The sequence below is a fragment of the Benincasa hispida genome, chromosome 3 (assembly GCF_027475165.1).
Source record: "Benincasa hispida cultivar pf3 chromosome 3, pf3_genome.v1.1, whole genome shotgun sequence".
Lineage (NCBI taxonomy): Eukaryota > Viridiplantae > Streptophyta > Magnoliopsida > Cucurbitales > Cucurbitaceae > Benincasa > Benincasa hispida.
The window spans coordinates 5870342-6014520 of NC_143480.1; the positions used below are offsets into that span (position 1 = coordinate 5870342).

Sequence of the window (144179 nt, forward strand, 5' to 3'; positions counted from 1 at the left end):
CAATTTTTGGACAAACAATCAGCGTCGCAAATCCATGCCAATGCTCTAGCTCGACGATATTGGACAGAAGCATGCAAACAGGCCAGTGTTGCAATGCTATGAACTCTAACAGACGAGTAGCTTTTGTATGCGCATAACATATCATCACATCAGCGTTGAGCCCTTCCTTCGATGCTTGAGGTCTGTTTCGACAAAGGCATCACAATGCACTTGGCAGCGTTGCGATGCTATAATCGTTTTACAAATAGATGATCTCGGTTCCAACTGAAGGGTGTGAAGAAAATTTACGAAGGGAGAACAACTTGGGCCACGATTGGGACGATTTTTTAGGAGTTTCCACCCAGATTTCACCATCTTTCTTTTCATTCTTTCAATCTTTTCCATTTATGCCTTTCAACTTCTCAATTTTTGTTGTTGATTTGAGGAATATTCAAGGCTAAATAATTTCCTTCTTGGGTTTAGTTGTTTGTTTAATTTCTTGAAGATTTTTAATTAATAATGTTGAATTCTATGAACTCTTGGCTTTAATTTGGATTATTTTTAATGGAATTTGATAGAATTGGTCTGACAAATTGCTTTTATTAAATTCTTATTTGCAAAATCTTCATGGCGCTATACATAATTGTTGGTTATGTTGCACGAATTAAGTTTGCATGTGTCAGCTAAGACTGTTCTGATCTCACGCATGTTTTCCCTAGTTTAATCTTGCCAATGAACCAGGCTATGAGTATAGGCTTTCTAGTGTGTATTATGTCACAACGCACGAACCCTAGTCGTAATGCGAATTAGTTTTTGCTTGGATTTTGTTGAGAAATAAGAGTTTAAAACTAATTTAGAGTCAATTTGATTAATCTCGAATTTGGCTAATTGGGCTATTAGTGTCACTAATAGGTTATGGAGTTCATGGATTCGACATTATTTATTAGCATCTAATAATTGAAATTGGACGTACAAACTATTCTTGAGACCCCATTTTATTGATTCACTTCAACCCAATTGTGTGTTTAATCTCGTTCAAACTTTGATTCTTTGCATGTTTGCTTTTAATTCAGTTCTTTACAAACAAAAAAAAAACCCTATTATATGGAATTCTTTAATCAACCTTGCTAGTTCATTGTTTCCTTGTGGATTCGACCCTATTCTTACTACTTTTACTGCACTTCTGGTGTAAATTTTAGGTTTGGGGAACATATTTCTTTTGTTTAGTCAGAGATCATATGCGACAACGTATCTATTAAACTCGACTGCAACAAAATCTTAAACCCAATTAATTGGGCCCAAAGGTCAGGTCCATTGCCAACTAACTAAGCCTACAAAGCCCGCCTGAGAGCTCTATAAATAGAAGAGTTCTCTTCATTTGTGAGGGGGAGGGGGCAAAAATTCTACACTTAAGAGAGCTTAAATGGAATTCTCTACAGAAGACTCCTTGACTCCTGATGTTGACCACACTTGAAGACTGAAGTCCTTTAAAGATACGAACATTCTTCCAAGACTCTAGCTTCAAGAACATCCACACGCTCTGCTTCCATACATCAAGTGTACGCATTCAATTGAGAGAGAATCAGAGGATTAAGTACTAAAGATCAAACCACATTTGCATCAGATCTACATCAACACAAGTTCAACTCCATGAAATACATTTCTCCAAAAGCCTCGTGCCAACACTTATTCTCCAAGAAGATCATGAAGCCCAAAGGTCAATCATCTAAGGAGATCGTCAAGCCCAAAGGTCAATCATCCAAGGAGATCGTCAAGCCCAAAGGTCGATCATCCAAGAAGATCAACAAGCCCAAAGGTCGATCATCCAAGAAGATCATCAAGCCCAAAAGCCGATCATCCAAAAAGGTCAACAAGCCCAAAGGCCGATCATCAACCAGCTTAAAGATTAAAATTTGTTTTGAAAGCATCAAAGGATTATGTATTAGAGATTGTACTTGGTATACTGAAACTAATACAAATACTGTGAAACCCAGATTTCCATTTTTCCTACTTAAGCAAGTGATTAAGGGATTAACTAGGTGAAAGTTAAATCCTATGTTGAAGTGAAGGAAATTTCTTAGTGTTGAATAGATTTTCGTTGAATAGCTTTGATTTAAGCTTAAATTGATGAAAATTGACTAAGTGTTAGACTAGGCATTCCTTTGCATTGGCCATAAGATCTTGGAAAGATTACTTAGGCAAAGGGAGAATTTTGAAGTAGGAGTAATGCATGCCTTGGAGGTTAGACCAATGCATTGGACTCATTGGATGCGTTGGTGAAGGAAGAAGGTTGAAGGGATGCATTGGAAGGGTTGTTGGTGATAGCATGCGGTTGAAGAAAGGCAACCAAAAGTGCACGGGGTAGGCGAGGACAAGGGCAAGGCATGCGGCATGCGTCGATGCACCTAGCCCATGCGTCGAGCACTGTCGAGCCTGCCGAGCACCCATGCATGTGCCAAGAGCCCATGCGTCGAGTGCTGTCGAGCCTGCCGAGCAGCCATGCCATTGCGTTGAGCACCCTACAGAGTGGCCATGCATCGAACACCTCTGCCATGCAGCCAAGTGCACAACCCATGCGGCCGAGCGAGCAAGCGATGGCCAACCTATACTGCACGCCCATGCGTCGAGCGGCCAGCCTATGCAGCACGCCTATGCGTTGGTGGCCAACGCCATGCGCCCATGCCAAGCAAGTCGTGCGATGCTACCTAATGAGCCATGCATCAAGGATGGGCGGTCACCCTATGCGCTGGTGATGGCTAGCTATTGCGATGGCTAAGTTGGATTGTGATGGTAGTGAGTTGGCTTGCTATGCATTGATTATAGGCTATGCGTTGATTATGGACTATGCGTTGAATATCCAAGAGTTTGACGCATATAAAGGATGAGATCACATAGAAAATGTCATCAAACATGTGTCTTCTTGGGAAGAAACTTTAGGCCTTAAGCATTTGAGGTGGAAGCTTGAGGAGACATGCAAATTTGGTCTCATGCATTGGAATTGTAGAAGAAAGACATCCAGCACTTGCATGGATCCAACCTTGCATTGGTAGACATCTCAATCAAGAGGTGGAAGGGGTGTAGGTTGGCATATCTTTAAGAGTAACACATAGAGGAGGAGGTGTCGACCTTGGAGAAGGTTTGGACGCCTATAAATAGGGCCAAAAGACTTCATTTTCATAACACAACTCAAAATACATTTAAAAAGAATGGGAAAGTTGAGTAAACATTGTGTTGAGAGCAAAATCCATGCGTTGATCATAGAGCTTCAAAGAGGACGCATTGGACAGTGAAGTCTGGAAAACAGCATCAATTTGGGATGAGAAGTTCTCCTGGAATATTCGTGCGTTTGATGTGATTCCAAATCCATATGAAATCTAAAAGAGTCTAGTTTCATGGTGGGATAATGGAGAATAAGCACTAAGGAATCGGGCTGGAGAATGAGGAAAAGACAGAGGGGTCGAGCTGTCGAGTAAGCGGGGCCAGTCTTGATGTTTTGATGATTCCAGCCAAACCACGTGGAATTATGAGCTAAGATTTTATGGTAAGCTTTCTGAGACATTTTAGAGCGTATTTGTAGAAGAAAGTAACTCGAGATAAAGCCTAGAACTATGAGTAGTTTGAGCTTTAAGTTAAATCTTGAATTTAGGGTTCAAAAGAGGAGCTCGAGAAGACCAAGGAACTTCTAAAGAGAAAAGTTCCTAAACGACCAAAGTGAGTGGTACTTTCTTTTAAGTCTTAAAGCATATCTTTTAGAGTAAATTGTATATGCTTAGGTTGTGAATGAGTATCTAGTTTGAGAATGAGATTATGTGATCGGGATGGTCAGGGGGTCAATAGACCTAGTGCCTGAGCCCGTAAGCAAAACCTCACGGGATGGTCAAAGGGTCAATAGACCTAGTGCCTGACCCGTAAGCGAAACCTCACGGGATGGTCAGGGGACCGAGGGGTCTAGTTCCTGAGCCTGTGAGAGGATCCTCGTATGGGATGGTCAGAGAACCGATGGACTTAGCTTCTGAGCCCATGAGCGGGGAGCTATGTGCACATAGAAGACAGAGGGAACCGCAGAGTAAGCGTTGTAGCTAGTAACAGTTATCTATCTATCGTGTGTGTAGGTAGACAACATACTCATTCTAAGTGGTTATCGGTTTAGCTATCTACCGTGTGCATAGATAGAAGTTTGAGAATAGACTCACTCGAGGCAGAGGTTTGAATGTAACCTCGTATTCGTGATATGATTGTTATTTATGAGTTGAAATAGACTCTATAAGTTGCCTACCACTCACTGAGCTTTGTAAAAGCACATTCCGTTATTTCATGTTTTTCTTCCCAGGTAGCGAAAGGTGAGGAGTTCCAGGGTGCTGCTAAGGTCAAGGTCTACCACAAGCCACAGTTACACTTTTGGGGTTTTACAGTTATTGTTGTAAACTTTATAGTTAAGTCTTGGAGTTGTATAAACATTACATTGTTGTAAAATAAAGATGGGTCTACTTAATCCGCTGTAGTTTGTCTCCTTGACTTAATCAGTTGGTTGTTAAATTTGTTTATGGTATCAGAGTTATTTTCGCAAGAGTTATTATGCAGTAAGTGTCACCAAAGGGTTGATAACTACTGCAGTCATGCCCTTTCTCAAGCTAAGAAGGTGGTCTGGGGTGGAGTGTGATAAATACAAAAGTTCAAATTCCACAAAACAAGTTTTTCCAGAAACCTCGTGTGAACAATGAGATTAATAGTTCATAGGATGATCATGTGCAACTCGATCTTAATCCTGAGTGATTTATGAACTCATGTCTGTAAGGTTAGTCCTTTGATTTGCACGGGCAAGTGTAGCGAAGTTACCGACTCAATAAGCCTACCATTTTAGGGACTTGACTAAATAGAGAGCTGAGAACATAAGTTCACAAGATGAAATTCACTCATTCCCGTATAGAGTAAGTAGATGAGTAGTTCCCTTAACTTTTGATTTCAAGTCTTGAACAAGGGGTCCAACTCTCTCATAAACAAGACATAGTTTATGGTTGGATCATAAACAAATTTTTCATTAGAGGAATTGGTGGTGCTTAAGGAAAAGATGTTATAGGGATAAAAAGGACATTTGATCACGCTGTAATTATGAACAACTCGTGAAGGACCGACATGCTTATACTGATTATATCCATGGACACAATTTATCCTACAATGCATAAGAGTTTAACTATGGGTCTATAGTAGTTTTTCTTGTAGTTAATGAATGAAGATGAATTTAATTAAAGAGTTGAATTAATTAATCTTGCTAGCTCACCACGAACCAACAATGATCGACTATGTTGAAAGAAAATTTGACATGTTCAAATTTATGGGGGAAAATATTAATTGTATTAGATACAATTAATTACATAATTTATTATAAAGTTTATTGGAATGAGATTCAAATTATAACTTTATAATATGGAGAGTTAACTTATTTGAATATGATTCAAATTAAATAGGTAATGGGAGAATTACTTTATTTGAATATGATACAAATAATTAATTAATTATTTAGATAAGATACATATAATTAAGTTATTTAATAAGATTTGAATTAAATAATTGGAGGAGGAATTGATTAACTAAATTAAATTGGATTCAAAAAATTAATTATTTAATTAGAATGAAATTCAAATTAAATATTAGATAAAAATTTAAATATTATTTAAGTATTTTAAACTATTTAATATGAGATATTTTATGGGTAAATATTTTATTTAGATATTATCAAATATTTAGTTAACAAATCTCTGCAAAAGGTTAATCCAATAAGATTAGGAGTAAGGCCCTTGAAAGTCCTCATAGAACACACTCTACACTCTCTACAAGAATAATCTACAATTACTTTAAAACTCTCTTTCTAATATTTCTTCCAATTTTCTTAGAAAAATTTTAAAAAAAAAATCTTCTTCTCATTCTCTTTATTATTTAAAGAAGCGGTTCCCACAAACTGGATCAAGAAGAATTCAAGGAGATAACAAAAAAAAAAAAAAAAAAAGTTTGATCCCTTACTTCAAGAGTGCATAGGTAGCTTGAAGAAATTTAAGTTCAGTCCATAACATATTATCACAAAAAATAGGGGTTTAATGAAGGCAACATAACAAATAATGGATAGAATAACAAAATCAAGATATTAATCTCTAGTAAAGAGGTGATATAGTAAATTGTTGAAACATGCTACTTTGCATGAGACTATAAAAGTTACATGCATCCAAAAAAAATTTCGTTAAAAAAAAATCAATCTTCTTTTCAATCTCGTATATAAAAAAAAAAAAAGAAACGTTATCGTTCGCCTAAACTTTGACATTTCATCTTCAATATTGGGGTTTCACTCAACTGATGTGGCATTCATCTTCAAAGTATGGTCTGGTTGGCTTTGCTTTGCATGCTGCAGTGTAGAGTTATGTCTTCAAGATTCAAGTTCGGCGATGTGCCTTCAAGATTCAAGTTCGACGATATGCCTTCAAAATTCAAGTTCGAGCATGATTCAAGTTTGAGGATATGCCTTCAAGATTCAAGTTTGGTGATGTGCTTTCAAGATTTAAGTTTGGTGATGTGCCTTCAAGATTTAAGTTCAGGCATGATTCAAGTTCGGCAAAATGCCTTTAAGATTCAAGTTCAGGCATGATTCAAGTTTACCAATATGACTTCAAGATTAAAAAAATGTCACCATAGAGATAAGTCTTGACTGCATAATCTAAAAGAAACGGGAGCAAGAAAGATAGTGAACTTCATAACGCTTGGACATATTCTGAGCCCAAGTAGATAGAGAACATCAAAGGAAACATCCGTTCAAGAAAAAGTTGACCTCATAATGTCACCATGCTTAGACGACACTTGAACACTAGCATAGTTCAAACCTTTCTACAGTCATCCTTATATGTGTGACGGACAAATATTTCCTACGAAATATTAGATCTTCGCCATATCTCCAAGTTCAAGTTTGGTGCGCTCCACTTCATCTTCAAGTATAAGCATATGATATGTTCACTTCACCACCTTTTTAGTAGCTTTGCTCCTATAATAAAAGTGAGGTAATTTATTTAAATAGTAATAATAATAATATCGGTAAGTTACAAAAATTGCAACAAAAAAATACCAAAAAGAAGGAAAAAATAAAGAAAGAAATAACATTGAATGGAAAAACTGAAAAAATGTTAAAAATAAAATCAGGAAAAAAAGGGAAAGGGAAAAAAATAAAGAAATTAGAAAGAAAAAAATATTTTTTAAAAAAGCAAAAAAAGAAAAAAACTAAAAGAAACAAATTCAATAAAATGAAAAGAAAAAAAAAAGAAAAGAAATCTGAAAAAAAATCTAGAAAGAAAATGAAAAGATCTTGTTTTTTTTAAAAAAAAAACCCTAAATTTCATTTTTCTTTCTTTTTACACAATTGTCCCCCCCTCCAAAAGTTTGTCTCAATTTCTCTCACTCCCAATCGCCTAAAAATAAGAGAGAGAGGTAGCAGCAAAAGTAGAGGGATTTTCCAACGATGGCGAAGTTACAGCGATAGCAAAAACCGATTTCGACAATGCTTAACACCAATGAACCAGCCGATTTCACTCCAAGGACAAATTTTTGCATGCTGAGTGAAAGAAAGACACCTAAACAAATTCTTCTAAAAAAATTCACACACAGTGAGGAGTGAAGAAAATAAATCTTTCTCGATCAAACAACTCAATGGAAGTAAAGTAGAATCAATCTTTCGATCAACGAAAGGCATTGGAAGAATGGAAGAATTCATGTTATCTCTATTTCAAGTTATAGAGAGTAAAAAAAATGAAGGGAGATATGAATGGACAATTTTTTTTTTACTCCAAACCAAGAATAGAAAACTTCAGATTATCTTACCACAAATGAAATCGATCGATCATAGAAATGGTTTATACCCACTAGCGTATGCAATAGTAGACAATGAAACCGATCGATCATGGAAATGGTTTATGTCAAACTTCAAATGTAGTATCAGAGAACCCGATAATCTGGTATTTGTTTCTGATTGGATGGTATCTATCGCTATTCGTGCATTTTTTCCCACGATATTTCATGGATTGTGCACATGGCATATAGAACAAAATCTGGTTACAAACTTTAAGACTAGAACGGTTGTTAGGATATTTAGAGATGCAGCAAGGGCATTTCGCATGACAGAGTTCCAGACAAAATGGGACAAACTCCATAGTTTTTGAGATAGTATTGTCACAAAATATTTGAAAGACATCGGTCTTCAAAATGGCACATGTTTACCAAATAAAACGAAGATATGATAACATAACATCCAACAATGTAGAGTGTTTCAATTCGTTAACTAAAGAGTATCGACTATTGCCCATAGTATGCTTGATTGAACATGTTAGAGGAATGCTCCAATCATGGTTCTACGAACGAAGGAATTACTGGGCATCTCGAACGACATTCCACTCTGACTACTGTGAAACCTGATTGGCAAGTGAGGCTGATAAGGGCAGACGATATCGGTTGAGCCTATTGATTGTTATCGGGTACACGTGCGAGATAATCGATTAGAGGGTATTGTCAATATTCACACGAAGGAATGCACATGTAAGGAATTTGACTCACTTGGTATCCCGTGTTCTGCTACTGCCAAGGAACGAAATATACCCATCCACAGTCTTTGCAATCGATTTTATACAGTGGACTCTCTAATGACTGCGTATGCGGAGCCTATAAATCCACTTGGCCACATATCTAAATGGAAGAGACCTCCTGAATATGTAGAAAATATTATCCTTCCTCCAAAGTTTGTGGCACAAGTCGGGCGATGGAGAGTGAGAAAAATACCAGCCAGAGGAGAATTTCGCAGACAAATGAAATGTGGTCGGTGTGGGAATTATGGGCATAACCGCCAAAATTATACCGAACCGCTTACAACCGTGCGACGTGCTGAAAATGCCAGAGACCATGATACAAACACCCCTCATATAGTTTAGTTTATAACTAACTTGTAACATTTCATTTGTTATAAATACCATTGATCAGTTTTTCATATGTCATACTTGTAACATACTTCATACTTTTTCACACTTATAACATACTTCATACTTTTTCATACTTCATTCTTGTAACACTTCATACTTCATACTTTCATCTTGTAAACAAAAAACAATAACAAGCTAGAGTATTTCTATAATAGCAATCTTCATACTCTCTCAATCTTCATACTTGTAACAAAAAACAATAACTTCATAATCTTTTAATCTTCATATTTGTAACAAAAATTAAAAATTTCATAATCTCTCAATCTTCATACTTGTAAGAAAAAACAATAACTCTCTCAATCTTCATACTTGTAACAAAAAACAATAACTTCACACTCTCCCAATCTCGCTCTCTCTCTCAATCTCGCTCTCTCAATATTTGAACTTTGAACCTTGAACCATATAATGTTCTACATACCATTTATACAATGAAAAGAACAGTAGCTCAATTATACATGTTCTAATAAAATTATGATATTGAACTTTGAACTTTGAACTTTGAACTTTGAATTATACGTATACCATTGATATAGTGATACAATGAAAAGAGCAGTAGCTCCATTATACATAAAAAATAAATGTTTTTACATACATAAAAAATAAAATAAAAAATACATGTTCTATACACATAAAAAATATGGAGTGTTTACTCATAGTTGTCACGCTAACTGCATCCTATATTCACTCATCTTCTCCTGAGTGATTACGGACGGATCAACACCAGTAATCAGGTGTTCTAGTAATTTGATTGAGAAGATGCCATAATAAAGCAACCCATGTTGTATGTCGACGTTCATAGGTCGCAAGATTTTCCAATAGGCTATGGATAGGTCTGGCTTTAAACGATCCACGTCACAGTAGTGAAGTAGGGATGGTATTGTGACAGTCAATGGCTCTAGCCAATTCACCAACTTTGTCATTGGTGTGTATGACGGAAGTGAATCAAACACGAATATATGGCCTCTGTTAATGTCCATTGCAAGGACAATCCAGTGCTCACTGATATTTATTTCCGTATAAACGAAATACACATCTGCCCATTTGACATCGAATTTATCGGTGACATAGTCCTTATATGTGTCTTCATCTTCCCATGCTAGGGCAGCCTCCAGAAATGTCTTATTCTTTATTCGTTTAAATACCCCACCACGAGCATTAAGGTGACTCTGTCAAATAAAATGAGAAGTTGAGTAACGAAATATAATGAGAAGTTAAGAAACGAAATATCAAAATTTACCATTACACCAATTGGCAAAAGGGTGAACTTGTGCATGCACATGTCGGGTCGGGTATAAAATTTTTCTTTCATAAAATAAAATAGAGTATTTATGGTCTGCACGAAAAATTACTATGTCAGTAAAAGTATAAGATAGCCAACATGTAAAGAAGTCAAAACTAGGAAACTTACATCACACTCGACCCATGAACTCGGGGTAATCAATTCCTTTAAGAATTTCTTGGCGAGTGGTTTAAAGAAGTTCTCTCAAACCTCGTTGTCCGTATTGTCGTCCAAGATCCAACCCATCATTTTTGTAAGGATATTGTGGGGAACATCATGTGCTACATTGTATGTGACGATCACTCTGGATAGTGACGTAGCTACACCTGGGAGAGGATGCTTAACCACACTTGTCTTCTTTACTTGAGGTGGAGGTGTATATTTATCAACGGGTTTCCTCTTACGACTAATTCTTCGAGATTCCTACATAAATAGATAACAAAACTTTGCTCATCAATAAATATAAAAATATAAACAAAGATTAAATATCAATAAATTACTCATCAGTGTAACTTCTTCTGTGATCGTAACAATCCCAGAAGTATTGGCCTCTGGGATGCCAGACATGTCAGCCTCTGTATGTGGCATGGTGAGTAAGGTAGACATGTCGGGCTCTGTTTGTGGGACGTCGGCCTCTATAGATTCGAGGTCAGTTGGTGATGTTGTGGTGGTATCAGGTTGTAGAGGGGGATGGGAGTAGGTGAAGTGGTGGTATCGAGCTGTAGAGAGGGGATAGGAGTAGGTGAAGTGGTGGTATCGGGTTATAGAGAGGGGATGGGAATGTCAGAGGTAGTCACATTATTGGTATCGGGATCCCGAGATGGGATGGGTGACCTTGTCGTCTTCTCATTCATCGTGGAACCCTTCAATTAGTAAAGTAAAATGATGAGTTCACGAACACTGTTAGTTGGGAAAGATCATCGTGGAACCCTTCAATTGGAGGGAAAGATCATCTTGGTGATTGATCAGCTAAGCCAGCTTTCATACTCAAGTTTGATATTATCCTTTAAGGATGAGGTGGCAGCTTGATGTTAAAAGGAGAACATATAGCTGTTAGTTTAAAAAGGGGAAGCTCGACTTCAAATAGAGGTGGGGAGAAGTTCGCTTGTGTAAATGAAGTAATTCCAGAGCCATTCAAACCCTGAGTATGTCTAGTTGCTAAGGTTGAAATGTCGGAGGGAGATTCTAGCGGAATCGAGCTGGAGTATGAAGAATCTGACTGAAGGTCGAATTCTCGGGTAAGTTGGGTCAGTCTTGATTATTTAAGGATTCCAGCACAACCATGGGTAATTCTAAGCTGAAATTTTAAGCTAAGCTTGCTAAGACATTTTAGAAAATGTTTGTAGAAGGAAATTTCTTGAGAAAAGGCCTGAAAATTAGTTATTAAAATTGAAAGTTAAATCTGAAATCTTGAGCAATCAGGCAGCTGCTTGAGTTGAACAAGCAAACAGCTTTAAATGCTTGACGATAATGTTGAGCGCATGCGTTGGAGGTTAAATTGGCGCAAGAACGCGCTGAGAAGCATTAGACTATGCAATGCATATTGAAGTCGTAAGCGCAAGGTTGCGTTGGAGTTTATGGGCGCAACCAGACGAACGCATGGGGCATACATTGATGTGCCACAAGATGGGCGCATGAACTGAACGATGGGCGCAACCAGACAAACACATGGGGCATGCGTTGATGTGCCACAAGACAGGCGCATCAGCTAAACAATGGGCACAAAGGTTGCTATGCGATGGGCCATGCGATGGGCAATAGGCATGAGCTGAAGGCTTGGTCGCATAGAAGGCTTGAACACCTAACGCAAGGCATGGACGCATGGTAATGAAGTTGCTGCCTGTCAAGTTAAGGCCTACGATTTTGGCTAAGTGTTCAACGCACAGAGAAGGTACTAAAGTTAAGGCCTAAGTTTTATTTATGCTATGATTTTCAATGACCATGAGAATGCTTAGTATAGAATCTTTTTGGGCAACTAAGTCATTAAGAGATAAGAATATGTAAGTTGAGTATGAGTAGCTCAGTACTGAAGTACACGGAGAAGGTACTAAAGCTCAATCTTAGAAATTGAATAGCTCAGTACTGAAGTACACGAAGAAGGTACTGAAGCTTTATCTTAGAATGTGAATAGCTCAGTACAGAAGTACACGGAGAAGGTACTGAAGCTTTGTCTTCAAATTTGAATAGCTCGATACTGAAGTACGGAGAAGGTATTCAAGCAGCTTGATACTGAAGTACACGGAGAAGGTATCTGAGCAGTAGTACCTAAGGTATGATGGTACGTAAATTAGAATTACATGAATGAAAGAAAAGTTGTTATTGGTAGTGTTGAGATCACTCCACATTAGCTATAGATTGACGTTGAGGAATTGAGTAAAGGTACTCTCTCAACTAATAATGAAAATTATGTTTTTAGGAAGTGAACAAAAGGGTTCCTTTCCAGTTAAGTAGTAATGCGGTATAGAATGATAAGCAGTGACTAAAAAGAGCCACTTTAGACAAATAGACTAAGGCATAGTCTAACAAAGTAAGAAAGTGCTATATGATGTTGATGATGACATGAATAATAGTTGCCAAGTTTATGTTTTCAGTTAAAGCTTTCAGTCTTAATATCAAATTTATGTATGAAAATTATGATTTAAATGTTAGTCACTCACTGAGCTTTTAGCTCATGTTTTCAAATGTTTTCCTTTCAGGTAGCGGTCAGTTCCTAAAAGACTTCTCTGCTGCTGCTCTACCACTTAAAGAGTCAGGTTGAAGGAAGCTTAATTGAAGACCTATATTAGTTAGTAAACATGTGTCTGTCAGATAGGGACTAGTATCCTAGATGGGGCTCACTAAGTTGTAATATTCATGTATAAAATGCTATAAAATCCTGTAATGTAAATATGTTAAGTTCTAAGTTAATTTGTTCGTATATTGATGAAATGTACATATTCAGGGTTTGAGCAAAATTTAACAAGTTAGATAGGCAGTAAGTGCCAGCAAAAGGGTTGGTAATTGTTGTAGTCACCATTCCATCCAGGTTAAGAGGGTAATCTGGATCGGGGTGTGACACGACAACTGTTAACGCATAATAGGATGCATGGAAAAATAGATATCATTAAGCTTGATCGCAAGGGTAACCCCAGCCAGCACAAGTTATGCGATCATGCTATACACAAAAATACACACATGCGATGCATATGCGAAAATGTCGATAGAGATCATTTCTAAGTCTCTACTTTTGCCTTTGCAATGACTGATGCATACATAAAACAAGGTGGCCGCATACCATCATATCCTATTTCTAGGACGCATGCAATGTGTAAATAGCAATAGAATTTATGTCTAAGTTTATACTTCTTGCTTATGCGATTCTAATCCGACTCTCTCAAGCCTAGATTCTATCTTTAGACTACTCTCTCAAGTATGTCCAAAAGGTGAGTGATGCATACATAAGACAAGATAATCACATAAAACATGGTTGACATAAGATTATTCCTATCTCTAGGAACACTACTTACTTTGCTTAATGTGTTCCACTACTAATTACCCTCACGGGCAGTTAGTTGCCACTGATCAGCTCATAGATAAGCGTTGCTTCAACCTCACACTAAGCAAAGAGGATTTACTCACTATACTCGCGCAATGCACACCTCTCGGTGGTTTGCTACATGCTTCATATGTCTATGTCGCATGATTAAGTATGCGATACTCTTGCAATCTTACTTAGTTCGTTGCAATGAAAGTAAGGGATGATAAAGAAGAAATTAATGAAGATGGAGTTGAAGGAAATAAAAAGATGCATTAATTACAAAATGTATTAATGTCTTAAGCCAAACTGTAATACAATACAAAGATAAGAAGAGAAGTGAAGGGCTAGATGTAGGCAATCTCTTGCTTCCATCGGATGTGTGTCAAGGCTGTCGATGGTGCCATAGATGAGCAGTGAAGTGTCTCTCTTGAGATCTATCTCCGGCAAAGCTCCGGTCGTCACTCGGAATGGATTGAAGGAATGAAGAACTCTCAAAGAATGTCTTCTCACGCTTTCATCTGTGATCACAAGGATCTACCTTAAAGCAGAAGCTCGGATGCTTTGAATTTGGGCTCTAAAGCTCTTTTTATAGAGCTCAATCGCCGACAGTATTGATGGTTCCACTCTGAGTCTCTGTCACTAATGGCGCGATGGACCTGCTCTGAATCTCTACTAATAACGGCATGGTAGGTGAAATGTCAACATCAACTTTTTGATACTCCCAAGGTATGTGTTCATGCATGGTTTCCAAAGTACCATCGCATTCCACCATCCATGGTTATTACTCTATAGCTGCAACCTCCATGCGATGGACGCATGCAATTAATAGCCGCAACATCCATGCGATGAACATAGCGATCACTCTTGCGATGGTCTGGGATTCACCGCATGCGATCGGTTCCTGCAATAGCTACAAAAATAGACGTTTTGTCGCAGAACAACACATAATATTGGGTTAACTGAGATTTTCGATGCTGATCGGTGCAAGCTCACTTTTCACATGAATTCTTAATATAATCCCAGCATATTCTACTTGTTAGCCCTCATAATTCTAAATAAAATGCTACAATAACTTGTATTTCTACCAGTTATCAACAAACAAAAAAGACTATATGTTCACAATATTTCTAAACCCAGAACAACCCACAAAGCCCCATTACCGATCAGTGTAAGATATTTTCAGGCACAAATTGAAAGATTTACCGATTCGATTTGTCAGCGGCAGTAGAATCATTTGCAAGCCAAAATGATGGATTCTAAAGAGTTTTCAGTTTACGAGCGATACGAAGTCATTAGCCTTGGGAAATTTGAATGAAGAGTTTTTAGTTTTGGTGGGTTCTCAGTAAAAAGGTAAGAAAACGAAGAATTAAGGGAAATTTAAGTAATTTGGTATGACGATGATGTCAACAAATGGTCAATTACATTATTTTTTAAAAATAGGTCATTTGACATTTTGGACCCAAAAATTAGGTCATCCATACAAATTTTTTAAAATTTTGGTAGTTCCACTCCAAATTATTAAAACTACAGTAAAAAAAAAAAAATCAAATTAATTCAACATCAAAATTCGGGTGGAATTTTGAATTTTAGCTCAAAACAGAAAATTGGTATTTTTCAATCTTTGTATAGATGGGACTTGGGAGCCTAATTCTAATCCAAACCAAACTTCTTTTAAACTGAATTCAAACTATATTAGAAATCAAAATCTTCTCAAGTCAAAATTTTATATTCTCCAAATTTTATGCCAAATCAAAATTGGAATAAAATTAAAATCATATTCTAAATTTAAGTCACGATGCGGGGTTCCATCCAAATTTTACCCCACCGTATAGATATGCATAAATGAAAGCTCAGACCTATTGTAAAAATTATAAATTGAATTGCCCCAAGTAATTAAAGACGTTGGGGTTCAACCCAATTTAAACCTATGGCGAAATTTTGGGCCAAGTTAAAGATTGGGCTCAAGCCCAATATCTGGGCCTAAAGCCCAAGTTTGGCCCATGCCCATATAAGGTCCATGGAGATCCTCCATAAACAGATTCCTTACCTCTTCATTTGAAGGAGATTGGAAGAATTGAAGGCCAAAACTCTCTAAAGATCTAAAGTTCTGAAGACTGAAACTCTGAAGACAAGAATATAACTTCTTTCTGTTAGAATACAGAAACAAGTAGTGGAAGAAAACCAGGATCATTAAGTATTCTAATTCATTAATTTTGACTTCAAATTTAGCATGCTCAACCTTTTTCATTCCTGATTTCCACTTAGAACTAAAGTTTATATTGCATGACATTCAAACAACAAACCCTCTGCATGAATTCCAGCTCCATCTTCATTATTGAGCTGGAATTGAAGTGAAAATATGAGTAAGGTGCTTGGTTTCAAAAGTAGGAAAAACCTACTTTTGGTTTTTCATTTTTCTTTTCTTTTCTTTTTCTCATTTTGAAAACTATTTTAAAAATTAAAAAATATTTCCAGTTTTGAATTCAAAAAATAAAACTGAAATTTATTAATTTTACAAAAATTAATTCAAAATTAAATTTTCTAATAATAATCATTAATAATTAAACAAACAATTTAATTAATTCTATTAATTTAATATCAAATAATAAATTAATTTAATACCAATTCCACCTTCTTGAAACCCTATTCATGAATTTAATATTTAAATCATATTTAAGTATTAACCAATTCTCCAATTTCATTTAATTCCAAAATTAAACGTGTAATTATATCACATATAATTACTTATTCTCTTAATTCGTATTTGAACGATTCAAATCAACTTTTCACACTACTTTATGGCTAAAGCGTTTATGAGTTAGTAGGGGGCCTAGTGGACCTATAAATCATGGGCTCCAATGATCCGAGATTAATTGGTTAAACTCTTTACACCGACTTAACCCCCAATCGTTAACTACCGAGTCACTCCATTAAAGCTCGTAGTTGCACTCCCCTCAATGTAGATATATTGTGTCCACTCGATATAACCACGATTAGTAAGTTAACCCTTCACAGGTTATTCGTAATAACGGTTGTGTCAAAAGACTGTTTTACCCCGAAATTACCTTTTGTTCCTTAACTTCTACTGATCCTCTAATGAACAATTTATTTGTGATCTTATCATCAAACCGAGTCCCCCTCGGACCAATGAGAGGGTGTGACCCCTTATTCAAGACCCGGAGTCAGCACCTAAGAGAACAACCTCTCTACTATCCTTGAAAACGGGTAGGGGTGAATTCCATCTTGCGCCCTATGTCCCCAACTATCTACCCGGTCTTACTCCTGAAATGGGAGGCTTATTGAGCCAGTGCAGTTGAGGCAACCCTCACCTATGTAAATCTAAGGATAAATCCAAATAAACAGAAGTTCATAGTTAGCGTAGGATTAAGGTCGAATTACCTAAGTCATCGTTGTGAAATAATCAGTCTGAAACAGTAAATAACGTTATAAAGTAAGAGTGACTTATTTCTTGATCCGATCTTGTGCAAACTCATTGCACAGGACGCCCCCACTCCTCATGTCACTACATGTACGAATCAGGATCACTTCGTCTGTAGCACTTTACAGCTCCTTGTAACAACTAAATAGTAGGTTGCATCCGATAGTGTTACCAAAATAAGGCACCCAACGTTATTCATATATTATAGATCAATTAAACTATTTACTTGAACCTGATCCACTCTTATGTCTCCACATAAAGTTCAAGTACTCATGTAATAGTCATGGATCTTCTAGTTTATTGGATTTATTTCTAAAACAAAATAAGCAATTCATATATTCAATACAACTTTATTGAATCAAAATTCAATAACAACTTTATTGATTTATAGAATGAGTTTATTGTTTACAAACCACGAGTTTTAGAATATAAAACCCAACAAACTCCCACTTGGACTAAAACTCCAGTGGTAACATACATATGAATACATAATGCTGAGTTTTTTAGTTTTACAGAGAAATACAGTAAACTAGGGCATCACATACCCATGGTTTTTCTTCTAGGTATCACATACCCATCCTTACGTATCACATACCCATGGGTTTTTCTCTCACTTGCCCTAGGTTATGCAACCCATAGTTTCAGTCTCACTAGGTGATTTTCAAATACTTTAGCCGAAAAGATTGTTGTAAACACTTTAGTATACTATGGATTTCTCATTAAACTATATATGGAATGCATCTTATTTTCACAACTCTTTGTTTCTTGATGCCGTCACCAAGACTTAATGACTTGAGTTTCTAATAAACTCAAATAATGGCTAGGTTGTCATACATTCCTCCCACTATATCAAGGTACCCTCAACTCTTTGAGTAAGATGCATCTGATATGTTTAAACAACTTTTGTTACAGTATCAGCTTTGATCAATAACTCTTATTGATATACACTTACTTTTTTGGAATATAAATAATACATGGTGATCTCGTATATTTTTCCAGAAAATTTGGTATTTGTCGACACAAACACTTGATTTTCATCTTCTTCAAAAGTATACTACTATTGGATTGCCTACATATAGACATGCTATTTGAATGGCATTCCAATATGTAAGGTTTCAACACTAACATATGTGCTGATCTATTTCAAAATTCTGAACTATGTAAACATCTTTTACATACCATAAACAACTTTTATGAGCTATCCATATCTTATATGCAGTTTTAGAGAAAAAAAAGAAAAAAAACCTTAAACTTGGAATGAAGTTCAAAACAATTAAGGCAACTAGGTGTAGAGAGTTTTCACTGGATTTCATGTTCTATCAAAATAACCCTAGAAATCTCAAACTCTCTATATTCTTTACTTTGATCCAATCGAAGTATTTTGGATTTTATTTTACCTAACAAGTTTTATACACCTTAAACTCTTATTACTTATGTTAAATAACTCTTTGCCTTTATTGATTTCTAGCCGTTTTTAGATATCTAAATATTTGCAAATGACTTTTAACTTGGTTGGTTTTAACAGAAGTTGCTTTACAGTAGAACAAATATAAGTTTTGCTAATGAACATTTCATTTATAACAAAAGATTTATACAATATGTTCTTTACAAAAGATAAATACAACTTTCATTACAATGAAGAAAGTAAACAAGTTTTATCTTTCAACAGTAACTGCATCTCTCACTGGTTGTTCTCAGAAATTCTCCCCTGTTCAAAACTTGGAGTTTACAAGGAACTAGTTTCCTTGTCTTGCTTTCTTTGCTCTTTTCTCCACAAGATATTGTGAGCAGTTTCTCTTCTAGTGTCATTCTTCACTGTAGTGGAAACATTTTCCTTTATCTGCAACATTTGCCTTGCCCTTTCTACCAATAGGTTTCTTTTTCCCTTTCCCTTTGTTCTTCTTTACTGGAATACTCTTATTCTTTGAAGAAGAATCAATATTAGGTTTTTTATAGGATAATCCTTTTTTTTCTGCAATATTAACATTTAGCTCTTCTTCTAGTTCTTTCGCTCTCATCATGGTCTAGGAAGCTGAAGCTCATTGAGAAGCGTAGTCAAGTTATACTCTATTTTATTCATCAATGCGTTCGCAGAACTGCAAGAAACTCTTTGGAAGAGATTCAAGAATAAAACCAACTTGACTCTTCTCATCAACGATAACACCGTTTACTTCTGCCATGTTGAAATGGACCATAATGTCCAAGACATGTTCTCTAACAGAGGCCCCTTCTTTCGCACAGCAATTGTAAACGTATTTGATTGGATCATGCCTCAGGGTGCAGGACGGTTGTCCAAACATCTCATGCAGAGATTCCATAATCTTCCTAGCACTACTCATGCTCTCATGTTTTTTGGCCAATACATCAGATATGCTGGCAAGAATATAGGCACGGACTTTCTCGTTAGTCCTGATCCATCTGTCGTATGCATTCCGAACATTTCGATTTGTATTTGAGCTAGGAATGGGAGGGCATTCCTCTATTAAAATGAACCTCTGGTCATCTATCACCAGTATTGTATTTAAGTTTGATTTCCACATAGCATAGTTATCCCCGTTAAGTTTATCAGAAGCCAATAATTGTACTAAAGAACTCGTCATTCTAAAAATAAAAATAAATTTTATTAGTGAATTACTTTTAAACCCAATCATATTTTAGCAAAGTAATAACGTACCCAAAATTTCATTATTTTTGCAACGATACTATAGTGAGTCAGAATAAGTGCTATCAAGGGGTAGTCAAATACTCCTTCACTAAAGCAAGACATTCTTGACTAAATTCTATCTCCAGAATAACTCATATTTTAATAGTCATTTAGCTATCCTTATTTGTTAGAACTTACTAACACTTTAGTAATTTCGTAAGTGTAACCCTCCATTTTCAGACCTCAGAGGTCGGCTTCAACGATGCTACCGAATTGGAAAGTCAAGGTTGGAAAATGACCTAAGAAATCCTATCCATTTCTTGAGTTTGAGTTGTTCTGAATCCTATGTTACAACACCCCGAGGGGATAGCCATTGTTAAACGACTAGCAAGGCCAACATAAAGACGACAATCAGGCGCAACATAAGAATCTCACGGTCCAAACAAATGGAAGAGACCGCAGGATGTGTTGACACATATCCTTCACCCACTTATTATAAACTACTTCCCCCATTCACCTTGATATTGACCCATGAAAACACTTTCCAAATGGAGCAATCGAGGTTCATAATCGCACGAAGCGTTGTATAGACCTCACGGTTTGAACTTTCTAGGGACGTGAGAGTTGAAATCAATATATCGTATATTTAATTTTACATTGAACAACTTCCCTTCATCCACCTTGATCTTGATCCCATGACACACTTTCCGAATGGAGCAGTCGAGTTTCATAATCGACATGAATTTTTGCACGGATCTCATGGTGTGAACATCTTAGGACGTGATATTTAAAATAAAAAAAATCACTTTTGATTTTACTGTGAACAACTTCCCCTATTTACCTAGATCTTGATTCATGCAAACACTTTCCGAATGGAGCAATCAAGGTTCATAATTGACACGAAGCGAAGCATGAATTTTGATGTGAACTCTTAGGGACGTGAGATCTAAAAATAACATATCGTATATGTTATTAATCTCTCACTAAAGCATTCTTAAATTCCCACTAAAGTATTCTAATAACATATCATATATGCTATTAAACTCCCATTAAAGTGTCCTAACATTTGTATGGATATATTTTTACTCAGGTTTGTTCCGGCTAAATAAACAACCTAAGTTTAGGTGTTTATCCAAGTATAACATTTATATTTGGATTTAACCTACGATGTCTAGGTGATAAACCAGTTTTAAAACCCCACACCGCCAACGTATTGCTCATAAAACTGGTTAACAACACTCAATTATTCAGCCATAATCCCCAGGTAGCAGGCGTTCCGTAGACCGTCAACTTAAATACCCCTAACCTTAGACAGGATTATATACCGGTTGAGTTTGTAACCATATTTTCCAAGATGTCGACCTATTTTAACTATTAAAATAAGTGGTTAACCTACGTGAGCATCTAACTTATCTTTGTTATGGATTTTAAATGTCTAACCTAATTTTATAACAACTTACAAACTCTTAGACATGTTAAGCGTCCATAACATACATCAAAGGCATTCAACATTTAATATAATATTTATATTAAATCATTTGAAACCCTATACATTCATACTATATATTATAACACTTTATAACATACTTTTAATGCATGTAACATGCTTCCTATGGTGGGGTATTAAATCTAAATGGAATACTTTATGTACATACAAGATTTATTTAATTATAAAATACATCACATGCATAAATAATTAAACACAAACTGATGTGGTTTTAGTTTTGACATTTTCAAGCAAGCAAAGACCTAATTATTACAAAATTCAGCAAAAATCGGCTCCAAAACACTTATGGATTGCTCGAACTACCTTGAATCGGACCCAAACCTTTCGAACCATACCTCCAATGCTCAAGATTATGCTGAATCGGGAAAAACCATCGAGTAACATCAAGCATCAAGTATGCCCTCAAGCATCAAGTATGCCATCGTGCATCGAGTATTTCACTAAATACCATCGAGTATTTCATAAAATACCATCGAGTATAAACATCGAGTACCATCGAGTATGACATCATGAATCGAGTATTTCACAAAATACCATCGAGTCGCTTATCGAGTATGGCATCGTGCAACGAGTATTTCACAAAGTACCATCGAGCATCGAGTATTGGGCAGTGATTGAAAATCCAATTCCTGTTGCTAGACCTTCTTCACTTCTTTCTTCAATTACATCCTAATTGCACTCTAATGACTCCAAACGAATAACAGACACTTAATCACACATTTAAGGCCCATCAAACAAGAGCCAATTACAAGAATTACAACATAATTGAAGAGAAAACAATGCCAAAACTCAGGAAAGTCATATTAATTCATCATTTTCGTACAACTTATGAAAAACACCCACCAAGCCAAAACTAAACTAAATTGAATGCTTAAATGATGCTCTGATACCAGTTGTTGGTGAAGGAACTTGTTTTACAAAGAACCTTTGAGCGGAAGCGAATCGTCCAAATCCCATTTTGATTAAACACATACATTTACAGTAAATAGACTAGATTATGCATCAAAAGATAAATTACAATATGCTTTTGAGAAATAAAAAAGAGTTTAGAGATTATACCTTTGAAGAACTCTTCTTCAAGTAAATCCCTCGAACTAACTCGTTCACGAATGCGTCGGACAAGTCACGAACTCTCCTCGAACAATAACCAACCAAATTTGAACCAAAGGAGGACACTACCACTCGGTGGCCTTGGTATTCTTGGTGTGAAAACCCAGGAGCGGTGGGCTCTGGCTATTTTGGTTAGAGGGAGTTTGTGGGATGGAGGAGGAAGACGATCGAGAAAGAACTAACACTATCTCATAGAGTTTTGTTCTATCGTGTAGACGATCAAGTCTATCGCATAGACTTTCTTACTCGATCGTATATTCTCTCAAGGAAATCGTGCAGAAGACTTTCTATCGTGAATGTTGATCTCTAGAATAATTAAAAATCATTTTTTTCGTTTATCCCATTTTTTGCATAAAACGAATTAACTTCCCACTAAGGGTGGTTAGAGAGAAAAATGGTTTAATTATCCAATAATTAATAATTATAAATAAAATATGATAACCATGTTATCATATTAAATTTATAACCTATAGTTTTAATATTGCATCATATACAATATATAATCCATAGTTCTTTTTCTCTATTTTATGGCATTTAATATAAATCATATTTATATAAAATTTAACAACTATGAATCTTATTCCTAGAAAATATATTTGAATCATATTCAAATTTTTTTTCTTTCAAAATGGTAGGCTTGTTGAGTTGGCGATCTGGCTACTCTCACCTATACAAATCAAAGGACTGCCCTCATAAACAGGAGTTCACAACTCATTCAGGATTAGGTCATGTTACCTATGGTCGTCCTAGTGAAATGAAAGTCTCTATTATGATCGGCTTATATAACGGGACTAAACATTTCGTGGTCCGGTCTTATAAAACCTCATTTGTATAGAATATCCCTGCTCACATGTCTAATATATGAATGATCAGGATCAGATCATTTATAACACTTTACAACATTTATAATCCAACAAAGCGAGCCATACTCGTTGTGTCACTAGGATCAGGTATCTAGCCTTATCCATATACTACAGACCATTTAGGTTATCACTTAAATATGATCCACCTGTATGTTTCCACATATATGTTTAAGTTACAACAATAACCATGGATGTTAGTTTATTGGTTTGTGGTTAATGCAAATAAAATATCATATATTTCATAGACAAAGTGAATAAAATATCAAATATTATTAATCATAGAAATGTTTGTTCATATAAGGTTTACAAACTAGAGAACCCTACGAGATTTAGGGCATCAACCCCAACAGTTGGAATACATAAACAAGTAGAGGAAGAAAACCAGGATCATTAAGCATTCTAGTTCATTAATTTTGGCTTCAAATTCAACATGCTCATAAACTAAAAATAGAGTTTCAACATTAACCTTTGAAGTACCTCTTGAATCATGATCTTCAACTGCAATCTCCTTTCCCTTTAGTTGTGAACCACCATAAGGTCTTCTCTACTATTCTTTTAGAGCCTTAGATTGAGTTGTGGGACTCAAAAAAAGCTTGAATCGAAGGGAATTGGAGAGAATGTTACTGGTTTTACACAGTGTGAAGAACACTTCTTCAAACACAAATTCTCAGCAAAATTGCAACCTTTTTCATGCATGATTTCCACTTAGAACTAAGGTTTATATTGCATGACATTCAAGCAACAAACCTTCTGTATGAATTTCCGCTCCGCCTTCATTATTGAGCTGGAATTGAAGTGAAAATATGAGTAAGGTTCTTGGTTCCAAAAATGGGAAAAACCCACTTTTGGTTTTTCATTTTTCTTTTCTTTTTTTTTCTTTTTTTCCATTTTGAAAAATATTTACAAAATTAAAAATATATATTTTTAGTTTTTAATTCAAAAAAAAAAACTGAAATTTTATTAATTTTATAAAAATTAATTTTGATAATTAATTAAACTATTTAATTAATTCTATTAAATTAATTTAATACCAATTCCACCTTCTTGAAATCCTATTCATGAATTTAATATTTAAATCATATTTAAATATTAACCAATTCTCCAATTTCGTTTAATTTCAAAATTAAACGTGTAATTATATCACATATAATTACTTATTCTCTTAATTCGTATTTGAACGATTCAAATAAACTTATTACGCTACTCTAAGGCTAATCAGTTTGTGAGCTAGTAGGGGGCCTAGTGGACCTATAGATCATGTGCTCCAATGATCCGAGATTAATTGGCTAAACTTTTTACACTGAATTAACCCCCATTCGTTAACTATCAGGTCACTCCATTAAAGTTCGTAGTTACACTCCCCTCAATGTAGATATATTGTGTCCATTCGATATAACCATGATTAGTAAATTAACCCTCACAGGTTATTCGTAAAAACGGCTAGGTCAGAAGGTTGTTTTACCCTTGAAATTACCTTTTGTTCCTTAAGTTCCGTTAATCCTCTAATGAACAATTGGTTTGTGATCTGATCATCAAACTGATTCCCTCTCGGGCCAATGAGAGGGTGGGGTCTCTTGTTCAAGACCCAGAGTCAGCACTTAACAGAACAACCTCTCTACTATCTCTGAAAACAGGTATCAGTGAATTTCATCTTGCATCCTATGTCCCCAGCTATCTACCTGGTCTTACCCCCGAAATGGGAGGGTTATTGAGCTGACGTTGTTGAGCCAATCCTCACCTATGCAAATCTAAGGATAATCCTGAATAAATAGAAGTTCATAGTTAGGATTAAGGTCAAGTTACCTAGGTCATCGTTATGAAATAGTCAATCTTAAATAGTAAACAATGTAAGAGTGACTTATTTCTTGGTCCGATTTTGCACAAACTCATTGCACAGGACGCCTCCACTCCTCATGTCACTACATGTACAAATCAAAATCATTTCATCTATAGCACTTTACAACTCCTTGTAACAACTACAGAGTGGGTCGCGTCCGATAATGTTACCAGAATAAGGCCCCCAAACTTATTCATATACTATAAATCATTTAAACTATTTACTTGAACCTGATCCACTGTTATGTCTCCATATAAAGTTCAAGTACTCATGTAATAGTCATGGATCTTTTAGTTTATTGGATTTATTCTTAAAATGAAATAAACAATTCATATATACAACACAACTGTATTGAATCAAACTTCAATAACAACTTTATTGATTTACATAATGAGTTTATTAATTACAAACCACGAGTTTTAGTACATAAAACACAACACTTTCAAGCTTTGAAGATCTAAAAGAAAACAAGAATATAACTTCTTTCAAGCTCTAAAGATTATAACTCCCCTTAAGCTTTGAAAACTAAAGCCATGAAACTCCCAAATTTTGAAGACTGGAGCTAAGCTCCAAAGACTAATCTAAGACGATCAACAAGCTAGAAATCGATCCAAGTCTATAAACAAGCTAGAGGCCGATCAAAACTAATCAACAAAATCAATGAGTCCAAAGGCTGATCTTCTAAAAAGATCATCAAATCCAAAGGTCAATTTTCCAAGTATATCAACAAGCCAAAAGGTTGATCTTCCAAAAAGATTATCAAGCCCAAAGACCGATCATCCAAGAAGATCAAAAAACTTAAATATTAGTTTTATTTTTCGAGAGAAAGCATCAAAGGATTATGTATTAGAACTTATATTCACTATATTGAAATCAATACAAATACAAATTTCAATTTCAACGAGTTTGTTGAATGAGAAATTTTGGACCAATTGCAAATTGCCACGTCATTTACTAAATTAATGACGAAATTCCAAATAAGTGAATTTGAAACTAATTAGAAGTTGTTAGGTATCCTAAATTGAAGTTGAAGAAATAAATTGGTGAATTCGAATGATGCCACATGTTTTCATCATGACCATTGGATTGAATAAAATTAATTTAGTCCAATTTGATATTATAGTTTGGGCTAAAGTCCTATTGAGCCCAAAAATGGGTTATGGCTCAAATGCTAAAATAGGCCTAAATCCAACTATTTGGTCCCAAGGGCCAGGTCCATAGACTAACCAAGTCCAAGCCCACGAAGACCACCTCAAAACTCTACAAATAGAGGAGTTCTGTTTGTAGGGGCCAACAATTTTACATTCTAGAGAGTCCAAAGAGAATTCTCCCAACAATCAGAAGACGCCTAGACTCCTAAAGCTACACACTCCTTGAAGACACAATTCTCCTGAAGATAAAAAGACTCCTCCAAAACTTCAACTTCAAGAACATCACGCTCTGCTTCTTCAAGCCAAGCATACACATTCAATTGAGAGAGAATCAGAGGATCAAGTACTAGAGATCGAACCACATCACATTGCATCAACATTAACATCTACATCAACTTAAGTTCAACTCCATGAAATACGTTTCTCCAAAAGCCTCGTGCGAACACTGATCCTCCAAGAAGATCATCAAACCCAAAGGTCGATCATCGAAGAAGATCAACAAGCCCAAAGGCTGGTCATCCAAGAAGATCAACCAGCCCAAATTTGATCATTCAAGGAGATCAACAACCCAAAGGCCGATCATTCAAGATGATCAATAAGCCCAAAGGTCGATCATCCAAAAAGACCAACAAGCCTAAATATCGATCATCCAAGAAGATAAACCAACTTAAAGATTAAAGTTTATTTTAAACGCATCAAAGAATTATATGTTAGAGATTGTACTTGCTATATTGAAATCAATACAAATACAAAAGTTCAAATTCGGTGAAGCAAGTTTCTCCAGAAACCTCGTGCGAAAAAATTGGCATGCCTAGTGGGACATCTCTACCTCTCATCCCTCTCTCAACATTCAAGCAAACTAATGGCACCAAAGAAAGTCGCATCCAAAGCAACTGCTGCAAGCAACACCTACACAGGATTTGTCACCTACAGTCGTTCAAAGGATATCATGCAGAAGCAAGAACAATGTTATGTCATCGTAGAGAAAATATGGGAATAGCTGACAGAATCTCCTAAAAGGTGGGATTGTCATAAGAGAAAATCTCCTATTTGACAACTCTTCCTCTGCTTCTAACCAATCAAACAAAGAATCATACCTTGACGTAGTGTCTGTAATGATGGCTAATGTAACGGCTGAGTCAACCATGGCAGTGATGGAAAGGAAGATAAATCTCTTAATGAAAGTCGTTGAGGAGCGAGATTATGAAATCTCTACTTTAAGAGATCAAATGCAGGCTCAAGAAATTGCTAAGTCGAGTCAAACTTCTCCTGTCAAAGCTAATGACAAAGGGAAAACTGTGTTACAAGAAAAGCAGTTGCAACAATCTACCTTTTCGCCTCCCTGTTGGTTCAACAGCTGCAGGATATGACTACAAACTCCATAAGAGCTTAGTACGGAGGACCATTGTAATCTTCTTTTATGTATTCTAAACCTTACAAATGGAGAATCGAACACCTGAGAATGCCAGCTGCATACCAAACTCCAAAGTTCTAGCAGTTCGATGGAAAAGGAAATCCAAAGCAACATATTGCTCACTTCATATAAACCTACAAATATTCAAGAACCAGAAGAGACCAGCTAGTCAAGTAGTTCGTTCGTACCTTGATAGGAAATACTTTCGATTAGTATATTGACCTAAAGCTGGAAATGATTGACAGTTAAGAATAGTGGGAAAGAGAGTTCCTCAACCGCTTTTATAGCATAAGGCTGATAGAACCCCAATTATGTGGCAATGTAAAGAAAGAAAGAATAGAGGAGAGGTGGTTGAATCGGTTAAGAATGACTTCTAATTCCGTTGGAAAAAATGGAGATTTACAAAAAGAAGGAAGCGAAAAGAGAGGTAGTGAAGTCTCAATATCAGAAGTGAGGAAAGAGAGCTCTCGAGAGTGAGAGTTCGAAAGACACTATCGTGGAGAAGCCATCATAGTGCATCGCTCATCGTCTACTTCCACTCGGCGATCGTGTAGCACTTGGTAGGCGATCATATAGCAAAAGGTAGGCGATCGTATAGATACTGGTAACCAATCATGTAATAGTAATAGCTAAGCGATCGTGTAGGAGTTTGTGAGCGATCGCGGAGAATATAGTAAACGATCATTTAGTATTACTAAGCAATCGTGTAATAGATTGTAAACGATCGTTTAGCATCTGATAAACGATCGAGTGATAATTGTAAGCGACTGTTCTGTCTTGTTGACTATTATCGTTTAGTAAAGAATTTTTTCATCGTTTAGTTCCTTTTCCGAAAGATTGTATCAACACGTTACGATAGTAAAGATTTCAAGAATCAGTGTCCTAACAAATTGGTATAAGAGCAATCACTTGGGCAAGCATGGTTCAAGAAGATTTGAAAGAGAAATCCGAATTACTAGAACAAGAGATCTTAGGATTCAAAGTTAAAATACAGACGGTGTCAACCCTAGAGGAGAAGTTGGCGTCGATAGTGGAGCAGTTAGAGATTAGAATTACAGGCAGAGAAACATCAAGAAATGTTCATTTCTTATGTTATGGAAATAGCTAAGGGAAAGAAAAAGGTGACAGAAGAAGCAGCAATATTGAATACCCATAATGTGTGCGAAACAAATAGAACGGTGAAAGCTGCCGGTGAAGAAGTGATGTGCGAACAGAATGAATTCAAGAAAGTCGAAATGCCGATATTTAGTGGAAGCGATCCAGATGTGTGGTTATATAAAGCGGACCATTATTTTCAAGTTCATAAGTTGACTGAATCTGAGAAGATGACAGTGGTGGTTGTTAATTTTGACGGCATCGCATTAGACTGGTACCGTTTGGAGGAAGGCAGAGAGTCGTTTGATGATTGGGAAGGCTTGAAGAAAAGGATGATAGCCTGATTCTGATCTTTAAGAAAGGGATCGATCTATGGGAGATTCGTGACTACTAAACCAGAAATAACTGTGGGAATGTATCGATCTGTGGAGGTGCCGAAGTCCATTGTCTCGGACTAAAACAAGGAGTTTGTAAATCACTTTTGGCAAGAGTTGTGCCAGCTGTTGAGTACCAAATTCCATTACAGCTCAGTTTTTCAACCTTAGTCGGATGGTCAGGCAGAGAAGGTAAATCGCAGTGTGGAAATGAATTGAAGGTGCTACTGTGGTGAACTATCGAAAGGATGGTTGAACGTGGTGGCATTAGGCGAAATATGGGAAGAACACTACGCATAAAGTTCCTACTGGCTTGGCCCCTTTTCAGATTATGTATGAACGACAACCTCCAATATTGATTTACTATGGGAATGATTGTACGGCCAATGCGACTTTGATCCAACAAATGCGAGATAGAGATGTTGCATTGTGCGTGATTAGGAAGCACTTGAAGGTGGCTCCAGAAAAAGTGAGGAAGTTTGTTGATGGAGAGCGACATGATGTTGGAGTTCTGCAAAAGCAGAATGGGAAATTATCTCCCAAGTATGACGGAGCACATCAGGCAGTGGACAGAGTCGGATCAGTAGCTTACAAGCTGAATCCTCAGACAACAGTGTCCATACGTTCAGTGTTTCATGTGACGCAGCTAAAGAAATGGGGTGGACAACCAGAGCTTTACCTTGAGAACAAGGTAAAAGTGGAGAGCGGAGGTAATGATAGGACCCCAATTATGTGGCAATATCAAGAAAGAAAGAATAGAGGAAAGGTGGTTGAATCGGTTAAGAATGACTTCCAATTCCATTGGGAAAATGGAGGTTTAAAAGAAGAAGGAAACAGAAAGAGAGGTAGCGAAGTCTCAATATTAGAAGTGAGGAAAGAGAGCTCTCGAGAGTGGGCGTTCGAAAAACACTATCGTGGAGAAGCCATCACAGTGTACCGCTCATCTTCTACTTCCACAAGACGATTGAGTAGTAAAGCTCAGCGATCGTGTAGCACTTGGTAGGCGATCGTATAGCAAAAGGTAGACGATCGTATAATAGTAATAGCTAAGCAATTATGTAGGAGTTTGTGAGCGATCGTGGAGGAGTTTTTGAGCGATCGTGGAAGATTTAGTAAGCGATCGTTTAGTAATATTGAGCGATCTTGTAATAAATTGTAAACGATCGTTTAGCGTCTGGTAAGCGATCGAGTGATAATTGTAAGCGACCGTTCGGTCTTGTTGACTCTTATTATTTAGTAAAGAAGTTGTTCATCATTTAGTTCCTTTTCCGAAAGATTGTATTAACATGTTACGATAGTAAAGATTTCAAGACTCAATGTCCTAACAAAGGCGTATCGTCAGCATGAAGAAGCTGACAAGTATCTGATAACGGGCAGAAATGCACGTTATTATAGTGCTAAGTTATAAAACAATGTAGGGTTGCGATGATAAAAATATACATTATTGTGTCCAAAACCATTAAGTTCACAATATTACGATCGCATGCGTCTAACGCAAAAACAATTAACTTAGGTACTTTTATGCAAAATATGCATTGACGCAAGGCGGAAAATGCAATCCAAAGAAATCAACGGCTGAGCGCATTAAGAGATTGAGTTGACGCAAGGCTATGTGATCATTTGCGCTTGCGAATATCTGCTCAAGAAGGTTCCCACATAAAGCCGGCGCATCATGGTGGGTGCATCTGGGTGAAAAGCGTAATAAATCACGATGGGACAGAAAGATGATGACGGTCGATTTTGAATTAAGTTGACAAGTCATTAACAACCTACTGTAGCAAGTACACTAACTTTTCGGTGACAAATATTCGGCGCATCAGACGGAGAATTAATGCCATCCCATTAGTGCAATCATAAAAGAGAAGAAGCCTTTCACCCCGAAGCTCTATAAATACCGGAGGCCACCTTCAATGAAGGAGTTCATTCAGTTCGATAATTTTCTCCATAGATAGAAGTAGCCTTGTTCATAGTTTTCTTATACTTAGAAGGCAGAGCGAGAGAAGGGAAGAGACCTCGCCCTGGTCAGCTCGAGAGAGAATCCAAGAGGCATGGAAAAATAGAGAGAGGGTTGACTCTTGCAAGAGTAAGATTATCTTTTGAGCAGAGTAGAGAAGAACAGTGTAAAAGCCTTGGGAAGCAAGAGATTTCTACCAGACTCTTTATTCTTATTCCGCATTGTTATTCTGTATTTCAATTATATATCTATAAAATGGAACTTACTTATCTATATCTGTTCACTCTCTTAAAAGTACGCATGAGTAGCTAAATCTATCGAATGGGTTGAGAAGAACTTAGCTAACATGACCTAGGATTTTCATTGCACGCGATCATCTTGTCTTATGTTGCGCCTATAACTCCTTTAGAGCTACTCGAGAGAGAGTCTAAAGAAAGAGCCAAAGACTTAAGAGAGCTAGGTTAGAATCTAGACTCGAGAGAGTAAGATTAGATCTACATAAGTAAGAGATAGAGAATTAGAGATAAGCTATGTTTGTCAACATGCATCGCATGCACCCTGGAGATAGGTTATGGTATCATGCGGTCACCTTGTATGTGTGTGTGTCAATCGTCATCGCATAGACAAAAATAGAGGCATATGTGTAAGTCCTATAGACATCATTGCATATATCACATGCGTTCTAAGACTAGAAGCCGTAGCATTTGCGTTGAGAGATGATTTGCTATTGTATGTGTGTAGCATGATCGCATAACATGACGCAATCCTAGGAAGTGTTAGCTGAACCCCTTATCAACCCGTTCCCCTGCATATTCATCGCACCTTTCGTAATATTAACTCTTTTCTTAACTCCATCGCATACATTTTATACTGTAAACAACAACCCAACAACTCTTTGATTTATTGGTTACCGCAAAGTAATCTAAAAATTATTGCCACATATTGTTTTCCTTAGTCCCTGAGTTCGACCCTGGGCTTACCAGGAAACTCGGTAGGATTTATACTTGGGTCCTACTAAAAAAACTTGTTGCACAACGCATTTTCCACCAACGCAATCCTTCCATTATTTCATCGCGTAAAATAACGCACCAAGTTTTTGGCGTCGTTGCTGGGGACTTCGGTAAGACATCATGCTAACGGTAATTTTTCTGATTTCTTTGCAGCTTTCAATCTCCGAAGAATTACAACCCAGAGATTGAAAGAACGTTCCAACAAAGATTGAGAGATAGCTGCCAACAACAACAAAAAAAGAAAGATAACATGGCGGAACAACCTATAAATGGAGCACTAAATGAAAATAATGTCATGGCGAATCCAATCCTATTGGTGAACAACCTCAATAGGCCCATTCGGGACTATGTGTCGCCCAAACTCTACGATTTCTCCTCAAGAATCATGAGGCCTGCTCTTGATGGATCACGATTCGAAATGAAACCGATGATGTTGCAGATGATCCAGAATGCTAGACAGTTTGGTGAGAGGCGTGGCGAGGACCTGCATGCCCACCTCCGGAGCTTCATAGAGATCTGCAACACTTTTGTGTTCCTGAATATCTCCACCAAGGAAGTTTGACTAACTTTATTCTCATTTTCGTTGTGTGACCAGGCACGAAAAAGGGCGTACTCTCTCGAACTGGGGGAGATTACCTCATGGGAACAAGTAGTAGAGAAGTTTATAAAGAAATATTTCCCACCAACAGAGAATGCCAGAAGAAGAAAGTTGATCACCAATTTCAAACAGGATGTTGACGAATCGCTCAGTGACGCTTGGGCGAGGTTTAAGAGGCTGGTAAGAGACTGCCTACATAACGGCTTACCAGACTGCTTACAAATGGAGATTTTTTACCAAGGACTGAACCCTGCATCGCATACCGCTGCCAATGTGACAACAATTGGTGGTCTGCTTGATAAAACTTACGATGAGGCGAAAAATATACTTGATCGTATTGCCAAAAATCACAAGGACTGGCGAGAAAGCGATAAGAGATTAAGAATTAAAAACAGTGACGCGAACAACGGGGCCATCGCATCCCTTCAGAACCAAATGACTACGGTGATGAGTTTGATACAAGGCATCACAATTAATAGCACGAGAGTGCAAAAAGAAAGGTCACCCGGATTTTTCCCATGACCAACGGTCAGATGCATAACCAAGCCAGCAGTTCACAGGCACCGCAATCTTCATTCTTAGAGAGCTTGTTGAAGCAATATATTGAGAAGAATAAATCAGTGCTTCAGAATCAAGCATCGCCCATCCGAAATCTCAAAATTCAGCTAGGACAGATTGCGGACGAACTCAAAAATAGACTGCAAGGAGTGTTGCCGAGCTCAACCGAGCTCTCTCGCAACTCTGGGGGTACGAGAAAGGAACAATGCTTAGCAGTCTCTTTGCTAAGTGAACAAATGACTACGGAAGTAAGGGAGGAACCCATTACGACCAACTTGAATGCAGTAACAACCGAGGACCCGTTAACTTATAATTCAAAAGAGCCCGAGCAGATGAACCCAGAAGTTGCGTCCACCTTTAAGCCTCTAGAACACAAGATAGAAGTCCAGCTACCACCATTTCTGCAAAGATTGAAAAAGAAACAGAATGATGAAGATAAGATCGCCACAAAGATAGTAACGCAAAATACTATGATCCCATAAAAAATGTGCGACACAGGAATCTTCACGATACCATGTTCAATTAAAAGGGTCTACACTGGTCAAGCAAAACTCACACCCACGACGAAGACTCTTCTACTTGCGGCCAGATCCCGAATACATCCTGAAGGAGAGTTGAAAGATGTCGCAATCTCAATTGATAAATTCATCTTGCCGGCAGACTTCATCATTTTAGATTATAAAGCGGACGAAGATGCGCCCATCATATTAAGACGACCATTCCTCTCAACTGGTCGAGCTCAAATTGATATGCACAAGGGGGAAATCGTAATGAACGTCAATAGGGAAAAGCTTCGGATTAAGGTAGTCAAGATCCCAGAGGACCGACAAAAGAAGAAAAAGTCATCGTGGACATAAAAAGTCCAGCTTGAAATAAGCAATCCCTGAGTTACTATGTGACTCAACCTCATCAGGGACGCAATCCTTTTGAATACCCTTTTTTATATCAATTCTTCATGAACTTTCATTAACACATATTTTCTTATTGCTTATCTAAAAAATAAAAATAATAATAATAATGTGATCGTGTTGAATGATCGTGGTAAACGATTTTATTAACTCTATTTTTTTATGATTATTTGACCCTCTCAATATTTTCTTTGCAAATGATCGAGGTGAACGATTGCGGAGGAACTACACAAAGACGCAACTACTTTATTTCGTCACCGCAATCCAAAGGAAGTAGATTGCCGCAAAGCAGGATGCGTCCACAAATAATGCAGGCGACAACGCAAATTTGGGGGTGGTATCTTTCCTTGACTTTATTCCAAATTTTGCACTATCGCATCGCATTTTAATTTTGAACATTTTATCACTGCATCCTCTTTGGTTGGCGCAATCATTTAATATTGATTAATTTAGTAAGTCACCACATCTTCTTTGGTTGGAGCAATCATTTAACATTAATTAATTTAGTAAGTCACCTCATTATTTCTCTTTACCAATTATGCATTCAATGATGAAACGCATGCCTATATCTTTTTCATATATGCTAAAATCAACTTAATTTTAGGACAGACACCTCACGAAAAATTTCTAGAAATTAGTAGTCTGCTAGCTTTCTTTCAAACTGACTTTTTATGAAACTTCTTAAGAGCATTGCATGACTTCTTTCAATCTTTTAGCAATGAGGACATTGCCACATTTTAAATTTGGGGGTGCGGTATTCATTTTTCGACCTTGCTATTTTTAGCCTTATAAAAAAAATTAACGTTGCGATCGGATCCTACTCGTAGTTGGATGTCCGCATGATACCCGTGGGGGAAAGCCAAAACAAAGATAGAAATCGTGATCAACGCATAAATAAATGATCGCAACTCTACTGCCAAATAGGCATGAGTTTAGACTGAGAAAGAGCACCTTGCTCGTAGTTGGATGTCCACATGACACACGTGGGGGCAAGCCAAAACGAAGGCTAGGCACTTGGATCAGCGCAAGGTCACAAAAAAAAAGTCTAAAATATGCAAAGATGAAAATCATTTGAAAACACCCCAGTGAAAAGTTTTTTTTTTATGAAATAAATCATGCAATGCTCAGGAATCTGGTAAAGTCTTCTTGAAGGTTAAACTTGCGGTCCCTAAGTTTTAGAAATATTTTAAGAAGAGACCCGAATAAAAATTAAGGAGATTCGGGTACATAGGATTTGAATAAGGCATACTTGAGAAATCTAGAAAAGAGAAGGCGGTCGACTTTCTAAAGGAAATCTTTAGCTTATGCTTGAGGACAAGCATTGTTTAAATTTGGGGGTGTGATAACGGGCAGAAATGCACGTTATTACAGTGCTAAGTTATAAAACAATGTAGGGTTGCGATGATAAAAATATACATTATTGCGTCCAAAAGCATTAAGTTCACAATATTGCGATCACATGCGTCCATCGCATTAAAACAGTTAATTTAAGTCTTTTTATGCAGAATATGCATTGACACAAGGCAAAAAATGCGATCCAAAGAAATCAACGGTCGAGCGCATTAAGAGATAGCGTTGACGCAAGGCTATGCAATCATTTGCGCTCGCGAATATCTGCTCAAGAAGGTTGCCACATAAAGCCGGCGCATCATGGTGGGCGCATCTAGGTGGAGAGCGTAATAAATCACGATGGGATAGAAAGCTGATGACGGTCGATTCTGAATTAAGTTGACAAGCCGTTAAGGACCTACTGTAGCAAGTACACTCAACTTTTCGATGACAAATATTCAGCACATCAGACAGAGAATTAATGCCATCCATCAGTGCAATCATAAGAAATAAGAAGTCTTTCACCCTGAAGCTCTATAAATACCGGAGGCAACCTTCAATGAAGAAGTTCATTCAGTTCGATAATTTTCTCCATAGATAGTAGCCTTGTTCATTGTTTTCTTATACTTAGAAGGCGAAGCGAGAGAAGGAAAGAGACGGCAGAAGATCGCCCTGGTCAGCTCGAGAGAGAACCCAGGAGGCGTGGAAAAACAGAGAAAGGGCCGACTCTTGCGAGAGCAAGAATATCTTTTGAGCAGAGTAGAAAAGAACAGTGTAAAAGCCTTGGGAAGCAAGAAATTGCTACCAGGCTCTTTATTCTTATTCTGCATTGTTATTCTATATTTCAATTATATATCTATAAAATGGAACTTGCTTATCTACATCTGTTCACTCTCTTAAAAGCACGCATGAGTAGCTAAATCTATCGAATGGGTTGAGAAGAACTTAGCTAACATGACCTAAAATTTTCATTGTATGCGATCATCTTGTCTTATGTTGCACCCATCACCCCTTTAGAGCTACTTGAGAGAGAGTATAAAGAAAGAGCCTAAGACTTGAGAGAGTTATGTTAGAATCTAGACTCGAGAGAGCAAGATTAGATCTACATAAGCAAGAGATAGAGACTTAGAGATAAGCTATGTTTGTCAACATGCATCGCATGCACCCTAGAGATAGGTTATTGTATCATGTGGTCGCCTTGTATGTATGTGTGTCAATCGTCATCACATAGACAAGAATAGAGGCTTATGTGTAAGTCCTATAGACATCATCGCATATATCGCATGCGTTCTAAAACTAGAAGTCGTAACATTTGCGTTGAGAGATGATTTGTTGTTGTATATATGTAGCATGATCGCATAACATGACGCAATCCTAGGAAGTGTTAGCTGAACACCTTCTTAACCCGTTCCCCCGCATATTCATCGCATCTTTCATAATATTAACTCTTTTCTTAACTCCGCCGCATACATTTTATACTATAAACAACAACCCAACAACTCTTTGATTTATTGGTTACCGTAAAGTAATCTAAAAATTATTGCCGCATATTGTTTTCCTTAGTCCCATAGTTCGACCCTGGGCTTACCAGGAAACTCGATAGGATTTACACTTGGGTCCTGCTGAGAAAACTTGTTGCACAACACATTTTCCACCAACGCAATCCTTCCATTATTTCATCGCATAAAATAATGCACCAGTATCAAATAGCATAAAGGAGAGTCAGTCATCAACTACATCGACTCATGGAGAGCAAAGATAGACTCACGAAGTTATCTATAGTGGAGATGTGTACCCAAGTATGCACTAAGAGCTTCTCTACATTCTGCAGGGAATAAAACCTCATACATTTAAGGATTTAGCGGCGCGTTCATGATATGGAGTTAAACATCGCCAACAGAGGAATTAAAGATTTCCTAGTCCCTGAAGAGAGAAAAGACAAGAATGAAACAAAATGCACTGAAAAGACCGTGAATAGTCCCACAAAAGAATCTATGGTTGTTCATGTGACCCCACTGAAATTTTCATTCAAAGGAAAAGAAACAAAGTTTGAAAGAAAGCACAATGGCAGTGAAAAATGTCGCCAACTCTTAAAGAAAGACGAGAAGGTTTATCCATTCCTTGACACTGATGTGGGAAACATGTTGGAGCAACTATTGGAGAAACACTCATTCAACTGCCAGAGTGCAAGCGACCGAAGCAGTTAGGGAAAGTCAACAACTCCAACTATTGCAAATATCACCGAGTCATCAGTCACTCAGTTGAAATTTTTGTGTGCTGAAAGAGTTAATCCTAAAGTTAGCTCGTGAAAAGAAGATTAAGCTAGACCTGGATGAAGTGGCTCATACTAACAACGTTGTAGTAGCTATCATACCCCCTCTTAGATTGCCCTCTTAACCTAAAAAGAACGTGACGGCAGCAATTACCAACCCTTTTGAAGCACTTACTGTCTAACTGACCTGCTTAACCTGTTTAGGAAACCCTGGACAATCATACATTTATTAAGCAACTAAAACTTTTAACACTTTTAACATCAACAAGGTTTTACAATTACAATATATGTAAAACTCATATACAAACCCAAGTCTCAATGGGCCTCAACAAACTAAACTAGCCCTTATATGACCAAAACATGTGTACAAACATTAACACAACTAACACCTAGTTTACTTTTAGTCGGAGTCTTTGAGTGGCAGATCAGCAGAGCAGTTATCTTCTGGAGAGATGACCGCTACCTGGGGAGGAAAATATTTAAAAAGGGGGTGAGCTACTAGCTCAATGAGTGATAAATTTAAATTTAGCATCAATCTCATGCTTAAACTGGAAACTGGTAACTGAAAATTGAAAACTGAATACTGGCCAAGCAAACATTTATGTATAACTTAAAAGCATAACATTTTTTAAAACATAGTTGATCTGAACCTCAGTTGAGAGAGAACCCCTTTGTTTATTTCCCAACCGCAAACATGGGCTTTACATAAAACCTTTTAAACATATCATATTTGAAAAAATATTAAACAAATTCTTAGTTGAGAGAGAGGCCTTTTTGCTCAACTCTCAATCATAACCTAGGCTAAGGTGTGGACCCTTTTGCCATCACCTTACAACGGATCTTCATGTGAGAGAGAGACCCTTTTACTCAACCCCCCATGTTGATATTTATTTGAGGGAGAGACCCTTTTGCTCAACCTTACATCCTAAACCTTTACACTTTTCATATGTGTACGTATAATTAACCTGCCTATCGTCGAGGACCATAACTAAAACTAAGCTCAAATACCTTCTCCTAGTACTTCAGTATTAAGTTGTTCATACATCATATCATTCATGAGAACTTTGTTTATAACACATGCTCATAAACATTAAAAGATCATATCTAGAATAGTCATCAATAAAACTAACAAAATATTCGTATCCACCTCGTGCTCTTACATTCATGGAACCACAAAGGTCTAAATGTATAAGTTTGAGGGGTTCTTTGGCACGAAGACCTTTTCCAGAAAAAGATCTTTAGTCAGTTTTCCCTCAAGACATGACTCACAAAGAGGTAAACAGTTGTCTTCTAACTGATTTAGATGACCGTTTTTAACTAATCTCTCGATCCTGTTGAGATTTATGTGACCAAGTATGAGATGCCAAAGATAGGCGTTAGGAGAAATTTTCCATTTTTATCTTGAGTTTTTTCCATTTTAAACATCTCTATATTTAAAATGATTTTTTCTTCAGTTGGTTTTAACACATACAAGTTATTTTCAAGTCTAGCAGAACAAATATAAACATCTCTTGAAAAAATGAACACTTCATTAACTTCAAAAGATACTTTACAAATAGATTCCAGTAGACATGATATGGAGATTAAGTTTGTTTTCATTTTTGGTACATAGTATACATTTCTTAACAAGACAAAAGAATCTCCAAAAAAAACTTAACATCTCTCACTGCTTCCGTTGAAATGACTTCTCCTATTCCCACCTTGAAAGTCATTTCGTACTCTGAGAGTTGTTTTCAATAACTAGTTTCCTATAGAAAAGTGAAAACATGGTTAGCGGCTCCTAAATCTAATATTCAGGTCGTGAGAATTTTCCACTAAACATGTTTCAGTTACAAGTAAATTTGATTTACCTTGATTTGCCTTTTCTGCTTTCTTCCCAGCCAGATACTTCGGGCAATTTCGTTTCCAATGCTCGTCTTCTCCACAATGGAAACATTTTCCTTTGGGAGCCTTGTTTTTCTTTGCAGTAGGTTGTTTATTCCCTTTTCCTTTTTCTTCATCTGTACACTTTTGTTTTTAGATGATGAAGGGACAAACTTCTTTCTACCAGGGGGTTTTGTTCTTGACAATGAACTCTTCAGAAATTTCTTTTGTCGTGAAACAACATTTGCTTCACTCTCTTTCAATTTCATCATTGACTGATAAGTCTGTAGTTCGTTTAATAAAGTAGTCAAGTTGTAATTAATTTTATTCATTAAGGCATTAGTACAAAAGGTTAGATAGCTCTTCGGAAGAGACTTTAATATCATACTAACTTGACTAGTTTCATCTATGGTAGCCCTGTGAGCTTCTGCGACATTAAAATGAACCAGCATGTCTAGAACATGTTCCCTGATATTGGTTCCATCTTTCATGCCTGAGTTATAAACATACTTTATAGCCTCGTGTCGAATAGAAGATGAGAGTTGCTCGAACATATCCTGTAATGAGGCCATAATTTCATGGGTTGTGGGCATGGCTTCATGCTTCTTGTTGAACACGTCGAATATGCTCACTAAAATATAGGCCCTTGCCTTTTCATTTACCCTTACCCACATATCATAAGCATCTTGAAAGCTTCGGTTTGCAGTCAAATTGGAAATAGGAGGACATTCCTCCGTTAACACAAACCTCGGATCATCAACTACTAATATTGTGTTTAAATTTGACTTCCAGTTGGAATAACCCTCTCCATTAAATTTGTCAGAAGCTAGAAGTTGTATTATTGAGTTTGACATGCTAAAAAATTAAACAAATTCTATTAATAAAGTGCATCTAAATCCAATTTTAGCAAAAAAAAAACTATAATGAGTTAGAATAAGTGCTATTTGAGACAGTCAAATACTCCTTCACTAAAGCAAGACATTCTTGACTAAATACTGTCTCCAAAATAACTCATACTTCGACAGTCATTTAGCTACCGTCTTTTGATCAAGAACTTACTAACCCTTACTAATTTTATAAGTGTGACCCTGTTGGGAATGTTCTATAACTCGCAGTTTGTGTTAAACATTTTATTTATCAATAAATAATAAATTGTTGATTTTGTATCTTATTATGAAAATCCAATAACATATCCATGGCTAAATGAACATAAGTCATAGTTGAGTCCTCTCTTCCAAAGAGAAGTTGTGGCCACTATGTTTAAGACCCAGAATCAGCCCTTAAGGGTGCACTCTATCTACTTACCCCTGTTTTGGGGAAGGAGTGAAATCTATCTTGTGTAACTGAGTTCCCAACTCCCAAATCAGACAAGTCTCCAAAAAGGTAGGCATGTTGAGTTGGCAATCTGGCCACTCCCACCCACACTAATCAAAGGACCACCCTCAAAGGCAGGAATTCCCAAAACACTCAGGATTGAGGCCATGTCACCTATGGTCGTTTCGGTGAGATGTAAGTTTCCAGTATCAATGGCGTTATATACATATGCTAGTCATCTCGTGGTCTGGTCTTATACAAACTTTTTGTATAGGACACCCCCGCTCATATGTCTCCACATGAATGGTCAAGATCTACCATCTGTAGTAGTTCACAACACTTGCAAACCTCTACAAAGCAGGCTGTATCCATAGTATCACGAGGATCAAGTATCCCTCTTTAATCCTTATACTGCAGACCTATTTAGGTTATCACTTAAGGCATGATCTACTTGTATATCTCATATACATGTTTAAGTTTACATACAATAACCATGGAGCTTTGTTTATTGGATATGAGTAAATACTAAATAAAATAATACTTATTTTATTCATAACAATGTGTACATATTACAAACTACGAGACTCCGGGAGAATTAGGACACCAAACCCAACAGATCATTCATGTGGAGACATGCGAACGGGGATATCATATACAAAGAGTTTGTATAAAATCGGACCATGAAATGATTAGTCTCTTTATATAACGTCGTTGATAATAGAGACTCACATTTCACTAGGATGACCATAGGTAACATGACCTAAATCCTGAGTGAGTTGGGAACTTCTACCTATGAGGATAGTCCTTTGATTTGTATAGGTGAGAGTGACCAAATTGCCAACTCAACAAGCCTACCATTTTGTTGATTCGTCTGATTGGGGAGCTAGGAACTTAGTTACACAAGACGGAATTCACTCTTTCTCGAAAGCAGGGGTAAGTAGATAAATTGTTCCCTTAAGGGCTTATTCTGGGTTTTGAACATAGTGGTCACACCCACTCTTGGGAAGAGAGGACTCAGTCATAATGGGACTATGATTTATTGTTCATTAGAGAAATCAGTGGTGCTTAAGGAGTTAGATGTAACTACATGGGCAAAACGATAAATTGGCTCATTTATACTTACGAGCAATTTTTTGAAGGGTCATCGCACTATTGATTGGTTATATGGACAGAAATATATCTGTAGTGCGAAAAGTGCAATTGTCGGTCTTTAGTAGAGTGCCCGACAGTTAACGAATGGTGGATATCGTGATTAAAGAGTTTAGTCAGTTATTCACATACCGTTGGAGCTTCAAGCTACAGGTCCATAAGGTTCCCTTGGTAACTCAATGGGTTCAAGTTGAGAATCAGATTTTTGGTTAGTTTGAAGTATTCAAATTAACAAGAAAGAATTTGATTATATATGATATAATTAAATTGATTTGATTATATATGATATAATTGATATGATGTATTTGATATATTGTTTGATTTGAGGAATTAATATAAATATGATTTATATTAAATATCATAAAATAGAAAAAGAACTATGGTTTATATGTTGCATACGATGCAATATTAAACTATAGGTTATAAATATAATATGATAAATTGGTTATTGTATTTATTTATAATTTATTAATTATATGATAATTAATCATTCTTTTTCTCAATAACCGACTTGAGTAGGAAGTTATTTGCGGTTATATAGTAACCGTGAGATAAAAAGGAAAAATTGTTTTCCAAATCTGTCATTCGAATGTTTCTCACAAAAACACTATTGAGTAAAAGATGTTTTACCAAATGATAGCTTACATAGACTAAACGATCAAGTATCGAGTTTACTATGCGATAGTTACTCGTTGCTATACGATTGAGTATCAAGTCTATATGATTGGCTTCTTCTTCTACGCGATCATTTGAGCGCATACTCGATTGCTTACCTCCTCCATTCCTCTATCCAAAATCGTACAGAGCCCACAATTCCTGGTTTCTCACACCGAAGATACTAAGGTACCCGAGTGGTAGTGTCCAGTTCTATTCAAGGGTCGAGGATCGAGTTGTACTCGATTGTGATCGAGGTTAGTTCTGTTCCAGGGTCGAGGATCGAGTTGTACTCGATTGTGATTAAGGTTTTTCCAGTTCGTGTTGTTTGCTGAATTGCTCGTTGTGTTCGTGTTGTTGGACGTGTTGCTGAACGATCGAGAGATACGTGAAGAAAGGGTTCTTCAAAGGTATTGTTACTCGATCCCTTGTTTGTTCTTTGAAGAAGCGTGCTGTAATTTATTCTTTGTGCATAACTATTTCTGTATGACAGTAAACGTTTGAATTCTTTCACAATGAAGTTTGGAACGATCTGTTTCTGCTCACTGATTCTCTAGTTTTAGTGTTTCTTCATTTGTATGGGTGAGAGTGGCCAGATCGTCGACTCAATAAGCCTATCATTTTAGAGATTCGTCTGATTGGGGAGCTGGGAACACAACTACACAAGAAGGAATTCACTCCTTCCCGAAAATTTTGAAAAGTAGATAAATTGCTCCCTTAAGTGCTAATTACGGGGCTTGAACAATGTGGCGCCACATTCTCTCTTGGCCCGAGAGAAGTTTATTCATAGTTGGACTATGACTTATTGTTCATTAGAGGGATCAGTGGTACTTAAGGAGTTAGATGTAACTATAAGGAGAAAATGGTAATTTTGGCACTGTTGTACTTACGAGCAATTTATGAAAGCATTGTTGACTAGTTTTATCTAATAGACACATAAATATGTCTGTAGTGCGAAAAGTGTAGTTGTCGGTCTTTAGTGGAGTGACCGACAGTTATGAATGTTGAATAATTAGTTAACTAATTATTCAAGTACCATTGGAGCTTCAATCTACAGGTTCATAAGTGCCCTCTGTAGCTCAACAAGGATTATGTATAATTAATTTTGGATTAATTTGAATTGTTCAAATTAATTGAGGGAATTAATTATATGTGATGTAATTAATATAATGTATTTGATACATTATAGTATAAAGTTTATTTAGAGAGAAATTAAATTTGAATAGGAAACAAATATTAATTATATGAGTAAGATTCATATAATTGAATTTAATATAAATGTGATTTAAAGACCATCTCTTGATGAGAGAATTAAAAGTTATATGTTATATTATATTTATAACTATATAAAAAATTTTAAAAACCGTGAAAAGAAAAAAACGAAAAAGAAAAGAAAAGAAAGAAATAAAAAAAAAAAAAAAAGAAAGGGAAAAGGAAAAAAAGGATAAGAAAAAGAAAAGAAAGGAAAGGAAAAAAAAAAAGAAAAAAGATTAAAAGTTAAAAAAAAAAAAAAAAAAAAAAAAAAGAAAGAAAGAAAACGTTGGAAGAAGAGGAGATGATGATTATAATGTACGGGTTTGGGGTCCTATTTAGAGATGTTCCACCAAGTTCTTGACAAATTAGGAAATCCAAATTAAATAAATATTTGATTTAAATTATTAGATTTTATTAGTTTTCTTAATTTGATTTTATCCTAATTTTAAACTAAATTTAAACAATCAAATGAAGGTCTATTTAATTTGATTTTATTAGATTTTGTCTTCAAATTTATCTTCAAACAAGATTCATATTCCAAATTTTATTCAAAATCAAATTGTTCAATTTTGACATTAATTTAGATGTTCATAAGGTCCTCTGTAGCTCAACAAAGATTATTGAAAATTAATTTTAGATTAAGTTGAATTGTTGAAATTAATTGAGGGAACTAATTATATGTGATATAATTAATATAAATTAATTATATGTGATATTATTAATATAAATTAATTATATATGATATAATTAATATAATGTATTTGATACATTATAGTATAAAGTTTATTTAGAGAGAAATTAAATTTGAATAGGATTCAAATATTAATTATATGAATGAGATTCATATAATTGAATTTAGTATAAATATGATTTAAATACCATCCATTGATGAGAGAATTAAAAACTATAGATTATATTGTATTTGATACAATATAAAAACTATAGGTTATGTATTACATATGACATGACATTTAATTATATATATAATAAATTAGTCATAAAAAAATTTTAAAAATCGTGAAAAGAAAAAAAAGTAAAAGAAAAGAAAAAGAAAAAGAAAAAGAAAGGAAAGGAAAGGAAAAAGAAAAAAAAAATAAGAAAAAGAAAGGAAAGGAAAAGAAGAAAAAAAGAAAAAAAAATTGAAAGAAAAAAATAAGGAAAAAACGGTGGAAAAAAAAAAGAAAGAAGAAAAAAGATTAAAAAATTAATAAATTAATAAATAAAAGAAGAAAAGAAGAAAGAAAGCGTTGGAATAAGAGGAGATGTAAGGGTTTGGGGTCCTATTTATAGATGTTCCACTAAGTTCTTGACAAATTAGGAAATCCAAATTAAATAAAAATTTTATTTAAATTATTAGATTTTATTAGTTTTCTTAATTTGATTTTATCCTAATTTTAAATTAAATTTAAAAAATCAAATAAAGGTCTATTTAATTTAATTTTATTATATTTTGTCCTCAAGTTTATCTTCAAGCAAGATTCATATTCCAAATTTTATTCATAATCAAATTGTTCAATTTTGAGATTAAATTTTAGATAAAATCTCAAATTAAAATTTGGGCATATTCCAAATTTTATCCCAAATCTAAAAGACACATAAATATATCTGTAGTGCAAAAAGTGTAGTTGTCAGTCTTGAGTGGAGTGACCGGCAGTTATAGATGTTGAATAATTTAATTAAAGAAGTTTAATTAATTATTCAAGTACCATTGGAACCTTAATCTACATGTTCATAAGGTCCCATCTGTAGCTCAACAAGGATTATTTTTTTGAATAGGTAATATTATTATACAATAACAAGAGGGATCCCACAGCCTGGGATCAAAGGACCACAGCATACAAGCCACCGATATAAACAACGCACAGATGAAACAAGCATAACCATAATAAAAAGACATCCAAAAGTAAAAACAAAACAAATCCAGCCAGAGGAGAAAACCCCACAAGCCGGGGATCACACAAAAACCAAAATAACCAAGAGAAAACTAAAAGCAACGAAAAGAAAAAAGCTAGAGAAAGCCATGAAGATCAATCTGCCAAGAAGCAGAACACGCACGAACCATAGAGACAATAAGCTGAAATAAGGTATATGCCATTCTCGGATGCCCTCCATTCAGCCAACGATTCCTATCCTGCCAAATAAAGTAAATTGACGTGTACCAGAAGACTCGAAATAACATACCTCACATACCCTTACCAACCCCCATCCGACACACCCAACTCAACTCCACATCCCACTCAACACCCGATGAGACGAACCCAACAGACGCACCACACCCTCTCAAATCTCCCTCCCAAACACAGTAAAAAAAAACAAATGATTCCGAGACTCTACCCCATCCATACAAAGCAGACAATCAAAATCAACCGACTTATCCCACCTCGTCAACCAATCTCGAGTACCTAATCTATCCTTCACTGCCAGCCAGACATAAAAAGAATGCCTTAGGATATTACCCCCAGACCAAATCAGACAAGCCCAAGACACCCTAGGACACCTAGGACACAAACTCTCCCACACACTAGCAACAGAGAAGCGACCATTACTATTCAGAACCCAAACCCAACTATCCTCCACATTCACTCTTAGCACCATTCCTTGAACCAAACACCACAATTCAAGAAGTTCCCACGAAATCGAAGGCCAATGCCAATAACCATCAATAGATAAGTAGCCATGGATCTCATAAAAAAAAATAAAAAAATAAAAAAATAAAAAAACATCTCCTACCATTACCAGCCTGCAATTTGACCAAACGACTTAAGCTTATCCCGACAGCATAAAGTTGCCCTCAAACACCACGACCGCCCCACCTCAGCACGAACCGCCTATAACGACTGTTCTCTAAGCACATACTCCTCCATCCAAGCAACCCATAAGGAACCAGACCACACCAACAATAACCATAATAATTTCAAGATAGCTACCACATTCTAGGAAGAAGTGTGATAGATACCCAAACCCCCTTCAGATAATGGCAAACAAACCTCGTCCCAAGCAACACACACACCCCTCTGCCATCAACCTGTCCCCTCCACAAGAAAGCCCGTAGAATACAATCAACCTCATGGCCAACAGAAGCAGGCAGCACAAACACATTGGATGAAAACACCTGGAAGCTCTGTACCACCAATCTGACTAATTGCAAGCGCCCCACAAAAGAAAGGGATCTCGCGACCCTACTCCGAACTCGAGTTGTAATCTTATGAATCAAAGAGGCACAATCAATAGTTTTTAACCTACCCGATAGTAGAGAAAGGCCAAGATAACAAACAGGAAAAGATCCGAGAACAAATCCCATATTAGTAACCAAATCCCTCACGACATCAGAAGAAACACCAGCAACAAACATAGAACTTTTACTAACATTAGCTGTCAGCTCAGACAGCTCCACAAACTGATGTAACACCTGCCTCACAAAACTCAATGAACCATGATCCATCCCACAAAAAATCATCAGGTCATCAATAAACAACATGTGAGTCAATCTCACCTTTTCACACCTATGATGAAACACAAAGGAGGGAGAAGGCCTATTCAATAACCGAGACAATACCTCCATGACCATCATAAACAGAAAACGGGACAAAGGATCCCCCTGCCTTAGCCCTTTCCTACCTGAAAAGTAACCCTTAAGAGTCATTGATCATCACAAAGAAAAAAAGGAGAAGTAACACAGGCACGAATCCAGCTCACAAACTTCAGAGGAGTTCTAATGGCAAAAATAAATTTAAAAAAAAAGTCCCAATTAACTGAGTCATAAGCCTTCTGAAGATCCAGCTTCAGTACACAACGAGGCTTACCCTTATTAAGCTGATAACCCCTAACAAGCTTTTGGCACAATAAAATGTTATCTGTGATACACCGCCCTTGCACAAACACCGAGTGATTCCCACTAATAAACCGAGGCAAACACACACGGAGTTTGTTAGAAATCACCTTAGAGATACACTTATACACCACATTACAGCAAGCAATGGGGCGAAAATCCTCCATACGATCAGCGCCATGTCTTTTAAGAATCAAGGTAAGAGTCATGGCATTTACCCTATAAAAAAGATAACATGTATCAAAGAAGTGATGAACAACAGAGCAAAAATCCTCCCCCACCACACTCCAAGCAGATTTATAAAACTCCACAAGAAAACCATCCGGACCAGGAGCTTCACTCGATTTCATAGAGAATAGGGCATTACGCACCTTCTCCCTAGTAACAGGTCTGCAAATGTCCCTAATACATTCATCAGGCCACTAAAACTGCACAATATCATTTATCTGGGTCATAAGGTCTCTATATCCCACCTTCTGCGACCTCAAACTCCCTCTAATGTAATTAACAACCACATTTGCCACCCTACTATGAGTCGATTGAAAAATTACATCAGAATCAATCATCGAGAAAAAATCACTGCTAACCAAACGCGCCCGAACAGACCGATGAAAGAACGACACATTCTGATCTCCCAACTCCAACCACCGAACACAAGACTTCTAACGAAGGGAAGCCTCCTCCAATCTTGCTAACCTCCAAAACTCCTCAGTCAATGAGGCAGCCTCCCCAATCAAAATCTCAGAATAAGGGTTGACTCCATAGCAGTCTAAGCTGACTCCATCCTACTTTTGGCCTTTCGCATCAAGCATCTCAAACCCTCAATACGCTTGCTAAGAGTAGTACGCAATACCGATTTTAAGGCCTTCAAATTTCTCGTCAAACTAACAAAAGAGACACACCAAGATAAGACTTCCAAACAGAGACAACAATAGCTAAGAGGTCAGCAGAATTAGCCCAATAATTAAAATACCGAAATGCGGGAACCGGACGAGCAACACAAACATCAATATTAACCAAAATAGGGTATGATCAGAAATCCCTCACACCCGCACTCTAACCTTAGTATGTGGACACGAAGTTGTCCACAACTCATTCACTAGGAACCTATCTAAATGGCGCAAAATACCAGCATCCTTAACCTTACTCGTCCATGTAAACCAATTGCCCTGAATCCTAACTCCACCAGATTAGCCTCAAGAATAGCTTTATTAAAATCCTCCATCTCCCCCTACAACGATTACCCCCAAAAGCCTCCGAAGGATTACGAATATCATTAAAATCACCCATAACCGCACCTCTGATTTGTCAAGCATAGCATAATATCAACCAACGCCTCTCAATCACATTATTGGAAGTATAAACAGTAGTGACATTCACAACATCAGAAGAACTCAACTCTCTGAGACACCCTACAATACACTGACCATCAATAATCGAAGGAGAAAATTCATACAGATTCTTCTTCCATATCACCCAGATACGCCCCACATCCTCAGAGCTATAACTACACACAAGTCCAAGACTCTCCAAATATGCGAAACACTGAATCAAAATTCTCCGCATGCACCCTAGTCTCAAGCAATCAACAAGGATTTTGAGAATTAATTTTGGATTAATTTGAATTGTTCAAATTAATTAGGAAATTAATTATATGTAATATAATTAAATTAAATTAATTATATATGATATAATTAATATAATATATTTGATACATTATAGTATAAAGTTTATTTAGAGAGAAATTAAATTTGAATAGGATTCAAATATTAATTATATGGATGAAATTCATATAATTGAATTTAGTATAAATGTGATTTAAAGACCCTCCATTGATGAGAGAATTAAAAGCTATAGGTTATATTGTATTTGATACAATATAAAAACTATAGGTTATGTGTTAGATATGATATAACATTTAATTATATATATATATATATATATATATATATATAATAACAATAATAATAATAATAATAATAATAATAATAATAGTTATGAAAAATTTTAAAAAATTGTGAAAACAAAAAACAGGAAAAGAAAAGAAAGAAGAAAAAAAGATAAGAAAAAGAAAAAGAAAAGGATAAAAAAAGAAAAGAAATGGAAAGAAAGAAAAAAAAGAAAAAAAAAGCAAGGAAAATTGAAAGAAAAAAAGAAGGAAAAAGGGTGAAAAAAGAAAGAAAGAAGAAAGAATATTAAAAGATTAAAAAAAAAGAAGAAGAAGAAAGAAAGAAAACGTTGGAAGAAGAGGAGGGCATGAGAATAAGGTAAAGGTGTTCGTGGGTTGGGTTGGGTTGGGTTTAGGGATATTTTAAGCCCAACCCTATGCTTCGGTTTGTATATTTTTCTAACCCAAACTAACCATTGTTCAATTATGAACCCAGACCAAATCAACCCAAAAAAAATGGGTTGGGTTGGTTCGGTTTCATCGGTTCCCTTAAAAAAAGAGGAGATTGACGGAATATTTCAAATATTTGATAAGCCTCCAATTTAGTAGGCGAATAATATAGAATTTGGTAGTTTCGGGTAAGCGATCGTGGGGTCTTCGTGGGTGTTCGTCTAGTGTTACTCAGTGATCATGTAGCGAACTCAACGATCGTATAGCAGTAGGCGATTGTATAACACTGGGTAGGCGATCATATAGCATTGATCATGTAGCCGAGCTCAGCGATCGTGTAGCATTTGGTAGGCAATCGTATAGCATTGGGTAGGCGATTGTATAGCATTTTGTTACTCAGCGATCGTGTAGCGGAGCTAAGCGATCATGTAGCATTTGGTAGGCGATCTTATAGCATTGGGTAGGCGATCGTATAGCATTTTGTTACTCAGCATTCGTGTAGTAGAGCTAAGCGATCGTTTAGCCGAGCTCAGCAATCATGTAGCCGAGCTCAGCGATCATGTAGCATTTGGTAGTGATCGTCTAGCATTGGGTAGGCGATCGTATAGTATTTTGTTACTCAGTGATCGTGTAGAGGAGCTCAGCGATCGTGTAGATAATTCAAGCGATCGTATAGTATTTTGTAAACGATCGTTTGGACTTATTAAGCGATCGTCTAGTCTCTAGGTCAGTTTGATTCGAACCGAACGATTTTCCTACGAACTCGAGAACCAAACCGACCTATTCGGGTTCATTAAAAAAACCCAAACCAAACCAATTTTTTTTAACCAACCCAAACCAGCTGGGTTGGGTTGGGTTGCTTGGTTTTTTCGGATCTTCGATTTTTTTGAACACCCCTAATATAAGGGTTTTGAGTCCTATGTATAGATGTTTCGCCAAGTTCTTGACAAATTAGAAAATCTGAATTAAATCTAGATTTTATTTAAATTATTAGATTTTATTAATTTTCTTAATTTGATTTTATCCTAATTTTAAATTAAATTTAAAATTCAAATGTAAGTCTATTTAATTTGATTTTATTTGATTTTGTCCTCAAATTTATAGATTCAAATTCCAAATTTTATTCAAAATCAAACTGTTCAATTTTGAGATTAAATTGTAGATAAAATCTTAAAATAAAATTTAGGCATATTCCAAATTTAATCATCCAAATTCAGACCTTTATTCTCATGTCAAATTAAATTAAGGATAAAATCTCAAATTGATATAAAATTCAAATTTTGGCATCTTCTAAATTTTATATCAAATTCATCCAAATTTAGGTTTTTGTCCCTATTTCCAAATCAAATTGCAAGAAGGTCTAAAATTCATCGCAAATTAAAATTTGGCCGTATTCCCATTTTTATTCCAAATTCAAATTATCCAACCTTGGGTTTTTATCTTCAATCAAAATAAATTTCGGATAAAAAAAAATCTCAATTAATTTCTTATTAAAATTTCAACATATTCCAAATTTATCTCAAATTTAAATCAAGTTTAGCCTTTATCCTCAATCCAAATAAAATTGGATAAAATCTCAAGTTAAAATTTGGTCATATTCCAAATTTTATCCCAAATTCAAGTAAAACTTATGTACTAAATTCATAGTTTAATCGACACATCAATTGAGGTGAACAAATATATTTGAATTTCGATTCCAACTTTATATTTTTTTTTAGATTCATCCACCCATATATGCGCATAAATCTCGAAAATGGACATTTGTTAAATGAGAATTTTGGACTTGTTGAATGAGAAATTTTGGACCAATCACAAGTCACCACGTCGTTTGCTAAATTAACGATGAATTTCTAAATCATTGACTTTGGGTCCAATTAGAAGTTGACATATGTCCCGAATTGAATTGAAGACAAGTTTCGATGACGTCACGCTGATGAATCAGATGAGATTAAATTGGTTCAATTTGATATTACTATTTGGGCTTAAAGTCCAAACTACAAAAAAAGTTGAATTGGATCCAAATTCCAGATCAGAACCAAAACAAAATAATTGGACCCAAGGGTCAGGCCCATGGACCAACCAAGCCCACGAAGCCCATCTGAGAACTCTATAAATAGAGAAGTTCTTTTCATTTGTAAGGGCAGCATTTTCTACACTCAGAAGACCCAGAGAGAATTCACTAACAAGCAAAGGACTCCTGAAGACTTCTGAAGCTACACTTCTATAAGGCAGAAGACCTTTGAAGACACAAATACTCTTCCAAGACTTCTACTCCAAGTTCCAAGATCCTGAAGCTGCACTCCTATAAGGCAGAAAACCATTGAAGACACAAATACTCTTCCAAGACTTCTACTTCAAGCTTCCAAGACTCCTGAAGCTGCACTCCTATAAAGCAGAAGACCTTTGAAGACACAAATACTCTTCCAAGACTTCTACTTCAAGCTTCCAAGACTTATACTTCAAGCTTCTAAGACTCCTGAAGCTGCACTTCTATAAGGCAGAAGACCTTTGAAGACACAAATACTCTTCCAAGACTTCTACTTTAAACTTCCAAGACTCTTGAAACTGCACTCCTATAAGGCAGAAGATCTTTGATTGTATATTATAGGCAATGACTGTCTTGTAGGAAAGTCAGTCACCCCAATCCACCTCTGTTGCCTCCCTATCAATTCAACAGCTCTAGAATATGATCACAAACTCCATAAGAGCTCAGTACAAAGGACCGTTGCAAACCTCTTTTATGTACTCCAAGCTATACACCAAGAGAATCAAAAACCTGAAAATGCCAACTGGGTATCAACCACCAAAGTTTCAGCAGATTGATGGAAAGGGCAATCCAAAACATCATGTTGCACACTTCATTGAAACCTGTGAAAATGCAGGAACCAAAGGAGACCAGCTAGTCAAGCAGTTCGTCCGTACCTTGAAAGGAAATGCTTTCGATTGGTATACTGATTTGGAGCCAGAAGTGATTGACTGTTGGGAATAACTAAAAAGGGAGTTCCTAAACCACTTCTACAGTACAAGGCGTATTGTTAGCATGATGGAGCTGACAAACACCAAACAGTGGAAGGGAGAGACAGTCATTGATTACATCAACCGATGGAGAGCTTTAAGTCTAGATTGCAAAGATAGACTTACTGAATTATCTGCAGTGGAGATGTGCACTCAAGGCATGCACTGGGAGCTTCTCTACATCCTACAAGGGATAAAACCTCGTATGTTTGAGAAGCTGGCAACACGCGCTCATGATATGGAGCTAAGCATTGCCAACAGGGAAACTAAAGATTTCCTAGTCTCTGAAGGGAGAAAATACAAAAATGATGCCAAGGGTACTGAAAAGATCGTGGGTAGTGCCACAAAAGAATCTATGGTCGTTCATGTGACCCCGCTGAAATTTTCCTCCAAAGGAAAACAAACAAAATTTGAAAGAAGGAACAATGAGGGCGAGAAGCGTCGTCCAACTCTTAAAGAATGACAAAAGAAGGTTTATCCATTCCCTGACTCTGATGTAGCAGTTATGTTGGAGCACCTACTAGAGAAGCAACTTATTCAGCTACCGGAATGCAAGCGGCTGGAACAATAAGGAAAAATAGATGATCCTAACTTCTACAAGTATCATCGGGTCATTAGTCACCCAGTTGAAAGGTGTTTCGTGCTGAAGGAACGAATTATGAAGTTGGCTTCGTGAAAAGAAGATTGAGCTAGATTTGGATGAAGTAGCTCAAACAAATCACGCTACAGTAGTGGCGACTTCAAATGTTCCATTACTGTCTGTGTCCCATGCTCAAAGACAAAGCCCGATCCAGTTTGGAGAATTCGAGCCTATAGTTTTTCGGTTCCAACAAGAGATTCAAACAACAAATTTCGAAAAGAAATATGAGCTTGTTGAAGATGACAACGAAGAGTGGATAATAGTGACTCATCGAAAGATAAGACAACCAAACTCCACCCAAAAAGAGTCGCATTCCTATTGAAGCTATAGAAGAAAAAACAAGACTCATAAAACGAAAGGAAAAAAGATGACACGGAAGCCTAAGCCTACTAAGAAAGAAGAAAAGAACTTCCCTCAATTCTGACGGCCGGCAACTTCGGCTAAATTTCTCCCAAGAAGCTTTCTCAATAATCATCCAGAGAAAGTATCAGAAGTTATTACATGTCACACTGTCGGCATAGTAGAAGTCGACAACAATCATGTGACTGCTGAAGAAGTCAAAGACTCAGAAGAAATGAAGCAAAGAACTTCTGTCTTCGATCCTATTAAGCCTTCAAGTGCTCGATCTTCAGTCTTTCAAAGATTGAGTATGGCCACGGTAGGAGAAGAAGATCAATGTCCAACAACTACTTCTGCTCGAACTTCAACCTTGAAAAGGCTAAGTATATCCACGTCAAAGAAAGATCAACCTCTAGCATCTGCTTTTGATCGTTTCAAGACAACAAGCGATCAATGTAAAGGAAGGATGAAAATCTTGAAGCCATCATTCCATGAAGAAAACAACGATGAAAAGATTCACAGTCGTGTTCCTTCACGCATGAAGAGGAAATTTTCTGTTGACATAAGTACAGAAGGTTCCTTGATAGTGAAGCCAAAGCTCATCATATTGACAAATCATACAAATGAAAAGGATAATCAAAACCATGATGAAATAAGAGCTTTTGAAGTTTAAATGAAGAAGCTCCTCATCGCACGAGCCTAAACTGCATGATGCTCCTAGCCAACATGAGCTTAAAATGTGAACGGCCCAAAAATAAAAATTGTATGAACTATGTTACGACTTGATCCCTTTCATTATAAAGGGTACGTAGGCAACTTAAAGTAATTTAAGTTCAGTCGCGCATAAAAGGAAAAAAAATTCTCTTCTAACTACATTATGACTTGATCCCTATCATTAAGAAGGGTATGTAGGCAGCTGGAAAGAAACTTCAAGTTCAGTCCAGTTAAAAAAAAAAAAGACAACTTGAACTATGTCATGATTCAATCCCTTTCTTTAAAGGTATGAAGGAAACTTAAAGAAATTTAAGTTTAGTCCATCAGAAGAGGTACCACAACCACCTAAGTATAATACTACAAGATTGATATTAATCATCCCCGTCAAAGAATGACACTTCAGATTGAAGATGTTCATCCCTATTAGGGCAACATAATGGGTTGAAGATGTTCATCTCTCGTAAGGAGCCAACATAATAAATAAAAGGCACACACGTGGAATGCGCTTCGCTTCCTCTTTAAAAGTAAACTTATATGCTCTTTCATCTTCAAGTTTAGAGGCTCCATTGATGCTTCATCTTCATGCTCAAAATCACAAAGTCAAGCCTACTGCCAAAGCTTCATGCTTCATCAAACTCAAATGCGAAGAATTTGTCGATGCTTTGTCAAACTTAAGTGTGAAGGTCTCGTCGATGCTTCTCCATATTTAAGTTCAAAGGCTTCATCGATGCTTCTCCATCTTTAAGTTCAAAGGCTTCGTTGATGCCTCTCCATCTTTAAGTTCAAGATTGGCATGCATGGCCCCACTTCCATCTTCAAGTTAAAGGTCGATGTGCATGACTCCGCTCCATCTTCAAGTTTAAGGTCGGTGTGCATGGCTCGGCTCCATCTTCAATGACTCGGTCTACAAAATCATGACGTAGCTTCACTTCATCTCCAAACTAATGATGCGACTTCACTTCATCTCTAAGTCGTGACATGGCTTCGTTTCATCTCTAGACTAATGATGCGGCTTCGCTTCATCTCCAAGTCGTGGTGTGGCTTCGTTTCATCTCAAAACTAATGATGCGGCTTCGCTCAATCTCCAAGTCGTGGCGTGGCTTCGTTTCATCTCAAAACTAATGACGTGGCTTCACTTCATCTTCAAAGTCATGGCGTGGCTTCGTTTCATCTCCAAACTAACGACGCGGCCTCGCTTCATCTCCAAGTTATGGTGTGGCTTCGTTTCATCTCCAAACTAATGACGCGGCTTCACTTCATCTCCAAGTCGTGGCGTGGTTTCATTTCATCTTCAAACTAATGACGTGGCTTCACTTCATCTTTAAAGTCGTGGTGTGGCTTCGTTTCATCTCCAAACTAACGACGCGGCTTCACTTCATCTCCAAGTCGTGGTGTGACTTCGTTTCATCTCCAAACTAATGACGAGGCTTCGCTTCATCTCCAAGTCGTGGCGTGGTTTCGTTTCATCTCCAAACTGATGACGCAACTTTGCTTCATCTTCAAAGTCGTGGTGCGGTTTCGTTTTCTCTCCAAAATATTGGTACAACTTCACCTCTTCTCCAAAATTTGTGTAGCTTCGCTTCCTCTAAAAAAATATGGGTGTGATTCCACCTCATATGCAAGATCAAGTTTGGTTTGTCTAGCTCTACCTCATATGCGAGGACGACTCTAGTCCATCCGGCTCTACCTCATATGCAAGGACAACTCCGATCCGTCTGGCTCCGCCTTGTACGCGAGATCGACTCTAGCCAACCTGACTCCGTCCAAAATATTGATGGCACATTCTTCTCATCTTCAAGGTTTGATGGCATATCCGCCTCATCTTCAAATACTCAATGGCATATTTCCCTTATCTTGAAATTTTGATCAAGGAGTAACATAACAAGGAAAACCTTTCGAGGATCCTCCCTAGGGTGATCGAATGGGAGAGTTGTATGCCTTTGCGGGGCCCCTTCCCATGAAGATCAGGATACACGAGCGGTGTTACAAGGTAGACCTTCCCGAGATCCTCCCTAGGGTGATCGAATAGGAGAGTTGTAAGCCTTTGCGGGGTCTCTCCCATGACGATCAGGATACACGAGCAACGCTACAAGGTAGACTTTTTCGAGATCCTCCCTAAGGTGATCGAATGGGAGAGTTGTAAGCCTTTGCGGGGCCCCTCCCATGACGATCAGGATACACGAGCGCACCAAAGACAGGTCGATGAGATTAAAAAAAACTTGTTTTGTTGTACTCCTTTGGTTGCACCGTAACTCCTACAAAAACAATACTAGGAGGCAAGTTAGTAAAAAAAATTAATAAAAAAAAGAGAGCAAAAAAAATTAAGAAACAAAAAAAAAAGAAAAAGAAAAAAATATATATGAAAACAGAAAAAGGAAGGGAAGCCCTAATTCCCCATCTTTCTCCCTTCTCCTCACTTACATCCTCCTATGCAATTCAAGGTTGATTTGCAATCCGAGTCCGATTGACAAAGGATGTAAAGAACGTAAGATCGAAAGAGAATCACAATTCAAACTGCAAAGGACGTAAGAACGAAGGAGATCACACTACAAGATGAAGAAGAGCATGCGTCCTGCCAGTATTTATATAGCTAAGTTCGATAGGATTTTTTCTACTAATCAGTTGAAATCTGATAAAATCACGGGTTACTCGAACTGAATACTATTTATTTTGTTGTGGAACTCTGATTCTTGCTGAAATTAGTTAAGAGTCAACAAAAAAGATCATGCTCGATTGGAGGCTGCCGGAATTAGGGGTCACGGTGGAGTTTTGAGTCCCCAAATTCAACGGCGAGGAGTCTTGAGCTTAAGACTTGAGAGAATCTGGCATAAGCCAATAGTATGGAGAAAGAAATCTCGCTAAGGCTGGTATCGCTAGCCATAAAGCAGATGGCTACCTAAAATAAAAAATATATATATATATATATTAATAATAAAATAATAATAATAATAATAAAAAGGGAGAATCTCGCTCGAAATCCTCTCGCTGATCTCGCTCTCTCCCACAATCTCGCTTTCTCCAAAATCTCACTCTCTCCCACTTTCTCGCTCACAATCTTGCTCTGTCCCACGATCTCGCTCTCTCCTACTTTCTCGCTCATAATCTCGCTCTGTCCCACGATCTTGCTCTCTCTAAAATATTGTTTTCTCCCACTTTCTCGCTCACAATCTCGCTCTCTTCAGTGTCGCTCTCTCCAAAATCTCGCTCTCGCTGTTGTCGCTCTCTCCCACAATCTCGCTCGAAATGCTCTCGCTGATCTCACTTTCTCCCACAATCTCGCTGGTAATGGCTTGGTATCGCTGGTAATGGCCTGATCTCGCTAATAAGGCTGTCTTCCAATACGTTGGCTCTCCAAAATCTCTTCCATTTAAGTTCAAATTCATATTCCATTCAAATTGGAATTAAAATCAACTGTTATTCCAAATCTCAGTCTAAAGCTTCTAATCCAAATTTTTATTCTAAATTCAAGCCAGCCAAATCGGGTGAGATAAATGTCAAATCCATCCCAAATTAAAATTTGGCCATATCCCAAATTTTATCAATATTCGAATGGTTAACCTTGATATTGAGTTATGAATAAAATGCCGAGTCAAAATTTGGCTATATTCCAAATTTTATCTCAAATTTAAATCAACCTTAGTTTCTATACTCATTTCTAAGTAAAATTGAGCATATCCCAAATTTTTATCTCAAACCAAAATTGATCAAGATTCAATTACATCCCAAATTCTATTTCGAATTCGAATTAAATTAATTTGCAATTAAAGTGGAACATAAATTCTACTTTAGTTCAAATTAAAGTTTACTTAGCGATAGTGCGTCAAACGAACAAGATTTCAAATCAAAATTTTGAGCTAAATTCTCATATTTTGATCATGATGATGCATCAAATTAAAAGAGTCAAAAAATCATGCTTTGATCTCAAATTACATTTTTTTTTCGAGATTCATCCACCCATATACGTGCATAAATATCGAAAAGGGGGCATTTGTTGAATGAGAAATTTTGGACCAATCACAAGTCACCACGTCGTTTGCTAAATTAACGACGAATTTCTAGATCATTGACTTTGGGTACAATTAGAAGTTGACACATGTCCTGAATTGAATTGAAGACAAGTTTCGATGACGTCACGCTGATGAATCGGATGAGATTAAATTGGTCCAATTTGATATTACTATTTGGGCTTAAAGTCCAAACTACAAAAAAAGTTGAATTGGATCCAAATTCCAGATCAGGCCAAAACCAAATAATTGGGCCCAAGGGTCAGGCCCATGGACCAACCAAGCCCACGAAGCCCACCTGAGAACTCTATAAATAGAAAAGTTCTCTTCATTTGTAAGGGCAACATTTTCTACACTCAGAAGACCCAGAGAGAATTCACTAACAAGCAGAGGACTCCTGAAGCTGCACTCCTATAAGGCAGAAGACCTTTGAAGACATAAATACTCTTCCAAGACTTCTACTCCAAGCTTCCAAGACTTCTGAAGCTGTACTCCTTTTAGGCAGAAAACTTTTGAAGACACAAATACTCTCCCAAGACTTCTACTTCAAGCGTCCAAGACTCCTGAAGCTGCACTCCTATAAGGCAGAAAACCATTGAAGACACAAATACTCTTCCAAGACTTCTACTTCAAGCTTCCAAGACTCCTGAAGCTGCACTCCTATAAGGCAGAAAACCTTTGAAGACACAAATACTCTTCCAAGACTTCTACTTCAAGCTTCCAAGACTCCTGAAGCTGCACTCCTATAAGGCAGAAGACCTTTGAAGACACAAATACTCTTCCAAGACTTCTACTTCAAGCTTCCAAGACTCCTGAAGTTGCACTCCTATAAGGCAGAAAACCTTTGAAGACACAAATACTCTTCCAAGACTTCTACTTCAAGCTTCCAAGACTCCTGAAGTTGCACCCTTATAAGGCAGAAGACCTTTGAAGACACAAATACTCTTCTAAGACTTCTACTTCTAGCTTCCAAGACTTCTACTTCAAGGACATTCGGTGTTTTCATTCTCAAAGTCAAGCATATTCACCCAATTGAGAGAGAATCAGAGGATCAAATATTAGAGATCGAACCACATCGCATCAAATCAACTCCAACATTAACACCAACTCAAGTTCAACTCCACGAAACATGTTTTTCCAGAAACCTCGTGCAAACAGGACTAATCGCAAATTGTCACGTTATTTACTAAACTAATGACAAAATTCCAAATAATTGAATTTGAGACTAATTAGAAGTTGACAGTGTCCCAAATTGAAGTTGAAGATATAAATTAGTGAATTCAAATGATGCCATGTGTTTTCATCTTGACCATTGGATTTTTTTATATTATAATTTGGGCTAAATTTCAGTTGAGTCCAAAAATGGGTTTAATTTGACCCACATGCCAAAATAGGCCCAAATCCAACTACTTAGGCTCAAGGGCCAGGTCCATAGACTAACCAAGCCCAAGTCTACAAAGCTCACCTAAGAACTCTATAAATAGAGGAGTTCTTTTCATTTGTGGGGGTCAACAATTCTACATTCCAGAAAGCTAGAGAGAATTCTCCCAACAATCAGAAGACTCCTAAACTCCTATATTCCTGAAGTTGACACTCCTTAAGGACACAAGTCTCCTGAAGATACAAAGACTCTTCCAACTGAGTGAGAATCAGATGATCAAGTACTAGAGATCCAATCACATCATATTGCATCAACATTAACATCTACATCAACTTAAGTTCAACTCCACGAAATACGTTTCTCTGGAAGCTTCGTGCGAACACTGATCCTCCAAGAAGATCATAATGTCTAAAGGCCAATCATCTTCATCCAAGAAAATCAACAAACCCCAATGGCCGATCATCCAATAAAATCATCAAGCCAAAAGGCCGATCATCCAATAAGATCAATCAACCCAAAAGTCGATCGTTCAAAGAGATCAATAAGCCTAAAAGTCGATCGTTCAAAGAGATCAATAAGCCCAAAGGTCGATCATTCAAAAAGATCAACAAGCCCAAAGGTTGGTCATCCAAGAAGATAAACCAACTTAAAGGTTAAAGTTTATTTTAAACGCAGCAAAGAATTATATATTAGAGACTGTACTTGCTATACTGAAAACAATACAAATACAAACGTTCAAATTCTACGAAGCAAGTTTCTCTGGAAACCTCGTGTGAACAAAGTTAACGAAATTCTCAACGAACAATTATAATTAGAATATTGGTTTGAAACAAATATGAATTCAAAGTCCAAAAACTAAAAATGAAACCGCTAGCTAATAAAACCTAATTATTATTATATTGGACATAAAATTATTACTTTTATTAAAGTTGATAAAAATATACATGATAAAAAAAGAACTAAAACATAATATTAAAGTGTTAAAAAATGTAAATAAGAGACTAAATTATTTTTATTTTTATAAAATAATAGGAACAGTTAAAAGTTATCTCCTTCGGACTCAAAAGGAAAAAAAAAATTATTTTTCCTTCTAATTAAACAGGAAAATTGCATATGTGCAAACCCATTTTAAAGATAAAAAATAGCAAATTATCCAGATTTTGAAAAAAAAATCAAAGTACTCTTTCTTGATGTCATGATCTTGTGAATTTACAATATTGTCCTTGCTTTCTTGATTTTTTTTTTCTTTTTCTTTCTTCTCCAGCTCCTCTCTTTTTTCTTTTCTTTTTTCTTTTTTCCTTTTTCCTTTTTCCTTTTCATTTCTCCCTCTCTGGCGTCGTCTCTTCTTATCCGATTACTTTCCTTTGTGCATTTCTTTCTTCTCTAGCATGGCGAGTTCACACGAGCAGCTCCGATGCGACCAACTCCGTTGAACAACAACAAGAGCGAGAGAGAGAATAGTGATTTTGTGGGTGAGGAAAGGAAGAGTGATACTGATGAGAGCAAGACCGGTGAGAACCGACGGATAAGATGGGGTAGAAAACGATCCATTGTTCCATGGATGTTCCCAAATGGATCATCAATGAGAAGGAGAGCGAGTGCAAGTGATTTCAATGCATGCACTGAGTATATTTTGGTAATTTCACCTTAATTTGACGTCAAACGGTCATTCGACATTTTTTTTCAAAAACTGGATCATTTGATATTTTCAATCTAATTTTTAGGTCATCCATACAAATTTTCCTAATTAAACACACACACATAGAAAACGTGGAGCCCTCCCATAATGGCAGGAATTTTGTACGGATGGGTCAAATTTTGAGGCCCATTCAAAATTTGGCCCATCATTAAAAAACACTCGAATTTTGGCCTTCTGTCAACGTCAGCCACGTGTAAAATGTCTGTTTAGTCCGCAAAACGTTCGAAGATGTGTGTGCATCCATCGCTCGTTCATCTCGTTCCACACTCATTCCTCTCGTTCTTTATCATAATGAAATCGAACGTTGTAAATTTAAAAATTCAAACTTCCTCATTTCTCTTACTTCATCTTCTTTCATCTCCCTCAGTACGATACTTTTATCTCTCTTAGTACAGTTGAAATCGAACACCACAACTTGCATGTGATTTTATTTCTGTAACGTCAAACGCCAAGAAATTTTGTACCGTCTTCTTACACTGGTGAACTATCTTATTTGCTCATTTCTACACCTCCAAAAGTTTAGGTAACACTAGTATAAATTGTGGTTTATGTTTTTCATTTCTTGCATGTGATTCCATTTATGTATAAAGTTAAGGAGAAAAGAATGAGAGAAAGAACAAGATGAAGAACGAGAGAAACACTGGTACAAATTGTGGTTTACATTTTCTATTTCTTGCATGTGATTCCATTTCTATATCAAATTAAGGAGAGAAAGAACGAGATGAAGAACAAGATGAAGAACGAAATGAAGAAACAAGAAGAACGAGAGGAAGGAGTGAGATCTTGAAATGAGAGTTTTCCAAAATGCTCGAAAATGTGATTTTGTTCCTTTTTTTTCTCTAATTCTTTTTTTTTTTTCCTTTTAGCTGCAGTTGTAATGGCTAATCTGAAGATTGCTATAAAGGATCGTTTTCCTAGACAAGCTACAAGCCTTTCATCTCACATTGGGATCGCAAATAAGATAATCAAAGGGAAACTTATAGAGAGTCAGCTTCAAATGTTTTGGAGGATCATGTTTGGAAATTTTGTGGATATGGACATAGTCTTCAATTGCCCGCTAGTCCATCATATATTATTGAGGGAGGTGGAAAGTAGTAGGCCTGATTCCATGACCTTTGACTTAGATGGGACGATTGTTGAATTTTCGAAGGAGGATTTCCTATTGGTGATGGGATTGTAGTGGTCACCTACTAAACTGGTTCGTAATATTGAAGTGACAGAATCTCTACGATTGAAGTATTTCAAGAATTTAATGTCGATGAAAGTGCATCCCACCAAGTTTGAAGAATTTTATAAGGCGTTAAAGTTCGAAAATGACTTGGATGTAATGAAAGTTACACTTGTATATTATTATGAGTTGGGGTTGATAGGAAAAGACAAGACAAAAAGTAGCATTCATAAATCGTTGCTGGATGATTTGAAGGACCTTGAATAATTCAACAGCTTAAATTGGGGACATAATTTATGGGAGTGAACCTTCATTGGTCTGAAGAAAGCGTTAAAGGACAAGGTCACCTCGTACAAGGAGAAGGTGAAAAAAAATCAAAGTTACGTGCTGAAGTACAATCTACCCAGATTTCCTCACGCATTTCAGGTATCAATTCTTACATTTTCTTTACCATAAATAGTAATGAATTGTCATTACTTTCTTATAAACTATAATGGTTTTATAGGTTTGGACATATGAGATTATATCCACCATTACTAAGAGAGTTACATTTCGACTTAACGATAATATTGTGCCTCGATTTCTAAGGTGGTCATGCTCTCATTCATTGTCCAACAAGCTATTGCAGAAGATGTCTTAATTCCTCTTTAGTGAGTAATAAGCACCACCTCACATTGTTTTAGTATTTAAATGTTATTTAACATTGTTTATAATATGTTTGTCACGTAGTTGGTGATCCGACTGTCAACGATGTCCAATGCAGAGAGGTAATTTAGGGACACTCGAGTTGACGAACGCCCAGTGTATTTGGAGCTTCAGAAGGAGGATCCGATGTTGCCAGTGTCAAAGAGCTCAGAAGAAAAACGTGCAAACATTGACCAGGAGGAGGTATTTGGTAAACATGAACCTCATGAGGGAGACCATATGTCTTTCCGATTTGAGCATGAGTCTTGCCACAAAGAGGAATTTGAGATCTGTTAGTCAGATCGTCGTGTACCAGAACCCAATGTCAACTCAAACAGGATGAGCATTTAGAGTAGAGACTACCTACAAATCTTAGACAAACGGGTCTTGAGAGTGGAGACTACATTGAGGGAGGTGAAGTTTGATTTGGGGGAGGTGAAGGTACAACTGCGGGCAATCACTGAGATATTGCAAACATTATGTCGAGTATGTATATTTCATGATTTGTAGATGAATAGGTGTGTTTCGTGCGTTATGTACTAATGATATGGTGTAATTGTGTAGAATAATGCAAAAGATTATCATGTGGCCATGATGATGAGGACGAGCAACATGACCATGATGGTGAGGACGAGCTAGGTGACCATGATGGTGTGGATGAAGAACATCTCAAGAGGAATCCTATCGACTTTATCTCTGATCCTAACCTCTCGGGCACCACTCCGATCAACCCTATCTCTGATCCCACTCTCTTGAGCACCACTTCTATCGACCTTATCTTTGATCCCAGGCTCTCTAGCACCACTATCATTGTGCCTATAACCACCACTGCCATCGAGTCACCTATGCCATATCCATCCTCTACGGATGATGATATCCATCTACGCCTGATCCCGCCTCTCAAAAAAAAGTTGAAGATCAAGATGGAGAAAAAACTCGAGAAGGTCATTGAGGCTCTAAGACGTACGAGTAGGAAGACGAAAGAGGTTAAGCTTATACCCCTTCGATTGAAATGGAACGATCGAAGTTGAAGAGGAAGTACTACAATCCAGGTGCTTGTCCTCCTAATATGGTTGATAGGGTTAGATACAATCCAACCCATACAATCCTAAAGGAAATGTTTAACGCCTTCCTATAATGGCTGACAAGCGATGATGTGGAGCCTCACGTACCTAGCACGAGGGCTTTGTTTAGGATGGGCAGAAGCACAAGAGATCTGTTTCGTGAGTTGATGAAGGATAATGAATGTATCAAATGTGATGTATGGACTAATTTTGTTGTACAAGTTTTATATCTACATGTACTATGTTTCGGTTAATAACATGTTGGACTTTCATTTGTAGGTGCTTGAAAGCATATTCATGTTTTATTAGGAGAAAGTTACTTGCTCAGCCCACGATATGCGTCCATAAGTTCACAACATTCTCACCGGGAATATTGGTATGTATATGCGTTTTTAATTAATTCATTCATTCATTCATTTTGTATACTTAATTCATTAACAATTAATATATTTTTTTCCAACAATGCCATTTGAACTTCTTCACACCCGAAAGCTTGTTCAGAGCCATATACGATAGGACCAAGGAAGAAGTCACAGTTGTATGGGTGAAAGAAGATAGTATAACTAACCTTGTGCTTGGTTTGGAGCCAAATCATCAACCAGAATAGGTTGACGTAGACTACATGTATAGTGCAATCAACCTACGTGAACATTGGATCCTAATCGTGATTGACATGAATAGAGGACGGATATTGTTATACGAATCCATGCCATCGTACATCTCGATGAATGATATTGTACTAATGCTGACGCCTTTGACACATACATTGTCGTCATTAGCTCACTTTTGCATGCTTTATCAGAAGAAACTAGACTTACATCATGACCCATGGCAAGTTTATTGTACAGAAATAGGAGATATACAAGGTCACAATACATTAGATTGTGGTATCTTCTATTTTAAAATTTTTTGAGCATATGGTTATTGGATCTCCAACGAAAGGGGTGTTAGTTCAAGAGAAGATGGCGGACTTTAGATTCCAGTATGCTTGTGAGCTATGGGCTGATACATTCATTTACTAGATTGTACTTTTCAAGTTGTATACTTATTTGTGCAAATTGTGAATGTAAAAAATAGTACAAATTGTGAATGTAAAAAACAGTACAACTTATAAATGTAAAAATTAGTACACCTTGTGAATGTTAACAAACTTGGCCATCTATATTTACGAGTGGCTCATTACAAGTATGTCTATTGTGGCCGATACCACTACATCGTTTGCATTTTCTCGAGGGCCGATGTTCTCCAGTGGACGAGATCCTCTGTACCTGCCTTCGTCCTACTCGAACAACCCTTTTCGGTGGAAGGATATTAACGTCAGCATACTCCAACGGTTTCTTCCATTCAGTCACATGGCCAAGTGGAGATATTGATTCTACGTATGCAAGGACAAGTGACTCCACAAAATAAAACCTGCTACATAGAGTGAATAGGTTGACATTCCATTCTCTAGCTGCAGCAATAGCATGTGAACACGAAATCTCCAAACTCTGAAACTGTCTATAACTACACTCAAGTGTGTTAAGGCTGAAAATACCATCTAACCTACCATCTTTCCCATAAAACATGTAACAATCGATTGGGTGACTTAGTATCGCCTGACTTTCTCACACTCAAATAATATAATTTCCTCCTCATATTTTGAATGTGTTGATGTGCTAGCTAACCAAATATTTTATTGCTCATAGAACCATTGTTGTATCAAACAACTTATGTATTCCAGTAGTGTTGTTATTGGCAGTTTCCTCACTTCTTTTGTTATCGAATTGAAACACTCGGCACTATTGTTCGTCATGTTATCATATCGATTCACATATTGATAATATCATGCTCACCGCTCGACATCCACATCCTCTAAATATCTTCCAAGGCTACCATTCTTGAACTTCAATATTTGGTCCCAATATCTTTTGAAAGCGGACTCCCGATACGTTCTTGCTGCACCATCAAACAATTTGCCCACTACCTCATCCTTGAAGTTTTTACTGATATTCCACTTTAAGTGGAATGTACAAAGTCTGTGAAATGTTGTTGGGAATACAACATCAACCTGCACTGGTGATATTCTAGTGTCGATCTAAAACAAATACAAGATTAGCGCATTCTCCAATTGCAGCTTTCAAATTCGTCATAAACCACTTCCATGATCGGCCAATCTCATTGTTGATGATAGCATATGCCAAAGGGTACACTTGATTATTACCATCCATTCCAACGCCAACCAACATTGTACCTTTGTACTTACCCTTCAAATGAGTGCTATCATCAACGATCACCGGACGACAACTTTTAAACCCTCTTAAGCAAGGACCTAGTGCCATGAACACATATTTGAAGTATTGAGATTTTTTAAGTTCAATCTAAAAAATGGTGCCCGAATTTTCAATCTTTAAAGCTTCACCATAAGCATGAAACATGGCGTAAGATTCCTCAGGGGTACCCCTGGAAAGAGCGAAAGCAGTTTCTCTTGCACGTCATGCCTTGTCGTAACTTATGTTCACACCATATTCCAGCCGCATATCCTCAACTATATGTTGTGGGGTTTCAGCACAACCAACGCCGAACTTATCTTTGATTAATGGGCCAATTACAAACGCGCTAGCTTGCCTGTGGTCATGATTAAGAACTTGAAGCGAGCATGTGTGAGCAGCTATATATTTGTTAATCTTGAAAATGTCACAACCATCCATTCTAACTGCATTACTCCCTACTTACATGTCTCGTGGAATGTGGATACATCAGACACTATATAGTTTTTTGTTTCAAACCCGCAACTCGAAATTATTCTTTATGGCCAACATTGACAACCTCATTTTCACATGGTTCTTGCAAAAGAAAATTTGGCCTTCATCAATATCCAATCCATATGAGATTGCAGTTGCATGATCAGGTCTCCATTTCTTACAATACTCGTTGATGGTCGAACTGCAGGAGGACAACTCTCTTATACTGTCGCAGTCCTCCGATGCACATTACCAATAAAATGACCAAAGTCATTATGAAGAATCCGGGTCGAAGTAAGGACAGAACCACCCCTTTCAGTGGCTAGAGTCTCATTCACAAGGTTCTCATTCAAAATGTTCTCATTCATAACATTCTCATTACGACCCCATTTCTGGCCATGAGTATACAAATCTCATGGATTCATGTTGTCATCTCCCATGGACACCACCCATGGAAAATATTTGGTTCGTTATTTATATCACCTGCATGCATTGGTTCGCATTCTGCCTCTATGTCATCAAATTCTGGCACTTGATGGATTTTCTCAATACTTATGAATATCGTTGGTCTGCTATGATCCAACTCCAAAAGCATAAATTTAACATTGTGGTCGTTCATAAAAAATACAGAATGACATTCACAATCCAATTTATATTTCACCCTCATTATCAAGTTGAACTCTAAAAAATTAATTTCCATAAGGTCAAACAATCGATCTTTCAATTCACTATACTTCAATGTCATTAGCACTAGGATACCCTTCAAACATCCTCCATTATAGCATTGTTCCTTCTCATCCCATGACCCTCCATATCAAACAAACAGCTCCTTCTCGTCCATCATTCAATACACAAACGAGTAAATTTTAAAAAAAAATCTGTAAAACTTGTTTCTTTCTCTTGTTTCTTCCTCTCGTTTCTTTGGCCCTCGTTCATTTTTCTCCTTTAATAGATTGTACATGGTATTTCCTTCCTCACGTTGGACTAACCTCTCTCTCATTTCTTCCTCTCACCTATCTATAGTAGCATAATACCAACTCTCAAACAAACTATTCCTATCACAACTCATACGATTTAAGTAAATGAGAAACAACGCAGTGCATGTTTATATTTACTTGGAGTGTGAAATTTCTTATATGTGTTGATTCAACAACGATTAAAACGTTACAAATTCGTATTTTTTGAGAAAACTTTGCAGCTAAATGTTATGAGTTTTTTTTAAGAGAAAACGTTTTATGAGAACGGAGATACTCCATTTGGTCAAAATGTTTTGTTATCTTAGTGGGACTTAGCGTGCACAACACTTTTTATTAAATTGATTGGAAAGAATTGTGGGTTTTTCGAAGTATTCGGAAATTCGTACAACAACTATTAATTACATGCAAATTGGCAGGAAGTTAATTACAAGAACGAGAGGAATGAATGTGAAACGAGATGAACGAGCGAGAAAATGGGAGGCGCATACGTCTTCAAATGTTTTGAAGACTAAACGGATATTTTACACGCTACTTACGACGTCAGAAAATCAAATTCGAGTATCGTTTAAAGATGAAATTTGGAGTGGGCCTACCAAATTTGGGGTGGACCTCAAAATTTGACCCATCACTACGAAATTTCCCATGACGTTGAAAATTATCGTTTTTGCTTTTCATTTCTGCAAAGATGTTACTCCAATTTGCAGCCACTGTCGCAATCATCGTCGTGGAAAATCAATCATCAATTTCTTCAGTTCCCTACTGCAACTGCAAGGCGACCAACTCTTCAATGAAGTCGTCAGGTCAAAACCCAGCAGTTCCCAAATTTGGCCGCTTCTTCCAATTTGCTTTCACTCTCCATTCTCATACGTTGATTCACTGAAAACCGCGGTTCACATACAGCCAATTGACGTGCCTACTTGCAGCGTGCTAAGAATGACCGAACTCTCGATGATTTGGATTTACGTACGTTGCTTTCATAGTAGCAATGTCAAGTCAGCTTGGTTTTTTCTATGTTAGTTCGATAATCATCAACTTTCTCTATTTCAATGCTTTGAAAGTTCATATTCTATTTCTCTTGTATCTCTGTGGTCATTGATTGATTCTGCTGAGCTATACTTGTGACCTTTGTGATACTCCACGAGTCAGATTTTTGTTTCGTCATGGTATATAAATTCAAGTCTGTATAGAGAGAGCGAGAGGAATAGTACTTCAGGAAACAGTAACAATGGCTTCTAGCGTCAGTTTAGCCATTTTCATGATAGCTAGTTTTGTTCTAGTTAGGATTCTATTTGCCCAACACCAATCCGCCGTGGTCCAAGTTGAATTGGAAGCCTTAAAGGATTTCAAGCGTTCCATCCATTTCGACCCATTGGGAGCACTTGCAGATTGGACCGACCTTAACCACCACTGCAATTGGTCTGGCATTATCTGTGACTCTAATTCCAAAAGGGTCATTTCGATTACTTTGATTGATCAGCAGCTTGAAGGCGAGATTTCTCCGTTTATTGGGAACCTCTCAGCTCTCCAGGTTCTCGATTTAACTCAGAATTCGTTTACCGGGCACATTCCAGGTGAATTGGGTTCGTGTTCCAACCTTTCTCAGCTCATTCTTTACAGAAACTTTCTTTCAGGTCACGTTCCACCCCAGTTGGGAAACCTTGGGTTCCTGCAATATGTTGATTTGGGAAATAACTTCTTAAAGGGAAGCATTCCCGATAGCATTTGCAACTGCACAAACTTGTTAGCATTTGGTGTGGTATTTAATAATCTCACGGGCAGAATCCCATCAAACATAGGAAGCTTAGTCAATCTTCAAATTCTGGTTGCATACGTCAACAAGCTAGAAGGTTCCATTCCAGTCTCTATTGGCAAACTAGATGCACTGCAAAGTCTAGATCTTAGCCAGAACAACTTGTCTGGGAATATACCAGTGGAGATTGGGAATTTGTTGAATTTGGAGTATCTCCTATTGTTTGAGAATGCTTTGGTTGGGAAGATTCCTGAGGAGATAGGTAAATGTGAGAAGCTTCTTTCTTTGGAACTATACAACAATAAGTTCAGTGGTCCAATTCCTTCACAATTAGGCTCTCTGATTCGCTTACAAACCTTGCGTCTGTATACAAATAGATTAAACTCCACTATACCACAATCTCTCTTACATTTGAAAGGTTTAACCCATTTGCTTCTCTCAGAGAATAAGTTAAGTGGAACGATATCTTCTGGTATTGGATCTTTGAGATCATTGCAGGTTTTGACTCTTCACTCGAATAGATTTTTCGGGGTGATTCCGGCATCTTTGACAAACTTGTCAAACCTAACACATTTGTCTCTGAGCTTCAATTCATTCACAGGCGAGATTCCATCCAATTTAGGTTTGCTTCATAATCTGAAGAGATTGACATTGAGCAGCAATCTCCTAGCGGGTTCAATTCCATCTAGTATTACCAATTGCACCCAGCTTTCTATAATTGATCTTTCATTCAATAGGCTGACAGGGAAAATACCTTTAGGATACGGGAATTTGCAGAATCTTACTTCCCTCTTCCTTGGATCAAATAGGATTTTTGGTGAAATCCCAGATGACTTATTTAATTGTTCATCTCTTGAGATCGTAGATCTGGCTCTGAACAATTTCACTGGATTGTTAAAATCCAGTATTGGCAAGCTTTCCAATATTCAAGTTTTCAGAGCCGCATCAAATTCATTTTCTGGGGAAATTCCAGGGGATATTGGCAACTTAAGCAGACTCAACACATTAGTACTTGCAGATAATAAATTTTCAGGTCAAATTCCTGGGGAGTTGTCAAAGCTTTCTCTTCTTCAAGCTCTTTCTTTGCATGACAATGCATTGGAAGGAAGGATTCCTGAAAAAATATTTGATTTGATTCGACTGGTTCATCTTCATTTGCAGAACAACAAGTTCATTGGTCCAATTCCAGATGCCATCTCAAGACTAGAGTTTCTTTCATATTTGGACCTTCATGGAAACATGCTTAATGGAACGGTTCCTAAAAGTATGAGGAATCTTCATCGACTTGTGATGTTAGATCTGTCCCACAACCATCTATCTGGATCAATTCCTGGGGTCTTAATCTCAGGTATGAAAGATATGCAGCTATACATGAACTTGTCATACAATTTCCTGGTAGGAGGTATTCCAGCGGAGCTTGGGTTGTTGCAAATGATACAATCCATTGACTTCTCAAACAACAATCTCTCCGGGATTATTCCAGCAACGATCGGAGGTTGTAGGAATTTGTTCTTTCTTGATCTGTCAAGAAATGATCTTTCCGGTATGCTTCCAGGTAAAGCTTTTACTGGAATGAATATGCTCACGAACTTGAACCTTTCAAGGAACAAAATAGCTGGTGAAATCCCAGAAGAATTGGCAAATCTGGACCACTTGTACTCTTTGGACCTTTCTCAGAACAAGTTCAATGGCAGAATCCCTCAAAAACTTTCATCTCTGAAGTATGTTAACCTTTCCTTTAATCAACTAGAAGGTCCTGTTCCGGACACTGGAATATTTCAAAAAATAAATGTTTCAAGCTTGATAGGAAATCCTGCTCTTTGTGGGTTCAAGTCCTTTGCTCCTTGTGGAAAGAAGTATTTGCGACATCTATCAAAAAAGACCTTACTGATTCTCATAACCCTTGGATCTTGTATTGTACTCTTAGCTATAGTTTTCTTAATTCTAGGCTTCAACCGATATGGTAAGCTTGAGAAATCTAAAAGTATTGAGAATCCTGAACCATCGTTGGAGTATAAATGTACCCTTAAGAGGTTTGATAAGAAGGATATGGAGATTGCAACAGAATACTTCAGCGATGAAAACATTCTAGGTTCCAGTACTTTAAGCACTGTCTACAGGGGTCAACTGGACGATGGACAGATTGTAGCTGTAAAAAGATTGAATTTGCAATATTTCTCTGCAGAATCATATGATTACTTCAGTAGAGAAATCAAGATTCTTTGTCAACTTAGACATAGGAATTTGGTGAAAGTACTCGGATATGCTTGGGAAAGCCAGAAGCTGAAGGCTATCGTTCTTGAATACATGGAAAATGGGAACTTGGATAGAATAATACATGAACCTGGAACAGATCAATTGAGTTGTTCATTGTCAATGAGGATCGATATTTGCGTTTCTGTTGCCAGTGGGGTGCAATACCTGCATTATGGATATGACTTTCCCATCATTCACTCTGACTTGAAACCTTCAAACATCCTTCTTGATGGAGACTGGGTAGCCCATGTGAGCGATTTTGGAACTGCTAGAGTGTTGGGGGTGCAAAGCCAAGACACAAGCAGTATTTCCTCTTCAGCAGCTTTTGAAGGCACTATCGGATATTTGGCTCCAGGTACTATTTTAAAGTCCATTTTTATACTATAAGGTTTACACTATTACTCCACATGCAAAAATATTACAATCAATCACATAACTGGCATTCTATATCTCATACATTCGGTATAAGCTATCTGAATTGAGAGAACTTGGTCGGTGTCTTCTCTTGATATTTGAAACCGTTGTGACTCAGCAATGACTTAAATGGAATAAAACTAATTTTTTTTGTAAAATATTTGTATCTGATCCCTTCTTATCAGAGTTTGCATACATGGGGAAAGTGACAACGAAAGTAGACGTGTTCAGTTTTGGTATAATACTGATGGAATTTCTGACAAAGAAAAGGCCAACTGCCACCATTGAAGCTCATGGACTCCCAATCAGCTTGCAGCAACTGGTAGAGAGAGCTCTAGCAAATGGAAAGGAAGAACTTAGTCAAGTTTTGGATCCTGTGCTGGTCTTGAATGATTCGAAGGAGCAAAGAAGGTTGGAAAAACTGCTCAAACTAGCACTAAGCTGTACCGACCAAAATCCTGAGAATAGACCTGACATGAATGAAGTTCTGTCTATCCTTTTAAAGTTGCAGAGAGATGAATAGTAGATTTAAATGTATAAATATTAGTACTGACAATTATACTGTCTTATATTGTTTTTTTCGTAAATGAGTAACGCCAAATTTTAGTTATAAACTTGTGACTTATGAGTTCAATGGATTCCTATGCTTAACAGTAGACTTAAATGATCATTATGCTCTAATAAGTTTTAAGTTAATTCATTTATAGTTATAGAACTGATTCCCAGAGTTTCAAGACTATATGCATTATTCATTTCCAGGAATGACAATTTAAATTGGTGTATGCGACTCCAGTGCTCATCCTTTCATTAAATAGATAATCTCTTTGTTATTACTGAAAAATCAAAATGAAGTCCATTCAAATCAAATACTCAATTGTTCAAACCCGAAATTTACACCACCATCAATGGTTCAACCAAACACAAATTCCTTTCTCGCTCTCTGAATCCTAAGACTCTCACTTTCCGGGAACAAAGTTTGTGGCATAGGCCCAAGCATTGTTGTTGACTGGGTCAGCAAGGTGGTCAGCCAAATTCTCCAATGGACCCTTTCCTGTAACAATTGCCTGAACGAAGAATCCAAACATGGAGAACATGGCCAACCTTCCATTCTTGAGCTCCTTAACTTTCAATTCAGCGAAGGCCTCTGGGTCATCAGCCAGACCCAATGGGTCGAAGCTTCCACCTGGGTAGATGGGGTCAGTCACCTCCCCGAGCGGGCCGCCGGCAATACGGTAGCCCTCGACGGCCCCCATCAACACAACTTGGGAAGCCCAGATGGCCAAAATGCTCTGTGCGTGGATCAAGCTGGGGTTGCCCAAGTAGTCGAGCCCTCCCTCGCTGAAGATCTGAGATCCAGCCTTGAACCACACAGCTTCACCAAACTTCACACCATTGCGGGACAGAAGCTCAGGGAAGACACAGCCCAAAGCTCCAAGCATGGCCCATCTGGAATGGATCACTTCCAGCTCACGGTTCTTGGCGAAGGTCTCGGGATCAGCTGAAAGTCCAGCAGTGTCCCAGCCGTAGTCACCGGGGAACTCTCCGGTGAGGTAGGACGGTGGCTCGCCAGAGAATGGGCCCAAGTACTTGACACGGTCGGGACCATACCATGGGCTGCCGGAGGAAACTGACTTGCTGGCAGTCTTCCTCATGCTGATTCTTCCATTGCCCTGAATTTCAGGGGCGTTGGGGGAGAGCTTCACAGCCTTGCCGGCCAGAGATGGGGAGGAGAGAGCCATTGTAGAGGCAGCCATTGGAATGATTCAGAAGGAATTCGAAATGGGTATGAAATGATGTGAAGAGGCTGCTGGATGAATTTGATGAAGAGGAATGATGAAGCCTAATATACATGGATTTGGGAGAAGGGTCCTTATCCAGGGAAATCAATATCAACTTTCTTATTGGTTGAAATAATTTCTATGGTTGATTTCCTTACTCCAGGTGGCTTCCTTTGAGCCACTTACCCCTAAAAATCTTAGGAAACTCCATGGGCTCCTCTTTCTTCCAATGAAATTTTGACACGTGTGTTGTTGATAGCTACCATATCCTTTATGAATTTCATGTACACTTGTCATATGCTGATTTGTGGAGAACTGTGAGCTTTCGATTTTTAATAATACGTTCCTGCTTATATATTATTCTTTTTTCTCTTTTTTTTTGTGTAAATAAAACAAATTTTTATGCTCTGATTCTAGTTCAGATTCATCTTCAGGATTATAAAGGTTTTATGACTGTCCTTGTTTTTATAAATTAAAGCCTATCATATGTCTCTCCTGTATAAGTTTATTCATGGATGTGTTAGCTAGAACACTACGTCGTAACATTTTCTTTAATTACATGATAAGCTATATTTGCTAAAATATGAATTTGGGTCAGATGTTAAGACATTAAAAAACACTCATTTAAGTTCTGCTTCTGTGTTTGTGTGTATTAAAAAAATGTAACATATTATAAGTTTAGTGATTGAAATTTAGGTTTGTAACTTTAAAAATGTGACATATTTCTTAATCGTAAATTTTGTATCAAATAAGTTTGTGCACTTTCAAAAGTGTCCAATAATTTTTTAAACTTAAAATTTTATGCCCAATAAATCATTGAAAATTTTATTGTGTCTAATAAATCATTGACCTATTCAATATATTTTAAATAATTGGAAACAAAATCGAAGGTTTAGGTTTTTATTAAACATAAAATTAAAATTTAGATTTTATAGACCAACTAATTTTTTAAAATTTCGAATATTTCAAGAACATATATGAGACATAATTGAAAATTCATGAAGTTATTAGATTAACTCTTCCAGGACTAGCACAAACCTCAAAGTCTCGGGACTTTATAGTTTAATTTAAAAAGAAAAAAAATTTACAAAGAGACTTGGACTAGTCTACTTTTTATTACACTTCAGTTATTGTAGAGATAATAATTGATAAAAATTGTTCGAAAAAAAAAAAAAAAAAAAAAAAAAAAAAAGATTTTTCATTTATAACAATGAATTTGCACTGGTAAAATTTTCTAACTTTTATGAATTCACACAGCCAAGAAATTAATTATTTGGTCCCTTTTTTTTTTCCCCTTTTTAGTTTTTTGAAGCAACCCAATTCCTATTCATGTAGCTTACAGTTCCTGAAAGGAATCCTAGGAAGTAATCAATTTCTGTTTATTGTAAGAATAGTAGCAAAGTTTAACCTACCAAAAGAAAAATACATCACATCAAATTCTAACAAAAATATCTAATAGCTACCAACACATCTGAAAAGGGAAAATCTCCACTACCCAACCACGCCATGCTAACTCTTGAATTTTCCGGCCACATAAATGAATTTTCATCTAAGAAAAAGACAATCTATCTAAACGTTAGATTCACTGTACACTAATATGAATCTGAAGGAGTTGGTGGATGAGAAAGAGCCATGTGGGCATACATCAAAACAAGGGAAAAATCTTTGAACTCCAATGAGATTGAAGATATAGATACCAATGGATAAGAATCTGTTCTCCTTGCCCACTATTTAAACTCATCTAACCCAACCATTTCTTCCCCACCACAAATACATTCCATCATCAATCACACAGTTCATTCCACCTCCAACAATGGCTGCTTCTACAATGGCTCTCTCCTCCCCATCTCTGGCCGGCAAGGCCGTGAAGCTCTCCCCCAACACCCCTGAAATTCAGGGCAATGGAAGAGTCAGCATGAGGAAGACTGCCAGCAAGTCAGTTTCCTCCGGCAGCCCATGGTACGGTCCTGACCGTGTCAAGTACTTGGGCCCATTCTCTGGCGAGCCACCGTCCTACCTCACCGGAGAGTTCCCCGGTGACTACGGCTGGGACACTGCTGGACTTTCAGCCGATCCCGAGACCTTCGCCAAGAACCGTGAGCTCGAAGTGATCCACTCCAGATGGGCTATGCTTGGAGCTTTGGGCTGTGTCTTCCCTGAGCTTCTGTCCCGCAATGGTGTGAAGTTTGGTGAAGCTGTGTGGTTCAAGGCTGGATCTCAGATCTTCAGTGAGGGAGGGCTCGACTATTTGGGCAACCCCAGCTTGATACACGCACAGAGCATTTTGGCCATCTGGGCTTCCCAGGTTGTGTTGATGGGCGCCGTCGAGGGCTACCGTATTGCCGGTGGCCCACTCGGGGAGGTCACCGACCCCATCTACCCAGGTGGAAGCTTTGACCCATTGGGTCTGGCTGATGACCCAGAGGCCTTCGCTGAATTGAAGGTTAAGGAGCTCAAGAATGGAAGGTTGGCTATGTTCTCCATGTTTGGGTTCTTCGTTCAGGCCATTGTTACTGGAAAAGGTCCATTGGAGAATTTGGCGGACCACCTTGCGGACCCAGTTAACAACAATGCTTGGGCATATGCTACAAACTTTGTTCCCGGAAAGTGAGAAATATGTAAGAAAAGAGAGACTAAAAGAGAGTTTCTATGGTGTTCAATCATTATTTGTGGTGTACTGTACATTAGTTGGAAATGAATGAAGTGCTTTTGTGTGAAATTTTTGTGCTGCTAGTGTGTTTTCTTTCTTCTTGATTCATGAAGTTGTTGCTTCAGTGATTGTTCAACCGTTTCTTCTGGTTTAACCCTTCCCGATGGGAAGTCTTAAAAGAGTGGATCAAAAGTATACCGTTAATTATATACTCGATTCATCTTTACAAATCATGTAAAAGGATAGAAATTTTATTTAATTGGAATGGTTATAAACATAATTGTTTGGTAACTTTATTGACATTAATCATTACACTATCACTTCTAAGAATAATTCAAATACAAACACACATTTTATTACACTTGATAATAACTAATTCTCAATTGATTTTAACATATATCCTCGACTAAGATATTAAAATTTAAAATCAAGTTTACCCACCCTACATACGTTGATGGAAAAAAAAATCATCCAGCATTAACAAAAATATGGTGCTGAATAGTATAATATATTAATAATTATTATTTTAGCCACCGATATTATACTGGAAAAGAACTCAACCAAATAATGAGGAAATTGCTCGTGCAGGTCAAATTTAACGCAAGGAAAAAAAAATCGGACAAAGATATATTCGAATGTTCCAATTAAAGATTTTGGGTATAATACTAATTTACAAAATATTATCTACATGTCAAAAAAAGATGAAAAAATGGCAGGTTTCCCCTGGCCTTATAGCAAGAAAAGCAGGTTCATGAATATGATTTAGGCATTGCCATCAGCAACAGCTCTTTCCTTTCTGTAAAAGGGGCGATGAAATGTTCCGTCCAGTGTACAAAAGTATGATGTGATCAATTGACCAATTCAGAGGTTTCATGGTAGCATAGCATAAAACCATGGATGAGCCACCAAATTTGGTCTAAACTTCAGTTTTCAATGAGAATCGGATTCGATTATGTTCCACCATAATTGCTCAGGCACTCCCACATGGAACTTTAGAATATGAATGAAAGATTGCCCAGAAAAAACATAAAAAAGGAAGTACTAGTTTCCTTACGCACGACCTGCGGCAACTGCTCTTGCTCGTGCTACTGACTTTGAATAAAGTTCCTCATACTGAGCAGCTGAAGTTTCCCAGCTGAAATCTACGTCCATGACTTTCTGAACCAGCTGCTGCCAACTACCTGGGTTATTTAAATAGTGGCTAAAGGCACGTTCCAGTGCATTATTCAACCCCTGTCAAAATAAATACAAGTTATCAACGGTGAGAGGCCGTATGATGAAAGAACACTCACTCAAGTTCGTTTTCTGTTCTGGTACCTGCTCATCAGGAGTTAAAAATGCATATCCGTTTCGAAGCTCGGTAGGAATTGTCTCATCGTCAACATCAAAGACACTACATGGCGAACAATGATATCATTAAAACACGAAAGTTCTGAAGAAAGAAACTCAAATAAGTAGAGATTTTACAAGATAAGGTCATGCACCTGTCATTTAGCCCGCCAGTTTTCCGTACAATAGGAATACAACCGTATCGCATTGCAATCATCTAAGAAGGGGGGAAAAAGTTGAAGGTAAAACTGTTGTAATGCCTCAAAAAAGTGTTACCGCATTCTAACTTGGTTGATGTATTATTATTCACTAGCCCTTAGGTCGACCCTCTTTGTTTCTAGTTAAAAATAAGCTCAAACTAGGCGACATATGCAACCTTTTACCTGAGTGAGGCCACATGGCTCAAAGATAGATGGTATTATCAACATATCAGATCCTGCATAAATCCAATGAGAAAGAGACTCATCATAAGTCAACACCAACCGAATTTGATCATGACTCTGGAAATGATTCGCAATATCCTCAAATTCCCTCTGCATGGACAAAAATGCAGTCGTAATAAGGTAAGAGAAATTTTAATTACATGAGTGGGTGCACGAAAATCAAATAGAAGGGGCAACATTGTGTCAAGGTCAGATCAAGAAAATCTCAAATGACAGAAACCAGCAAAAAGAGTATTTACATTTTCGTAGGGGAAAAAACAATTGTAGGATCGGAACATAGCCACCCGCATAAATAGAAAAATAATTTTGTTTAATTTTTTGTATGAGGCACATAAGTCAAGTAGATAACCTGAATATGAGGAACTGGGCTTGAACCCAGAAGAACAAACTGTCCTCCCATCTCCAACGTTCGGTATATTGCGTACCTGATAAGATGTATACCCTTCTGAGGCACCAATCTTGTTATGCAACCCACCTATTGCAAAACAAATATTTAAATTAAATCCACCAAAACTCCAATTTCATTATGCAGCCTACGTCACTGCTACCATTTCATGGAAAATCAGAAATGAAACTTGAGTGCAGATTTGTTATCATATCTCAATTACTAAACTATTGCAATAATTTTGTCCTGTCTTGGTAAGCGAAACTATAAATATGATATGCTGCATACGACGGGAAGCATGGAATCAGAGTATCTGATATACATTCAGAAGTGGTCATAAAATGGTGAGCCGAATACAATTAGTAAATCCCACACCACAACTGTAATCAAATAATTAGCTCGATTTCCAAAAGGGTGAAGTGAAGCTCCTGTTTACCCAACACTAGGGGAAAAGATAATCATGATGTATTATATTCACGTATTGTTATGTCAGTCTCAATGTAGAAAATGAAGCACAATTAAATCCTTAGATTGAACAGAAAACAAAAGGGAATTGCAAAATATTTGAAAACAGAAAGCAGCGATCACATGATTCATTGTCTCAAAAAATGTAATTACCAGAGGTTTTCTGACATTAGATGACAACCCCAGATGCCTTCTTATAGCGTCTTTATTTTCTGCCTTCCCCTGAAGATCATTTGCATTATATTGGACTTTGATAAATGAATCGGTAGTAGGATTCCACACATCAGTATCAATTCCATTGAGAATGCCAAAGAACTTTTTCGAATGAAAATTAAGCGTTCCGTGAAGACCATGCCCTCCCTGTAGCCCATACGGACGTCAATCTCAGTGCCTCAAAAGATTAACAACTTTAAACCAAAAGACAATTTTGTATGCCTTATGATAGTTAAGCAAAAACCATAGCGATGAACGGATAAAATCTGTGATTGTCAAGGTCATCCTAAAATTTCTGTTTATATGAGGTATCTTTAATACAAATCATACCTCAGCTCTCCGCACCTCTTGAGCATAGGTAGGTGATACTGTTGTGACAATGTTAGAGAACACAACTGCCCCCTGGAAAACAGTGTCAATCATAAAAGTTTCGCAACAAATAAAGAGATAGGACAGTCTGTGAACACGATACCTTAACAGGATTGATCCTTTCATGAGAAGAATTATCCTGTAATCTGTCTTGTCTGTTTAGCTGGTCAACATCAAGACCGCAAGAAGCCAAATCTGAAGCAGGGGCAGTTCCCTGATACTCAAAGTTGTGGCAAGTAAAACATATTCTTGCAGAATTCAATCCTTTCGGGTAATACAAATCCCAATATAATGGTGCCTTAAAAAGCAATTAAAAGTCAGTTGCCAAAAGATAGAATGATGAACAGGCATTAAAAGTCATACAATGAATGCTCATCTATTCAATGAAATGTTTCTTTTTCTAAAAAAAAAAAAAAAACATCGTACAATGAATGCAGTTTGCCAATCGTGGCAATGTATAATATCAGGTCTCTTGCCAGCCCGAAGAAGTAACTCAAGTGCAGCACGGCTGAAATATGAAAAACGTTTGAAGTCGTCATGCTCCCCATAATATTGAGCCCTCCAGAAGAACTTATCAGGGTGATGAGGTTCAATAAAGTAAACAGGAAGACCTGCAGAAGTTAAATTGACACATATTTTCTTTAAAAAAAATTCATAAATAAAAATTTAGACAGGATAAATATTGACCTTCAACAGTCCCAACCCATATCTTATTTTTGAACAGCCGCCCATCAAAGTAGGACTCAAATACCACATCCAGAAGCTGTAAAGCAAAGAAAGTACCATAAAACATTAATAAAACACCAAAATAGCACATAGCAACGGTTATTCCTTCATTAATTTCATACGTCTCAATCATAGGCATACCCTTAAATCTTTTATACGACTGTACTCCATGCAATCATATTTAGGAAGAACAATTTCCACAAGATGCCCTCTCCTTTGCAGCGCTTTGCTGAGACCAGTGATGACGTCACCCAGACCACCAACCTTCAAAAGAAATGTCATTCCTTAAACTACTTTTACTCTTAACATAAAAATAAAAAACCACTTTACAAGATCTGGGTTTTCATTTGCACATGCTCAGTACATTTGAACCACAAATAGAAAATAAAGTGTGAAAACAACTTCGATAAAAACATAAATAAAGATGTCATGCATTTTAAATGCCTTCCCCCCTTGAGAAAATTGACACTGTATTTTGCATTTACTTTAATGCCAAAATGTTCACATTCAATAGCAACCAAAGGAGGATAATTCCAGTCCTGTTTGCTAAGAAACGCAATAGAATAGAGCAAATCGGGATAAAAGGAGGGTTTGTGAAATATTGAAAGCATAGGAGTGCAAGCAAGAGAATTTCTAAGGTTCATCTTTGTTCTCAAGTAGATTGGTAAAACCCAAGAACTATTGAGCTAACAACTCACCTTAGCGACTGGTGCCATTTCTGCTGCAATGTGGATGACATAGAGTCCTGAACTACAGTTAACAAGAATACTGATTAAACAACAGTTTCTTCTGAGGCAATATATTCTAAATTATAGTTATGTACCGTTTTGGAGAAGATGTCAAATTAAGAAACAAAGCCACAGCCTCAAGTTCATTCTTTTCCTTGCAAGCCATATAAGCATCATATATGCGTGCATCCCTCTTCCATGTCATCTCCTTCAACAGTTTAGCATCATCACTCGATATCTTTTCCTCAAGTAACCAACCATCTATCAATAGCAATAAACGGCTCCAAAACTCCAAAGGCATATCATTTACAGGCTCATCTATAGCTGTTTTCTTGCTTGCTTCTTTGATAGTATCCAGTGTATCTTGAAACTCCTTCACAGATTCCTGATATAATTTGATATAAGACTGTAATTCCTCATCAGAACTTTGAAGGCGATCCTCCAATAGATCTATCTTTTGTTGCATTAGTTCATTATCTTGCTGAAACTTTTCAGAAGATAATTTGAAGACGTTAGCTTCTTCAAGGGACTCTTCCAATTTCTCGACCTTTTCTTGGAGCTCTTGGTTTTGTTGCAAAACAAGAATAGCTTGATCTGCCTGCTCGGTTGCCTTATCTAGCAAAACTTGCAAGTCTTCTACCCTCTTCCTCAAGTCCATACATTCAGCGTTCAGGGAAGACAATTCTGAACCATCTTCCTGAGAGGTTGACAGCTTAGATTCCAAGTCTTTGAGCGAAGACTCCAAAACTGACCGTTCTTTTTCCAAAAATTCCAGATGTTGATCAGCATTCTTAACATTACACAACTCTTCTTTGAGTGTTTGTATATCATTCTTCAGGATAACATTTTCTGATCTCAGTAAATGAAGCTCTTTAGTAAGAGAATCAATAGGAACATTGTTCAGATTTCCATGCATACCTCCATTGCTCTGTTCAGTACCACTACTGAAATTTAGCTGTGTCTGCAACTTTTCGAATTGGTCTTCCAACAGCTCCTCGTGTACCTTCTCTTGGGCAGCCAGTTCAATTCGAGCATCAGTTTCTGCCAATCTCATTTCCAAGCCATTTATCTCTCTCTGCAATTCCTCCTTCTCAGCAAGGATTTTTTCAAGATCTTTGAGGGTGCGAACCCGGGCTTGGTTAAGTAGAAGGATATCTATAAGATAACCACAATTTCATACAGTAGGTTAAAGAAAGAGCATAGCCAAATAAAAGTTTTTGACATTATAAGGGAAAAAAGAAAACCCCACTTTTCTCTGCATTTTTTATCATCCCAATCAAATCTTCGAGTTGAACGCCTTTCTTCAGCCCTTCAGTGTCAACTTTCCTGGTCTGAAATTTCAGAAGACTCGCATTCAATTGTCTGCTTCAGTTATCAAATATCCAGACAAGACAATAAATGAAAGTCTTTATAGGAGAACCCATAAGAACATTGTTCTGATTTCCATGCAGCACACAAATCAAGGTCGCTCTGTTCAGTACCACTACCACCATTGAAATTCAGCTGCTTCTGTAACTTTCCAGGTGGTTTTCAAGCAGTTCCCTTTGTACCTTCTCCTGGGCAGCAACTTCAATTTGATATCAGTTTCTGCCAATTGCATTTCCAAGCATTCATCTCTCTCCGCAATTCCTCAGCAAACGTTTCTTCAGGATCTGCAAGGCAATGAACTTGGGCTTGGTTGAAACTGAAAAAAAAAAAATCAGAACCGATGCTTGAATTAAAGTTGCCACCCAGGAGAAGGTAGAACTGTTGGAAGACAAATCAGAAAAGTTTCAGAAGCAGCTAATTCTCCATGTTGCTATTGAACAGAGTGACCCAGGTATGCAGGGAAATCAAAAAGTTCTCCTGCTGATTCTCATCCAGGACCTTCCTTTATTAAGTTCAGAAAATGTCGCCAATGTTATGTCCTTTGAAAATAAGACATTGATAAGAAATAAAAGAATTATCTTATATAAATATGGAAATGAAAAGTCCATCTGGTCACTACTCCCCTCAAGGTTCTTGTAATCCATAACATAATGTATTGAGTTTCTCGTGGAACTGCTTTCTCAAAATAACCTAATCAAGAACTATCACGTTGGACTTGGAATTTTATATTACTTCCGAATGAAATCAATGCATGGGCTCAAGATTTTTTTTTCCCTTAAGATTCTTCCCTCTCTCTAGCATCAATTCCATTGGAAGATCAAAAATGTAAACATGACAACAATCATCAGCAAGTGCAGTTACTTTACCGAAGGTTCAATTTCAACAGAAGCAGTCATACACTTACTTCTTTCTCAGTGTCATGCTGCACAGCTGAACTAGTGTTGAAAACAGCACTAGACAAGCTCTCCTGATTCAAAATTGGAACTCCCTCCACCACATTCTCAGTGCCAGAGTCCTCATCATCATTTGGATTGAAATTAGCATGCACTGACAGATGTTCATAGGAGGCTTTCTTCAAATGCTTCCTCTTGTGCCGAGAACTGTACAGAATTTATATTTATATGCTATTAATTGAATATAGAATGTCCAAGAAACTGGGAAAACCTTGTATCTATCGCAACATACAGACGGACAACAGAACTCAACTATTATTTTTCATCTCATCAATAAATATATATATATATATACACACATTCTCAGTGCCAGAATCCTCATCATCATTTGGATTGAAATTAGCATGCACTGACAGATGTTCATAGGAGGCTTTCTTCAAATGCTTCCTCTTGTGCCGAGAACTGTACAGAATTTATATTTATATGCTATTAATTGAATATAGAATGTCCAAGAAACTGGGAAAACCTTGTATCTATCGCAACATACAGACGGACAACAGAACTCAACTATTATTTTTCATCTCATCAATAAATATATATATATATATATATATCAGCTCTAGTTTGAGGTTCGAGAAATGCTAAAAGGCACATTCTTCTCATCAACAAATCACATTTAGGGTTTACACCAAATTAGTACTAGGCAACCCTCATGAGAGAGCTTGATGGTTGGAAAAAGGACAACCACCTTCGGAAGAGAGACAATTCAATCTGGCAGGGAGTCTAAAGTGGAAGTGGAACTCCACCAAAATCTGCAAGCCATTTCTCACCAAGAACATCAACTAGACGTTGCTGACAAAGTTGAATGTATAATGGGTACAATGGATAGATAGTTGGATCAACTGGTTTTACATCTTATAGTACATAGTTGATGAGCGCAAACAAAAAGTAATCAAAATGATAATCTTCATCAAAAACCATAAGGACGACCTATACCAGCAAGGTGACACCAACAACCAACCCCAAGAATGTAAAAATGAAAGGCTTTTGGTCAAGATTCCATTTCTCAACATGCCCGCAACAGTGGTGAACCCAAAGAGGCACTATCTTAAGGGAGCATGTTGAGGATCCCACATTGAGAAAATGGAAGAACCTCACAGTCTCTAAAACACACCTAGATTACTCCTCTCATTATTAATTGGTTTGAAGATAAAACCCATGTTCATCTAAGACAAACAAGACACCATGCCACAACCACATGCACAAGTCATTGAGCCAAATAAAAGAAGCTGGTTGGTTACCCACAATCCAAACTCAATATGGTCCAATTACATATGGCAACTTTTTTCCGCCTTTCTGAAGTTCAAACGAGGTGAGTAGATGAAGATTTGAACCTCTAGTCTTTAGGGAGTTTACTAATGTCTTGACTATTTGTACTATGCTCATATTAGCATCTTTCTAATCTTATACATATGATGCTACATCAAATCCTCAAGGTAGCTCATAATACACCCATTATCACATTAAGGCCTATTGAAATTCAGAACTAGATAGCTATACTTCTAAAGCTATAATGACTAAATCATTACCAGAGGAAAAAAAATGTATTAACCAGAACATCAGAAGAGCTAAAATACTGGAAATGCATTGTACCTTTTATATTTTGTCATAATAATTTTTTTTTTTTTTACAAAAAAAAAAAAAAAAAAAAAAAAAAAAAAAGAAAAGAAGAAGAAGAAGAACTTTTCACATGTGCAGCTCCCCCGAGGCTTTCAAAAATCTAAAAATTACCATGTGTTATCTGACATAAAAGCAAAATCTAATGAGAACTTTGACCGATCATTTTGAGCTTCCAGTTCTTTTGGATTGCTAACGTGGATCGATGACGCTGGTGGAAGGAAACTGCACTCTATATAGCAAGAATCCAGTAGCCAAACTTCTTTGAGTAATATATTGGAAACCATTCTGTGGTTTTTAGCTATGTGATATTCGTTTTCATTTTTCTCGTTTTCATGAAGAGTGAAGACCACAATTACAAAGGAAACTAATGACAAGGACATCCAGAGGAGACTTCTCCAATTGATTTGAATTAGAAAGAGGGAAAAAAAAAGGAAAAAGAATATCTCAATCACAGAAACTATTTGACTGGGAACTCCGCCTACAGATTATAAAGCATACAATAGCTAACCTCCGATGTTCCCCAGTTTCTCACTATTCAATATTTAATTCATAAGATTAAGTTCAAAAACATCAATTCCGCTAACAGCCTGTTAACCATCATAGCATTTGCAAAATTTTCAAAAATAAATAAATAAATAAGAGTTAAGAATAAGAAAGTACTTTCAGATAAACGAGACACGCGAAATAAAGGTATGTTAGCAAACAAAACTATAATGAAAATCAAGAATCCAATCAGAGTCCAGCGGAAATCCAGTGGAGACAGATAAACGAGATACAACGAAGCGTCGAATCCTAACCTCCAACAAATTACAGACGTCCAGATCAATAAGAAACAAGATTAAGTAGCAAAAAAGATTGAAAACAGCACCTGAGACGGCGAGGTCGCATTTTACATGAGGCATTAAGCAAGCAACGAGAAGAGTAAGGAAACTGTGGTTTATCCAATACTTTTCCATTCAAAGAACCAAAGCCAGAGCTCAGAAACAACGTCGAGAGCTTCATTGCCATTACGCTCAAACTTCCAATAACCGAAAGCTCTCTCTGCTATCTCAAAGTCTCAATACCATTGAATCCTCAAAGAAAGAAAGATATATCAAACAATTGCTTCGCCTAGACTTCATTTCCATCGAGCTCGCATATCGAGGAAATACCTGATCATTCAGAGTGGCGATGGAGGGATCCCGCGGTTCGGCGTGAGTTCAGTTCATTTCATTTCAACTTCCAATGAATCACAGCGAGAAACTTGAGAAAGCGAGAAAGTGCACAAAAATGTACGCATCACGTATTCGTATACGTGAGAAACTTCTCTACCGCACGTGCGACCAACCCAAAGGCCAAAACACCTTAAAGTATCAGCGTCGCATCACAAAACCTTATCTCGATCCAACGGTAGTGATGCGCTTTGTTTGATTTAACTGAATCGGCGAGTAGAGATGTCCGGCCCTGGGGCCCGTTTCGGATGGGGATTTCCCGATTAGGCAGAGGAGTGGGGAAAAAAATTTCCCTTGAGCTAAACGGAGACGGGGAACGCCCCGGCCTCAACCCCACTCCCATCCTGATTATCTTTTACATATTTATTTAGTATAGTTATCTAATGTTATGTTATTATTATTATTATATAAATATTACATTTAAATTTCAAATTAGGAAACATAATAAATATGTTTAAATTGAAGGTTTAAATTTAGATTATATATGTGAATAATTTAATTTATATTTATTTCTTTCTACTAAAAAATTAATTAGTTTTTTTAGGCCAAAATTTGAATAATTTAAATTAATTACCTTTTTACAAAAAAAAAAATAACGGGAAAAATCCCGTCCCCGTGGATGGGGATGAGGAATGAAATGGAGAGCGGGGACGAGGATGGGGAATGGCATCCCCGGCCCTCTCCACCCCGTGGACATCTCTGGCGGCGAGCATTTAAAATTTGGAAAATTTGCGAAATATATCATTTTTTTCATCTTGACATTTATATTTATATTTATATATGTTAAAAAGGTTGTAAATTCCGTTGCAATTGAAGTCTTGAATTTTTTTTTTTTATTATTATTATTGGTTAAAATAGGTAATTAAGAGAAACGGATCAAATTTCATAAAATTAGTATTAACTGTATGATTTAATTATGATTGATTTAGTAAATTCAGTAAATCAAACTTAGCAAATAAGAGAGACATTTAATTAGTTAGAACTAACAGCACGTAATTTACTATTTGCAGCGTTGGTGGTTTTATGATTAATTTATAAAGAATTTATTAAAATTTAATTCACTTGTGGTACACTTTAAATATATATAGAAGGGTAAACTTAAACATAATTCAATTGGTTAAGACCTTTCATATAAAAGATTTGTACTCTCTGCCCAACATGTTGAACTCAAAAAAGAGGAAAATGAGAGAGAAGGGAGTGAACTCTTAAGAGAAATACTTTAGTTTCATTACTTTCTCTTTAAGGAATGTGGATCGAAGGAAACCTTCATTAAACTTTTTTATGAAAAAAAAAGTGCCTTTTTACCGCTTTGAGATATGAAATAATCAGTGACTCAGTATGTCCTCACTTTTCAATTCCTTCTCTCTGCATTTCTTCTTCTTCCTCTTCAACAACCAACCTACTTCATTGAATACAACTTCGATATTCCAATCTATTCTCTATTAATATTTATTCTTCACTAACCGTGTACCATCAATTGTCAATGTTGTTGATAACAAGCATAGAACAAGTAAACGCCTCAATCAATCACTCTAATCATCTCGGTCTATCACTCTCAGCTTCTCTACAAGTTTTGATTTCACCTTGAGGTATTGCATAAATAAAATCTTTACATTCAATGAAGTAATCAATTAGTAAAATAAATAGTTCGCTTGAAATAGGGATATTTTTGTGGGTTTAGAGCCAACCAAGAACATCTATTGGAAGATGTTCTTACCTAGAAACAAAATATCAGAGGGTAAGTTTAGCCATTCGCTTAGCGTATAAAGCAAAGTGATCGCTAACCAAACGATAATGGTCGCATTCTGGCAGAAAGCGATCACCTACTCCTTTTGTTAGTAATCGCTTACCTTCGGTGGTTGGCAATCTCTAACAACAGGGTACCGATCGCTTACCCACAACAGTTGGTGAGGGCATACCCCTTCTAATTTGCAATCGTAACCACATGACTAAACTTACACGGTTAGTAGTAGATTTGTGCCGACCAGTCATCAGGTTAAGTACCATCCTGGGGGAGTTAGATGCCAATGAAATACTAGAGATAAGATATCTGCCTCTAAAACATTCTAAACTCACCGTATTTTTGCTTGCAAGAGGAAGAGAGAAGTGAAAATGATGAATGCATTAGAAATAATAAAGTTCAGCTGATCATCAGATGACACATCTCTATGCACAGGAACCGTCATTTTCTTCACTCATTTGAGAGAGGGGATGGGATAACAAAAGAATGAAATGATACATGATGACAATATTACAAAATTTTTTCCTGTAAAATTAAAGGGCTCTACGAAACTCCAGGGAGACACAATTGGCAACTAACTCATCCACCTTGGAAGCAACTGAGGGTTTTTTCCCCCTCAATCACCAGACTTCTTGTTTTCATAATTCTATCTGAAAGCAATAGCGGTTTCCCTCCAATAAGTCTTCCCTTTTAGTCGAAAAGCAAAAATTCAATATAATTCCTTTCTATATGTCTTCAGTCTTCATTCACTAGTTTGGCCTGCAAAACTAATTAACAATACCGAGTCCCACATCACGACAAGTCAATATGCAAATTATTAACAAAACTTGATGAATATGGAGTTTGAACAAATCTCTAATATTAGACATATGACGATGTGATAATCATCAGTACTGAAAAAAATCCAAATTCCAGCATTTCTGGATTTTTGAGTATAGGAGGACGCATTGTAGAACATGGGCTTACCATTTAATGAGGGATGAGAAGAACAACCAACGAGATGCAATACAAACATACAGAAATTGCAGCTCCAGCAAGGAAATTATGCAACAACCGTCTATTATCTTTTGTAGGTACAAAAGTTGTCTTTAGTGTATTGGTTAACTCAAAAATCCGGAGGGAGACCTGCAAAAAAGGAAGAGGATAAATAATGCAAGTTCCATCACAAGTGTTGTATCAACTAATGCTGGGCCTGGAGGAGAGGATTTTAGACCGAGAAAGTTCTTACTATGACATAGATAGCAGTTGTAAGCATGAAATTGAGCATCGGGTATTCTGGAATGATTGAGAGAAGCCACTTTGGCTGTCCATTAGACACATTCGACCTGTACACCAAAAGCATAAATTAGACTGCAACTACAATAAATTAAAAACAAAACAATCTTCAGAACTTATCACTTAATATTATTTCTTTTCGTCGAGTCAATATCTGTGGTATGTAAGCAAGAAATGTTTAAATAACAATTTTCAAACTTGAAGAGATAATGAAAAGATCACCACGTACATTTTCATATAACCAAAAAGGATATCAATCTGTTCAAGTTGATTTTTAAAAACAAAGCAAAACAAAGGATGCTTTCGGCAGTGTGGTAGTATCTTCTTCTTTAATGCATGAAAATAAGAATTTAAAAACATATGCTAGTTATCTGTAAAAACAAGTTGAAGGTACAATAATGAAAGAACAATTCCTATTTTCCAGAATTATATGAAGATTATAGACTTCGGTGAAAAAAGTGAATGACAGAGTAGTTATGGAGCCATCTTAATGTACCTTAACCATATATGGAACTGTGAAATATACGTCTCCAATGTTATCTTGCCAAGCCACCTAACAAAAAAATGATCAACTAAATGAACGTGCAAAAAAATGAGAACAAACGCAACCGATTCCGAGCTTTATAGTTGACAGACAAAGAGAAAATACATACGCAAAGAGGGTCAAAGAGTAGCTTCGCAATTGCTGAGTAAAGTTTCGCAAGCAAATGTAAACACTGGAACCACATAAACAAAAGAAACATTAAGATAGTGGCAATCTCAATGCACCAAATTTCGTCTTTGCAAGTCATTGTGGAAGGATAAAAATTAGCATAATTTTGATTAATGCAAGTACAATGTCATTAAAAAAAAACTCACGTTATGGGAATCCATGATGTGTAGGGATGATATTTGTTGTAAGTGACCTTGTCCAGCTTGTAAATGTACTCGTACCACATATAACCAGCCTAGTCATGGAAATCAGAATAAGATCTATTGTACTTAAAGTACAAAAACAGACTACCAAACCTAAGCAGATAAAAGCACTTCACATTATGCCACTTACTATTACAGAAACAGTAACAATGCTTGTCTTGATCGAAATTCTCTTCCTTGTTTCAGCTTCTTCCAATCTCTCCATCCATTTTTCAACCTGAAATTTCAGAGCATTCAAAAGTCAGTTTCTGAAGGACCAAACCAGGACAACAAGATCCATGAAACTCTGACGTCATCAAATGTTTCCTAATTTACATTGGGGTGATTGTATGCATATATCATGCCGATGATCCATATATAGCGATCTAGACCAGATCTAAAATGCCACTCATGCAGTCTGGGGAGATCAACTTTTGCCGGGTCTGTATAACCTGCCAATAAAAAAGAAAAGGAGAGGGGAAAAAATCGTTATACTTCACATAGTCAGATCAGCAGGAAAAGTGGCACTTCGCAACAAAATTTGTCTACGAACACCAATTTAACCATATATTCCATATGTTACACAATTCACTAGAACTTTTTTTCTTTTTTCTTTTTTCTTTTTTTAATTTACGTGAATGTCTAGGCCAACTTTAAATCCTAGGTACAATTCACAAGATAAACTTACATTAAAACACAAAAACTACCAGTTAACCAACCCATATATGGAAAGGGAAAACATGTTTCGAGCAATTGTTTTCCTTTTTCCCTTTAGTGTCTTCTCAGAAATGACCTATTTTTATTTTTTTATTTTCCAAAAGAATGAGGCTATCATTCTTTTCAAAATCATGGATTTATGAATAGTAATTTCAATGTATGCAAACATCAATTTTTGCATGCTATTCAATCACAAGTCTCTGGAAATAACTTTAAAAACAAAAACAGGAAATTACATTCAGAACAGCTTAACACTTGATGTCTATGAAATTAGTACCTGCACACCCTATTAATTTGCATGCCATGAATGAAAAATATAGAGCACGGTAAATGGAACTAAATTCATCTATTGAAGAATATATATATATATAAAGGAACTAACCTAAAAGGAACGTAAATGGACTCCAGATTATTTCAAAAACTCCAGGAATTTCCCAAACCGCAATAACCACAAGGAAGCAAGCAAGAATCTTTGCAATCATCACTGATCTTATCTCATTGTACTTGTTAAAGATTCCAAGAGCTCCATACACCATGAGAGTAAAAAGTGTATGCATTGGACAGATGTAGTACAGCATGTAGTCATTGTTAAGAACAATGCAGCAAAAAGCAACAAAGAAATTTAGCCGCCACATCATCTGCATCACAAATTAGAAAAAGTCAAGCACTACTGGTATCCTGAGAGTTCAGGGTGGAAGTTCCAGAAAAAATTGATTGGTGAAACAATTATGCAGTGCTAGTTTTTCCTAGAAGAAAGAAGAAAGAAGAGAGAGGGAAAATCACCTGAGCAAAGCGTGCCAAGCTAAAATCCTTTCTAATATAATAGTAGGAGAAGTTTCCAAATCCAGTCATCCACACATAAGCAGCAATAAATACCCGTATAGCGTTATAAATTTCCGTCGCAGCAAAATAATGGTACATTAAAAATAGAACCTGCAAGAACCAAAAAATGTGTGAAGCCATTCATAATGTTGAGAAGCACAAGAAACCGATTGATATGTACAATAATACAAAGGAGAGCAATAAGCACGTGCAAGAAATGTCCAGACACAATGTTACTTCAAATCAGACAAATAAGGAATTTCTAAGTCCTGCAATTAGAATAAAGAATCAATTGAATTAAATCACGTGATAACTTCTCTTTGGAGTATATCATTTCTTTTCCTATCGCGTGGAAATTTCTCTTCAAGATATACCTATCCTTATTGTTGGGACCTAAAAGATCCCAACAACATATCTATTTTTTAAAATTAAAAATAACCACAACTAAATTGTCCGTACAGAAGTTGAAGCATTGTACGGAAGAGATATGAGAATAACCGGATTAATCATCCTGCATTTTTCTTTTTCTTTGTAACTTATAGGGTCCAGAAGAATATAGCACATTCAGAAAAGGAAAGAATGAAAACTTCAGTTAAGGCAAGAAATAAATCCTTTGACAGCTACAACTGCTTGAGAAATGACAAAGAATCAATGAGAAATAGCATCAGCCCCTCACACTTAGAACTTAAACTTGCACCAATGGTTTCATAAAGTCATGTTCGTAAAGAACTTGCCTGCATCCACCCTTTCCATTCCTCTGTTTGATGCCGATTTAGGTAAAGAGTTGCCTTTCCAGAAAATGCTGATTTATCATTGTGTTTCTTCAAAGACGTCATTGCAGAAACAATGATGAGGAGGATATAGAGAAAGAGGAAGAGATCCCGATTGTAATTCTGCTCAAGACAAAACCACTGATAATTAGCTTGCTAAACTAAATTCCATCAAGAGCATCTATCAATAAGTATGATCAGATTTCTTTCTTGTTTCTCAAAGAAACACAATAACGTGAGCAACCTATCTGTATTATATGGATATATATATTTAAAAAAAAATGGTTGAAATCAAGTCCCTATTTAATTGTGTATGGTGCAAAAATATATGCATCAAGTACAGAAAAAAGGCAGGATGGGAGGGAGAAGAGAAGCTTATGGCGGTTGGAAAATATAAATCAGAGAAGCTTACACAATAATTAATCTGAAAGAGGTTATATAGAACATTTAGTCCGAGCTTATGGCAGTTGGAAAATATAAATCAGAGAAGCTTACACACGACACCAGCATAACAAAGGTATGCTGCACCTCCCTAACTTAAACTACCAGAACAATATTTAGGGCCACAAAGAATGGAGTTCTAAACAAAATCCAGATATCGGCATCCATAGGACAAGAGGTAAGATCAAGAGCAAGTACCTTCTTAGAATCTCCGAGTATATTTGTTCGGTCACACATGTAGAAATAGACAAGAATTGCCCCAAATTCAGACCTACAAATGATGATCATTGAGTATGTGGTTGTAAGCTACCAGTTTTTGGGTCACTATCTGTCAAATGCTTAGTTAACAACTTACATTGCTCTCAATGTAGCCCGGTTTTCCAGCAAGAAGGACTCATCCAATGTCATAAACCTAAATTATAAAAGTTTGAGAAGGATGGTCTTTGAAGGGTGTGTGAGGAAAAGAGAGAGAATATAGCAGGAAATAGGAAATGACCTAATTAAGTTTGTTTTAATTGATGAACTATGAAACTTTGCAGAGGCTGATCTTGCAAGGCCTCCTTCCAGCAGAGCAGCCTCATCATCTTTAGCTTTATCTCCTTTCTCCTCAGCCAATTCAACAAGATTATTGTCTGAATGTCTGCAGTCAAAGAAAGCAACAAATTCAAGCCCCATGACCAGAAGACTCAATAAAAGTAGCAGATCTAACAAATGAACTAGCCTATACATTCATAAATTCAAACTTGGTGACAAAGAAAGATCTGAGTTCCATCTCTGCATTTCAAGAATAAATAAACCAATTTATATTAACATCTGTAGTGGGCATCGAAGAAAATTACTCACACTTTAGAAAGAGGTGGAGACTTCTGATACTCTAGAAACTCTGAATATACCCAAGCAACAAAAATTGGAATCACCCCCAGCAAAAAGAACACCTGAAACATAATAAAAATTTTGATATCACTAGCAAAAGCAAGTGTCGCAAAAATTAATAATAAACATAAGCATAAAGAGAGGACGTGGATTTATTTCAGTGTATGTTCATGTTGCGTAGTTTGCAGTGTTTCCATAATTAGATTTTCTGCATGTGACATCTAAACTAGTTTTCACGCCAAGTTCGATATAAGTACATTGATTTCATTTGTAAGATGAAGAAATCAAGCGGAGACTTTCCGCTAATCAAAAAGTCGAATCTATGACTGCAAATTCTCAAACATTATTATTACCACCAACTCCAACCGTAGACACAATAAATACTTCCCGAGTCAGATAAAATTAATAACTACAGTACCATATATGGACAATTAAACAACTAAGCAGCACGCTGAAATAACGAACTCAAAGTTCATTCAGAGTAGAGAAACAAAACTCCTCAACGATCAACCTACTCAACAAAGAAGTTATTAAGGAAGATTGCATGGTGAGAAATTATACCTGGCCGGGCTTGATTCCCTCCAAATCCTCCATTAAAGATCCCTGTTAAAACCTGCCAAATTCAAAATGATCAAAAAAGGAATCCATCGCCTTATATAGAATTAAACAAAATCCCAAACTCCAAAATAGCAACAAAATCCAGAAAAAGACCCAGAAATGGAAATGCAGATCGAGAACGTCACATACCACGAATACACAAGCGTGATCAGATGCAGAAACGAGAGGCTAGCACATCTGGGATAAAATTAGAGAGAAAAAGGAAACCCTAGTTGGGTAGTTGAGCAAAGATTGAAATCCAACACTCGCCGTGATATAGAAGAAGAGAAAACAGAAGAAGGGGAAAAAAGAGAAGAGAATGTATGCCTTTGCTTGAAGATTGAGTAAAATGTTGGAAGGTGGGTCGTTCTCCACTGATGTTTTAGGCCCCAAGAAGTCGATAATGGGTCGTAATTGTTGTTGTTGAGACGGTAGTTCTGGAGTGGGTCGCTTGTTGTTTTCACTGTTCTACAGATCTTGTGATCGCCATTTCCGATTTGGTTCCGGTTAGACGAGAATTTATACAGTTGATAATTTTTATAGTGCATCCCATTTCCCAAAGCTCACCGGCGAATCGGCGATCTTTATTTTATTTTTATTTTTCTTTTTCTTTTTTTATATTTTTTTTCCGGCTGCAGATTGAGAGGTTATTAATGCAACTTGAGAAGAAAGTGACAATTGATAAAAACGTAATTTACGAGCAAATTTTACATTTTTCGTTTTTAGCTTCGTCACCTTTCGGTTTGACAATTTATTTTTTTTAATATTTCAGATATAATTTTCTAAAAATAATTAGCAAGTAGGGACGAGGGAGAAAACTGCCCGACTCTCTTCAGAAAAAAAAAATTATATAAAAAATCAGATAATTAAAATTTTGTTTTATGTTTTTAGGTAGCAAATATATATTTCCCCGATTCTGTTTTTTAAAACTGTCTTTCAAATCTCTTATTCAAATAGTGAAATTTTTTAAAAACAATATTTTTATATTTTAAAAATTATATAAAAAATCAGATAATTCAAATTTTGTTTAATGTTTTTAGGTTAGCAAATATATGTTTCACAGAGAATCTATATTCTGTTTTTTAAAACTAGTTTTCAATTCTCTTATTCAAATAGTGAATTTTAAAAACAACATTTTTATATTTTCATTTTATCCAGGTTTTGAATTTTAAATTTTAAAATATAATATTATATTAAATAAAGATAAAAATATTTAGAAATATAATATATCGTGTTATAAAATCAAATCATTATTTTTAAAAAATATAATATGTATTATAAATTATATAATATTATTAAATAATAATTATATAAATTTTTTAACAGAAATCATATTCATAAATAATTTATTAATAGTTTATCATCAACTAAATATTAGTAGGTAACTACAATTAATTTTATGACTCATAAATGTATAGTATCAAACATTTCAAACAATTATTTAAATTAGAATCCAATTTCTGACTCTATTACACCAAATATATATCTAAAAACATGAAATACAATTATGTTTTCATTGAATCATTTATTTTCAAATTTTTGTTTGTAAATTCCCTATCAAACAAGCCTGAGATTTTAGGGTTATTGTTTCCTCTAGTTTAGTTCTTTCAATTTTAGGGTTGGAATATTAAACATGAGAAAATTATATCTTTAAATTATTGTGTTCTCTTTCTTATTTGTGGTTTTTTTTTTTATTAACTTTTGAATTTCTTTTAGTCTGGCCATTTTAAATTATAATTATTTTTATCATTTAATTTTTAGAATATTTATTTTAGTGCATAAATTTTAGGGAAAAATGGTTTGTAATATATTTATTTGTCACCAAATTTATATTGACTCAATTATCTTAAAGTTAAAACAAGTATAGCTCAAACATACCGTAGGTGTTAGCAAACAAGATATGCAGTACGAATCTATTATTATCAAAAGAAACCATATATACTATCAACTTCAAATTGAAGATACCTATCTATAATTTTTATAAATATATTTTTGTTATTGTTGCAATGACAATATTATGAGAGTTGGAAAAATAAATGATTAATATCAACAAAGAAAAAAAAAAGTACTTTATAAACACGCAATAACCAGAACTCAATGATGGGGGAATTTCAAATAATAGAGGAAAATGAAGTTAATCGTGAGAAAAAAAAATACATTAACAATTAGGTTGATGCACAGATATTTCGCACTCTTTAAAGAGATTCAAGCCCTCTGCGATGTGTGTTGTATCTCTTTATATCAACCACTATTGCATTTTAATCGTGTTTGTGCTTTTGAAGATGAATGATAATGAGAATGAATTATTATGGGGAAGATGATTCATCTATCTCTTGGTATGAAGATGATGCTATGTGTTGGTCAGAAGATAGACTTATGTTCATGCACACCTTGCTAGTTGCATACAAGTTCTCTTAAGTTAGATACAAGTATAAATTTAACTTAAGTGTCCTAGTAAGTTCAGGATCGAACGCGAGGAATCTAGAGTAAACTAACGCAGACTTGGTCTTTGAATCTATTCTAGAGGGTTACTAATTGGTCGATATGTGTTGACTATGTACACTAAACTACTAGCATGTATGCAAAAGGAAGTAGGATTTCAGATAAAAGGGAAGAAGGTACATGGATGATTAGATCGAGTGTTAGATAATATGCTTGATTTCCTAGTGAAAACAACAAGTCTATATAAGCACAATGACAATGAAATGGAGATGGTGAAGATGTCTGCTAAAATCCAAGTGTATGCATGTAATGCGTTTGGAGTATGTTATTTAATTTATTTCGATGTGGATGCCACATTTATCTTATCTCTAGGTATTATGCGTTAGTTAAAATGAACAAACAAATGACATAAATGATTTTATCTCTAAAATTACTCACGTCCTAGCTTGATGCGTTCTACAAATAACTACTCTCTCGAGTAACTAAATGTTTTTTCACTTCAATCAATTGATCAGGTGGATTTAAGCAACAAACTTTATGCAATTATCAAGCCAGAAGATTCACATACACAAACAACTTAGTAAATTAACAGACGGAGATGTAGATAATGGTTGAAATGGAAATTGAATTGAAGAAATATGTTTCGGTACATATAATCTTAGTTCAATCAAGTAGGACAATGAATGAAAATGCTAAGTAAAAGAAAGAAGTCAAGCAATATAGTTCAATCTCTTGTCCTCTTTGGCTTGTTTTTGTACTTGTTGTTGACAACTAGGTAGAATAGGTGAATGAGATGTCTCTCTCGAGTTTTTCTTCAGTAGCACCTCGTTACCAACAGTGGAAAATGGCAATCATCCCTCCTGTTTCTTTCTTGAAGTCGATAGAGATGAAGGATAAAAAAAAAATTTAACTCTCTAACTAATCTGGCTAACTCCTCAACTACAGACAACATCTCTTTACATAGACATTCAGAATAGTCACTTGGTGATGTGATTGCATTAAATTACATACCCTGAGACAGTTACCTGTCATTCTACCTTGATAAGACGTTACCAGTCAAATGCCCATGCTTGCAAGTTGTGATTTGACGTTAATTGCACAGGCCAAATGTATCTATCGTGCATCAGATCAGCTGGATGCATGCTCCTTGTGTTGGCTTTATTTGCAACACTTAGTAAATTTTTCTAATTCATGCATTAAAGTGCGTTAATAATGTAGCTTTTTTACTTAAGGAATACCTTTTGTATGAGTTTATCACATAAATACAATTCCATATGTTTTCCTTTATTATGAACGCGTTTACATAAATTTTAATCCTAATTATTCCAACTTTGAGATAACAATAACTTGTATTTCTATAAACTATCAACCATCGATGCAGCAAATATTTCTCTGACTTGTTCCCTCCATGATACAACAGCCCAACTGAAACATTGTGTAGCTCAAACCACTCTGCACTTAAAGGTTGAGCTCAAAGCTCCACGACTAACCTTTCTCTTGGGCAACTACTCTTAAAGAGCTAATGAGAGAAATATAAGTGAGAAATATATAATCTTTATTTATTTATTTATTTTTATTTTTATTTTTTAAGCCCGGTGACTTGAGGGAAAGATTCTACCACTATTTATACTCAAATATAGATCTTGATTTTTAACGTTCATAATGAATAGCATCTAAATTCAAGTGTGTTTAAGTTTTCTATTTAAGTTAACAAATCAAGTATGTTAGACTCTCTTTCTTTAACTCGATTAAAACTCCAAAAGAAAGTTGTTAAATATTGAAAATGTAAGAGCATTCCCCCACTCATTTTTAATATTTAACATACGCATCAAAATAATATTAGCCAAAAGAAAGATAATCATGCATCATAAAAGATGTCTCTGCATTGAACCTTTACTAGTGACATAATAATCTTTATTCCAATGTTAGTAGTGGTCTCTAACTTGAACTATAAAGTTAATGGGAAATAAAAAGTTTATTATCTATACATAATTATTCAAGTGTTGACATGAGCTTTATTGGTTAGCACTTTAAAGGCCTTGTACTTATCCCGGTATTTCATGAGTGTATTTAAGAATAAACCCCATATTCTTATAGAGAGCGACCCCACTCTCCACCCATATAGGTAAAATTTTTCAAGGGTGCTCCTATAACATAACGCACCCCACCAATAAAAGCTACAAATTTTATTAAGAGTTTATTGAAAAAAAATAACCCTCTATATTGTTATAGGATAATGCACTCATATCGTAGGGATGGATCAAAATATAAAGATAGTGCATTTCTCGGTCACTTTAAAATTCATTTTCCCACTTGAACCTAGTTCTCAGGATCTCTGATCACTAGGTGAGTATCATTATATATGGCTCATGACAATTATAAGTGTTTCAACCCCATCCCCATCGATGTGTTCCAGACCCTTTCTCTATTTAAGGCCTTTGTTAATGGATCCGCAAGATTATCACAAGATTTAATGTAATTCATAATAATTATCCCATTACTCAAATAAGATCTCGCAGTACTGTGTTTTCTTCTTATAGGTTTGGATTTACCGTTATAAAAACAATTTTTTACTCTATCAATTGTGCAGTGCTATCACAATATATCAAGATTGGAGGTATTGATTTCTCCCACATTGGAATTTCATATAATAAATCTCTCAACCAACTTGCTTCCTCACTAATAGAAGCTAAAGCAATAAGCTCTGCTTCCATAATGGAGTTGGCAATAATGGTTTGCTTTTTAGATTTCCAACAAATAGCACAACCTCCCCCAAGGTAAAAATATACCATGTAGTAGATAAAGAATCACCTGATAATGTGTTCCAGTCAGCATTAAAAAGATCCTTCAATAACAGCATGATATTTTTGTAAAGCCATAATCTTTCCTTCCCAATAAATATTTCATAACATGATCAATGTCATGCCAATACTCTTTATCTGGCTTACTTGTAAATCTGCTAATAACTCCTACTACATATGCAATGCTAGATCTAGTACAATCAGTTGTATATTGTAGGCTACCAATCACACTAGCATGCTCCTTTTGATTAATTACATCACTTTCGTTTTCAGTGAGAAATAAGTGAATACTTGAATCTATGGAGTAGACACATGTTTACAATTAAAGTAATTATAGTTTATGAGTATTTTCTCGATATAATGTGATTGGTCAAGAAAAAAATCCATATGAATTTTTCCGTTATTTTCATACCTAGAATAAAATTAGCCTCACCAAGATCTTTCATATCAAAATGACTGCTAAATAACTTTTTTGTTTCATTTATAAAAAAATTATTTAAGCTAAAGTTTAGTCATCAACATATAGGCTAATAATAACATGAGAATCTTTCCATGATTTATAATAGATTCACTTGTCACATTCACTTATTTTATAACCATTATTTAGCATGCAAGAATCAAAATTTTCATGTCACTACTTTGGAGTTTGCTTTAAGCCATATAGGGATTTAGAAAGCTTACACTTTGTTCTCTTGTCCAGACTCTATAAAACCTTCAGGTTGGTCCACGTAATTTTTTTCATCTAAAATGCCTGTTCGCACGAGATTTCAAGAGAAATTTATTTCGTGGAACTTGAACTTTGTATTTATATTAATTTTGTGGAAAGTGAGTACAATCTCTAATACATAGTATTTTGATGCTTTCAAAATAAACTATAATCTTTAAGTTGGTTGACCTTCTTGAATGATCGGCCTTTGGGCTTGTTAATCTTCTTGGATGATCGGTCTTTCGGCTTGTTGATCTTCTTGGATGGTCGGTCTTTGGGCTTGTTGATCTTCTTGGAGATCGGCCTTTGGGCTTGATGACCTTCTTGTGGAGGATCCGCCTTTGTGCTTGATGATCTTCTTGTGGAGGATCCGCCTTTGTGCTTGATGATCTTCTTGTGGAGGATCTGCCTTTAGTGCTTGTTGATCTTCTTGGAGGATCGGCCTTTTGGCTTGTTTTCTTGAATGATCATCCTTTGGCTTCTTGATCTTCTTAGAGGATCGGCCTTTGGGCTTGTTGATCTTCTTGGAGGATTAGCCTTTGGACTTATTGATCTTCTTGGATGATTGGCCTTTGGGCTTGTTGATCTTCTTGGATGATCGGCCTTTGAGCTTGTTGATCTTCTTGGAGGATTAGTGTTCGCACGAGGCTTCTAGAGAAACTTGTTTGGTGGAGTTCAACTTGAGTTGGTGTTGATGTTGAGGTTGATTTGATGTGATGTGGTTCGATCTCTAGTACTTGATCCTCTGATTCTCTCTAGTTGAATGTGTACGCTTGATGTGTTAGAAGTGGGGTGTGTGGATGTTCTTAAGCTTCGAGTCTTGGAAGAATGTTTGTATCTTCAAAGAACTTCAGTCTTCAAGCGTATTCAGAATGCTTGTATCTTTAAAGGACTTCAGTCTTCAGAATGCTTGTATCTCCAAAGGACTTCAGTCTTCAAGCGTGGTCAGAATGCTTATATCTTCAAAGGACTTCAGTCTTCAGAATGCTTGTATTTCCAAAGGACTTCAGTCTTTAGAATGCTTGTATCTTCACAGGACTTCAGTCTTCAAGCGTGTTCAGAATGCTTGTATCTTTTTCAGCCTTCAGAATGCTTGTGTCTTCAAAGGACTTCAGTATTCCCTCTGAGCTCTCTAGAGTGTAGAAATGTTGACCCCTCCAAATGAAGAAAACTTCTCTATTTATAGAGTTCTCAGGTGGGCTTGGGCTTGGTTGACCCATGAGCCTGACTATTGGGTCTAATTAGTTGGATTTGGGTTTGATTTGACATTTGAGTCAAACTCAATATATTTTTAGGTTCAGAGACTTTAACCCAAATAATAATATCAAATTGGATCAAATTAATCTTGATTCAACGGTTATGATAAAACCACGTGGCGTATCGAAATTTGTCTTCAATTTCAATTCGGAACATATGCCAACCCCTAATTGAGCCCAAATTTAATGATTTGGAATTTCGTCATTAATTTAGTAAATGACGTGGCAACTTGTGATTGGTCCAAACTTTCTCATTCAAAAACACTATTTAGAAAAGTTGTTTTCACATCCATTTGGTGAATATTCATATAAAAAATTGCAGCAATTACAATTAACAATCTAATGAATGTGATTCTTGTAACCGGAGAAAAGGTATCAAAGAAGTTTAAATCTTCATTTTGTTTAAAACATTTTGCGACAAATTTAGCTTTATACTTGTCTATACTACTATCTGGTTTCGATTTTTTTTATTAGGGCCCATTTACTCCAAATAGTTTTACAACCTGGAGATAAATCAACTAATTTCCAAGTTTTATTAGAAATTAATGATTCCATCTCATCATTTACAGCCTCTTTCAAGAAAATTGCATCTGAATATGTTAAAATTTCTTGCAAAGAAATTGGTGTTTCCTAAACATTATAAACACAAAAATTAGGAGCAACTAGAGAATTGTTGTCATTGTTATGACTAAGAGACGAGGAACCAAACTTAGAAGTTTGTTATTTGCTTTAACCCCACTATTTATTGACTTGAAAGGAAATTTTTCTTCGTGAAAAATGACATTATTTGATTAAAAAATCACATTATGTTCAATATAAAAAAATCTATAGGTTGTACTATTAATTGCACATCCAAGAAAAACATAAGTGGTAGATTTAGATCTTAATTTTGGTATTTTAGGATCTGTTAGTCTTACAAAAGCTAAACATCCCTAAACTCTTAAATATCCCAAATTTGGCTTATACTCTTTCCTTAATTGAAAAGGTATAATATGTGTCTGTGACACTCTATTTAACACATGACAAGAGTCAAAATCGCTTCACCCCAAAGATTAAAAGATGCACATGATTCTAGTAGCATAACATTCGCCAACCAAAGGTTTTATTTTTCTTCCCTGCTACTCCATTAGAAGTAGGTGAATATGAGGGAGTAGTCTCATTAATTATTCCTAATGATTAACATATGAATTAAATTCAAATGATTCATATTCTCGACCTCTATCACTTCTAATTCTTTTACCAAATTGATTTTCAACTTTGAGGAGAATTTTTTTAAAATTCTCAAAAGCATCATTTTTATTTTTCAATAAATAAACATAAGTATATTTTGACAAATCATCAATAAAAGTACTAAAGTATCTATTTCCTCATTGAGTTAAAATTCCTTCAAATTCACACAAATTTGTGTGAATTAATTCTATTGTATGTTCAATAAAAGTACTAAAGTATAGGTCCTTTTATGATCTTAGCTTTATTGTATGTTTCACATTTCTCAAAATTATTTTTAAGCTAGGAATTAATCCAAGGCTACTCATGATCCCCACATATTTACTATTTATATGACATAAATGAGCATATCAAAAAATTTTAAAAATAGAGCATATAAACTGAATTGGTAGATGCTTTATTGATATTCTCAAAGTCAATTTGAACATTCCACCACATAATCTTTCCCAACAAAAGTTTTCCTTTTTGTTATCACATCTTGATCATATTCTATAGTCTGTTTAAAGTCAACTTTATTAAGAAGATAACTCAACATTAAATTCTTCCTTATGGAGGGTGTGTAAAGCACATCTTTCAAAGTTAGAACCCATCCGAAGGTGAATTTTAATTCAACCTCACTACTTCCCATATTTTGAGTGGTTTGAGAATTACCAAGTATTATCATTTTAGGCTCCTCAAAAGGAGTATAAACTTTGAACCATTTTTTGTCATAACAGACATGTTTATTGGCTCTAGAGTCAACCCACCATCCTTCAACACTTTGAACCATACATATATCACTTGTCATAGGCAATGACTCTTCGATAATATTGGCCTGTGGCACGGGTCCTTGTTTTTGAAGTCTGCAAAGTTGAGCAATATGCCCTTTGCCATGAACAAAACAAATTGGTTTGGTGTATTGAGGATGTGTTTGGTTTTTATTTACTTGGTTTGAATTTCTCTTAATGTGAGATTTGTTATTATTTTTCATATGATTCTTCTTTGGCTTTAAATGACTATTTTTAAGAATATGGCCATTAGATAGATTAATATTATAAGAGATTAAGTTTCCCTTTGTGAGATTTTCATTGTCTTCTTGAATCAAAACATCTTGCCCTCTTGCCTCTTTGTCCACATGAATGTCTAGAGATATTTTCTTTTGTTTATGACACATGTTTTTCTGAAATTCTTTCCATGATGGTGGAAGCTTATCAATTATGCAAGTAACAATAAGATTGTCTCCAATCTTAATCCCTTCGGATACTACTTTAGCCACTATCTTCTGAAAGTCTTGTGTTTGCTCTACGACAGACTTTCCGACTTGCAACATATTTTTTCACGTCTGCTTCCTCAATATCATATTTACTCTGCAGAGCTTTCCATAGTTTATTGGCAGATGAGAATGTAGTATCATAATAATCATAAAAATGATTAGCAAGATAATTTAAAAGATAATATCGACATTTGTGAATCTTTCTGATATTTATCAAATTTTTTTTTTTTTTTTTTGTGAGGACATAGGCTACTCTAAGAAGATTAAAGTAGAACAACACTTTTCCTTTCCATCTCTTAAAGTGCGCTCCCTTAAATCGAAATGGCTTGTTGAGATCTCCGACATTCGCATTTGGTTTCTCAATGCCAGGTTCCATCTCTAAATCTCCTTAAAAAATGATGGGGGGATTTCAAATAACAGAGAAAAATGAAGTTAATATCGAGAAAATAAATACGTTAACAATTAGGTTAAAACACATATATTTCGCTCTCTTTAAGGAGATTCAAGCCCTCTGTAGTGTGTATTATATATCTCTCTATACAAACCACCATAGATATTTCTCTGGCTTGTCCCTTGTGTAGCTCAAGTCATTCTACACTAAAAGTTTGAGTTCAAAGCTCCACAACTAAAAACGCCTTTCTTTTTGTAAATTGCTCTTAAAGAGTTAATGAGAGAAAGATGTAATCTTTATTGTTATTATTATTATTATTATTTGTTGAAGAAAGATGCTACCACTATTTATATTCAAATCTAGATATTAATTTTTAATGTTCATAATAAATATCATCTAAATTTAAGTGCATTTAAGTCTTCTATTTAAATAAATAAATCATGTACGTTAAACTCTATCTTTTCTTAAAACTTAATTAAGACTCCAAAAGAAAGTTGTTAAATATTAAAAATGTAACAACGTTAAAGATGCGGAACAATACGCCAAAATGAGCATTCTTTTCAATTGAAGAATTTCATTCTTTTCAATCATTCAAAAATAAAAATATATGGATTCGTTAATTAAAAAAACACGATATTTTTTTTACCTGGGACGAAATTACATGCACGATTTTATTTATTTATTTAATAACTTTTTAGTTTTATTCTCTCAGTATTAGCAGTTCACATCTAAACAAATAAGTAGCATTAAATGCATAGGGAAAATTATAAAATCTTTTTTTCCCCGAAATTAAAGGTTTGTTTAGATTAATTTGGGAAAAATATTTTTTTAATTTTATTTTTATTTAAACATTTTTGACAAAAATCATTCAAAATACTCTTCAATAACTATTTTTTGTGGTTGCAAACACTCCAACTTTTTTTAAGGATCACTTGAGAAAAAAATGTTTTTCAAATAACTCATTTTTATTTAAACAAAAAATGTTTTTCAAATAACTCATTTTTATTTAAACACTTTTGACAAAAATGGTTGAAAATAACTATTTTAAATAATTGTCAAATACTCTAATTTTTCTAAAATAATTTATTTTTTGAATTAAACACTTGAAAATGTATTTCAAATACACCCTAAAAATAACATTAATAATCTATTGTCTCATTTAATATGTTTTTTTTTTCTTCATCTTTTCTTATTTTATCCTCCCATATCTACCAAGAGTTTTATCAAACATTTATGGCTCGCCAGCAATTTTCAAAATTTTGACCTCGTTTAGTAACGATTTTTTTCTTTTTATTTTTTGTTTTTTAAAATTAAGCCTATTTTCTCCCCATTTATTATAATGATTTACGGTATAATAATTGAATTCTTAGTCAAATTACAAAAACAAAAAACAAATTTTTAAAAGTTACTTTAGTGCTAAAAAGTATATAACAAATAAAGAAGTTTATATATAGAAGTAGTGTTTATAGGCTTAATTTTCAAAAACAAAAAACTAAAAGAGGTAGCAACGGTGAAGTAGGCACGGGTATCAACGTCTAAGCCCACAATAAACATATGATGAGCCCAAACAAGAAATCCAAGACCACCTATATTGATCATGGCATAAACCATGCCTAGCCAACTAATCTCGATGAAGGGGCTCCACTACTGGCTTTTGCTTTTTCTTCGGTGACTCTCAACGAGATTGGAAGAGCAAGAAAGAGACAAGAAGAGTATTTCGCCTAAAGTTTAAAGTACGTAGGCGATATAGAGTCAAGTATCAATATCTCGAAGAGTTAACTAAAGAAAAGTGTTCTAGGCACTTCTCAAGTTATTTGCAGCATTTCTATTGGTTGATCGCCTGTCATATGCGTTGCCCATATCCTGAGCCTGTTTAGAGGGGACTCAATAACGGAGATCTTCTTTGACACGCGGACCTAGTTTCCACCAAGCCAGATGTACCTAATTCAGTGATGACACTTACGGTACTATCCCATTTTGTTGGCTTAGGGCCTGAGCTCATCAATGAAAGGCGAAATTTTTTTAAATGACAAAACTGTTGAAAATGTTAATAATAGCAAAATATCACAGTCTGCATTTCTTTTGAATATCCGTTTCCAATTCTCAATCAACAACGGGGAGATCTATAGGACATACACGAACACAAATCCAATCCTGTAAATATAACATCCCACTTTTTTACTACCCAAAGCTTCGATACATTTCGAAATTGAGAAATTTCTATACAGGTTAACTTTTTTTTTTTTTCATATCTTTGTTTTATGATTTTTAGGATGGAGAAAATTATGAAGATAGACATAGATAGTAGTCTATCGCAAAATGATATTTTGATACTATTTATAAATATTTTGATTTATTTTCCTGTATTTGAAAACAACCCAAACTAAAAATCAAATAGTGGGCTTTAATTTGTTGATTCTATCTTCATGTTAGTTCAATATAATTCACTTTTTCATTTTTTATTGGCATTTAAGTTAAAATAACACCATTTTCGATATAACTTTTATCACAATTAGTTTTCTTAGTGTGTGTTTGAAATACATTTTTAAGTGGTTAAAAAATAAATTATTTTGGAATAAACTTTTTTGCTTAAGATCTTTAATATTATATGAAATAATTTTTATTAAAAAATATGAAATCATATTAAAATTGAAATAGGTTCCTTATACAAAATTTTGAAATTAAAATCAAACCAAATGTATATTTAGCTGAAATATTATTTTTCACTTCTATTTTTTGTTTTGATTTGAAGACCAAAACGGATATCGTGGAAGTTGAACCCAAGAAAAAGGAAAAATTATCTCTAAGTTTTTGAAATATATGTGCATTTAGCTTTTGAATTTTAAAAATGTACCTTTTTAGTCCTAAAATTTATAAAAATAATTTTATTTAGTCTCTGATTTTTCAAAATATATCTTTTTAACCCAAAATTTATAAAAAGTAGGTTCAAAAGGTCTTTGAAGTTTTTTCTCTTTATTTTTTAAAAATAATTACATAATATTTAAAATTGAAAAAAAAAATAATTTTAGAGAGAATGTGATTTCAGAAATTATTCTTCTAATTTAAAGTGTAATATATTATTTAAAATAATAGTATAAAGTTATTTGAGAAACTTTTTAAACCTATTTCTAAAAATTCATGGAATAGAAAGGTATATTTTGAAAACTCATTAATCAAATGGGTCTCTTCTTATAAATTGGGACTAAAAAAGTATATTTTAAAAATTCAAAAATCAAACACACATATTCTTCAAAATTTGAGGACCAAAAAATGTAATTTTCTAAAAAATATATTATTTTGTAATCAAACCAGTAACCAAGTCGGTAAACCGGCTGTACCAGATTTGTTTGATTTCATTTATTTGAGCTTATTGGACCTTGTTTCGTAATACTTACCTTGAAGTCAAATTCGGGTCTCTCCATAAATTAGCCGAAATAGGATCAACGTTACATAAATGTTAGGACTTTATTTATATATATATATATAACCTAAATAAATAAGTGTAATTATACAATTATGTAAATTATACATATCAACGATTTGTACTCTTATATATTGAACCAATATATGCGTATCATCTTTCGGTATGTTTTTAATACACTAAAATATAAATCATCATATTCGTAATGTATATTTTTATTTTTCAATATATTATCAATATATTTGACATATATTTGTGATCTCAATTAAGAGGTGATCTATTTTTAATTTGGAATACAGAAGAAAATAATTAAAATCTCCTTAAATAAATGAAACATTAATTTTAAAAATCCTACATTAAAGAACATCAATAAATAAAATCCTTATAATTAATACTCAATCCGAAAATGGTATATTTTTTATTTTGAAATATTACGAAATTAGAAAATGACAGAATTTCAAAATGTTACAAGTATCAAAAAAAAAAATGTTGATAAAATCTAGTTAGTTACGAAATATTACTAAATTGTAAGGTAGTATGCTAATTTCCTAAATATTTTTAAATGTTGAAAACTTCAAACATTTACAATTTTTATATAATAGGTCAATTACTTAATAAACTTCCCATCTTGCCATCTTTATTATTTAAAAATATACTAAAAATAATACAAATGGAAAAAAGAAACTTTCCATAATTACTTCCATGTGTGCATATGCCAAAATTTAAAGGATGAAAGATGGAAAAAAAATGTCTTCATGATATTCACATAATTTGCTAACAATAGCGTAGCTCAACTGACATAGATGCATAGTGCTTGTACTATCGACCTCAAAATTCCCCCGTCCCACACTTTAATTACAATACCTTTTAAAAAAAAGATGGAAAAAAAAAACCAAGTGCCTATTATAAATATTATGAATTAAGTGATATAGATGTTCATGTTCAGTATCTAAAGGTCATATGTCATACTCCTATTACCTCATGTGTTGTCCATGTGTCTCTAGATTGCACACTGTCCATGTATTTTTACCTCTTACTTACCAATTTGCCTACAAATAGTGGCATGTGGTGGATCTTGAAGAAATGCACATTGGTGAGAAAATCCACACCAAGTTTACATTTTCCACATTTTCTATTTACAGACTTTCTTATATATTTTTATTTTTTTATATTTATTTATTTATTTTATTATATTTTCTCCGTATTTGTGTTCCCATTGTGCTCCTCAATTTTACAACACATTATTAGCACGAGCTTCTATCGTTTCCCCTGCTGAAGGTATGTCCTAAAGGTAGGTCGATTTTTTCCTTTTTAATATAATTAATAAACTAAATGTAATTTTGCTTGCTTAATATATATTAAATTTCTAATATAAATAAAATATTTTGTGATAGCGTTACCATGACAAACCTTACAAAACTAGAATACACTAATGGTAATAATTATTTGTCATAGATGCTTGATGCTGAGATACATTTAGACGACATGAATCTTAGATAAACAATTAAAGGAGAAAATACAACGATAAGTCAAAAAAAAAACAAATGCCATGATTTTTCTTTGTCATCATCTTCATGGGAGATTAAAGATAGAATATTTAACCGTAAAAGATTCCCACATCTTGTGGAAGAATTTGAAGGAAAGATACGATCATCAGAAAATAGTTTTTTCCTAAAGCTCGTTATGAATGGATGTATTTGAGGCTCAAGGATTTTAAATCTACAACTCCACATTATTTAAAATTAGTTCAAAAGTTGTTATGCAGAGAGAAAATTACTGATGCGGATATGTTAGAGAAGACATTTTATACTTTTCATGTCTCGAATATATTCCTGCGGCAGCTGAGAGAAAAGTTTTAAAAAATATTTTGAACTCATTTCAAGTTTTTTTATGGCTGAACAAAGTAACGAGTTATTAATGAAAAACCATGAATCTCGACCAACTGGAGTAACACCATCCCCTGAAGTGAATACTGTGAATTTTAATAATAATCATAGTCAAGGTCGTGGTCGAGGTCGTGACTATGGCAGAAGAAGAAATAATAATTATTTTCGTGGTGGTTGTTTTAATGATCCAAATTTCAAAAGAACTACACAAAATAATGATCATAAAGGAAAAGTTCCATAAGATAAGAATTCAAAAGGTGATGAACAAAAATGCTTCCGTTGTGGTATGACTGAACATTGGTCACGTGTTTGCTGTTACATAAAAACACTTAGTTGATTTATATCAAGCTTTCCTGAAGGAAAAAGTGAAAAATGTAGAAACAAATTTTGCATGCCATGATTATTGGGGTTTGTGCCCTAAAGTCTCGTGTCCTGTAATTTGTAAACAACTTTGTATGAACACTTGTGATGTATAATATAAATGATATTTACTTCACTATTTGAATTTGCACATTTAGATGTTTTTCATTTTACCACAAACAAATAAACTTAATATCCATGGTTGTCTTTATGTAACTTAAGCATGTATGTAGTGACATACAAGTGGACCATGTCTTAAGTGACAACAAAAATAGTTTGTAGTATATGGATATAGGAGGGAAACCTTATCCTGGTAATACTACGGACGCGACCCGTTTTGTGGAATTGTTACAAATATTGTGACTTGTCACAGATGATCTAATCCTGATCATTGGTATAGTGGACATGCAAGCGGGGGCATCCAATACAAAGAGTTTATATAAGACTCGACCTTGAAGTGTTAATGTCTTGTCAGATAACACTGTTCATGACTGAGACTTCACTTCACTAGGATGATCATAGGTAACATGACCTCAATCCTAAGTGAGTTGGGAACCCTTGCCATTGAGGGTGGTCCTTTGATCTGCATTGGTACGAGTTGACAGAACGCCGACTTAAACCTACCATTTTGGGAATTCGTTTGATTTGGGAGCTGGGAACTCAGCTTCATAAGATGGAGTTCATTCTTTCCCCAGAGCAGGGGTAAGTAGATAGATTGCTCTCTTAAGGGCTGATCCTGAGGTTTGAACGATGTGGTGCCACGCACCTTCTCATGGTCTGAGAGGTCTTCACACATAGTAGGACTATATTGTATTGTTCATTAGAGGGATCAATGGTACTTAAGGAGGAAGATGTAATTATAGGGGCAAAACGGTAAATTGGCTTGCTATAATTACGAGCATCTGTGAAAGGTCATCGTACTGATGATTGGTTATCTCCAATGGACATAGAAATATATTTATAGCAAGAAGAGTTCAATTGTCGATCTTTAGTGGAATGCTTGGCAGTTAATGAATGATGGATATCGTGATTAAAGAATTTAGTTAGCTGTTCACGCACCATTGAAGCTTCGAGTCATAGGTCCATAAGGTCTCCTTAGTAGCTTCGATACAAGTTGAGAATCAGTTTTTGGGTCAGTTTGAAATGTTCAAATTGACAAGAGGGAGTTCGATATATATGATATAATTGAATGAGTTAATTAAATATGATATAATTAACTTTATGTATGAGATACATTAATTTGGAGGAAATTGGATATAAATATGATTTATATCTAGTAGAGGAAATATTATAATTAATATATGATATTAAGCATATATTAATTTATATGTTATGAATATGATAAGATCACATTCATTAGACAGTTATAAAGGAAATGAGAAGGCGCCTTTTCTGTTCTAAATAACGGATGAGTGCATTATAAATAGCAGACGATGTGTTGATCTCGGCGTGCACAAACATTGTGAAAAGATAGTGCCATCGTTTAAAATTAGTGCTTATAAATATGATTTGCTTGTATTAGAAACTTGTTTAGTGGAGATTGATGATTCTGCTTGGATATTAGATTCGAGCGCCACTAATCATGTATGTTTTTCTTTTCAGAGGATTAGATCCTGCCGACAGTTGGAAATTGGTGAGATGACGACGCGAGTAGGCACCAGGTACGTTGTCTCAGCTGTTGCAGTGGGAGACATCCAATTTACTTTTCAGAATAGGTTTCTTATATTAAAAGATGTCTTTGTAGTTCTTGAACTAAAAAGGAACCTTATTTCTGTAAAGTATGTGTTACAATACAATTACACTATTTCTTAAAAATTGAATAAAGTGTTTATTCGTAAAGATGGTATTGAAATTTGTACAGCTAAACTGGAAAATAACTTGTATGTGCTAAGACCTTTAGCTTTAAGTTCCCTCCATAACATAGAGATGTTTAAATCTACCGTAACTCCATCTAAACGTCAACGAGTTTCTCCAAATGAAAATGCCCGACTTTGGCACCTTCGATTAGGGCACATCAATCTCAATAGGATTGAGAGATTGGTGAAGAATGACCTTTTAAGCGAGTTAGAGGAAAATTCTTTACTAGTGTGCGAATCTTGCTTTGAAGGTAAGATGACTAAACGACCTTTTACTGGAAAAGGTTATCGAGCCAAATAACCTCTTGAATTAGTACATTCTGATCTTTGTGGTCCTATGAATGTGCGAGATCAAAGAGGCTATGAGTACTTTATCAGTTTTGCTGATGATTACTCGAGATATGTGTAAGACCCTAACACTAAATCTAAAGTGGGAGATTAGATAGAGAAGAAAAATCCTAAGTAAGGATATTGGAGAAAAGAGTGGAAAATATTAATACTAAATTATCAAAAAAGGTGACCAAAAGACCAAACGCATATGGAAGGCTTAAATATGTTGAACGCAAGAGTGCTTGGAGGATGGAAGCAAGAAGATTTGAAAAATGGCCAAGGGCTTGCATACAACAAACGCAAGGGCATACGAACACAAGCAGGGCATGCGTTGAAGGCATGCGTCGAGTGAGCTAGGCGCACAAGTCATGCGTCGAGCCAAGCGCACAGGCCATGCACCGAGGCCTAGTGCGCAGCCCATGCGTCGATCATGTATGCCGAGCGCCCTGCCTATGCGTCGAACGGACAAGCCGAACGCCCATCCTATGTGTCAAGCGCTGCCAAGTCTGTCGAGCAGCCATGCGTCAATGCCTTATGCCAAGCACACGCCCATGCGACGAGACGCGCCTATGTGGTCGAATGCGTCTATGCGGCCAAGCGCGCAAGTGCCTAAGCAGCACACCCATGCGTCGATGGTCAGCGCTGTGCGTCCATGCTTAGTAGGTCGAGCAAGCACACCCAGAAAACCATGCGTTGAGGGTGAGTGGCCACCCTATGCGTTGGTGATGGCCGACTCATGCGATGGCTAAATGGGACTTTAATGAAGGAAGGGTGAGTCGCTATGCATAAAGAACAAAGGGTAAGGCTAATTAATGGAAAAACTCCAAGGGAAGATGCCAATAGTTATACGATCATAAGTCTTAAACAATTTAAGTAGAGAAATATGTTTAAGTATTTAAGTGATTTAGGTGGTAAAAGAAGGTTCGCGCAAAATTCTAGCAGGAGGTGAACAAAGGAGATTTCATGCAATGAAAGTCTTATCACCCTAAGCAGGAAGTGGGTGAAAGAGATTTCATGCAAAAAAAGGAAATTTTGGCTGGCAAATTGAGGTGAGAACAACTCAAGGCTAGGCTGATAGGCTAAGTGTTAGCATCTCCAAAGTGAAACAAATGGGAGTTGAGTTGTCACAAGGGGGTGAGTTTGGAATGGCTATAAATAGAGGGGTTGGGCGAAAGGGATTTATTCATACCATCACCAAAATCTTGTGTTGAGAGCATATTTAGAGTATTATGTTCGAGTTATTAGGCTGCCAAGTTAAGTGAAGTTTAAAAGAAACAAAGGTTGCGTTGGTGAAGCATTGAGCCAGCCCGGATGCACAACCAGCCAACGCATCCGACACCCCGCACGCACGCCTTGCAGCGCTGCGTCCGCCTGTCAGCGCGCCTCGCTCGACGCATCCCGCGCGTTAGCCCAGCGCAGTAGCTCCACTGTGCGACGCATCACGCCCAGCGCAATAGGCCACCGTGCAATGCACGCCCAACGCATCAGCCTCTTGTATGGCACAGCACGCCCACCCTGTCTACTGCCAAATGCTCAATTGCCTACCACAGTCCAAATAACCTCTAAAGAGGCTAATTTTAAGATCTTGGCTAAATTGGAGTAGGGTAAGCTGGTACTTTGATTATAAAATGGTATTTTGACTATTTTAACATTATTTATTGATATAACAAGTATTAATTGAGGAATTTTTCATTGATATGGAGGAATCCTCAGGAAGGTATTCTCAAGGTGATTTTAGTAAATTACTTACGGTGAGTGTTTACTTAGTTTTATGCATTGATATGTGGATAAATGCATATGTAAGTGTAAGATGCATGCTTATGATATTATGTTGTCTGCCATGATATTGTTTGTGAAATTTTTATGGAAACTGACATTATACTCGGACTACATGAGTTAGCATGCTTAAAAAGGGTATTTGGCGGGAAAATATAGTTGGCCTCGGTCGGCAGGAAATAATAGTCGGTGACGACCGACGGGAAATATAGTCAAGTTACCTAAGCATGACTAGCGGGTAAAGAATTGTCGATGTGCACATTGGCGGGAAAAGTGGGTTATAGGAAAGTTTCCATAAAAAGTTGTTATGATTGATAGTATGTACATGATATGAACATGCCAAGTATAGCATGGAACTGGAGGATGATGATTGATTGAATTTACACATGATCATGCATAAATTATACTGAAATTGTGATTATGTGATTGACTTCCCAAAAATATGTTTTGGAAAGTGATTATTATTTTAAAAGCACCACTCACTAGGCTTAGTAGCTCACACTCTTCCAAATTTTTTCTTATATCCCCCCCAGGTAGCAAAGTGGAGCGTTCAGGAAGGAGTCTACAAACCACCATACACCGAGACTTGGTAAATTCTCAGGGCACAAATTGGATCATGTGATAAAAGAATATAGGAAATTGAACTATATGTATGAAAGTTAGATAGATTATTGTAAACATGTTAAAGTCTTTAATAGATAAGGGGGGAAATGTTAAATTAAAATGTTGTCTTGGAATACTACTGGTGTATCCTCATGCTCCCATCCAAGTCTTGAGGGTGCTAAGGCTAGAGAGGGGGTGTGATAATATGGGTATGTCTATCTGATGCAACAAAAGTCTGAATCTTTTAAAAAGTTCAAATTATTTAAGGCCGAAGTTAAAAATGCTTTGGATAGATGAATACAAATACTTCGATCAAATCGAGGTGGAGAGTTTTTGGATTATAAGTTCTAAGACTATTTATTAGAACATGGAATCGTTTCCCAACTCTCGGCACCGGGTACACCTCAGCAAAATGGTGTAGCAGAGAGGAGAAATAGAACCTTATTGGACATGGTTCATTTGATGATGAGTTACGATTCCTTACTGGACTCGTTTTGGGGTTTCGCAGTCGAAACTGCGGTATACATTCTCAACTATGTTCCTTCTAAGAGTATTGCAATAATACCTCTAGAGTTGTGGAATGGGTATAAAGCTAGTTTACATCACTTCAGCATATGAGGTTGCCCAGCACATATGCTTCAAGTAAATCCCAAGAAATTGGAATCAAGATCGAGGTTGTGCCTCTTTGTAGGCTACCTCAAAGGTACACGAGGAGGTTACTTTTAGATCCGTCTAAAAACAAGGTGTTGGTTTTCACGAACGCTACTTTCCTGGAGGAGGATCATATCAGGGAGCACAGTCCACGTAGTAAAGTCGTGTTAAGTGAGCTTTCCAAAGAAACTACTGAAACTTCAGCAAGAGTTGTTGAAGGACCTGATTCATCAACTAGAATTATTGATGATAGTTCATCTGGTAGGTCATTTCCACCTAAAAAATTGAGAGAACCTCGATGTAGTGGGAAGGTTACAAACCCGCCTGATTGCTATCTGGGTTTCACAGAAATCCTGGCTATGGTGACAAATGGCGACGTTGAAGATTCGTTGTCCCATAAAAAGACAATGGAGGTTGTTGACCGGGGTGAATGGGTCAAAGCCATAAATCTCGAAATGGAGTCGATACACTTCAACTCGGTATGGGATCTTGTAGATCAGCCTGATGGGGTAAGACCTATAGGTTGTAAATGGATCTACAAGCGTAAACGAGGTGCTGATGGAAAGGTGCAAACTTTTAAGGCTCGACTTGTGGCAAAGGGTTATACCTAGGTGGAGGGTGTCGACTATGAGGAGACTTTCTCACCTGTTTCCATGTTAAAGTCGATCTGCATCCTCCTATCCATTGCAACTTATTATAATTATGATATTTGAAAAATGGACGTCAAGACGGCTTTTTTGAATGACAATCTTCAGGAGACCATTTACATGGTGCAACCCGAAGGATTCATTGCCCAAGGTCGAGAGCAAAAAGTTTGCAAACTGAATTGGTCCATTTATGGGCTGAAGCAGGCGTCTTGATCTTGGAATATTCGATTTAATGCTGCGATCAAATCGTATGGCTTTGACCAAAACGTTGATGAACCTTGTGTTTACAAGAAAATAGACAATAGTTCAGTAACTTTCTTGGTATTGTATGTAGACGATATACTACTCATTGGGAATGATGTAAGTCTACTGACTATAATTAAGAACTGGCTAGCGACCCAATTCCAAATGAAAGATTTGGGAGAGGTTCAGTTTGTTCTAGGTATACAGATCTTTCGGGATCGTAAGAACAAAGTGGTAGCGTTGTCTCAAGCATCGTATATTGACAAAATCTTTCTCAAGTACTTGATGCAGAACTCCAAAAAGGGTCTATTACCATTCAGGCATGGAGTCACTTTGTCTAAGGACATGTGTCCTAAGACGCCTCAAGAGGTTGAGGACACGAGACGGGTCCCATACGCATTTGTCGTTGACAGTTTAATGTATGCGATGCTCTGCACTAGGCCAGACATCTGCTATGCTATGAGAATAGTCAGTAGATATCAGTCTAACCTAGGTCAGGGTCACTGGATTGCAGTTAAGAATATTCTCAGTATCTTCGGAGAACGAGGGACTGCATGCTTGTGTATGGGTCTCGAGATTTGATCCTTACTGGATACATGGATTCTGACTTTCAGACTAATAAAGACTCTAGAAAGTCCACTTCAGGGTTAGTATTTACTCTTAATGGAGGAGTTGTAGTGTGGCGAAGCACTAAGCAAGGGTGCATCGCCGACTCCACGATGGAGACCGAGTACGTAGCGGCTTGTGAAGCTGCTAAAAAGGTCGTCTAGCTCAGAAAGTTCTTGACAGAGCTGGAAGTTGTTCCAGATATGTCTAGGCCTATCACCCTCTATTGCGACAATAGTGGTGCTGTGGCGAGAGCCTAGAAGTCATAGGCGCGGCAAACACATAGAGCGAAAGTATCATCTGATCCGCGAGATAATGCATCAAGGAGACATGATCGTCACGAAGATCACCTCAGAGCAAAACATTGCTGATCCGTTTACGAAGGCTCTCATGGCTACAATGTTTAAGGGTCACCTTCAGTGTATGGTTCTACGAGACCGCCCGCGGTTGGACTAGGGCAAGTGGGAGATTTTGTTGCACTGGGTTTTTATGCCCTAGTTTATTGTTTTGTACCTGTTTACTTGTACTCCGCACTTCTCTTTAGAACAAGTGGGAGATTGTTGGGGTTTGTGCCCTAAAGTCTCGTGTCCTGTAGTTCGTAAACAACTTTGTACGAACACTTGTGATATATAATATAAATGATATTTACTTCACTACTTGACTTTGCACATTTAGATGTTTTTCATTTTACCACAAACTAATAAACTTAATATCCCTGGTTGTCTTTATGTAACTTAAGCATATATATAGTGACATACAAGTGGATCATGTCTTAAGTGACAACAAAAATAGTCCGTAGTATATGGATACAGGAGGAAAACCTTATCCTGGTAACACTACCGATGCGGCCTGCTTTGTGGAATTGTTACAAATGTTATGACTTGTCACAAATGGTCTGATCCTGATCATTCGTGTAGTGGACATGCGAGCAGGGATATCCTATACAAAGAGTTTTTATAAGACTTGACCTTGAAGTGTTAATGTCTTGTCATATAACACCGTTCATGACTAAGACTTCACTTCACTAGGATGACCATAGGTAACATGACCTTAATCCTGAGTGAGTTGGGTACTCCTACTATTGAAGGCGGTCATTTGATCTGTATTGGTGCGAGTGACCATAACGCCGACTCAAACCTACCATTTTGGGGATTCATCTGATTTTGGAGCTGGAAACTCAGCTTCACAAGATGGAATTCACTCCTTCCCCAAAGTAGGGGTAAGTAGATAGATTGCTCTCTTAAGGGCTGATCCTGAGGTTTGAACGATGTGGCGCCACGCACCTTCTCAAGGCCCAAGAGGTGTTCACACATAGTAAGACTATGTTGTATTGTTCATTAGAGGGATCAGTGGTACTTAAGAAGAAAGATGTAATTATAGGGGTAAAACGGTAAATTGGCCTATTGTAATTATGAGCATCTGTGAAAAGTCATCGTACTGATGATTGGTTATATCTAATGGACATAAAAATATATCTATGGCAAGAAGAGTTCAACTGTCGGTCTTTAGTGGAATGTTTGACATTTAACGGATGGTGGATATCGTGACTAAAGAGTTTAGTCAGCTGTTCACGCACCGTTGGAGATTCGAGCCATAGATCCATAAGGTCCCCTTGGTAGCTTGGATACAAGTTGAGAATCAGTTTTTGGGTCAGTTTGAAATGTTCAAATTGACAAGAGGAAGTTCGATTATATATGATATAATTAACTTTATGTATGAGATATATAATTTGGAGGAAATTGGATATAAATATGATTTATATCTAGTAGTGGAAAATATTATAATTAATATATGATATTAATTTATATGTTATGAATATGAGAAGATCACATTAATTGGACGGTTATAAAGGAAATGGGAAGGCGCCTCTTTTGTTCTAAATCATGGATGAGTGCATTATAAATAGCAGATGGTATGTTGATCTCGGCGTGCGCGGACATTGTTTAAAGAAAGTGTCATCGTTTAAAATCAATGCCTGTACGATATTGACTGCAGGATCGCTTACATATACGATATTGCTAAGCGATCGCATACCGATTACACCATCGCACGCTATTATCTAAACGGTCATTTACCTTTTTCCTAAGTGATCGTTTAGCTCCCGGTACTTACTAAACGATCGTATAGACGATCACTCACTCTTTTCCTACACGATCGTATACTTCACCTAAACGATCAAGCATCTTGTCTATGCGATAAACGACCTTTTCTCCCACTTGCTTGATCGCTGTATACGGTCCTTCTTCCTCCATCCCTCTACCAAATCCGAACAAAGCCCATACTTTGGATTCTCACTCCAAGAATACTGAGGGATTTGAGTAGTGTTGTCTTCTCCGTTTCCTTCTGTCCGAGTGGTGATTGTTTGAAGTAGACAGTTGGACTTCAGACTCGCTGTGAAGAAGAAATCTTCATTTGATATGATTTATTGATCTCTTTAGCATTATGAAATTATTTTTGAATGTATATGTGGTAATTCTGTCACAATGAATTGGAAAGATCCGCTTCCGCTCATAGATACTCTTAAATAAGAGTTACTTCAATGATAATGATATATTTGACCCATCAAATATGATAAATTAATGGCCCTGTGACCTCTTTTAGTCATTTTGCCTTCAAGGCATGACTCACACACATGTAAAGAATTTTCTTCTAACTCGCTTAGAAGTCTTTTATTTTGAGTTACCGTAGTTTTAAACAGTTCAGTATTTAGGAAGGCTTTAGTTGTTAACGATCTTAGCACATAAATATTATCTTCGAGATTTGAAAAATAAATATTTACACCATTTTTGTAAACAAACATATTTACATCAAATGATACATAATATTTTTGTTCTAATAGGCACTTTCCAGAAATAAGGTTCCTTTTCAAACTTGGAACCACATATACATTATCTAGTATAATATACGATTTCTGTAAAAAAAGTCGAAGTTCTCCCACTGTCATGGTTGAGATGACCTGTCCAGTTCCAACACGTATCATCATTTCCCCAACCTCCAATTTTCGTTAAGAACTAATTCCCTAAAATGAAGAACAAACATAGTTAGCGGCTCCTGAATTTATTATCTAGGATGAATCATCATTATCAATTAAACAAGTCCCCAAAACAAGTAAATCATATTTACCTTGCTTGACCTTCTTCTTCTCTGCCAAGTATCTGGGACAATTCCTCTTCCAGTGTCCCTCATGATTGCAGTGGAAATAAATTCCCTTTGTAGACTTGGCCTTCTTACCCTTTTAGGTAGCAGCTGGTGGGTTAGCTTTCCTCTTTCCACCTTTCTTTTTTTTTTCCACTTTTTGGCATCGAAAAAAGAAGGCTTAGTTCCAGAGGTCAAACTTCTGTAAAACTTCTTAGAGGATGAGGCAACATTTGCCTCACCCTTCTATTCCTTAGATTTCATCAAAGATTGGAAAGTCTGTAGTTCGTTTAGCAATGTGGTCAGGTTGTAGTCAATCTTGTTCATAACAGCATTGCTACAAAACTATAGGAAATTATCAAGTAAGTATTCTAAGATGAAGCTAACCTGGCTGGTCTCATCGACGACAGACTCTTTCATCTCCGCCTCGTTGAAGTGGACTTTCATGTTGAGAACGTATTCTCTAACAGATGCCCTTTCTTACATACCAGCATTGAAGATGTTTTTCAGAGCGTCATGCCTGAATTGTGCGGACGATTGTCCAAACATCCCCCCAGGGACTCCACGATCTCATGGGTAGTGATCATGGCCTCATGCTTTTTAGCCAAGTCTTCGAAAAAGCTTGCCAAGATATATGCTCATGCCTTCTCATTTTTTCGTATCCAACGCTCGTATGCCTCCCAAACGTTTCGAGGAGCATTTTGAGCAGGAACAGGAGGACAATCCTCCATTAAGACAAATCTCAGATCATCAATGATCAATATTATGTTGATTGTGTTTTTTCATATAGTGTAATTTCGCCAGTAAATTTGTTGGCTACGATTAAATTTAGTGTTGCGAAATTCATTATGAAATTTGCTGAAACATACAATTTATTTATATTAGTATTCAAGCATTACCCATTTGGAAAGAACCAATCAAATTTAGCAAAATAATTTAATGCACACTATGTGACATCTATTTTACAATGATGTCTTAGTGAGGCAGGGTAAAAGCCACCGTACGGTGATCATGTACCCCTTCACTAAAATAAGACCATCTCAACCAATATACAGAACAACTCCTTGTTACTGTAAATATTAGTCACCACTGTTTGGTCCAAAAACTGTTGACTAGCTTAACATTTTTCTTGTAAGTGTAACCTCTCATTTTAAATTCTAGAATTTTACCTGAATGAGCCAACTGTAGGGAAAAACCGATTGGGACAAAAAATAAAGCAATCTTATCTATTTCTAGAGCTTAAGTAAAAATTCATGTAAATGTCATCCTTAGGGGAACACAAGCAAAGGTGCCTCGAGACCGAGCATGAAAATTTACTACAAACTAATGAGAAAGACTGAGGGATGTGTTGACACACGTTCCACTCTCATTTACTATAAACACTCTCTCCATTCACCTTGGTATTATCCTATATAAATTCCAGCCGTAGGGGGACACAAACAAAGGTGCCTCGAGGCTGAGTATAGATCTCACGGTGTGAACTTAAAGGGAGAAACATGAAAAGGAAAAATGAATATCATATGCCCCATTTTCCTCCCACTGAGTGTTTTACCTAAGGTTATTTAACTTAGAAAAATACGACTACTTATTTTACTAAGTGATTGTTTAAATTTGCTCAATGGCAACACTTACTTTAGATAGTTAAACAACTTGATTAATATTTATTAAACACTTTAACAAACCTTAATCAACAATTGCATGTTTGTAGCAAATCTATCTAATTCACTTTTCTAGGTCAGTTCTCAGGTAAGGGTGTTCCGTTTCGGTCAACTTAAGTACCCAGCCTAGACAAAACTAGCCTTCGACAAAAAGTCCCTCGTAGATACATTTGCTACAAATTTAATCTTTTAAGTAAAACCAATTTAATCTTATTAAACTGATTAAAATTAAACTTATTTCTAATCTCATTAGAAATGTGATCTTAGGTCTATGTGAATCATGTTTTAAAACTATTTTAAAAAAGCTTTGCATGCAATTCTGAATTATTGATTTTAATTTCTAATTTCATTTAATTATAATCTTTATAAAAGAAATGAAAAAAAAAAAAAAATCATTGCATGACAATTATAAAATGACCTAAAATAGTGTCATGTTTCGTGCAATTCCATTTCATTACTTAACATACACAACACTTATATAATAAACTAATGAAATAATTAATAACATACATTCAACTATATATTATGACACTTAAATATAAATGATGCATGACTATATTATTGATGCATGAAAACATATATTATAACACTTATATTATATGATGCATGAGCATGCTATAAAATTAAATCGTACAACTATATATTATAACATTTATAATATAAATGATGCATGAATAATGTATAACCTATGGTGAGATTTTACTATATGGCATACAATATGACATATATAAGTAAAACTAAATCATACATCAAATGCATAATTTAAACAATAATCATTGGATCGGGATTAGACTCATAAGCGATTAATTAAATTAATAACACTTATATTAATTTAATTAATTAAAAACAACTAATTATTACATAATAAAAGCCAACCGGTTCAAAATAGGTGAATCAGGCCTTAAACCGCACGAACCGGACCGTCCAGCACCCGAATCGCCCTTGAACTGTTCGAACCAAGAAAATCGAACGCAAACCAGATGCATCTCGAACCGAATCATGTGTGAACCAAAAAAAAAATCCATCTCGCAGCGTTGCAATGCTGTGACCTAGCGTTCCAATGCTATGAAAAATTCTTCTGTTCGCTGTTCGCTGTTCGCAGTGTTGCAACGCTACTATACAGTAGCCACTGCGCAGTTGCAAATTTCGTCGATCCTTCTCCAATTTGGGTATCGTTTTCTCCCGAAAAACACCAAAAAACTCATAAACGTCCCAAGACTTTCAAAATGCCTACTTTATAACAATTTATGCCCAAAACAAAGGGCCTTTACAAATAAAATTTATAAAATATAGCTGTAAAACACATCCAAAAATTGTAAACCAAAAATACATTTCATACACATTCATCAAGAATGTATACCCACCATAAAACTATAAAAGCATTCTGGAAAAATTTAAAAAAAAAAAAAAATTGGGACCAAAAACCACACTCTGATACCAATTGAAGGAACGGTAAAGTTTCATTGTGAAAGCGGAGATCGTTCCCAAATTTTAATTTTACACAGAAAAAAATTTATAGAACCAAAGATTATGCAAACAAAAATTTTACAACTTGCAAGGAAGAGGGAGAAATAGAATTAGGGTATCAAGAAAAACTTACCCTTGAAGAAATTGAAACCTTCTTCATGAAATCCCTCAAATCGGTCACAAATAATTTGTACAGAACACTACCAATCAGAGCCTTTTATTCTTTTTTGGGTATAGAATTCTCAGGATGTGTGGGCTCTAAGTTTTGGAAAGGGAGAGTAGATTTAGAAATGAGCAGTGTTTGGGGGGGAAAAATTACAGAGAGATCTCACAGAACACACACAGTGCAAAGAGTGTGAAAAACAAAACTGTAAAGATGATTAAAATCACGTAACAACTTCCCACTTTCTTCCACGATCTGATGAGAGAATTAAGGGAAGGAAAGTTATTTCCCTCCCTTTAATTTTAAAAATAAAATAAAATTAATTTAAATAAATATATTATATATATAATAACTAATTTATTATATATATATATATGTATATATATATAACGAAATGTTATATCATACATAACACATAACCTATAGTTTTTTATATTTATCAAATATAGTATAACCTATAGTTTTTTTTTTTTTAATTCTCTCATCAATGTATGATATTTAACATAAGTCACATTTATACTAAATTCAGTTATATGAATCTCATCCATGTAATTAACATTTGAATCATATTCAAATTTAATTTCTCTCTAAATAAACTTTATACTATAATGTATCAAATACATTATATTAATTATATCATATATAATTAATTTAATTTAATTATATCACATATTATTAATTCTCTCAATTAATTTGAACAATTCAAATTAATCCAAAATTAATACCCAATAATCCTTGTTGAGCTATAGAGGGGACCTTATGGACGTAGACTGAAACTCTAATAGTACAATAAATTCAGTTATATGAATCTCATCCATGTAATTAACATTTGAATCATATTCAAATTTAATTTCTCTCTAAATAAACTTTATACTATAATGTATCAAATACATTATATTAATTATATCATATATAATTAATTTAATTTAATTATATCACATATTATTAATTCTCTCAATTAATTTGAACAATTCAAATTAATCCAAAATTAATACCCAATAATCCTTGTTGAGCTATAGAGGGGACCTTATGGACGTAGACTGAAACTCTAATAGTACAATAATTAATTAAACTTTTTTAATTAAATTATTCAACATCCATTACTAAAGACTAAAGACCAACAGTTGTACTCTTCGCACTACAAATATATTTCTATGTCTATTGGATATAACCCATCAACGATAACCTTCACAAATGGCTCATAAATACAATTGGGTCAAAATTACCATTTTGCCCCTATAGCTACATGTAACTCCTTAATTATCATTGATCCACCAAACTCCTATCGGGTCGAGAGAGAGAGTATGGCGCCATAGTGTTCAAGTCCCAGAATTAGCCCTTAAGGGAGAAATTACGTTAAGAAATGAGTGAATTTCGTCTTGTGTAGTTATGTTCAAGCCCAAGAGTTCACAACTCACTCAAGATTCAATTATGTCATCTATGGTCATCTTGGTAAAATGTAAGTCTTATATAATGAAACTAACCATATCATAGTTCGGTCTTATACAACCCCCTTTGTATAGAATACCTCTGCTCACATGTCTCCACATAAATGATCAGGATTCGATCATTTGTAGCATTTTACAGCAATTGTAACACCTACAAAACGGGTCGTATTCATAGTGTCATCAGGATAATGTATCTAGTTTTATCCATCTACTACAGACCATTTAGATTATCATGATTCACCCGTATGTCTCTACATGCATGTTTAAGTTACTGGATGTTAGTTTATTGGTTTTTTGGGTTAATGCTAGTAAATGTCGAATAAAACATCTCTTAACAGAATGGATGGAGGTTTTCTACCCAAGATTAAGAAAGGGATCAACCACTATATATATATAGGAATCTCAAAGAAAACAATAAAAAATAAACTCAATATCATTGTAAATTAAAAGAGGAAAGCAACATGAAGCCTTTAGAATGGCTATTAGTCAAGTTTTTATCTAAATTGTCATCACCAATCAAGTTAAATCAACATGAGGACAACCTTGTCATAAGCTCACTTACATATTTTTCCTTTTAAGTCGTTTAATAGTATTTGATACTGTGCCATTAAATGCCTCGTCCCCCACCCACCCCCACCCCCCCCCCCCCCCCCTGCTAACAACCCATATTTATCGACCTACAATTTGAAAATTTCGGTCATGCATCGCAAGTCAAACCTAGCAATGAAACACTAAACCCTCACCAGTCCAGATCGATAAAATTCCATCCCCAAATGAATAACTAACAAGATTATGATCAAAATTTCGAGAAAAGGTACCTACGATGATTGTCTAAAAGAGCTGTGCAGAAGCCAAAATCCCTCTAAAGATATGAAGAGATTAAAACGTGCCTGGAATTCCAGTTTCTAATATCATCACAAAAATCTTAGTCTCTCAAATTGATTTCCTCTTGAAAAAAATTATGAAACAATCTGTTTCATTCCGGATTTCCAATTATGCTTGAAACCCCAACAAAAAAAAGAAAAAGAAAAAAAAAAAGAAAAGAAAAGAAAAGAAAGAAAAATACCAAACCTGAAAAAGGGAGCCATGGGAGACCAAGGAACATGATGGTATGTGGGTATTTTTTTGGTCAAACTCGAACCATAATTTTGGGAGAACAACCATATTTTTTTATCATTTATGTGCATTACGTGACCACGGGTGCTATGGTAGCAATGGTTAAGGCTTTCTATGGCAGATTGAATTGTGAGAGTTAGGGCTAAAGACGAAGACAAACTGCTGAAACAACGATAACAACCCGGAAACCGACAATGGTAAAATGGCTGAAGACTACGCAAACAGTGATTGAAAATGAAGAATGCAGGGTGAGTTCATGACGACATTAATGGAGAATAGTTAGGGCTTGATGCCTGAGGGCTCGAGGATGGAAAATGTCGGCTTGAGGAAGAAGAAACTATCGTCCTTCACCTGAAATAGGAAAAGGAAATCAGGGCGGCGACAGAAGTCAAGCTTCAAGCGGCAGTAGGGTTACACTCACGGAAAAATTAGGTGTTCACATGTGAATTTCTTGAAGATTTGGAGGGAGAATATACCTAAACCATTTTGGTAAGGAAAAGAGCCAAAACGACATCGTTTTGGGCTTTTGCTCAAAATGATGTTGTTTAATTTAAATAAAAACGATGTCTTTTTAAGCAAAGGCCCAAAATGACGTCGTTTTTGGACTTTTCCTCGATGGTCAAAGGCCATCAATGAATAAATCTATCTTGAAGGGCAATGCCCGTCAAGAAAACTCTAAACGAAAATAAAAATCATTTTGATTCGACCAAAATGACGTCATTTTAATTCATTCTTGATAGTCAACATTAGTCAACGAAAGAAATTTTCTAGATGGGCATTGGTCGTCAAGAAAGACCAGATCCATGCACCAAAAAATCAAATCATGCGCAAATTAAATATTTGTTTTTGAAGGTAGATTTGTTGATGGTCCGTGCCTCTCAAGTAATGCTTCTTTCTTGATGGCCATTACCCATCAAGAAATAGGTTTTTGACTATAACCATCAAGAATCTTGAAGGTAGATTCTTGATGATTTTTGACCATCAACGAATCTAAAAATTAAGAATTCATCATTTTGACAAAAGTTACGTATTTTTATGTCAAGAAATATTTTTCTTGACGTGCATGCACGACAAGTTAAATATCAAAGTTTATTGTATCAAGAAAGGTATTTTTTTTATGGTCTTTTGCCATAACCAACCAAAAAACAAAAATTTTATGCGTCAAGAAAAACTAAATTTGTAGTAGTACAATCGCCTGAGTGGATATTTTTTTGAAAGAATGATATCAAAATAATTCAATATGTCAATGTGTTTTTATAAAGAAATCACAGTCAAGATTTGCAATTATAACTGTATATGTGGATGACTTAAATATAATTATAACTCCTGAAGAGTTTTCAAATGCAATAGAATATCTTAAGAAAGAATTTGAGATGGAAGATCTCGGAAAAATAAAATTTTACCTTGTTTGCAAATTGAGCATTTAACAAATAAGATATTTGGCTAAGGGGCTTTTGTTTTTGAAACAGGGTTAGGCATCCTTAGATGAAAGAATAGTCTTTCAGGATTGGTCGTTTTTGCCAGATTGAGCATCAATTTCTCAGTAGTCAACTCACATAGGAAATTTTTTGAAAAGTTCTTATATCGACAAAGAATATCCATTGAATATTCCAATAGAAGTTTGTTCACTAGATGTGAAGAAAAATATATTTCGACCTTGAGATGATAATGAAGAACTTCTTGATCCTAAAGTAACATATCTTAGTACAATTGGTGCACTTATGTATCTTGCTAATAATATAAGACCAGATATTGCATGTTTAGTAAATTTATTAGCTAGTTATAGTTCTTTGTCGACAAAAAGACATTGAAATGAAATTAAGCATATACTCTGTCATATCCAAGGAACGATCCATATGAGTTTGTTTTATTCAAATAAATCAACTTTTGATCTAGTTAGGTATGCAAATTATGGATATTTATCTGATCCACACAAAGCTAGCTTTCAAACAGGTTATCTGTTCACATGTGGAAGAACTAGTACATCATGGTGATTAGTAAAAAAGACCATAACGGCTACTTCCTCAAACCATGTTGAAATTCTTGCAATTCACGATGCAAGTCGATAATGTGTATGACTAATGACTCAGTACATGCGTGGAACATGTAGTTTGTCTTCTAATAAAAAAACTTCCAACGATATTATATGAAGACACAAACACAACATGTATAGCTCAAATCAAAAGATGACATATTAAAAGAGATAGAATAAGACATTTCACCAATTTTTTTTATACTCATGATCTTGAAGAACATGGCGAATCACCATATAACAAATTTGTTCGAAGGATAACCTGACAGACTTATTTACAAACGTATTACCTACCACAAACTTTGAAAGATTGGTGCACAACATTGGAATGTGACGACTTAGAAATCTCAAGTGATGTTTCCATGAGAGTAAGTAAATATATTGTATTCTTTTAAAAATATTAGATCATTTGAAATATATACTCTTTCCCCTCACTAGATTTTTTTTTCTTTTGGATTTTTTCCTAGTAAGGTTTTAACGAGACATATTATATATATATATAATAAGCATCTAATGGGGAGTATTATAAATATTATGAATTAAGTGATTAGATGTTTATACATGTCCAAAGGGCATGTGTTATACTCCTGTTACTACATGTGTTATCCATGTGTCTCAAGATTACACACTATTAGTGTCCATATAATTTCACCTCCTACCTATCAATTTTCTTATAAATAATGGTATTTGGTGGTATAAGATCGACATGACAATCCTAGAGGGGAGAATAGAGTTTTATTTAAACTAATGAAACTTTTTCTCTAATATGGGCCCAATTGAATAAATCAATCATTTTTTTTTTTGCTAGCAATTAATTTAAAAAAGAATTTCAAGCATATGATATCAACCCAAAATAATCGAGAAATTGACATAAACAAATTCAAGAGAAAAATGTAGCAATTAATTTTATACAATGAAATATATTAACAAATTAATTACAAAATTACATAGGATAGAGATAGAGAAATTGACAAGAATTTTATAGTTGTTCGATACAATTGGTCTACATCTACTTCCTAAGCTTCTATTGAGTATGTCACTACGAACTTGACTCTTTCCATGACTTAGAGTCGAACTGCTAGAACGTTCCTTTTTTGAGTGCAAGAACAAATCCGATCATTTTCACGGTTGGGGACCAAACTGTTACAACAACTCCTTTTTCGGGATCAAGGGCAACTCTTACAAAAGTTTGGAGATGAAGAATACACTTACTAAACTCTATAAAAGAGTAGATTTACAAATTTTGAGCTCACAACAAATCATTCCTCACCATACAATATATTTCTCTCAAGAATAAGATAAAAAGAAAAAAGTTGAGAGCTTGGAGAGTAATAATGGTAGCCAGTAGCAAATTGGAGGATTGTAAAAATATGTAATTATTATTTTGACTATGGAGAAGAAGAAGAGTTTAAAAAGAGATGGGTAGGTGAAAACCAAATTCAATTTGGGTCATTAGATGTTGATAAAATTGAAACCAAAAGTTGAGATTAAAATTAAAGAAAATAGTGGTATGTGTGTGCACATGCATGCGAGTGCACAATTTTTTCCTAGATTATGTTCCTAGATTATGTTACCGCTAGCCCTGTGTGTCCAATGGTTATGTGCACAATACAATTTTGGGGAATTAGAGAGTATGACAGAATTTGAAGTTTCATTCTAAAAAATGGCAAAACCGCCTAGGAATGTAGCAACTCATGTGACATGCACATGGCCACAAATTTCTAAATTCCTTATTTGCCTTTATCTTGTTGTTGTTGATGAAACTACAAATACCAGATAATCTCAAAATAGAAAATGGTATATATACAGGTAATTGTTGATATTTTCCAATGACAACTGTCCTCCTAATTTGCCTTATGTAATTAATATAATCTCTATATTTTATTATTATTTTAGATTCTATTTAACAACTTTTCGAATTTATCTCACCTTAATAAAATATCCAGATTTTTCTACAAATTTATGTTTTAAATATCCTTATATTATTAAAACTTCTTTTATCCGTATATTTTATTCAAATCTTTATATTGTTTCTCATAATTGTATACATACCTTTGGAACGAATTAGTTGTATATTTTTTCTATTTCTAATAAATTAGTTGTATATACTATTTTTGATATTATTTTAACAATTTGGGAAAAGAAATATCACTTCCTATAACTTTACAATTAGGATTTGATTTAAAATAAACCAATCTCTTTCTCATTTTCCTCTTTTGAAATTTAAATTTATTTTTAATATAAAAAATATATTTTGATAACTATTTCACGAATTGATTTAAAATGAATCAATCTCTTCCTCATTTTTCTCCTTGAAATTAGCTATTTGTTTTGATTTGATTTAACCACTTTTCGAAAATATTCCTAATTAATCAATATTTAATTTGTTTATCACTATTTGGATTTTAATTTATAATACATCTTTAGATTTTATATTATTTTATTCATTTTTTATGATTCTAAATTCGGATTAATTTTTTTTTAATTAAGATTTTACGAAATATGTTATACATATTATCATCTAATAAACAGTATGTTTCATTTAAGTTAGATCATTTTTTGTATTTTTTAATTATCTTTTATTCATTATCATCTTTTTATATTATTATATCATTAATTTGTCTTTTTGACAAACAAATAAGTATTCACTCTTGTAATCTTGCTGTTTTTTCTATTCCTCTACAACGAGTTAGATTTTTTCATAGGTTTTTGTGGTTGATGAAGTTATAAATCCAGTGTAATGGTTGAAGCTTATGAAAATGGAATGATGAATACAGTGTAATTGTAAATAAACGAACCCCGATTTTTCTCCCCGAATTATATTTGAATTTATAATTTATTATCAAATTAGATTTTATCTAACTACTTATTTTTTTTAATCAAATAAACAAAAACATACTGTTTTTTCCTCTCCAATTTATATTTGAATTTATTTTTTATTATCAAATGTGATTTTATCTAACTAACCTTTGATTTGTTTATATGTTTGTTACAAATTCAATTGTATCTAAATATTTTTTTTAATTATTTTATACATATTGTTATCAAACTCATTTAATCTTTTTCTTTTTCTTTATATTTTCGATGTTTTCAATTTTCCATATACAAACATGTAAAAATGGCTTGTTGAACCTAAAAAGAAACATATAAATGGAAATTAAATTTTAAAGGTTTGAAACATGTGGGTATATATATATATATATATATATATATATATATTTCACTTTATTATTAATATTAATAATAATATTATTATTAGTATTCTTCTTTTATTATTATTATCATAATTATTATTATTTATTAAAAGAAGATAACAAAAAACCCTAAATCTCTTCTTCATCTTCACTTAGCCGCCCCAAAATCTCATTTTCTCCTTTAGCAACTCTTTCTTGAATTCCATCATCTTGGCTAGCTTTTAACGACCATCCTTACTAGATTGTCGACTTTTTTTTCGCTTGCACACGTGTATTCTGCTTTTGTTTCTACTTTGAACATCATTTTCAACAATAACGTTATGGGACTCATAGTATTTAAAGTTGGCTTTCAAGATCTAATAATGGTCACATGGAATGAAGATGATGAGACTCCCTACAAGTTTGTTTGTCAAATGCAATCATACTTCCAATGGTCACATCAAGTTGCAATTCCTTCACATATTCACTTGCCAACAACAATTTTGTTGGTAAAATCAATTTTGCTCTTTCTCACTTTGGACAAAGTCCATTGCTGTATACATCCATAAGTTTCTAATGACTCCATTGACGGCTCATCATCTTCCCTTGCATAAAGGACCATATTTGGTGATTTTTAATTTCACTTCTGTAATGTTTAGATAATATGTATTTGTGGTTCTAGAATGTCTAGGTAGAGTGTATTTGTGGTTCTAGAATGTCTAGGTAGAGTATATTTATGGTTCTAGAATGTCTAGATAGGTTGTATTTGTGGTATTCATGTTGTTTTTTTAAGTCTTTTCATTTGTACTTAATTTTATTGTTTTAGGGTAGTTTTGTCATTTACTAATTAGTATTTTTTATTATATAAATTCATTTTGCTATTTTTATAATTTTGAAATTTTTTTGCCATTTTTCCAAATGAAACTTTAAAATTTGTTGTTTCTCTCGACGACCCTACAATTTTTTCCTAGATTATGTTACTGTCAGCCCAACCCAAGAAACAACAAAACAATATTTAAATATATATGTAGTAAATCCACTTTCTCTTTAAAACTAATCCAAAAATAAAAAATCCATCATTCGTCATTTCTTCCTCCACATGTCATCATCTTAATTGAGTCCATTTTGATTAATTTGGTCGCCATGTCGTCAATTCGAAATTTTTTCGTTAAGCTTGTTTCGGTCATATCATATTCATTTGAGCTCCGATTTGAGTGATTCAAATTGCATTGTAATCATTGTTCCGAGCTCTACCTAATGAACATTGAAACACCTTGTTAATAAATCAAAGTTGGTTTGTTATCATCAAAACATTCATTAACTAATTAATTAAAATTAATTAATTTGAGATCATTGACCAAAAAACCAACAATCTCCCTTTTTTTATGATGACAAACAAGCAAAGAAAAATGAAATCCGAAGTGACATGTGATATAAAATATGGATTTGAATCACAATCAACACACATACATAATTTCAATTAACATGAACATAATATATATATACAATAACATGCTTTCATTTTTCTTAATACCTATCCCCTTTTGGAATCAATAAAAAAAGGGTAATTAAGAAAAATAAACAATAACATGAAAGTTGTCCCTAAAACATGAACACATAATTTTGCATTTCTTTTCTCCATTCAATATGCCTTCTGAATGTAACCAACAACATTGTAAATTCAAGAGGCATCATAAGAATCAATTAAGCTCAAGCTAATTCTATTTAAAACTAATTTCATAAATTTCTCCCCTTTTTGAAATCAATTAAACACTTCCCTTAGTAAGGGACAAAAAGATAATTAGCACATAATTCAACTTAAGGGTGGAAATATCAAATAAATTTTCAAAACATAATTTTACTCCAAATACAATAACTCTCCCCTAAAAGGATAAACAGTGATATGCATAAAAGGGGTACAAAACAATGTAGTAATATGGGAAAATCGACTTCATTTAAACATGAAATTTATATATAAAAGTATACAACTCCCCCTAAAACCAAACACTCTCCTTCTCGTAAAAAATTTCAATTAAAACCAATGAGATAAAATCATTCAGTAATTCAAAAAATTGAAATACCAAAATATCAAATAATATAACATAAATATCAATGGTGAAAAACAAATGATACCAAATAATAGCATATCAACATTATCATCTATTATGTCACAAAGGGAGCGTTATCGATCAAATATAAGCATGAGCGTAACAAATATATTTATACCAATCATGAACAAAATGCTAACGGGAATCAAGAAAATAAATCAATTCAAATATTTCACTTATGAAAAGAAATTTAACAACCCTTCCAAACAACATTGCAAAACACATAACATGCTCACAATTAATTTTTATAAAGATACCAAAAGAATATTTATCTTAATAAATCAAAAAAATAAATGTTACTATATATGTAATTTTCTTAAGCACGTTTTTTAGTTGCTCCAATTTGAATTAATTCCCCAATTAAAGTCCAAGCAACATATTGCTTCTTGCATCACACCTTCAATTAAAAGATCTTGATATCCATTTCTTGGGTCTTTCATTGTTAATGAGCAACGATTTTGGAACTCATTTTAAATTAGTCCCAAAATACTAGCATTCATTTTTTTACCAACAACAAGTATGATATTCATGACCAATTTTGCCACAAGAATAACATACAACATTGGGCAAGAATTTTTTTTGAACGGATTGATTTTTCATAATATTTCTCTCAAAAAAATTCTTTCTTGGAGCATTTTTCAATTCAAAACAATTTGGTCTAATATGATCTTTTAACTGCACAAAATTGACAAGTACAAATGATTCACATGCATGTTTCTACCATTTCTATGATTAGGCACCAATTTAGTATTATGCATACCTTTTGATTTTTCATTAACATGTTTAGGCATAAACTTTGATTTTTCAAATACATTTCTACTTTTTTCATGCATATTCAAAAAATTCACATAATGAGCACATTTTGATCTAGTGTGAATTTGTTTATGCATAAAATGTGATTTTTCATGAATGCTTCTAACTTTTTCATGCTTTGGCACAAATTTAGTATCGATAAAATTAGGCACATTATGCAAAGCATTTTGAGATATACAAATGGTGACTTTAACAAAAGTAGTGCTTTTAGAAGTAAATGAATCAATTTTATCAACATATCCTAATCCCTTATTGTCATTCAAAGGTCTACCCAATTCAACAATTTTATCCAATTTTTGTTCACCAATAGTAAACTTTTTAATACTTTCTTTAGCACATTCGAACTCATTCATAAGATTTGACTCTTTTTCTTTTAGGGGCCGTTTGGATTGAGGTTTTCTCAATGCCTAGGAATTAAGGATGTCTAGGAATAAAATTACTGGGAAACAAGGATGACTATGTTTGGTTGTGCATGGGAAAACAATGTCTGGGAATAGTATGTGAAAATTTAAAAAAGAATTGAGATTGTGAAAACAAGTCCAAACGATCGTTTACAAAATACTATATGTGTTGGGAATGCGACCAAAGTCTCACATTGATTACAGAAGAGGAGGATCATGGGTATATAAGTGAGAATGACTATCTCCATTGGTATGAGGCATTTTGGTTTGAAACAAAAAACAAAACCATGAGGATTTAAGCCCAAAGTGGACATGAAATGCGAATCTGTTGTTGCTAGCTAAAGTGTTATTGAACCATCAATGTTTTAAATATTCCCATTCCCACCCTCTTTCATTCTAGATCATATTGCATGCTTTCAAATGCATCATATAATTCATTATAAGAAGAGGTTTTATGGATTACCTCATTTTCATCACTCCCATCACTTGATCTTTAGCCGATCGAATAAGTCATTATGTACAATGAGGATCCATCACATTCTTCCTTGTTCTCATCATAGAAATTTTCTTGATTTTGCATGTAACAATTCTCTTTCACATCAAATAACTTGCTAGAAGTACAAGGATAATTTTCTTTTCTATTAGATATGCATAATCAAATTGTGCAATTTCATCGCATACTTTCCTATCCAAAGCATTATTAGATATGATCCTTATGGCTTGGGCATTAAAAGAGATCAATTTATCATTCAATTTTAGTTTTGGTAAATTATGTTCACACACATACAAGATATTAAAATTAATAACAAGCAAAAATGTTTTCATTTTCTTTTTCCAAATATAAAGAAAAATTACCATTAAAGAAAGGAGGTGTATCAACACAAACCTTCTAAAGTTGCCATAGCTCTAGCAATTAAGGTTCCATTTGAAAACCATTTAGTTTTTTACTTTTGTTTTTAAAAATTAAACACATGTTATCCACATTTCTTACAATGATTTGCATCTTTCTTAAATACAGTGGTTGAATTTTTAGACAAGTTTCAAAAACAAAAACAACAAAAAAAATGGTTACCAAACGGGGTCTAAGTTTTTCAAATAATTTTTCGAAATATTAATTATATACTTTATATATCAAAATAATATTCGAAAAATAATTTACGTAGGAGAGGTTTTCGCTATGGTACCAATTGTAGGAGTAAAAAGCTAAAATAGTTGGTATCAATCCAAAATGATTTATGAAAATATTAATATTTTTATCATAAACAAGATCAATTTGATCTTATATCAATTATAGGATCGGTATGACAATCTAGAGGGATGAATAGCATTTATTTAAACTAATGAAACTTTTTCTGTAATGTGGGCCCAATTAAATAAATAAAAAAATTGTTAGCAATTAATTTAAACATGAATTTCAAGCATATATCAACCCAAAATAATAAAGAGATTGACATTAACAAATTCAAGAACAATTTGCAACAATTAATTTTATGTAATGAAATATATTAATAAATTAGTTGTAAAATTAAATAAGAGAGGGATAGAGAAATTAACGTCGAGAATTTTATAGTGGTTCGGCACAATCGGTCTACATTCACTTTCCAAGCTCCTCTTGGATATGTTACTACGCACTTGACTCTTTCCACGGCTTAGAGTCGAACCGTTACAACATTCCTTTTTTCGACGCAAGAACAAATTTGATCCTTTCCACAGTTGAGAATCAAACCGTTATAACAACTTTTTTCTGGGATCAAGAGCAACATTTACAAAAGTTTGGAGATGAAGAACACACTTATCAAACTCTCTAAAAAAGTATATTTATAAATTTTGAGCTCACAATAAATCAATCCTCACCATACAATATATTTCTCTCAAAGAATAAGATAAAAAGAAAAAAATTGAGAACTTGCAGAGAATAACAATGATAGTTTTTAGCCAATTGGAGGATTATAAAAATATGTAATTGTTATTTTGATTTTGGAGAAGATGAAGAATTTAAAAGAAATGGAGATAGATGAAAATCAAATTCAATTTGGGCCATTGGATGTTGATAAAATTTAAATCAAAGGTTGAGATTAAAATTAAAGAAAATAATATATATAAAAAACTATATATGTGTCCAACGGTTATGTTGCAGACTGAGTGCACATTTTTTTCCCTAAATCATGTTACCGTTGGCCCAGCCCAACAAACATATAATAATAATAATAATAATAATAAATTATTATTATTATTATTATTATTATTGTCAAACAAATTTTAATATATATATATTTATTTAAATTCATTTTCTTTTTAAAACTAATAAAAAAATGAAAAGTACACCATTTGTTATTGTTCCATATGTGCCACCCTCTTAGTTGAGTACAATTTGATTAATTTGGCTGCCACGTCATCGACTCGGAATTTTTTCTTCAAACTTATTTTGGTCATTTCTTCTTCATTTGAATTTCAATTTGTGTTGTAATCATTTTTCCGAACTTTACGCAATAGACACTAGAAAACATTCAAATTGTCAATAAATAAAAACATATTTTTTTATTATCAAAATATTAATTGATTAATTAATTAAATTGAGAAGGGCCAAATGGCCAACAGGTGAATCTTGAAGAAATGTACATTGGTGAGAACATTCACTTCAATTTTTCATTTTTCATTTTTCCATATTTTCTATTTACATAATTTTTATATTATATTATATTTTCTTGTTCACGTGCTCCTTAATTTTACAACAGTCGATTTTTTTATTATTTTTAAAACAAATAACAAATTTTAACCAAAAAATTTATGGTTTTGAAATTTTCTACCCATAAAAAGAAAATCTGAAATTAAATAATGTGTGAAATTTCAAACCGAAAAGTTTTTTTTTTCTTTTTCAAGAAAAAACTTCTTTATATGTTGCTTCTCAAGTTTGTCAAATTCAAAATAAACTACACAACAAAAATACTAAAATTTTCTAATTAATAATAAAAATAAAATAATAACTAATTGTGATAAGGGTATTTTTAGTAAACTATATTTTAAAAAATGTCTCAAATAATTTTTGTTTGGTTCATGAGTTTTCATCATTCTTTTTCTTAGGTATAGTTTAAAGTTTCAAACTATTTTAAACGTAACAATTTGACTGTTATTTTCAAATGCGAACTAAACATAGTTAAATAAATAAGATATCAATTATCATCTAGCAAGTCGATAGTTTGATATTTAAAAATTTAAAAAATTATACAAATCATCCCTGAGTTATAGGATTGGTTACAATCACATCATTAAACTTTCAATTTAATCAATCATCCCCTAAACTTTATTAAGTATTACAATCAGCTCCTTAGGTTAAATTTTGGTGACTACACAACTGTGGGGGAAGGGCAAAATTGTCCTAAGAAAAATCTTTTGTTTTACTCTTCCTTCTTCATTCTAGTCTTCTTCTTGTTCTCTTTTGATTCGGTAAGGAGATGAAATCAGTGGATATCGAAGTTGAAAACGACTATCAATCGACGGAACTTTAAAAAGTTTACAGAGAAATCAACGCGATTGAGTTTGGGCTTATTTGAACTGAACGGATGGTGTCTCTGGTTCTTTGTTGATTGTGGTTATCAAATGGAAGAACAAAGGCAAGATATTTTTTTTTTTTATCATTCAAAGTATTTCCCTGATTTTGATTTTTTTTTCTCCATTTCTTTGCACTAAAATTTCAATGACTCCAAATGAAAGTAAATGGGTGTGATTGTAATCAATCCTATATTCTAAAGGTAGTTTATGCAATTTTTCCGAAATTTAAAACGTGTTTGAACTATAAAAACAATAATAACTTTCAAATAACATATATTAATCTTTAAAGGCTTTCTATTTAGATAACATTCTCTACACTGTCTCATTTATACATATATACATATACAATGGAAATATATATAAAAGTTATATATATGTTGATGAGATTTTTTAAAATAATAAATAGATAATAACTTCATTAAAAAAAATATTTAAATTAGCAAATAGATCTTTTAATTTTTTAGAAATGATTTTTAATTCTTATAATTATTCTTGAGAACATAAGTTTTTTTTTTCTTTATTATTATTATTATTTGACAATACATAAAGCTAAATTATTTATATCGTACCATTGACGTGATAATAATAATAATAAAAGAAAGTTCTTTACTGGAAATTAATATTTGACTATTAAAAGCTAGTTCATCTTTCTCTCACAACTCTTTTTTTCATTATAAAAAAATATTGAATTATTAAATTTTGATTTAGATAAGACATCTTTATAATAATATAATGCGACAATACACATTATTCTTTAAACTATAAAAGTTTTTTGACCAAATATCTCGATACTTATTTTTAATTAATTTAATTCTTGTTACCCTGTCTAACTTAAGTACATATTTTATTATTTTCTCTAAAAACTTAAAGATAAGTAACATTGTAGATTGAGTTATTTTCAATAAAGTGTTTATATTCAGGATTTAAATATTTTTAGGAAAAAGTAAGTCAATGTTCATTATTTATTACACTGAAGTCATATTTATTAAATCGTAATAAAAATTGGTATAATTCTAATGAAATTCCATTGATTGATCAATTGTAATGAGCTTGAATCGCAAACGAAATTTGCTTTTGATCGCATTTACTTAAAATTATGAATTGTCAAATTTACCTTTACCATTATCTCTACCTCTAAGGATCAAGCGATGACGGTAACAATAAAAATTTCAAAATTAATAATTTAGCTGCAACAATAACAATAATGGTAGTCATAACAGTTATCGTATAGCGTAATTCTAGGCGTAATCGGATTGATGAGCACTTTCAACTCATCAATGAAATTGCATTATTTCATTATAGATTTGGATGTGGGTTCATATGTCAGTATAATTACAGAACACAACTAAACAACACCAAAAGTAATCAAATAAAGTCTACTTTTTTTTTTATTCTCATTGATCTATTACGTTTTCACTTGAGTAAACGCTACTTAAATAGCAAAACAATTCCTTATTATCATTTAATTAAAAGGGAAAAAAAAAACCAACATAGTTTAAATTTTTTACAAATTACAAGAACACAATTAAATCGTGGACTAAGAGAAAAAAAGAAAAAAGAAAGAGAAAGAGAAAACACGATGGAGAATCGAAAAAATTAAATAAAAATCCAAAAAAGAAAAAAGGAGTCAAAGATGAGAATTGAATTCAACCGTTTAAAAAGAGTATTATTATTCATTCCGCCAATCACCAACCGCAACTCCAATTCACATGGGCCATGGGTGGGCCAAAGACCCAACCCACGAGAATTTTTGTCACCCCCTACCCAATCAATTCCAATTAATTAATTAACATTTTTCTCATAACTTTCTGCCTCTATTTATTTATTTATTTATTTATTTATTTTCAAATTAGTAATACTTATTTGCTTGTTGAACTACAACTAGTCTAACTTTGTGGCCCAATTATATGATGACACCAAAATACCATTTTTAAAAACTTTTTATTTGAACATAAATTGGGCGATGCACCTAGCTTACCCACACAAACAAGACTACACCCCACTATTAAAAGGGTAATATTACTCCCACCACGGCCTTGGGATAGATATTTAGGTGTACTCTAGACTATGTTCAACTTTTTGTATTCGTCAATAATGAGATAATAGAAAATTTCAATCAACCTAACTCTACGGTTGTTGATTCTTTTAGTTTGAATTATTATGAATTTAATTAAAACAATTCAAATCAATTCTAACTTATTTATTAATTTTAAAATTTTTATTTTATTTAATTTTATGATTCATCTTAAAAATAAATTTTACTGAGAGTTACTCATTTTAATTTAATATATAAATGTAATTAAATAATATTTTTATATCCAATCTTTTACTTTCTTTTAGAAAAAAATAAATTAAATAATAGGTGGAACTAATTCAAATCAACAAAAACCCAAATGTTTTGACTGGTTTGGATTCGTTATTTGCTCTTCTTTTTTTCATTTTTCTAATATTTTTTTTCTATATATTAGAGAGAATTGATCGAGTAATACTCAATATCAGAAACCTCACTTCTAATGCAATGTCAAATTTTTTAATTCCGTCACTAATCACGATATGAAATCTAAATGGCGGTATTGTTATATATAAAGAGAAAATTTTGAGTGTTCCTTTAAAGACGTGGGAAGTGCACCTAATCATTGCTCGTTGATAAAATGTCCAAAATATCTATGCAATATAATGTAATGTAATTTATCCCACCCATTAACCGTATAATAAAACCATATTTACAGTATACAAGAGATTGTGATCAAAATCTCCGGTGGGGATTTTTATGTAAATTAATAGATCATAAAGGGCTTTATTATTAACTCACGGCTGTCTGTTGAAGAACGACGATGGAGCCGGAAAAATATCCTGCAGAAGCCCAAATTCCGACTGCCGCCCATTATAAGTATAGTCGAAATTGCTATGTGAATAAATGGATGCGCTGCCACCGACGGCCTGGTTGTTGTTGCTGGAAGCATTGCTCAATAGTTCTGCAGGGAGAAATCCGACGCCGCCAACCACCGGCATTGGTGCCAGCATGGACGGCTGAAAGGCACCGCTCGCCGCCGACAGGTTTCCCCTTAGTGTCGCCGGGATTGGGTGGTTGTGTTGACCTTCGTAAGTCGTAATTACAATAGATGGATCTTCGAAGGATCTCTCTACTCGTTTTTTCACTCCACATTTCTGAGTCGTACATCTGTAATAGCTCCTGCAGAATTAATAATCCCACACAAAATTATCAATTCGACCCATTTAACTCTAAAATCCGACGAAATAATATAACTCAACTGACATAAAAGAACAATAATTAAATATAATCTAAACTACACTTATCATTTATATTCTCCATTTCTCTACTACACAAAAGAATAGAAAAGAATTTAATTTTTTTACAAAATAAAAATATCACGTAACAACATTTCATTGAACAGATGCACATAGAAGCACCCAAGTTTTTCTACACATAAAATATGTACTATATCAATGGTTGGATTCTTTCCAACATATATTGTCAAAAAAGGGGGGAAACCTTCTTTCTTCTCCATTTCACATTTGGTCAAATATGCTAAATTTTTTAACTTCTTTGTGAATCTATTAAAACTAATTAAAAAGCTTAAGCAAATGGATTTCTTTTGAAATGTTTTATTCATATTATTCTTATTACTTGTGGATTTGGATATAAACCCAAGGTTCAAAGGTGAATCTGTATGATATTATCAAAATTGTTAAAATTGTAAATTTAGATGTTATATGCAGAAAATTTTTCATCTTCTTTTTTTTCTTTTAATAAAGACTTCAATAAAACCAGGAAACCAAAGAATGAAGGCCGTGTTCTTAATTACATTCCAACCATCTATAGAAGCAAGAACTCCAACAGCTTCACAAACATAAGAATTCAAGAAACCAACTACATAACAAGCTACACAATGAGTTCACAAACACCAAGGTAAAAAGACAAAGAGCTAAAACACCTATCTCATCACTAATTTATGTTAAAGAAACAACCCACAATCTCTTCCTATTTTCTTTAAACTGAATAACATTTTTATTTTTGGATTTTTCTTCTAATTCTTAGGTAGATTTCAAGTAAAAGAACACCAAAAAAAAAAAAAAAAAACAAAAAGAAAAGGTTTGAGAGACAGAATGAAACCTAGGATAAGCACTGTTCTTGACAGCCTTTTGTCCATACTTTCTCCATCTGTATCCATCTTCAAGATGATCAACCTCGCTCTTCGTCATGAAAGCAACTCTCGCTTCTCTCTCTTTCTTCTCTCCTTTCTTCTTTGATGATTTACCTGATCTGTTCACCAAAATCAATAATTAATTTTAAAATAATAATAATAATAATAACCCTTAAAAAAAAAAAAAAAAAAAAAAGAAAAAATACCCAGCTGCCTTAGAACTCTCTCCTCCATCTTCCATATGATCTTTGTTGATCTGTTTATCCTTCTCTTTCACAGAATCGTCCTCCTGATCAGCTCCAGCATCAGAAGACGACAAGGAACCAGAAGAATTCATGGGAGTCCCCGAAATTTCATGATTATTATTCGAATAATCCGATGTTACCCCAAAAGCTCTAACTAAAGACTCGTACTCATCCATCCCACCATAAAATAGATCTTTAAACATTTCGTCTGACATTGAATCAATCTCGGAGACGACGACGTTTAATGCAACCAACACCAGAAAAACAAGAAGAAGAAGCTATGGGTTTCGTTCAGTCTCTTTTGGTCCAGCCCGCTTCTGGACGTTTTATATATATATATATAAAATAATTAATTAAGAAATGAAAATTGTGTTTAGGTTTAAATTAGACTGGCAATAGTGATCATTCTATAAAGACCTTTGACGAACTTGGGTTTGTATTTTTTCCATCTACTTTAAATTAATGAAACTATTATTATTATTATTACAGCTGCTAAAAGTAAATAATAGTGTGGTGGACTCCATAATTAATTAATTAAATAATAATAATAATAATAATAATAATAATAATAATAAATATTATTATTATTATTATTATTAAGGTCTGGAAGATGTGCATTCATATTACAAAACTAAGAAATAATGTTTAGTCAAATAATTTATTTAATTACTAAGTACTCTACATCCTAAATCTTGGACCTCTCTACTAGTTTATACAAGAAAATTATGGTTACTTGTAATTTCTTTTATTTCATCTCTAAATTTTAAAATATTATATTTTTACTTTTATGAATTTAATTTATATTTGGTTAAGT

The 144179-nt window shown here is 35.1% G+C and overlaps 6 protein-coding genes, 1 non-coding gene and 2 pseudogenes across 10 annotated transcripts; 4 read left to right on the forward strand and 5 right to left on the reverse strand.

The window, feature by feature from the left end:
• Nucleotides 1-32872: 32872 nt before the first annotated feature.
• LOC120074817 (small nucleolar RNA R71) lies at nt 32873-32979 on the reverse strand. The gene has a single exon (XR_005481098.1). It is a non-coding gene; the product is annotated as a small nucleolar RNA R71 (small nucleolar RNA).
• A 17328-nt stretch (nt 32980-50307) lies between these two features.
• On the forward strand, nt 50308-53827 carry LOC150036981 (uncharacterized; annotated as a pseudogene).
• A 7921-nt stretch (nt 53828-61748) lies between these two features.
• On the forward strand, nt 61749-64916 carry LOC150036982 (uncharacterized; annotated as a pseudogene).
• Nucleotides 64917-69041: 4125 nt separating this feature from the next.
• FLS2 (Leucine-rich receptor-like protein kinase family protein) lies at nt 69042-74882 on the forward strand. Its single transcript, XM_039026120.2, has 2 exons — nt 69042-73010; nt 73255-74882. Exons 1-2 carry the CDS (start codon nt 69875-69877, stop codon nt 73590-73592), a joined length of 3474 nt encoding a protein of 1157 aa, XP_038882048.1. The 5' UTR covers nt 69042-69874; the 3' UTR covers nt 73593-74882.
• LOC120073341 (chlorophyll a-b binding protein of LHCII type I, chloroplastic) lies at nt 73872-74882 on the reverse strand. Its single transcript, XM_039026125.2, has one exon. It carries the CDS (start codon nt 74821-74823, stop codon nt 74026-74028), a length of 798 nt encoding a protein of 265 aa, XP_038882053.1. The 5' UTR covers nt 74824-74882; the 3' UTR covers nt 73872-74025.
• Nucleotides 74883-76610: 1728 nt separating this feature from the next.
• LOC120073340 (chlorophyll a-b binding protein of LHCII type I, chloroplastic-like) lies at nt 76611-77566 on the forward strand. The gene has a single exon (XM_039026124.2). The coding sequence runs from the start codon at nt 76661-76663 to the stop codon at nt 77456-77458; it is 798 nt and encodes a 265-aa protein (XP_038882052.1). The 5' UTR covers nt 76611-76660; the 3' UTR covers nt 77459-77566.
• Nucleotides 77567-78125: 559 nt separating this feature from the next.
• Nucleotides 78126-87333, reverse strand: SS4 (starch synthase 4). Of its 3 annotated transcripts, XM_039026121.2 has the most exons (16): nt 86965-87333; nt 84428-84623; nt 83405-83486; nt 82251-83310; nt 82126-82177; nt 81569-81691; nt 81389-81464; nt 81128-81312; nt 80805-80999; nt 80663-80734; nt 80273-80479; nt 79619-79744; nt 79210-79359; nt 78982-79043; nt 78815-78890; nt 78126-78730 (listed from the first exon to the last, which is right to left on the reverse strand). In XM_039026121.2, the coding sequence occupies exons 1-16, from the start codon at nt 87102-87104 to the stop codon at nt 78548-78550; spliced, it is 2985 nt and encodes a 994-aa protein (XP_038882049.2). In that variant the 5' UTR covers nt 87105-87333; the 3' UTR covers nt 78126-78547. The 3 variants fall into 3 exon arrangements, with proteins under 3 accessions (XP_038882049.2, XP_090168430.1, XP_090168429.1); XM_090312304.1 differs by lacking the exon at nt 86965-87333; XM_090312303.1 differs by lacking the exons at nt 84428-84623; nt 86965-87333 and adding an exon at nt 83637-83786.
• A 2077-nt stretch (nt 87334-89410) lies between these two features.
• RWA4 (O-acetyltransferase family protein) lies at nt 89411-96126 on the reverse strand. 2 transcript variants are annotated; one of them, XM_039027785.2, is made up of 18 exons: nt 95765-96058; nt 95588-95635; nt 95402-95453; nt 94811-94902; nt 94464-94607; nt 94323-94379; nt 94166-94238; nt 93491-93649; nt 92718-92867; nt 92317-92572; nt 91554-91669; nt 91369-91455; nt 91182-91270; nt 90977-91039; nt 90820-90876; nt 90277-90373; nt 90015-90173; nt 89411-89815 (listed from the first exon to the last, which is right to left on the reverse strand). In XM_039027785.2, the coding sequence occupies exons 3-17, from the start codon at nt 95432-95434 to the stop codon at nt 90018-90020; spliced, it is 1629 nt and encodes a 542-aa protein (XP_038883713.1). In that variant the 5' UTR covers nt 95435-95453; nt 95588-95635; nt 95765-96058; the 3' UTR covers nt 89411-89815; nt 90015-90017. The 2 variants fall into 2 exon arrangements, with proteins under 2 accessions (XP_038883713.1, XP_090168531.1); XM_090312405.1 differs by having other exon boundaries at nt 95588-96126.
• Nucleotides 96127-141557: 45431 nt separating this feature from the next.
• WRKY71 (WRKY DNA-binding protein 71) lies at nt 141558-143716 on the reverse strand. The gene is made up of 3 exons (XM_039027278.2): nt 143327-143716; nt 143090-143239; nt 141558-142147 (listed from the first exon to the last, which is right to left on the reverse strand). The coding sequence occupies exons 1-3, from the start codon at nt 143578-143580 to the stop codon at nt 141763-141765; spliced, it is 789 nt and encodes a 262-aa protein (XP_038883206.1). The 5' UTR covers nt 143581-143716; the 3' UTR covers nt 141558-141762.
• Between the last annotated feature and the right edge of the window lie 463 nt (nt 143717-144179).

Bases quoted from the DNA above. Each gene is read 5' to 3' on its own strand.
- LOC120073341 (XM_039026125.2), bottom strand. From the start codon at position 74,823: ATGGCTGCCTCTACAATGGCTCTCTCCTCCCCATCTCTGGCCGGCAAG.
- RWA4 (XM_090312405.1), bottom strand. From the start codon at position 95,434: ATGGAGGATTTGGAGGGAATCAAGCCCGGCCAG. The intron at 93,650-94,165 runs GTACTTGCTCTT...TGTCTTGAGCAG, and splicing joins TACTCGGAGATTCTAAGAAG to AATTACAATCGGGATCTCTT. The intron at 90,174-90,276 runs GTAAGAACTTTC...CCTTTTTTGCAG, and splicing joins CAACTGCTATCTATGTCATA to GTCTCCCTCCGGATTTTTGA.
- SS4 (XM_039026121.2), bottom strand. From the start codon at position 87,104: ATGGCAATGAAGCTCTCGACGTTGTTTCTGAGCTCTGGCTTTGGTTCT. The intron at 82,178-82,250 runs GTACATAACTAT...TGTTAACTGTAG, and splicing joins TTGACATCTTCTCCAAAACG to TTCAGGACTCTATGTCATCC. The intron at 78,731-78,814 runs GTACCAGAACAG...TTATTTTGACAG, and splicing joins TTTTAACTCCTGATGAGCAG to GGGTTGAATAATGCACTGGA.
- FLS2 (XM_039026120.2), top strand. From the start codon at position 69,875: ATGGCTTCTAGCGTCAGTTTAGCCATTTTCATGATAGCTAGTTTTGTT. The intron at 73,011-73,254 runs GTACTATTTTAA...CCTTCTTATCAG, and splicing joins TATCGGATATTTGGCTCCAG to AGTTTGCATACATGGGGAAA.
- WRKY71 (XM_039027278.2), bottom strand. From the start codon at position 143,580: ATGTCAGACGAAATGTTTAAAGATCTATTTTATGGTGGGATGGATGAG. The intron at 143,240-143,326 runs GTATTTTTTCTT...TTTGGTGAACAG, and splicing joins GAGAGTTCTAAGGCAGCTGG to ATCAGGTAAATCATCAAAGA. The intron at 142,148-143,089 runs GTTTCATTCTGT...TTAATTCTGCAG, and splicing joins AAGAACAGTGCTTATCCTAG to GAGCTATTACAGATGTACGA.
- LOC120073340 (XM_039026124.2), top strand. From the start codon at position 76,661: ATGGCTGCTTCTACAATGGCTCTCTCCTCCCCATCTCTGGCCGGCAAG.